This window comes from Phoenix dactylifera, chromosome 9 (genome assembly GCF_009389715.1).
Source record: "Phoenix dactylifera cultivar Barhee BC4 chromosome 9, palm_55x_up_171113_PBpolish2nd_filt_p, whole genome shotgun sequence".
Taxonomy (NCBI): domain Eukaryota; kingdom Viridiplantae; phylum Streptophyta; class Magnoliopsida; order Arecales; family Arecaceae; genus Phoenix; species Phoenix dactylifera.
Window position 1 is genome coordinate 20764048 of NC_052400.1, and position 107927 is coordinate 20871974.

At 39.0% G+C, this 107927-nt stretch overlaps 8 protein-coding genes and 2 long non-coding RNA genes across 17 annotated transcripts; 5 read left to right on the forward strand and 5 right to left on the reverse strand.

Annotated features, from left to right (window-relative positions):
* Positions 1–3988: 3988 nt before the first annotated feature.
* On the reverse strand, positions 3989–5847 carry LOC120111950. Its single transcript, XR_005513466.1, has 3 exons — positions 5664–5847; positions 4790–4838; positions 3989–4027 (listed from the first exon to the last, which is right to left on the reverse strand). It is a non-coding gene; the product is annotated as an uncharacterized LOC120111950 (long non-coding RNA).
* A 5573-nt stretch (positions 5848–11420) lies between these two features.
* On the forward strand, positions 11421–13483 carry LOC120112058. The gene is made up of 3 exons (XR_005513564.1): positions 11421–11729; positions 12556–12604; positions 13367–13483. It is a non-coding gene; the product is annotated as an uncharacterized LOC120112058 (long non-coding RNA).
* Positions 13484–14838: 1355 nt separating this feature from the next.
* Positions 14839–19373, reverse strand: LOC103709580 (ent-kaurene oxidase 2-like). The gene is made up of 8 exons (XM_008795016.4): positions 19198–19373; positions 17746–17906; positions 16704–16865; positions 16432–16572; positions 16039–16293; positions 15771–15929; positions 15502–15696; positions 14839–15399 (listed from the first exon to the last, which is right to left on the reverse strand). Exons 1-8 carry the CDS (start codon positions 19331–19333, stop codon positions 15061–15063), a joined length of 1548 nt encoding a protein of 515 aa, XP_008793238.1. The 5' UTR covers positions 19334–19373; the 3' UTR covers positions 14839–15060.
* Positions 19374–26863: 7490 nt separating this feature from the next.
* Positions 26864–31063, forward strand: LOC103709581 (putative transcription factor bHLH041). 2 transcript variants are annotated; one of them, XM_008795017.4, is made up of 8 exons: positions 26864–27068; positions 27159–27284; positions 27460–27565; positions 27669–27683; positions 27788–27850; positions 27953–28642; positions 29159–29530; positions 30527–31063. In XM_008795017.4, the coding sequence occupies exons 1-8, from the start codon at positions 26947–26949 to the stop codon at positions 30614–30616; spliced, it is 1584 nt and encodes a 527-aa protein (XP_008793239.3). In that variant the 5' UTR covers positions 26864–26946; the 3' UTR covers positions 30617–31063. The 2 variants fall into 2 exon arrangements, with proteins under 2 accessions (XP_008793239.3, XP_038986346.1); XM_039130418.1 differs by having other exon boundaries at positions 26864–27284.
* Positions 31064–51863: 20800 nt separating this feature from the next.
* LOC103709625 (venom phosphodiesterase-like) lies at positions 51864–57154 on the forward strand. 3 transcript variants are annotated; one of them, XM_039130420.1, is made up of 3 exons: positions 51864–53529; positions 55966–56612; positions 56723–57154. In XM_039130420.1, the coding sequence occupies exon 1, from the start codon at positions 52023–52025 to the stop codon at positions 53526–53528; it is 1506 nt and encodes a 501-aa protein (XP_038986348.1). In that variant the 5' UTR covers positions 51864–52022; the 3' UTR covers position 53529; positions 55966–56612; positions 56723–57154. The 3 variants fall into 3 exon arrangements, with proteins under 3 accessions (XP_038986348.1, XP_038986349.1, XP_026661398.2); XM_039130421.1 differs by having other exon boundaries at positions 56449–56612; XM_026805597.2 differs by having other exon boundaries at positions 51865–56612; positions 56723–57056.
* A 1065-nt stretch (positions 57155–58219) lies between these two features.
* LOC103709583 lies at positions 58220–64229 on the reverse strand. Its single transcript, XM_008795019.3, has 2 exons — positions 62367–64229; positions 58220–58416 (listed from the first exon to the last, which is right to left on the reverse strand). Exons 1-2 carry the CDS (start codon positions 63913–63915, stop codon positions 58337–58339), a joined length of 1629 nt encoding a protein of 542 aa, XP_008793241.3. The 5' UTR covers positions 63916–64229; the 3' UTR covers positions 58220–58336.
* On the forward strand, positions 58423–60337 carry LOC103709582 (1-aminocyclopropane-1-carboxylate oxidase 1). The gene is made up of 3 exons (XM_008795018.4): positions 58423–58995; positions 59086–59300; positions 59519–60337. The coding sequence occupies exons 1-3, from the start codon at positions 58894–58896 to the stop codon at positions 60084–60086; spliced, it is 885 nt and encodes a 294-aa protein (XP_008793240.2). The 5' UTR covers positions 58423–58893; the 3' UTR covers positions 60087–60337.
* A 782-nt stretch (positions 64230–65011) lies between the features above and the next one.
* Positions 65012–71408, reverse strand: LOC103709584 (beta-galactosidase). Its single transcript, XM_008795020.4, has 19 exons — positions 70873–71408; positions 70632–70727; positions 70383–70495; positions 70186–70252; positions 69994–70086; positions 69724–69867; positions 69266–69354; positions 68989–69094; positions 68821–68908; positions 68169–68287; positions 67862–68026; positions 67424–67593; positions 67190–67299; positions 66963–67072; positions 66757–66867; positions 66585–66686; positions 66225–66430; positions 65812–66130; positions 65012–65662 (listed from the first exon to the last, which is right to left on the reverse strand). The coding sequence occupies exons 1-19, from the start codon at positions 71074–71076 to the stop codon at positions 65552–65554; spliced, it is 2523 nt and encodes an 840-aa protein (XP_008793242.1). The 5' UTR covers positions 71077–71408; the 3' UTR covers positions 65012–65551.
* A 9165-nt stretch (positions 71409–80573) lies between these two features.
* Positions 80574–97253, reverse strand: LOC103709585 (putative GPI-anchor transamidase). Of its 5 annotated transcripts, XR_005513468.1 has the most exons (12): positions 96962–97253; positions 94545–94586; positions 94285–94429; positions 91225–91454; positions 90983–91040; positions 87757–87834; positions 87516–87604; positions 85793–85874; positions 85447–85626; positions 85138–85378; positions 80820–80900; positions 80574–80730 (listed from the first exon to the last, which is right to left on the reverse strand). XR_005513468.1 is itself a non-coding variant. In XM_008795021.4 (10 exons), the coding sequence occupies exons 1-10, from the start codon at positions 97144–97146 to the stop codon at positions 85241–85243; spliced, it is 1227 nt and encodes a 408-aa protein (XP_008793243.2). In that variant the 5' UTR covers positions 97147–97253; the 3' UTR covers positions 84998–85240. The 5 variants fall into 5 exon arrangements, 1 of the variants encoding a protein (XP_008793243.2); XR_005513469.1 differs by lacking the exon at positions 80820–80900; XR_005513467.1 differs by having other exon boundaries at positions 80574–80900.
* Positions 97254–101744: 4491 nt separating this feature from the next.
* LOC103709586 (tetraspanin-2) lies at positions 101745–103466 on the forward strand. Its single transcript, XM_008795022.4, has 2 exons — positions 101745–102390; positions 102876–103466. Exons 1-2 carry the CDS (start codon positions 101887–101889, stop codon positions 103185–103187), a joined length of 816 nt encoding a protein of 271 aa, XP_008793244.1. The 5' UTR covers positions 101745–101886; the 3' UTR covers positions 103188–103466.
* The last annotated feature ends 4461 nt before the right edge of the window (positions 103467–107927 follow it).

Genomic DNA, 107927 nt, shown 5'->3' on the forward strand with positions numbered 1-107927 from the left:
ATGTCATACCTGATATAATTCCTCTTCTACTTTCTTTTTCACCTTTTTTGGGGCGCCCGCAGAATTCTCTTTCAAACATAAGCGACATTACTAGTATTTGTCGAAAATATTCCGATATATGCCCGGTTCGTTCGGGCTCAAAGATGTACGAAAAGGCCTGTCAAAAAATTTCACATAAGTTGGCGATCATTTCTGGTAACTTCCAACCTATCTTTTTAGTGGCTTCCTACCGAACGCTTATTTGTATATGATACAAGTTTCTTCCACAGCAGACAAAAAAAAAGAAAAAAAAGAAGGCAGCAAACACGAAATTAACATACCTGGGTATCTGGAATATCTGATTTTCTACGTACACAAATATATATAGATTCATTACCAAGCACACAAGCAACATACCACACGCGTTTGACGATATAAGAGCCAACCAGGCCTAAACTTAATATTTGGGCTGCAAAGAATTTGAACCTAGACTACCTTAACAAAAAGGGTCGCGTTTCTGATCTTTAAATGTAGCCATGAATTTATTTCCACCTTGCTCAATAAAACTTGAGTTCTACTGACACGTCAGTGGGCTGCTTCTCTGCTGTAATACTGATCTAATATCTTAGCTTTCATGGCCTGAACATCCTTCCCAATTGCATAATTGGCATAGAGATGGAATATTAAGTCAAGTCCAGAATGGCCAGGCTAGCAAAAGCAAATTAAACAGCTCTATGAGATTTTCATGATGAATCTGCTGTTAACATAACAAAATGATTCTTAAAGAGGAAAATCAGTATCTTCTTCATGGCGAGGCAGCATGGAAGGTACCTGCCGATTATGAAGTTGTCTGTCAATATATATCTGGCCTTCAGTAATGTAGCCGGTAAGATCAGGAGTGGGATGTGTAATATCTGTCGAGCAAGAGAATAATTTAGCCAGAGCAAGACAACACCAACAGCAAATGTTCCTATTCCCTAAGAGTATGGAAACTATCTCGAGTAGGAAAAATGAATAGAGACTAGAGAGCAGGCTCCCAGGTGGATTCTCAAAACATCAGTCCGTGCATAAATTACCATCATTTGGTATGGTTAGGATGGGTATCTGCGTAATGGAGCCTTTTCTTTCTTCTATATGTGAGGTTTAATAGTCGCATATCGGAAAGACTCGGTTCAGAGTCTGAGCATATGAGATAGGTATCTTCTAATCCTGCAGACGCGTTTTGGATGGAAAACAAAATTAGGGAGCAGTCTGAGCGGCGCGTGCGGGCTCTAGGTTCTAGCAGGGGAGCCCCGTATTTCTCCCTCATGTAGCCCCCATATGGGCACCAGGTGTCTCACGTGCCCCGCGTAGGCGGAAGCGTGATATTTGGTATCAGAGTCGAGGGCGACTCTTGTCCGATGGTGGGAAGGGTGTGAGGCCTAATAGTTCCACGTCGGAAAAACTCGATCCGAAGCATGGGCATATGAGGTGGGTGTCTTCTAATCCCGCAGACGCGTTTTGGGTGGAAAACAAAACCGAAGAGGGCTTTGTGCGGCGCGTGCGGGCCCTAGAACCAGACAATATCTGGAAGGGAAGCCCCGTGTTCCCCCCTCATATGGTCCCTACGTCGGCACTAGGTGCCTCACGTGTCTCGTGTAGGCGGGGGCGTGACACAATATGTCCAGCACATTTATAAATTGTTGCCAGTTCGGTGTACATATAACCAGGATAACCGCATTTACCTGGCACCTCCTCTCAAGCTGCTGATACCTGAAATGAGAACAAAAAATTTGCATTTCAATCACAAGAAAAATGACCTCAAAACCAACATTTTTTGTCAGGGTAGTTTTCCTACTAAGTGGAGTAAATCTGATGAGCTTATGCCTTCTTCAGAATTAGTTCCCTAGCAATTTACAAGGTTTCATCTGCCCCAAAGGACCCAAACCCACCCACTCCCCACCATTAGGGAAAAAAAAAACCCTCCGCCCGACACAACCACACCTCTTTAAGAAAAGGAAAAAGATTAGAAAACATATGGTCTTCTGAGTGTTACAAGTTACAACCCTTCAATGAAACTGTACAACCAGGGCTTGTTCTTCAGCAAGGCTTATTCTTTTTCCTTTCTTTCTTGTTTCTTGGAAGCAATATGCATATGCCTCCTATTTCTCTAACAATACCGTAGAATGAATAAGGGAAACAAGATCCAACTGGAATGTTTAGTGCCTACTGTTTTGTATATCAAAAAAGTAAAACATGGATTCCTAGCTATCCAAGTGGATGGACGACTCAGGCGAGCTAACTCGAGTTACAACAAAATCAATAAAGCTATCATAAAATTTTGAAATTGTAACAAGGTAATGGAAAATGGGTAACAAGGAAAATATGTAGAAGATGAAAAATATAAAAGAGTTGTTTTTCTTAACTCATGTTAAATGAAATTCTACATAGATAGCCTCCACAGTAAGCATTAAATCTTTAGTAAAATATTTAATGATTCAAAAAAAAATAACGGGCTGCCCAAATTGGAAATTCATACCGTTAATCAAGATCTAGAATTCCAAAAATATATAGAAATCAAAGATCATATGTTTGGTGGTCTCCTACCTTTGCATTAAGCACGAACAAAATGGACAGCCCTAATTGTGCTAATGTGCTAAAATAGTATGATAGGACGTATACGAAATGAAAATCCATATCATTTATCATGTACTCATACTAAACATGCATAGATTGAAAAAAAACATAGTCGTATGGAGTATATGGGATTTTTCATTCTCTCCAAAGAAGAACGATGATAAGGATGACGCTTTGATATCTTTGAATCATTAGTGGAGATGGACTCATGATAGCTGCACTTGAAGGGCTTATAAGTAAACTTACTGTTTGTGCGTATTTGTAAAGACTTATAAGAAAATGAAAAATAAAGAGAGGACTTGTTATAGTACAAGAAGTTGAATGGGTGGGGCAGACAGTTGATTCTCTCCCACCATTCTGAAATAGAATTCAGTATAAGATTGTTAAAGGTCTCAACACTCTTTTTTAGAAGAAAAGAGTCTAGGACGGAGGCAAGATCGCAATGGTACCTCGTCTACGGCCTCCATGTATCAGCTTCTAAATAAAAGAGGTATCAAGTGCTATTAGGCTGTCTCAATATGGAAGCTAAAAATGCCTATGAAGATTGAATGCCTTCTCCAGTTATGCTTGAAGAACAAACTAATACTAGAGATGAACTCCATAAAAAGCTAGGGAGATACATAGGAGGGTGTGTCAGTGTCTTCTATAATGATCCAACAGAATTGGTTGATCATATCTGTCACGCCCCCGCCTCTGCGAGGCACCTAGTGCCCACGTGGGGGCCACATGAGGGGGGACCGCGGGGCTCCCCTGCCAGATATTGTCCGGTTCTGGGGCTTCACGCAAGCGTCCTTCACCCCTCCCCGATTTTGTTTTCCACCCAAAACGCGTCTGCAGGATTTGGAGTCACCCGCCTCATATGCCCAGGCTCTGGAACGAGTCTTTCCGATGTGGGACTATTGGGCCTCACACCCTTCCCACCATCGGACAAGAGCCGTCCTCGGCTCTGATACCAAATGTCACGCCCCTGCCTCTGCGAGGCACCTAGTGCCCACGTGGGGGCCACATGAGGGGGGACCGCGGGGCTCCCCTGCCAGATATTGTCCGGTTCTGGGGCTTCACGCAAGCGTCCTTCACCCCTCCTCGATTTTGTTTTCCACCCAAAACGCGTCTGCAGGATTTGGAGTCACCCGCCTCATATGCCCAGGCTCTGGAACGAGTCTTTCCGATGTGGGACTATTGGGCCTCACACCCATGTCACGCCCCAAATCCGGATCATGACACGGCCGTGCTATTGCAATCTTATGCACACAATAACACGAAGCCACTTAAAATTTCGTAATGAAAATAAATAGTTTCATTTACTAATGTCATAACATTGTTCATGAAGTTGGAACAGTACAGAGCTTCTAAAATTTAATTTTACATAATATTTTCAATTACCCCAACCCTAAATAACACCAAGCTCCCTGCTCCTAGTAGTCTTATTCATCTGTAGAAAAAAAATAGATGAAAAGATATGAGCTACACAGCTCAGTAAGTAACCATGTACTATCTTATTGGATCAAGTACAATTATGCCAATGCAGTGATAAAAAAAAAAATAACAGTTGTAGTAAAATAAAACATTTTATAGATGATATACACAAATCAGGTCATAAAGCAATGCATGATCCATCCATGAAAGTTCATAACCATGATAATGCAAGTCATATAGAAATATTGCCATTTATCCATACTTTATAAAACATACTCTCAGACGGATGTGCTGCTATGGTCACTATAATCCCGTGACAGGGCCTGTTAATCTTAGTCGACTAATTCTGTTATTCGTTACCAACTTTAACCCGTTGGCAGAGGGCCTGTTATTCTTTGGATGCTAGCTCCAGGGTGTCGACTGGCCTCTATTTCTAGAGGTGGTCATAGCTACCTGAGAGTTCATAAATCATATTCTTTTTCTTTCATAAATCATAATCATCATAAATAGGTTGGAAAATGATAAATGGCATTATATAATTTAAAATGCATAAACATGCCTCAAATATCATTTTTCATGCAGTCTAACATAATCATAATTTCATAACTCATACATCATCAAATATTCATGAAGGATGCTCTTTAATCAAATTCATGTATCACATGCAATCATATACTTGATCCTAATTTTGAGGAAAATATATCATAAGCAATACATTTTCATAATGATGAATAAACAGTAATTTAAAAACTTTAAGATCAGTGCCAAGGTTACTTACATTGATTCGCTCACGAATCCCTAAGTACAGTTGGGCAACTCCACTGTACCTATTAATATCATATAAAATCAATTATTTGCTATTCTCAACTTTACTATTTATTTTATTTTATTTTATTATATTTATTTATTTATTTATTATTATTATTTTATTTCTTTTCTTTTCTTTTTTTTTTCTTTCCTTTCTTTTTTTTTTCTTTTCTTTTTCTTTCCTTTTTCCTTCTTTTTCTTTTTCTTTCCTTTTCTTTTCTTCTCTTCCTGTTTCTTCCCGAAGCTTCTCCCTTGCTTTCTTCTTTTTTTTTTTTTTCTCCTCCTCTTCTCTTCTCCCGACTCCTCCTTCCTCTCTTCTCCATTCTTCTCCCACGAAGGGATGAGGGCGAGGTCTGCAGGAGCTGAACCATGGCCGGCGGCGTCCATGGCGATCGACCCTCTCCTTTTTCCCGCGGAGGAGACGCGCACGGGAGAAGAAGAAAAGCCGCGACAGTTGGCCTTCTCCTTCTTCTCTTTTTCTTCTTCTCTTCTTTTCCTTTCACGATTCATTAGATCTTCCCTCTTTTCCCGCGAAGCAAAGGGGGAAGACCTCCATGCCGGATCGCTTGGGAGGTGATCGGCCGAGGCCGATGACGCCCGCGACCGGCCAGCAGCGCCCGCAGGACGGCTGTGGCTGAGCCTGCGGCCGCTTCCCGCGATGGATCCGCCGTCGAAGACCACAGGTAAAGCCCTTCCCCTTCCCTTCCTCTTCTTCTTCTTCTTCTTCTTCTTCTTCTTCTTTTCTTTTCTTTTCTTTGTTTTTTTTTTTTTTGTAATTGATCTATCCTCCCATGTGGATCGGGAGAAGGAAATGCAGGAAAGAAAACAGGTGGTTAGGGGCTTACCTGGCTTCGGGGATGAACTGCGACGCCCCTCTCCGGCGGCATCAACGTGGGTTCAGAAAACCCTATCGCTGAGGAAGGACGTTCGAAGCTTTTATAGCCCCCGAAGAGTTAGAGGCCGCAACGGCCAATAGGCCTGGCCCACTGGTCTAGCTGTATGCGGGCCGGTTAATGAACTGGGCTCTCACATACAGCTAGACCAGTTCATTAACCGGCCCGCATACAGCTAGACCAGTGGGCCAGGCCTATTGGCCATTGCGGCCTCTAACTCTTCGGGGGCTATAAAAGCTTCGAACGTCCTTCCTCAGTGATAGGGTTTTCTGAACCCACGTTGATGCCGCCGGAGAGGGGCGTCGCAGTTCATCCCCGAAGCCAGGTAAGCCCCTAACCACCTGTTTTCTTTCCTGCATTTCCTTCTCCCGATCCACATGGGAGGATAGATCAATTACAAAAAAAAAAAAAAACAAAGAAAAGAAAAGAAAAGAAAAGAAGAAGAAGAAGAAGAAGAAGAGGAAGGGAAGGGGAAGGGCTTTACCTGTGGTCTTCGACGGCGGATCCATCGCGGGAAGCGGCCGCAGGCTCAGCCACAGCCGTCCTGCGGGTGCTGCTGGCCGGTCGCGGGCGTCATCGGCCTCGGCCGATCACCTCCCAAGCGATCCGGCATGGAGGTCTTCCCCCTTTGCTTCGCGGGAAAAGAGGGAAGATCTAATGAATCGTGAAAGGAAAAGAAGAGAAGAAGAAAAAGAGAAGAAGGAGAAGGCCAACTGCCGCGGCTTTTCTTCTTCTCCCGTGCGCGTCTCCTCCGCGGGAAAAAGGAGAGGGTCGATCGCCATGGACGCCGCCGGCCATGGTTCAGCTCCTGCAGACCTCGCCCTCGTCCCTTCGTGGGAGAAGAATGGAGAAGAGAGGAAGGAGGAGTCGGGAGAAGAGAAGAGGAGGAGAAAAAAAAAAAAAGAAGAAAGCAAGGGAGAAGCTTCGGGAAGAAACAGGAAGAGAAGAAAAGAAAAGGAAAGAAAAAGAAAAAGAAGGAAAAAGGAAAGAAAAAGAAAAGAAAAAAAAAGAAAGAAAAGAAAAAAAAAGAAAAGAAAAGAAATAAAATAATAATAATAATAAATAAATAAATATAATAAAATAAAATAAAATAAATAGTAAAGTTGAGAATAGCAAATAATTGATTTTATATGATATTAATAGGTACAGTAGAGTTGCCCAACTGTACTTAGGGATTCGTGAGCGAATCAATGTAAGTAACCTTGGCACTGATCTTAAAGTTTTTAAATTACTGTTTATTCATCATTATGAAAATGTATTGCTTATGATATATTTTTCTCAAAATTAGGATCAAGTATATGATTGCATGTGATACATGAATTTGATTAAAGAGCATCCTTCATGAATATTTGATGATGTATGAGTTATGAAATTATGATTATGTTAGACTGCATGAAAAATGATATTTGAGGCATGTTTATGCATTTTAAATTATATAATGCCATTTATCATTTTCCAACCTATTTATGATGATTATGATTTATGAAAGAAAAAGAATATGATTTATGAACTCTCAGGTAGCTATGACCACCTCTAGAAATAGAGGCCAGTCGACACCCTAGAGCTAGCATCCAAAGAATAACAGGCCCTCTGCCAACGGGTTAAAGTTGGTAACGAATAACAGAATTAGTCGACTAAGATTAACAGGCCCTGTCACGAGATTATAGTGACCATAGCAGCACATCCGTCTGAGAGTATGTTTTATAAAGTATGGATAAATGGCAATATTTCTATATGACTTGCATTATCATGGTTATGAACTTTCATGGATGGATCATGCATTGCTTTATGACCTGATTTGTGTATATCATCTATAAAATGTTTTATTTTACTACAACTGTTTTTTTTTTTTTTATCACTGCATTGGCATAATTGTACTTGATCCAATAAGATAGTACATGGTTACTTACTGAGCTGTGTAGCTCATATCTTTTCATCTATTTTTTTTCTACAGATGAATAAGACTACTAGGAGCAGGGAGCTTGGTGTTATTCAGGGTTGGGGTAATTGAAAATATTATGTAATAATTAAATTTTAGAAGCTCTGTACTGTTCCAACTTCATGAACAATGTTATGACATTAGTAAATGAAACTATTTATTTTCATTACGAAATTTTAAGTGGCTTCGTGTTATTGTGTGCATAAGATTGCAATAGCACGGCCGTGTCATGATCCGGATTTGGGGCGTGACATTTAGTGGTATCAGAGCCAGGTTTAAGATCATTAGGATTATGACAATTAAACTATCAGAAGCTAGGTTTAAGATCACTTAGGATTGCGATATGAATGATACAAGAACTTAAGGTTTAAGACTACTAAGGACTGTGGCACAAGTGGCTTTAAGTTGGAAGTTTAAGATCATTGAGGATTGTAATAAAATTGGAATCAGAACAAAGGTTTAAGAGTAATAGGGAATGTGACAGGAATATATGAGAGCTTAAAGTTTAAGATCACTAGTGATTGTGATAGAAATGTAGCAAATTTTTAAATTATGATTAAATTAGATTTTGACTAATATTAAGTGGAGTACTAGCCATGGAATGTTAAAGTACATTGTGATTGTTTGTGTATTAGTATATAAGTGATTTTGGAAGATCAACTTGATATCGGGTACTGTGGATAATATTTCTAGTTTGTAGTTAATTATTTTAATGGCAAGATAAGGTTCATTCATAAGTTGTTTAAGGCTTGGACAAGAAAAGATTTTATATTCTTCGAGAATGAAATATGTATGACAATTATGCATGAAACTGTTATATAGAAAGAAAATTTATTTGAGGATGAGACTTAAGAGTTTTTCCTTTGTTTACTTGGAATATGAAATATTAGATGTTTTCCAATTACAATGCGAATTGGTATTTTGATTGAAAGTCATTTAGTAAATTTTGAGAATAATTATCAATCTTGAAAAATATTTGAGGCTCAAATGTTCTACTATGGATAAAGTGTAGTAGTTTATGATCCTGCAATAAATCAATTAAATGAATATTAGTTGATGTTTTGACAAAAAAAAAAGTCAAGGCTATGAGTTGATTTTGGCTTTTGTATCACCATTGATGAAATGCTAATGTGATTTCGTGAGAGGCCTAAATAAGTTTAACCAAAAAAAAAAAAAAAAGGATTCGGGATGGTTGAATGTGCTTATGAGTAAGTTAATTTGAAATCTTTTAATTCATCGGAGTATAGAATTAATATTCTTAAAAAAAAAAGAAATCAATATCAAATTGTAGAATGGAATTATCAAGGAAATTTAGAGTTGGCTTAGCTCGAATTGGATTTAGAATATGATTACATGATAATTCAATGATGCAAATATGGCAATTATCTCGAGGATTAACCTTGATCTAGTATGCATCGGAAGCAAGGATAAAAAATAAAAAAAAAATGCTTGGATATTAAAAAAAAATGAAGAATGATGATGATATGGGCTCAATTGGAAATGTAAGTGGAATCAGCAATAGAGTTTGATATGGGAACATGTTCAATAACACATGATGTTTCACAAGTTGTATTTAGTGATCCCTGTTTCTAAGATTTGAAATAAATTGTTTCATCTCTAATTGATGGGCAATTATTAAATACCTTTGTTTACCACTGAGAAGCAAGTTTAAATTGTTTCATGAGGAAGGTGAAAGTTATGCATAATAATTCCACATATCATTGTCTAGTGGAAGGAGCACAAGAGAAGAAGATTTTTTTTTTAAATAGAGATCTTACGATAAAAGTATGCATCCCTTTCTTTTAATGGATATGTGAAATTCAGAATCACCTAGCAATGCTAAATTAGGGCAGATTATTGTTCATGCAATTTAAGGATACCTAATATAACATATTAGGATATTGAGAAACAATTTCAAGAAGTTTACACCTTCCGAGCTTAAAATTTTTCAAGATGACTTGAAAGTTCATCTCTTACTAGGAAAGAAGGCTCATTTTCTACGGATGAAGTTGCTGAAGATGGAAAATTTGTTTAAAGCATTTGTCACTTATTTAAGGAAAAAAAAATTCTAGCTAAGTAAATTCGATCAAGATGGAGGAAAGATTTGAAGTGCAAATACACATGTGGTGGAAATATTTATGATGATTTTGTTAACAAACCACATAAATTATAGTTTGACGGGCTAAGCAATTTTTCTATGGAGTTATAGAGAGTGAAGAAGAGAATTGTGGTATTTTCATTACTAGCTTATATGAATTAAAGGAGAAAAGTCACAACTTTAGAACTGCCTGTGTAGCCCTCAACTCAATCAATATCCATCAACTGCTTCTCCAAACTGTATGAATGAACTTAGTAAGTATCAAAAAAAAAAAAAAAGGTGGTAGGATGCTCAATCCTTTAGCAGCTTAAAAAAAAAAAAAGATTTATGCTATTAACAAGGAAGGAATCAAAGAAGAGAAACAAGTTCATCAAAATGATATGCAAAAGGCAGAGAAATGAGGTATTTAATAGTTTTGTTTGTAGACAAGTAGTATTTTGATCAAAAGTTATTAGTGAATCAAAAGGATTTTGATGTTTTGAATTAGAGTGCGCAGCGAAAACATAGTGATCTAAATTATTTATCTAAGTTGGTCAGAAGTATTATTTCTTTGATTCAGAAAGTTTTAATAATAAAAGATTTGATTTGTTTTCTTGTGTAGTAGAACTTTTCTTGATAAATGAAAGAAAAATGTTCTGATTTTTGGATGTCGTTGTGCTATCTTAGATTCTCCAATTTTATGTCGAGTTAAGAAATTCTTAGCATCTTTTGACTAGAATTAATGGATCATCAATTTTGATCTTGGATTTGGAATATATTGGTATAGACCTCCTCCCTCCTAAATCTAAAGCTTGAATTTCTTCAATTAAGATCAACCCTCTATCTGATTGAAAGAAATTGCAGTTGTCAATCAACTTTGATGAATATCTATCAAGGGTGGATTAGAGTTGTTTATGATCTAATCTTGTGATAGATCGGTTAATTGAGAGAAGTTGATATTTTGACAAAGAAACTTAATGTTTTTATTCAGAATTAAAACGTTGTTTTTTTTTTTTTTTTTGGTTTATAAGAGAAAAGCTTGATTTAAATCGCTTACCAAAGGAATTAAATGTGGAAGTATCGGACCTTATTCTTTCGATAAAATCTAATGATGAAGTTGTATTGATAAGTAGAATTATTGGAAGACTTGAGTTAGTTTTCTAGTGGAGAAGAATGTTGTTGATTCTATGGATAATTTGGAGGTAGCTATGTAATTTTCACCAATGGGTTCTGTTATAGTTGACTATTCTTGGGAGAATTTTGGAAATCTTAAATTTAGTGTTAACGGATTGACAGTTCCTTGGTTGGGCTTAGATCTAGAATGCTTTAATATTCATTCCCTACTCCTAGTTATGACATTGTCAATCTATCTAAATGAAAGGGTTTGAGGTTTTTTTCTAGGATAAAGGTTGATCATTAATTCATGGGTAAAGTTAAGAGAAGAAAAAGGATTATAGATTATGAAAAGTATTTGATGCTAATGCTTTAACCTATTTGCATTAAGCGGTTATAATTACTGTCCGGAATTAATCATGAACAATTAATTTCTTGGGCAAACAATTATGGTATTTGAAATCCAAGGTTGAAAGATTAGTCTTCTTTTGGAAGAGATCAAAATAACTCCTATGTGTTACAGGTAGAAAGGGTCAAGTTTTGAGATGCCGTGATTTTGCCAAAAAAAAAAATTTGTGAGTAAGCACTCTCTGAGCGAGACTACTTTGGAGCTCGAGAATGATATGATGGTTACATACCTTCAAAGTTTGAAGCTCCAAGTAAGTTAATTTCGAGGACAAAATTTCTTTTAAGGGGGGAAGAATGTGAGAGCCCAGTTCATTAACCGGCCCGCATACAGCTAGACCAGTGGGCCAGGCCTATTGGCCGTTGCGGCCTCTAACTCTTCGGGGGCTATAAAAGCTTCGAACGTCCTTCCTCAGCGATAGGGTTTTCTGAACCCACGTTGATGCCGCCGGAGAGGGGCGTCGCAGTTCATCCCCGAAGCCAGGTAAGCCCCTAACCACCTGTTTTCTTTCCTGCATTTCCTTCTCCCGATCCACATGGGAGGATAGATCAATTACAAAAAAAAAAAAAACAAAGAAAAGAAAAGAAAAGAAGAAGAAGAAGAAGAAGAAGAAGAAGAAGAAGAGGAAGGGAAGGGGAAGGGCTTTACCTGTGGTCTTCGACGGCGGATCCATCGCGGGAAGCGGCCGCAGGCTCAGCCACAGCCGTCCTGCGGGCGCTGCTGGCCGGTCGCGGGCGTCATCGGCCTCGGCCGATCACCTCCCAAGCGATCCGGCATGGAGGTCTTCCCCCTTTGCTTCGCGGAAAAAGAGGGAAGATCTAATGAATCGTGAAAGGAAAAGAAGAGAAGAAGAAAAAGAGAAGAAGGAGAAGGCCAACTGCCGCGGCTTTTCTTCTTCTCCCGTGCGCGTCTCCTCCGCGGGAAAAAGGAGAGGGTCGATCGCCATGGACGCCGCCGGCCATGGTTCAGCTCCTGCAGACCTCGCCCTCGTCCCTTCGTGGGAGAAGAATGGAGAAGAGAGGAAGGAGGAGTCGGGAGAAGAGAAGAGGAGGAGAAAAAAAAAAAAAGAAGAAAGCAAGGGAGAAGCTTCGGGAAGAAACAGGAAGAGAAGAAAAGAAAAGGAAAGAAAAAGAAAAAGAAGGAAAAAGGAAAGAAAAAGAAAAGAAAAAAAAAAGAAAGGAAAGAAAAAAAAAAGAAAAGAAAAGAAATAAAATAATAATAATAATAAATAAATAAATATAATAAAATAAAATAAAATAAATAGTAAAGTTGAGAATAGCAAATAATTGATTTTATATGATATTAATAGGTACAGTGGAGTTGCCCAACTGTACTTAGGGATTCGTGAGCGAATCAATGTAAGTAACCTTAGCACTGATCTTAAAGTTTTTAAATTACTGTTTATTCATTATTATGAAAATGTATTGCTTATGATATATTTTCCTCAAAATTAGGATCAAGTATATGATTGCATGTGATACATGAATTTGATTAAAGAGCATCCTTCATGAATATTTGATGATGTATGAGTTATGAAATTATGATTATGTTAGACTGCATGAAAAATGATATTTGAGGCATGTTTATGCATTTTAAATTATATAATGCCATTTATCATTTTCCAACCTATTTATGATGATTATGATTTATGAAAGAAAAAGAATATGATTTATGAACTCTCAGGTAGCTATGACCACCTCTAGAAATAGAGGCCAGTCGACACCCTGGAGCTAGCATCCAAAGAATAACAGGCCCTCTGCCAACGGGTTAAAGTTGGTAACGAATAACAGAATTAGTCGACTAAGATTAACAGGCCCTGTCACGGGATTATAGTGACCATAGCAGCACATCCGTCTGAGAGTATGTTTTATAAAGTATGGATAAATGGCAATATTTCTATATGACTTGCATTATCATGGTTATGAACTTTCATGGATGGATCATGCATTGCTTTATGACCTGATTTGTGTATATCATCTATAAAATGTTTTATTTTACTACAACTGTTATTTTTTTTTTTATCACTGCATTGGCATAATTGTACTTGATCCAATAAGATAGTACATGGTTACTTACTGAGCTGTGTAGCTCATATCTTTTCATCTATTTTTTTTCTACAGATGAATAAGACTACTAGGAGCAGGGAGCTTGGTGTTATTCAGGGTTGGGGTAATTGAAAATATTATGTAATAATTAAATTTTAGAAGCTCTGTACTGTTCCAACTTCATGAACAATGTTATGACATTAGTAAATGAAACTATTTATTTCATTACGAAATTTTAAGTGGCTTCGTGTTATTGTGTGCATAAGATTGCAATAGCACGGCCGTGTCATGATCCGGATTTGGGGCGTGACAATATCTTTGCCCAATGCCAGTTTTCGAGAACAATTTGGAATGTCATCGGTCAGAATTTGTATGTATTACAACCTCCAAACAGGTTTATTGGTCTCTGTTTACCTTGGAAAGCAAAATTCTTTGGGAAGGACCTTCAGAAATTTGTTTTCATATTGATTGTTGCAATCTCTTCAGAATCTTCTTACACAAAAACTCCTCTATTGCATCCGCAATGTGGGAAGACAGTAGCCTTTTCAATGATTGGTGTTTGCTCTACCAAAACAAAGATCTATCTGCCTTTGCTAAAATCTTGTCCAAGTTAAAGGATGTCCCAAGAGAATTGTCAAATAAATGAACGATGGAAGTATATTAATGATTCTGGAGAATCAGTCTAAAGCAAAGAAAGAGGGACTATGTCCTCGATCTTCGCTTTCGGTTTTCTTCTCTACTTCTGATTTCTGGGGAAAGTTATTGTTGAGACTAATTTGATTTCCGCCATTTGGACCGCCATAATCTCTCCTCAATTGGCTGCTAGAACTGTAGAGCTGAAATTTGCATTGTCTGCAATCTATAAGCCAATCCATTTTGCCTAAGTTTGATAGCCGATCCTAAATGTACATGTAGCGGACATAAGGGCAAGGATCGAAATCTATATCTCCTATGATCCTGAATGGACAAAATAAACCATATGAAGCGGCTAAAGATGAAGCAAAAGCAAACCAGTTAGCACTTGGCAGTTCTGGTGGTCAAAATCTTTAGAAAAGGACTAGTATTATAGCTGTCATATGCTTAGTTGCCCCCATTTAGCCACAAATTAGGTTGTCACTGGCTTTACGTTTGCCTTTAAGCTCTCGACTCCGCCTCGCCAAATTCTTGATCTCCTGACAGTCTCCAGCTTTTTTATGGCCTTGAAATTAGGTGAAAATCAAACTAATTCCATTTTATAAACGGTAAAGAAATATGGACCAGGACCAAGGAAACAATCTAGCCTCAAGATCAAGCACAATCTGGTTTCCCAAGTTGGCATGATCATATTTGGATTTCTTGTGCGATAATAATAAAGAAAGCATGAAACCAGGTGCTTGGTTATAATTGCAAGAACACTTTATTTCTGTTATCTGCATGCAACATAAGAAAAGTATGACAGGGATGTTCAGCAGAAATTTTTGGTATCATATTAACCCATAACCATGATAAAAATACACTTTGGAGAAAATACTAGGATTTTTTTTTGTAATTAAAGAATACCAGGGAAATATGCCAATAAATCTGGATAATTCATTAAGGTGACAAATAAAATCGGCCAGTGGGCAGAGTTGCTAAATAGCCTGAAAACTGCAATATACACAGAATTACATCATATTTCATATGAAATTCTAGACCAGGAACACCAGTATTTGTTTGATAAGCTTAATGAAACAAAGATGCTAACACACATGTAATCAGAAAAGCATAAGAAGAAAAAAGCAGAGAATGATTCAGGATGACTGCAGTCCTGAACGATTCATTGCTCTTGGGGTTATGTATGCATGCATAGGATGAAGTTTGTGGGTGGTGAGCTGAACAGTGTCTATGTTATCTTCCTCTCCTTCTTTCAGTCTCCACTCGAACTCTTGTATGAATCTACCAATGGCTGTACAAGAAACTAGCATTGCCTGCAAAGATCCAGCACATGCTCTTTTTCCTGCTCCAAAAGCCATCGTCTTGTGCAGGTCCATTGGTTCAAAATTGCCCCCTAGAAATCTCTCGGGCTTCCATTCTTTAGGTTCATCCCAGTCCTTTCTGTTCATATTACATGCATAAAGATTGATGGCAATCTGCAAAAATTTGCAAGCGTCATGACTCATGAGACAACCCATGTAACACTACAAAATCAACAAGCAGATTTGTAAAAGCTCTGCGTTGCTTAGAACTCTCACCTGTGTCCCAGCCGGAACGTCATAGCCACCTAGTTGGGTGTCTTCATGGGCATATCTAAGAGGAACAACAGGAACAGGAGAATACCTCCTCGTAGTTTCATGGAAAACAGCATTCAAGTATGGTAGCTGCGGCAGGTGTTCCTCGGTAACCATCTTGGAACCACATACTTCTTGGATTTCACGATAAAGGCGATCCTGAAGATGAAGGAGATAAACAAGGCAGAGATAACACAACAGGAAAAGCTAACAAGATGTGCTTTGCCAGTTACCTGACACTTCGGATTCCTAGCAAGTTCGTAGATAGCCCATTCTGTTGTGACCAAAGTTGTGTCAGAGGCCTCAATTATTGCTTCCCAAATCAAGGTGGCGACTTGCTCCTCTGTCAGTGTGTTTTCAGAGAGTAGAAAGTCCAGATAGCAGTTTATTGCCTGTATATTGATGACAATTACATTCACGTTTGACGTTCTGAAACTGGAGTGTAATTGCGAAAAAATATGAGAACTTGCAAGAAGAGAGGCATGGAGGGATGAAGAAGACCTCTCCAAGTGCAATGCGTTTCTTCTGTTCATTGATCAGGGCCCTTGTCACTGCTCTCTTGCGAGTGACCATTCTCTGAATCTTCATTTCCATGTTCCTATTAGGAACCCACCTTAGATACGGGAAGAAATCCCTCCAGTCTACCTCTATTGCACCCATCATCGGATCGGTGACTAAGGCATCAAAAATTTCTTTTTTCGACATCTCCCGCCCCAGCTCCTCCACATAAATAGATTCTAGATCCTTGCCAAGAGCCTGCAAGGTATTCAGGTGTTTCAAAAGTTTTCAGTGCGATTCTAAGCTCTAAATAACGTAGCCTGTTCTCATAGCGCCATAAGTACATCCCCAGACAAAAGACGTACGTTATGGGTCGTACTCCATGGCGAGACTTACTTGTTTCAAGGCTAAGCGGAAAAGCTCAATCTTAAACGGCTCCCTGAGCTCCACTGCACTTTGAGGATTGTCCTTTATCTCCAAATGCAGCATATTTACGATGTTATTTATCATGGTCTCCCTGAGGCCACGATATCGCTTCTGATGTTGGATAGCACAGAACATCATTTTAGCTTATAGAAGTTTTGTGAAACAAAGAAAAAATCATCCTACATGTGCTTTATATGCATCTATGGTCAAAGGAACATCTCTTATATTGGCATATTGCAAACCTGAGCATTTGTTCCCAAGACGCTGGCGAGGATATAGCGCTTCGTCATCTTATGGAACTCGCCATAGTCACTTGTGGCAACCATAGATTTGTTGGAAGTGAGCAATGTCAGCGCATTTGAAAGCTTTCGAGTCGAGATAGAGTTGAATCTAATCACCATTGCCTGAAAAAAAGGAAACAATGTCATGCCTCGCCAGCAGAGCAAATCGACGTCATTAGTGATAAACATTTCGGCAAACCAATAATCTTATTTGCAGCAGAAGCACTTCGAATGGGAAAGCGTTCGTTCCATTGTTATCTTTAATCCATAGCTTGGATAGATTAAAGATGCGTCCGGTTCATCTAAAGTTGTAATAAGGCATGACCTTATCCAAAAAGATTAGCCAGGAGGTTATCCAATGAATAACCGATGTGGGACTAAGCACACGTCCGCACAAATCTTTACATACTACTTCCATTTAAGCTCTGACGTCCTCTTGATGCTAAAGGTTCAAACGACATGGGACTAAACACACATCTGCACGGGTCCTCATATACTCATTCCGTTTAAGCTCTGAAGTCCTCGCCAGGCTAAGGGTTCATATTCATTCAAATCTAATCACAAACACAACGATCGACCCGTAGTCAACCCCACTGAATCCGTGGTGCAGTATCCCCTAATTTACACAGATTATGGGCTAGATTCGCTCGAATACCATTTGTAACAACTCAGAACCTTATCTAAAAAAACTAGTCAGAAAATATTATTTGAATTCTTTAATCTTATATAAGTATCCAAAATCTACCCAGCGCATAACTGATTGTATAAATATCCAAGATCTATCTAGTAAATAACTGATATGGGACTAAACACACGTTCGTACGGATTTTCACAAAATTTTTTCTCTAATTGCCTACTATTTAACAGGTATCTACTACATATTCGGTTCTGTTGAAACCTAAATTCTCTCGTTGAACGAAATTTGCATGCCAAAAGCCAGCCACAATAGCAGACAATTCCGTGGAGATCGTAGACGGAAAATAGAAGGGGAGCGCCGGCATACCTCTTTGGCAACTTCGGCTGAGTTGAGGACCACCACGGTAGAGGCTCCTGTTCTGATGGAGTAGATAGGCCCATAAGTTTCGGCCCATTTCGCAAAGGTCTGGTGCGGCTTCTTCTCCCTGAGCTGATGCAGATTCCCAATCAAAGGTAGCCCAGGGACAGCTGCGCCAACAAAAATGCCCCAATTCAGAAACCACTCGGGAAAAACTAAACAAAACAAAACCAAACCAAACCTGACAAAGGCACAGAAATTAACGCCATATCCTCACAATTCTTTCATGAACAAGATTTTAATTTCTCAATTACAGCATACTCTGTTGCTCTTTTTTTCCTTTTCCCTCCTGATTTCCTCCCTTTGCTTCACAGGTTTTCATACAGATCTTATAAAATATGAAAGTAATTCGTACCGCACTATTTCAATCGAATACCGCCGGCAGACCTGGATAATTATTATCATCTAACTGGCATATCGGTCCTTTGCACATCTCCATATGTATGTGCTTTAGCCCTGACTGTTTAATTTATTTTTTTTATAGAATAGAAAGAAAAACAGATTCATATTGTTTATTGCTTGTTTGGATTGAAGTACGTGCATGATGCTTCTGACCTAACCCCTCTCGCTTTTACTAAAGATGTTGTTCTATTCTATTGATTATATAAGGTTCCATTCTTCAGTTCAGAAAACCGCGATTTTGATAGTATTATGGGATAAAAGAAAATTAATGAGAAAAGGATGCGAAAGTAAATAACGTAAGCACAAAAATAATTCTTTAAATAAAGAATGAATGGAAAGAAGCCTTCAATAAAGGACATCATTTTTCGACAATCAGAAAGATCTTTTTCGAGTTTGAATTTATTCATTTAAAATTTAGGCTCTTCTATCTTTTACTCTTTTTTTTCTATTTATTTATTTTTTTTGGCTTTATTCTTTATTTCATTTCCATTTTTTTCCTTCTTTTTTTTTTTATTTCTTTCCATCATTCCTTAAGTTCTATAGATTTGTTAATCCTATAAAACCCGACCCATTTTTCATCGAGCAAGATACGAAATCAATTAGATTGATTTTTCGATAAAAAAAAATACCATGTAAAATATTCGGTTTTTTTTTTTCAGACAGTTTCTATGGAGCGTAAGCCTTCCAAAAGATAACGGAAGCAAAGATTTTTTCGGATCAGACGGAGATTGCCCTCATTCTTCAGTTCCCAATAAGCCTCTTAGAAGATCAGTTAGCTTCCTTTTATGTGAACGCATTATGCAAACTTCTGTTTATTTTACATTAGAAAACTCAATTACCACAAAAACCTGTTGATTAGACCGGCATCCAAGTCAACTAATAACAGCAAATCACTGAAAATATCAAAGAAAAACCCATTTGTGAAAATTAACCAAAGAATCATGGAATGGGAAATATGGCAACGTAGAAGAACAGGACATAGGGCGAAGACCAGGGTACCTGGGGGACGCTTCAAGCTTCGTCTCCCACCGATAAGAAGCTTTCCGACGACGATGGCCACAGTGAGGAGGCCGAGAGGGAGGGACGTAAGAACCCCAGCGGAAGTGTTCCGCAGAGACACCAGAACGGCATCCATTAGTCGAGTGGCCTCTGCTCTCACTCCGCGGATGGTGGTTTCTTATAGCAGGCCATATAGAAAGGATAAGGGAAATATGGCGACAACTCAGCTTACGGATTTTCTCACAAACTTACCGTCTGTGGCGTATCTGGTGGGTCCCTGTGATATCTGATGCCGACATAGCAACGTGGCAGTCCGACTGTGCAGTCAGTGTAAGGGTGGGGCAGTAGGAAGGAACGGGATAGACAAAAGCGAATAATTGACATCCCAACAAAGTATTTGAGAGGATGATGCCTCCACCTACTTTTTGCGGTCCATATGTGTAGCACTCACCACGGCAGGAGCGTGGCATGGGCACTGCCGCCCGGGTGAGCCGGTATTTAGGCCCATCTGGCAAATTTTTAGTGACCAAAAAATATTTTCTGATTTTTTAAAATTATTTTTTAAAAAAATAATAATATTTAATAAAAAATTGAAAAGCTATTTTAATTTTACTAAAAAGCTAAAATGCTTTTTGAGAAAAGCTCCAAAGTAGAGTTTCTTTTTAAAAAAATACTTTTAAGATATGTCGGAAAGCTTTTTTGATTTATAAATTTTTTTTGGACCAAAATACTCATGATAAAATGTTATAGTTACCGAAAATATTTCTTTTATATTACAGAAATTTGTAGGAGTCCTCGCAAAGAAAAACAAAGAACCCTAATCGGCTTTGGCTTTTTCGTGATCAAGATATTTTTTTATCTATTTATTTATCCATTGTTTTGATTTTTATTTGTAGAAAAATATTTTTTTAATTTTATTCTCTTTTTTTTAAAAATAATCCGTGATGAAGCCTCGTCATCCTTCTTATCCTTCATCGAACTCTCATTCTTTTTTTTAAAAAAAAACTCTCTCATTTTTTTTCTCTTTCTCATCATCCTCCATCTCCCTCTCTATGCCCCCTTCTCTCTATCTCTATCTCTATCTGTGATATCTTATGCCGACGTAGCAAGGAGGCAGTCCGACTGTGCAGTTCAGCATTAGGGGGGTGAGTAGGAAGAACGGGACAAAAGCGGATAATTGACATCCTAACAAAGTTCCTGAGAGGACGATGCCTCTGCCTACTTTTTGCAGTCCATACGTGGAGCACTCACCGCGGCAGGAGTGTGGCATGGGCACTGCCGCCCGGGTGAGCCGGTATTTAGGCCCATCTGGCAAATTTTTAGTGACCAAAAAAATATTTTCTGATTTTTTAAAATTATTTTTTTAAAACATAATAATATTTAATAAAAAATTGAAAAGCTGTTTTAATTCTACTAGAAAGCTAAAATGCTTTTTGAGAAAAGCTCCAAAATAGAGTTTCTTTTAAAAAATTACTTTTAAGATATGTCGGAAAGCTTTTTTAATTTATAAATTTTTTTTTGGACCAAAATACTCATGATAAAATGTTATAGTTACAGAAAATATTTCTTTTATATTACAGAAATTTGTAGGAGTCCTGGCAAGAAAAACAAAGAATCCTAATCGGCTTTGGCTTTTTCGTGATCAAGATATTTTTTTATCTATTTATTTATCCATTGTTTTGATTTTTATTTGGAGAAAAATATTTTTTTAGTTTTATTCTCTATTTTTTTAAAAATAATCCGTGATGAAGCCTCGTCATCCTTCTTCTCCTTCATCGAACTCTCATTCTTTTTTTTAAAAAAACTCTCTCCTTATTTTTTTTCTCTTTCTCATCATCCTCCGTCTCCCTCTCTATCCCCCCTTCTCTCTATCTCTATCTCTATCTGTGATATCTCATGCTGACGTAGCAAGGAGGCAGTCCGACTGTGCAGTTCAGCATTAGGGGGGTGAGTAGGAAGAACGGGACAAAAGCGGATAATTGACATCCTAACAAAGTTCTTGGGAGGACGATGCCTCCGCCTACTTTTTGCGGTCCATACGTGGAGCACTCACCGCGGCAAGAGCGTGGCATGGGCATTGCCGCCTGGGTGAGCCGGTATTTAGGCCCATCTAGCAAATTTTTATTGACCAAAAAATATTTTTTGATCCTCTAAAATTATTTTTAAATAAAATAAAAAATATTTAATAAAAAAATTGAAAAGCTATTTTAATTTTGCTAGAAAGGTAAAATATTTTTTGAGAGAAGCTCCAAAATTGAGCTTCTTTGAAAAAATACTTTTAATATATACAAGAAAGTTGTTTTGATTTATAAATTTTTTTTTGGACCAAACTACTCATGATAAAATATTATAGTTACAGAAAATATTTGTTTTATATTATAGAAATTTGCAGGAGTCCCAGCAAAGAAAAACAAAGAACCCTAATCGGCCTTAGCTTTTTCGTGATCAAGATATTTTTTTCTCTATTTATTTATCCATCATTTTGATTTTTATTTGGAGAAATTTTTTTTTTAAGTTTTATTTTCTGTTTTTTTAAAAATAATCTGTGATGAAGCCTCATCATCCTTCTTCTTCTTCATTGAACTCTCGTTCTTTTTTTTAAAAGCTATCTCCTTTTTTTTTTCTCTCTTTCTCATCATCCTCCATCTCTCTCTCTATCCCCCCTCTCTTTCTATCTCTATCTCTATCCGTGATATCTTATGCCAGACGTAGCAATGAGGCAGTCCGACTGTGTAATTCAGCATTAGGGAGGAGAGTAGGAAGAACGGGACAAAAGGGGATAATTGACATCCTAACAAAGTTCTTGGGAGGATGATGCATGTGCCTACTTTTTGCCTTCTATATGAAGAGCACTCACCGCGGCAGGAATGTGGCATGGGCACTGCCGCCCAGGTAAGCCTAGCGTGCTTCCATTTTGATTTAGGCCCATCTAGCAAATTTTTATTGACCAAAAAATATTTTCTGATCCTCTAAAATTATTTTTAAATAAAATAAAAAAATTTAGTAAAAATTGAAAAGCTGTTTTTACTTTGCTAGGAAGCTAAATTTTTTTTGGAAAAAACTCCAAAATGAAGTTTCTTTAAAAAAATTACTTTTAACATACACCCAAAAAACTATTTTGATTCATATTTTTTATCAAAATATATATGATAAAATATTATAATTACAGAAAATATCTCTTTTATATTTTGAAAATTTGAAGGAGTCCCAACAAAAAAAAAAATAAAGAACCCAAATCGGTCTTGACTTTTTTATGATCAAAATATATTTTTTTTCTATTTATTTATTTATCATTGTAATTTTATTTGAAAAAAAATATTTTTTAATTTTTTTAAAAAATAATCCGTGATGAAGCTTCGTCATCGTCCGTCTCTCCCATCGATCTCTCGTTCTCTCTTTCTAAAGCTCTCTCCTCATCTTATTTTTTTCCTCTTCCTCGTCATCCTCCTTCTCCTCCATCTCCCGCATATGGGAGGAACGGGACAAAAGTGAATAATTTGCATCCCAACAAAGTACGTGAGAGGATGATGCCTGTGCTTACTTTTTGCAGGCGCGGCATGGGCGCTGCCGCCCGGGTGAGCCGGGCGTGGTTGCTATATCCTTTAATTTAGTGGCTGGTCCCAAAAAGAAAGATCTAATGGTTGCTGCTATTTGTCAAGGGGAGATGGAAGCAAGTGTCAGCTTTGGAAGAAAGATGAATAATTAGTTGTAAATCAACTTCCTTCGTATCATATGAATAATATGACATGATCCAATAAATTCAATGAAGTAGTTGGACTCTATCTATTTTATGAGCTGCCACAATTTGATAGGGCAAACAATGACTTTGTATTTTGGTACAGCAAGATAGTTAATTTGAATATTTATAAAGAAAAATATTATATTTATAAAAATAATAATTTATAATTTATTAATCCTCACGTACACAAAACAAAAGCATCTTTAGTCACCTAGGCCAAATGTTTGAGCGTGCCCAACCCAAGATGCAAATTTGGAATATTTGCTTGTTAGATATATTTAAGGTAATTTATATTTTAATAGCAACTTAATTTATCTGTGCGTACGAATAAAATGTTTGCGAGAAAATTTGTGAAAAGTAAAACACAAGGGTGTACAAAATCAAATCAAAAGCTAAATATTACATAGTTTGCCAAAGTAAATTGATGATACCGCCGGTCATACTATGTGATATGGAAATGATGCCTACCATAAGGCACTCTATATAAAGAAGAAGCTACGATGACCCTAGATGACAAGAAAAAAATCTATCGATGCATGTGATATTACGCATGCTACCCCTTCTTCTTTCAAGGGCACTACAATTGCCCAACCTATCATTGCCATGAGGTCACCACTAAGCAACCAAGTATTACATCATAATTTTGAGCGATGCGAGTCCTCACGAGTCATGCCACGCGACATGTACACTATGATCTTGCTATACTTGTAGAGATATAGGACAATATATTTTTCGAGTGTCCTTGCCAATGCCTTATTACTAAAGTCTACCTTGCTGATATAGATGATGAGCTGGATGATGAGCCTATCATCAAGCTTGAAGCAAGTTAAGGCTAAAGCCTTATCCTTCGATCTCTATAATATATGCACCTAAAGCTGAAGAAGAGAATTGGCTTTGAACCAATATCTTTTGCACCCACATTGTTGGCGAATGTGTCTGCAACGTTAACATTAATAGTGGATCATACGAAAATATTGCATTTCAAGAAGTTGTCGATAAGTTCAATCTAGAAGCGAAGAAGAATTTCTGGTCATACAAAATTGCTTAGCTCAAAAAAAGGCAATGAAGTAACCAAGTCTGAACATTGAAATTTTTCTATTTGTGATATTTATATTAACAACCTTCTGTACGATGTAACACCAATGAATCCTTGCAATACATTACTCCGTCACCCTTGGCAATATGACCAAGGGGTAACTCATGATGAAAGATGTAATGCTTACTCCTTTCACAAAGATAGTGTGAAGACTTTGCCCAAATCCATGAGGGAGGAAAGTCTAATAAAGAAGGAGGATATGAGTCTCCTTGTTGTCAAAAGCTTCCTTTTAAATAGAAATGGCAATATGTAAGTATAATGTGGATCCTAATTCTGGATAGTTAATAAAAAACTAGTGAGATCTTCGAAAATCGAGAGACATCTATATATATATATAATATTTATGTTGGAGCTTGTGTGAGGTTGGGATACCAAATATCTCAGCCCGAATCTAACCTTGAATTTTAGCCCGGTCGGGATTGGGTTGGGATTTTCAGCCCAAACCCAACCCGACCTTGCCTAAACCAAAACAAGGCCGGCCCAGTTTCAGGTTGGGCTATGGGGACGACCCTCCAATGTTCAACACTAGAGCAAAAGAAAACAATTCAGCATCATATGCATCAATCTTAAACAATAGAGTGCATAAATTGACTGCTTCGTGAATACAATGAATCAAAAGAATAGTTCACCTGCTTTTCAAACTTTTTAATCAATGGCTTTTCATAAGTAAATTAATTATAATTGTCATGCTAACTTTAACAAAACGGCCAACCAACACATGCTGTAAAATGCTATTTTTATTTCTTCGTTCACGACATCATTTAAAGCCAAAGCAATTGTTAATGTTGCTGAAGAAATATTTTACATGCACCAACCCCCAAAAAAATTGCAGTTTAAACATGATGAGTCTTTGCTCTTCGTCAAACAATTGATTGCTTCTTGAAACTAACTATACAAGATCATATGCTCCCTAAGTTAATTGCTACTCTTTTGATCCCGGCCATACACTAAATTACTAATACGAAAATTAGCTAAAGAGTGCGTTGACACTGGTCCCACGGTAACTACATCTCATAAAATTCCAATATCTATTTCATTGCCCCGACGGGGTCAGCTTGTTCTCGCCAACACCATTAGGGGCATCTGCAATGAAGAAAATCATTAAAGAAAAACATTTTATATGCATCAAACTTGAACTTCATATAGTTTAAAATCAATCACTCCTATACTCTTAGGCAACCAATTGGCTGCCACTTGCACTTATCCACGTAACAACACAAAATAAATTTCTCAAATTAATTAATCCTTAATCTATTAATTCGACTTTCATATCATAACATACCAATTTTATTGGGACGGGATTGTAAGTTTCGAGCAAAATAAGGATGCACCTTTCTTCATGCAAATCTACTATCAGATCACCTACTCACAAATCTTGAAGCACTTCGAACTCTATCATTCATCTACTTGCACATATCTTAAAGCAACCAGCCAACCAATGAATGATCCAACGATAGAATTGGGAGAAGGAAGGTGTATCCTTCCTTCGCGTGAAGGATACAACTCCGACCCATTTTTTTCATTACTCTGGTGCGTGGTTTCTTTGTTGCTCTTGACATTCAGGATCCTTGCTATTAATTGGCAATGCCACTAAGAACAACCTTCTAAAGGCAACCACGTCAATTCAAAGCCATTATAATAGCAAATAACAACTTACAATGGCAACATATCATGTTAAGAGTATTATTTTAAAAACAATATTACTAAGCATATCATGATGGGCGAGCTAGGTAGGATCGATGTACCTATCTAGAATAATTCAACAAATTGTCTTCTTACCAAAAAAAACTTATAGTTTAGAGGTGTTGGAAAAGAAATATCTTTGAAAGTTTGGTAATTGTACCAGGGCAAAAAAATGGCTACCCTTACACTGTTATCCCCCTACATAAGTGCTTGTACATGAATAATTGGATTTACAGTGCTTTGAGATCTATACAGTAGGTAATTCAATGATGGATTCATGCGAAAGAAGGGTTATACAACCCTGACCCCTTCGACTAAGTGGCACTAGTGGTTATTATGGGTTATGCATGCATCCGCACAACACTTGCAAGGTTTATAGACTTCGAGTGCATGCAACAAAAATGGGATAAAGAGGGGACAACAATACCCGAAAATATGGAATAGTGACATGATACAAGTTGGGCGAATTGGTCTAGATTAAGAGCCAAGCTCTTACATCAAAGCGCCAACCTACACCTAAATCAATCAATGATGTAATTACATTTAACTCCAATCAAACCTGACCTAATTCCAAAATTTTCTGTTTAAAGAAATTTCAGATTGGGTTATGCTAGGAGAAGCAGGGTTTGGTTGGCTGTAAGTAGGCTTTAGACTCAGTCACTTTACGAACTTTACTATAAAGAAATATATATATATATATATATATATTTGGAGCCCTTAGTCAACATAGCTCATTTTTGGGCTTACCAGATCTCCAATCAGAACCGAGGTTGTCTTGATTTAGATTGGGTGGATGTTGATTCAATCAGACTGAAACTATGGGCCGTCCAGGTTATGTTTGGATTAACCAAGGTCAGGTTGCTTCCCTGGATGGTAACCCCCACCCTCTCTCTCTCACTGCCTCCGAGTTTGACCTTTTCTTTTATGGGTACAGTGAGGCGTTAGTCATCTGTGACCTCAAGAAGGAGAAAATGAGAACAATTTTTTTTTTTTTGAGAGGGAGAGAGAATAAAAAATAAAAAAAACTCTATCTCCTGGTTTGACTCTTTTTCAAACCCTTGCGAAAGATGACTTTGAACGACTACTTTTCTCCTTCTGAATGCTTCTGGCTGCCCGATGCTCTCTTATGGTTTATCTGTGGAGTGGGACGTATGAGAGGGAGGAGCAGGGAGAAACCACACCTCCAGAGCTGAGGCTTATATGCCCCCCTGCCCCTCCATCTCACTGATCAATGATCATGGACTTCGTCTTTCTCCTTAGCGCCAAGGCCCGCGGGCGCTTCCTCCAGAGCGCAGCGCGGATACTTGGATGTTCGTATATTTGCCTGTGGAGTCCGCTCCCCCACCAATCCAAGTATGTCACGCTCTCCTCTCCCCTTTCCGCCGTCCTTCTTCCACCATCTCCCCTCTTTCACCACTTAATTCTCGGTGACACTTCCATCAGCCACCTGGCCTCCGTGGATGGATGGCACCAGGAGGACGACGGTAGCCATTGGAGGTCTCCGTCGGGCAGCGTCTCCCTGGAGCTCTTCAAGGCCTACCGGAATTCCCTCTTCAGCATCGACAGCAGGTACTATTTATGCGGTAAAAAGTTCTTGAAATAAAATTATATATATATATATATATATATATATATATATATATATATATATATATATATATATATAATATATGTGTGTGTGTTTTGCTCGATGCATAAGTTCTGTTTTGCTGATATGGGTTTGATTTTTTTTTTCTGTTTCAAGTTGTGTCCCTGGATCGGCCTACAAGGGAGGGTTGACATATGTGGAGCTAGGGGAGTCGGAGCTAATGATCTCGGCTTCCATGCAGATCCAGCGGCAGTTCTATCAGGTAAGAGCTGCAGCAAGTGAGGAGAGATGTGGGGTGCTTCCGTTTTCTGTATCATTCGCTTGTCATGGAGATGCTTACTCTGGGTATGTTTCCATTGTATCAGGAAGCTGGAATTAAGGTTCGTACTTAATAGTAGAGTCACAAACCATTCTTGTTATTTATCTTGAAAGTAATTGAAAAGCATATAACCCAACAATGAAATGGACTGTTGTTTCCAAACAGACAGCTGTTTTTATGGGATGCAGAAGCGGGGAGATTGAATTGGGGATGGCGACGTTGAGTAATGTAATAAATTTACTTCACATTTCGCCAAAGATCGATTGTTATATCACCACTTCGATCTCCGCTCTAATACATCCAGTTGTATTTATTCTAAATGGAATGCAGGGGCAGATGTACACGCAAATGAGCATCCAACAAGTGTTCTCCGAGGAATGCATCCAACGTTCCCTTCTAGGGGATCCATTCCCAGCACCCGACCAGGGCGGGCCCTCATCATCATCCTCCTCGTTCCGATCTCTGTCGGTGGGAAGTCCGGAGTACTCCTCCCTCCTACTCACCAAGGCGGGTGCTCATTTCATGCCGCGGGAGGTGGGTGGAGAGCAAGCGTTACTGGTTCCACCACACCAAATGTCCATCATGCAGGGCTACAGCCGCCACCGAAATGTCCAGCTTCCAACTCCTGCAGACGACGATGCAGCGATCACGAGAGCGATGCTTGCCGCTATCTCTTCACCTTCTACTTCTTCTTCTCCTCCACCGTTGTTTAATTACCAGTCTCCGCGCCAGGATCAGGCCCAGCAGAGCCGAAGGAGCCGACCGGTAGGGGCATTTGAGCCCTATAACCCAGCTCTCGCTCCAGATGTCGGACGCAACCCAGCGGTGCATGGACAGAAGATGGTGAAAACGGCGGTTTCAATCCTAAGAAGGATATATCAGATGAGATATGAACGTCGAATGCAGGAGCCACGGACGGCGAGCAACCAGTTGCACCATATGATATCAGAGCGCAGACGCCGAGAGAAGCTTAATGAGAGCTTTCATGCACTCAGAATGTTGCTTCCACCATGTACAAAGGTATGCATATATTTCTAACTAAAACTTCTTTTAACTTAACATGATGTCAAGCAAGTGTATCATATAAAGACAACCTTTGTTCCACGACAAGAATTGTATTCATATATGCACACTATATGCTCATAGCAAAATATGATTGCTTTACCTATCTGTTGACAACCTGATCAGTAGAAGGAAGTTTCATGTAAGACAGTAACTAGGGGATCCATAATTCAGTTTGATATTAGTTTCATGTTTGTTCTGTCTATTTGCGGCAACTTGATCAGGAGGAGAACGTTTTTGTTGAGAAGAAGTATGGAAATTGGCGCCTGTTCTACAGAAGAAATCCTTGACATTGATTTCATTTCATCGACATTGTAGGCTTTTAATATATATTTTGGTGTCACATCTTATACTTGTTATACCTTTCTGTGACAAGTTGATCTGTAGAAAAAATAAGAATACTTGTTGTTAGACAGCAGCAAATTATTGAATGAACAATCTCTTGATATGTTCCTTCTTTTTCTCTCCCAACAGAAGGACAAGGCGTCAGTGCTTTCCAACGCAAGGGAGTTTGTGAATACTTTGAAAGCTCGAATCTCTGAGCTTGAAGAAAGACACCGGATGCTAGAAATGCAACTTCAGCCTGCTGATGAAACTAAAGAAGTTGGTGTTTCAACCGAAACAGTAGAAGTTCAGATTACCAGGGCCTCCGAATCAACGTCGCATGCCCAAAGAATCAACCTTAGAGTTACAGTTAGGGTAGAATGTAATATGATAGATTTAGTTCTCCACATTCTTGAATGCCTGAAAGAGATGGGAGATATCAGCTTGGTATCAGTGGATGCAAGCACGGGTTTACCACAAGCGAATACATTTGCACGCTTAAACTTCACATTACAGGTTCAGGTATGTATAGTTACAAATATCCGTCATTTGATAGCATTGTTTTGGAAGTTACCTTGCCAATATTAATTCTTGTTAATCTTATGCTAAAAAGACTTGATGAACTACCAATTTGATGAGATTTTTTTTCTTTTTCACTTCTAAATATTTTATTTCAAAATTTTGACATATTTACGGGATATTTGGTTTGAATTACAAACTAAAGTAATTCATATTCTTAAGAGTTTATGCTTAATTTTTTTTGTTAATGAGACCTCCAGAAAGAAGGGATATGGAGCAGCAAATAATGTAACGAACTTTGTATTTTTTTTAAGCAGAATAAAATGTACCGAAGCATTACGTTTTTTGGAGAGTGGGATAAAGTTCTTAAACTAATCTTATCTTATGCAAAGCTAAAAACATTGCCCCAAAGTTTTAGGACATGCATTTTTAGGTGGGCCCTCTTCATGAAATCGTTTTCAACTTTTTTCGGAATTTTCTTTCCTTGACCGGATGGCTGTCCATGGCTGGGTCAATAACAAACAACTATACCTTGTATCACAAATTTGACTGTCCCATCAAACAATTTAGCCAGGTTTGAACAGCTCGCCAGTTTCTTCCTACTGTGATGTAACATGTAGTCCCTTCAACTGAATCAATTTTTAATCTACAAGCTAACGTGATCTTTGATCTTTTGATCAGGCTAATGTATTTTGCCGGTTCTATGCTTCCCAACTTCTTAGCCACCTGATTTTTTTTTTTTCTGGCTGTCCAACTAATCAAGCACCACGGAATATTTATTGATAGGTTGACGCCCATTCGTTGCTTGAATTAAGAACAGATGATGACCGGAACAACTCAAGAGTTTTCTGGTCATGCATTCCATGACTAACAACATACTAATACATATTTATTATTAATACATAATGAAACATACTAATAATCAAGTAAGGGTTAGTCTAATCTATATTAAAAAAACAAAAGAAGTAATGCTTTTGTGTACTGCTATTGATGTCACAGGCCAGTGATTGGGTCGAGGAGTTGTTCAAGGAAGCTGTGACCAGGGCGGTTGATGCTGTGGTGGCGCGACCAGCAGCCACGACTCCCTGACCTTCGTTCTCTGGAGGCTGGCCATCAATTTTGACCTATCACTTTACCCAGTCCTATTGCTTGAGCAAAGTTTAAAGCAAATTAAAGGAGCTACATGGAATCCGATTCTATTCAAAGATGGAAGATCTGGACAAAGAAGCCAATAGATTCTCGGACTCCAAAATTTGGATGGAGATGGTTGGTCGCTCTTCTGGCGGCTTGACCACATTAATGAAGAGCCCTTTGAATGGGTCTAAACTTATCAGGGAGCAGTGAAGGATGGAAACCTCTCCTTAGCTATAATTTCCACGTGTTGCCTAAAATTTTGTCCTTTAATTAACAATTAGGTGTACGGGAGTGCTGAGTATAAAAATTTCGATGTAGTTTGGTGACTAAATGTCTGTTGTTTACGTAAAAATGCCTCGAGATGGAGGATTTGACTGAGAAATAGAATATTATACATATATAATTTTTTTTTGGTAATCGCTTTGTTCCTTCAGGCATATAGACTGTTTTAGTGTGAGATTTTGCATGATGATTGGTGATTAAATCTTGTTGTTTAAGAGGCCTTGCGACGGCGAATTTGACTGGCTGGAAGTAATTGTATATGAGGTTACTTTGTCTTTTGGGGCCTCTTTTCATCTGTAGCACATGCTTGGCCACCCACTGCGTCACCTTTCTCTATCCCTAGTCAAACATCATGGTCCCAAGCTTGGCCACTACATAGAAAATACTTAGAAATTACATCCTTGCTGAAGTATGTAAGCGACTGCTGGGGACCCTGTATACAGGTGGCGAAAGAAGAGCCATGGCAAATGAAGAGTTTTGCCAAGATAGAACCTCCCTTTTAATATATATATATATATATACACATACAAACATACACACACACACACATACATACATAGTCGAAAATGAGCATAACTCCTAGTTGCCACCTACCATGTATCCCAGTTAACAAAAATTCCTATATATTGAAGCATTATCCTCAGAGTACATAGATAATTCTAAATCAAACAACTTTAAAGCTTGGAACCACCAATTTTCACGAGAACGTACCACATCAATTTGAGGCCGAGTAAGAACTCTACGTTATGAAATCTAGATTGTCTCTCATACACGCAGGCACGGAGACATACAAGCTGCACGTACGAACACAATTAGCTGTGGAGAACTGCATGGGTCGCTTGCCAAAAGCAAACATGCATATAGATAAATGAAGCCAATCGTAGCCTAGACTTCACTTGTGGTCAGGAGACGATCGAGTCGACAAGCTTTAGCTTTCTCCAAAGCCCACCCTAGCCTAGAGGCCCTAGACTTCCAAAGCGATTTAGGAAATGTTCGTCTGATTGGAAAGTCAGTAACTTAGAAGTCACTGAAGACTCAAAAGGCATAGCTCTTCTTGAAAATATTAGATTGGTCGACTAAAGGGAACGTCCCACACACACATTTTGGAACCATCCTACAACTTGCAAAAATCTAATATGACTTCTAGTCTAAACTCGTACTCCCACTCGTATGGCTTTCCAATCAAGACAAAGACTACATGCAGGCAAAATAGAGCAATCTCGTGCCCTGATGGACTGGGAACTGCAAGGAAAAGTATACAGAATGATAAGCTGTCTCCTCTCAAGCAACAACATGGCTGCTTCTACTTTTCCATGGCCTAGCAATCCATCACTAATAAGATAGTACTGTACTTCTAATACTTTCCCTTCTTTTGGTGTAGACGCCCTAACACAAAGTCCCAAACACATAACACAAGCAAATGCTACGAATAGGCGAGGAGAAGTGAAGGCAATCTAAAATTGTGACTTCTGGGATGGAGGAACATGGATCTACCGGGAATTCGCGGAGGAGCAAGGCTAACATATATGCGACTCGAAAATATTTGATATAAAACACATAAGGTTGCGACCTCTAAATTATTATTAACATCAAAATGGTTTATATTATAATGGATTCATGCACAACGCTATTATGGAAGACAACCTCACTCATAAATATAGGGCTTATGATGCTTGGTGCAAAGTCTCTATAAAACCAGCTGTCTGCTGGTGGTGGATAGACTTACGTGATAAGCTGTAAGAATTTGCTGGCACTGTGGCACAGCACAGTCTGTCATGTCCAAATGAGTTGTAGTCGAAGTTCATAAATGATTACTTAATTCAAAAGCATTCATACCTGGATACTATACGCAAAAATCTTCCCTCGTAGGCACTTCATGGGTGTCTCACTCAAAAATCAAGGCACATATATATATATATATTTTTAGAATGTCAATCCGACACAACCCTCTTGTGGTCTGATTCAGATAGGAGTGGATGATTTAGCGCAGGAAAAAAAAATGATGTCTTTGGCTTCGTTGCACATAAAGGTCTAGCATCTGAACGAGTCACCTTCAAAGTGTATCCATAACTAAGCACTTTAAAAGCATTTATACCATGGATCCATGCATAGTTCCTCTTTTATAGGCACTGGGTGTCGGCCTCACTAATAAATCAAAAGCATACATAATGTGGGTTGTGAGTCCTCGAAAAAACTAGCTGTCATCTAATTTGAATGGTTTTGCATGGGAGGAATTATTATTCTTTGTCAGCAATACAGATTTTAGGTCTGTGAAATCCTGCCATGCATATACTCAAGTTGTTGGATGGCTTATGAAGGGAATATCGAATACATTTCCAAATTTTGAGAGTTAAACTCAAAAGTATGCAAAGTATGGAATTCCTAGAATCTTGAGGGGTCGAACCATGCGCTCTTCCGTGTGCAATTACAAATGGAAAGCATACAAAATCCATGGTGCAAATGCTCTATGTGCTAAAACAAGATGAAGTAGAGTTTTTCCTTGGTGTCCTCTGTTTTGAAATACTTAGAAGCGCTGATAGAAGGTTTCAGACGTGAATTGAGCTTGAAAAAACTCAGATGTATGAGAGAAAGGGAAGGAGAAACTATATGGTAGTTTCTTACATTCCCATAATCACTCCCTCTCATATCTGAATCTTAGATGATCCGGATCGAGCTATCCTATCATGGCGATCTAACCAGATCTAAACTCAATAGATTCGTTAACATATATAGCATGTGCACTGAGCATTCCTCTTCTGCAAGTAGGCTTGTAGGCATACAAAAAAGAACTTCTACTGTGCAACTTTTGCACCATAAAGTATGATATCATCATGGATAGCCACCCCATCATCTATCTCATAGATAGGCGATTCTTCTTTATCTTGGCAATGCACCGTTTTTAGGATAAATGAGAGCCGTTCATCTTTGAGATGGATGATGCGACAATTATCCGTGGTACCAAATTCTACGGCACAAAAATCGAACCGTAAAGGATCCAAACCCATAGGTGTATTAGACCCAGCATTTCTAGCCTTATCACTTGGCACCTACTTAAAGCTCCATAGGGGAGGCATGCCTCTTAATGTATGCCTAGGAACTCTACACACACCCGAATTCACTATATTGTACAATCCTTGCAAAACTCTTATTAGCTAAGGTTGAGAAATTATACCTTGCACAACGCGCACCATGTCGGCAGTGCACCACAGGAACAAACCGAAAGGAGGTGCACAGGCGGCAATCCAAGACTAATGCATTGCATAGGGCTCACATGAATTGAGATGTACGATTTAGCATGGTGCACTGGTGCGCATGGTATAGGATATAAATTCTTAGAAGTAGTGCCAAATCCAAGGAAATTTGAATGCATTCATTTGGACTCTTTGAAAAACCGTGCAGAATCTTACCTTCCTTGAAAAATTTGAATTTTATTATCTTGTTCTTCAACATGTCAGGTAGCTTGCTATACCTTTTTGTTGACTATATCTCTCGTTGTAAATTAATATAAAAACAATATTTTTTGCGGAAACACAGGGACCACCTTGCGAAACAGGGAATCGTTCAATGACAAGAAATTTTCGTGACAATCTTAAGAACGAATCCTGGCCTTGAACATGTAAAGAAAAATATCTAGCACATGTGCAAATTGGAGAAGAAAGAGTGGACATCAAACCTGACCGAGCGTCCACATTGACCCAATCGCTTCACAACATATATGGAACAAATGTTCCCCTCTGTGTCCAAATCACCAGCAATTAATGTCTTCATTTCACTACGCGGTCAGCAATTGATGAATTTTGCGATGTGCACGCTTTCGAATGCTGATTTGTCCTTTCATCCGGGTGATTTAATTGCTTATTGTCATTTGTCGCATAATGACTAAAACCTCATCAGTAATCCCAACTTGAGGTCCATTCTTATGGTCAGAATGTATTAAGAAACAAGTCATGAAATGAGTTGATGGGCGATCGTTTTCTCAAAATATAGAAGAAGGACATGGACTAGTTGGCCTACGCAAGTGGCCAGAATGTAGTCACAAAAAAAAAAAAAAATCATGAAATGAGAAGATGGCCAATCGTTTTCCCAAAATATAGAAAAAAAGACTTGGACTAGTTGGCCTCTGCAAGTCGCGTATGGATGAATTTGAGTGGGAGATTCTGGATAAAAAATTTGAGGTATATTTGGCCGAAGAAAGTTGGACTCTAAAATGAAAATAGAAATATGTGGCTTCTATTTCATCTGTTTGGTTGGAGGAAGTTTCATTTGATTCCTATTTTAAGAGAGAATGGAATGCTCCAATCTCTCAAAGCTCAATTCCGATTCTTCTTTAGTATGCCAATCCAACTCCCATTCTGATTCCAATTCCACTCACGAGCTAAATGCATAATTTTTTCGATTCTAGTTGCGAACCAAATGCGCCCTTGGTGTTCTTGCATGGCCTCTTGCTTTCCCCTAAAAGATATGCCTCTCAACCGAATTAGTCTTATGGTATGGCCTCTTGCTTTCCTCTAAAGGACATGGCTCTCAGCCTTCCTCATCTAATGGGCTAAGTTGATTATGTCAAACAAGAACCGCTGACTTGTCTAGATTAATTGCACCTAGAGGATTGCAAGGTACCCAGTCCCTGAAGAAAAAGGTCAGCTTCGTGAAGAGTAAGTTGAAGCCTAGCATCATAGAAGAGGTTCAAACCTTTCTTAAAATTAACGAACACTAATTCATACATGCTTCATGCTTCGAAGGTGTTGAAATGATTTTCAAAATTGATCTATACCTTTATCTTCGGTGTACAATATACTCGTTTCTTGCTTTATATGTCTTTCATCGACTATTGATAAGATGGGGCTTTCTCAAGTACTACCGCAAAAATTCAAGTTCTTGCACTAATCAGACTCGTTAAAGAACGTCAGATTCATGATTCATAAGATCCAAGATGGATGAGAGAGGGAAGAAAAGTATTCCCTCACCTCGATTTCAATTTAGGCTTGTTTGGATATTCCACCAGAATTGAGCTAAAAATTTTATAGGAATTATGCCTATTGGCCTATTCATCTTGCTTTTCTAGGAGCCTGTCCAAATCTGACCTAAATTCTAGCCTTTGCACTGTAGGAATAGAAAAAAAACCCCATCCAATAGAATTTGAGATAGGTAGTATTAGGTTGATATAGGGGCATACTTAAATGTACGACCCTATCCACAAATTCTATAGAATTTTCAACCCTATCTTGCAAGAATATTCAAATAGGTCCATATCATTCCTCTTGTCCTAATTCTTAAAATGAGAGAAGAATGATGGGTGGTGAAAGGAAAAAAAATGAAAACAAATTAGGTAAATGAAGGACTGATTATACTAAAATTCGCTAGTGTCACATACATGAAATGCATCAAGAGCTCTTATATAATAATAAGAGGTATATATGGACTATGAAGTATCTCATAGACCAACGTGGTAGGCTCGGAGATATTATTTTGTTTTCTTCTAGAGCCAATTTTGGGTAATTTGGTTTCATGAACAAGTTTTGATAGTTTTAACTTGAACCATGCCTAGTCTCCTTTCTCTATTTATTTTTTTAAAAAAAATACTTATAACCAAAAAAGTTATCCTTAACTACAACAGCTTTGTGTTGAAATCACCACCTGTCCCAAAAGTTTAAGCTGATAGGATGAGGTAGATTTATTTATATATTTTATATTTTCTTATACTTTTCCTTATATGTGAAATTTTTAATAATGGGGTTAAAGAGTGCGGAGACAGGATTCGAATTTAGGACTTTTGCTCTAATACCATGTTGAAATCATCATTTTTCCTAAAAATTTAAGTTGATAGGATGAGGTAGATTTATTTACATATCTTATATTTTCTTACACTTTGAACGTTAGGACTTCGAGAGTTGGCACTGGACGGAGGTGGCAACTATATTTCACAACTTCGTATCCCATACCATATAATATGCAAATAATTCTGTTGGCAGCAGAGCAGTTGCACTTCAGATGTGATGACAAAGTCCACATTTCTGGCATTTTCTCATAAATGACCCAATTCCCGTTACGAATTGGGAGATAAAACCCCTTCCATTCTCTATTTCCCAAGTAAAAACTGACTCTTTAAACCAGATCCCTTCTCTATATGCTTTCTCACATCCATTCCAGCTCTTCTTTCAGGCTACCTCTGATGCATGTCATGTGGGAACAATCCCAACTCTTATGTAAGAAGCCAAAGAATGTAGAACAGAACCAAGCAAGCACATACACATATCCTCTATAGATTTTCTTCACAAAATTCTCAAGTGCATTAAGTCGGAAAAGAATACTGACATACATGAATGGCTTCTCAGTTCAAGGCATAGATAGATATGTTCCAACCGAATCAGAAATTAATGTGAATTTTGTACAACATCCCAGACCCAGACTAACTATCGATACAGCTACCTGAGGGTAGCTTCTGCAGGCTTCTCTTGTGTGATTGATGTTTCAAGGAGGCTAATACTGCAGTGAGCAGTGTTATGCATGGCGATAGCATCCTTTATTTTCTGAAACTGCAGGTATGCATAGTAAGAAAAGCGATCACAAAGGACTGATATTTATGATAATTTCTTTAGAAGAGATATTTAAGTTAATTCAATGACAATTGCGATGCACGAGTATCTAATAATCACCTGAACTTTTAATCCTGGAGTCAAGCACATCTTTCCACTTGCCAGAAAAATGTACATATCATGCCACACATCAGCACTAGGAATGAATTCAAGATCATAGTGCTCTTGACCATACAGGATTGTTAATGACATCTTAGTTATTTCTTGATATAATGAGGCTAGGAAACCTTAGTTGTTATTCAGCAATTCAGCATTTTCATTTATTTCCCTTCTCAATATTCATATTATTAACAAATTCATGACAACCTTCCTGGATTTATGTTACAAGCAAATTTCCTAAATCAACGACCCATCACACTTCTTAATGTCTTGAGCAAAGTTCATGTTTTTAACACAAATCATGGTAACTATAACAATCTTCTTGGAGCAATTGGTCAGACAACTGGAAACAGAAGATAGGCCAACTCTCCTCTAATGTAAACTATAAGACAGGTACTTGCAAGCTTAAATATGTTTGCTTATGCTGAGTCCTTATAAGAAAGTAGAGTAAGAAAAGTAGCAGCATCAATTAAATGCTGATGATATATGGGGATGTTCCAAGAGCTTAAGCTTTTCCAGTAAATTGACTGCAGGTGCTTTAACCATGCCCACACAATTGTTATAGCACTTTTCAGTCTCTAGTACAACTATGCTACATGTCATTTTTTTTATCCAGATACAAGAGCCATTCCTGTTATTAGGAGTTAAAAAGAACAATAAGCATGGGAAGGCATGAGCTAACTTTACCCAAAAGTGCTTTATCCTTTACAAGACACACTTATTAAGTAGAATGCAGTCTTTCTTATGTGGCCAATCATCACAAGAGTTACCCTGTGGGATCCTGTCTCTGTTCTCCCTTCTCTCTTGGAAATTTTGTATGGTGACTCCCGTAGATGTCTTTATACACATTATTTATAACATATCTGTTCTACCAAAAAAAAAAAAGTACAGTGCAGCCTCTATATGCGCTATGCTGGAGGCGGGCTACAAGAGCATCTAATACATACCTACAATAAATGTTTCTTCAAATCTCAACTCAATCATAGATTCTAGGGAATATATGGCAAACATATAAAAGCTTAAGTGAGAAAATGGTGTATTGCTCAACAATGAATTCCTTATGGATTAGTCACACAGAGAGAGAGAGAGAGAGAGAGAGAGAGAGAGAGAGAGAGAGAGAGTATCGAGACGTATTTTCTTACTCAATAAGAAAATTATAAAAATCTCAACAGTAGAGATGTTATTAAGGAGATATCCAGAAGATGGGTAGCATGTTGCAGGCTTGAATAAGAAAAACCAAAAGAAAGGTACCTAGTCATTAACTGCCACTGCAGCTTTTCTCTATTTCTTTTCTTCTTTTTTTTTTTTCCTTTTTTTCGACATCTATCATGCCATTGACATTAAGATTCAGGTTTGGCCTCTGAATGTTCTAAAGTGCACAGGTAAACAACCTTGTCGCATCCTTGCATGCCTCACTTGAGTCAAGTCTTACATTCACAGAACCTTGCATCATATCTGAAAAAAAAATTGTCCTAAAGGAACCTGCCAGGCGAGCTTCCGTGATGCTAAGTTTTGGTCCTCTTCATGGCTCGGATTCGCACAACCAGATATGTCCTAAGCAGGGCATGTATCAAGTATTGCTTATGTAGCTGTGTGTGTGTAAGATCCATAAAATATTACACTCCTCTAGAAGGCAACAGTGGTCCAGGTCACCCAATATCAGCTTTTTCTGAATTTTTTTCAGTTTTTTTTTTTTTTTTGCATAGAAAGCACGAACAAACCTCAACTAGTAAGTTTTCACAGAAGGCACCATTTCTATCTCTCTTTATGAAGAGAATTTCAACTTCAGATGCCCAGTAGTGTATGTGCCCAGTTTTGCTCACGTCACGGAGTGTGTTGTCTAAAATCTATAAAATTTATATTTTTTTTTAATCAAAGTTTGTCATTTCAGTATCGGATCTCGTATCGGTGCTACACCAGCACAATATAAGTATGGTATGGTATATAATATTTTTAGTATACCGAGTGTCGTACGCCATTCATATCGGATATCGATACTGAATCGGTACAGCATGATACGCTCCATACTGCTCAGTTCGGGCGATATGATGTACCTTGCCTCTTAGGGGCTCACCCCAAACTGGAAAGTTTCCTAATGAAATTGGTTTTTTGGTTGCATGGTCCACCTGATAGACCTCAGCTGCTAGGTTCTTGCAGTGGGCTCTATTGCTGTTCTTCATTATAAAAACTTTGTTCTCCTTCTTTCAGCCCCATCTTGCTACCTATAAAATTAGCGTCAGCCTGATAATTCCGTCTATTAATGGCCAAACACGACATCCAACATTGTCAAGCACAACTAGACAAAGCTCCAGTCCTAATTGCTGTGGATGATCGTATAATGCCTGACCTTTACCAGCCTGATTCATTTTGCCTGCACTGCCTAGAAAAAGAACACACCTCTATATCCCAGGTGTCCCCTATATTCCTCAATAATTAATCTTACCAATTATGAGCAATGCTGCACCTTCTTCTGTTCTCCAAGAATAAAGCCCCACACCATCTCCCCAGTCCCAGAGCTCTGTAATTGCTTTAGTTTCGATATAGGTACCACTCATTACTGGCATTATATAAGAGATCCGAAATTCACCTACTTAACCCATTCACCCAGGCCAATTCCGCACCCATCCATCATCACGTTGTCTCATTTTTCAGATGTGCATGGTTTTGAGGGTCTTGTCACATCTAACCTGTTAGCAGCAAACCCCCATCTAGAGCCATGCACCCCAGATGAATTCCACCGGTTGTGCATGAGAAAGTTCATTCATTGGTTAACTCCAACTGCAACCTGTACTTAAAACAAAGAACTTGCAGCCATGGCAAAGACTTCAGCTGGCATAAGGCCTGATGTTTGTCGAAAGAGGAGGTGATGGGTGCATAAAGCTGGAAGATTTGAGACTCTAGATCAAGTGTGTGATGACACTGGGGACATCACAAGGGCCAGTTATATACCATGCTAGTGGGGAAGATGCCAGAGCTTGGAACCCTAACAAGCCTTTTTCCAAAGATGAAGGCGGATTCTGAAAGTAGCAAATCTGAGAGTTTACCAACACAAACAACCAAGTGGAATTAGCAACTGGAGATCTATTGGTGGTTTGAAGGGAATCGAAGCACTTTGATGTTGGTCATATACTCGATAATTGAAAAACATTTATTCTCGCCATAAAATATGGGAGAAAAATGAGATTATAGTTTTCAAATTTCACCTACAAAAGAAGCAATATATGGACTTGTGAATAAAGTCTTGATGAATACTCTCTTTTATTAGGAGACAACTATTCCAGTTCTCTTTCAACATGGAATGTCTCTAAGCTAAGAGGCCGCCACTTTTAATTCAATGATGAGGTGCTTTCACTTATCTTGATCACTTGATGGCTATGATATAGGAATATTCAATTTGGAAGAGAGAAATCTTCATCCCGTTGGACCATCCATTGATGAATTGGTCGTACGAAATTGGTTTACCCTAGCTTGTCAATGATAGACGGCAAAAGTAAGTCATATATTAAATTTTAGATATTGACAATCACTTTGACGTAATATAAAAATGCACTTCATCATTTATAAGAATAGTTGAAACCAATATTATTCTTCATGTTTATTATTTTAGTCCATGATGAGATCAAGTTCAACAACAATAATGCTTCGTATTTGTAAGCATAGAGCAATGCGAGGGTGTGCTATGACATCATCATATTTATAACATCTTAATTTAGTGATATTGTTAAAAAAATAATTCAAAGAAACCGACATAAGATAAAGCAAAATTGGTGAGGATTGAAGACAAGAAAAATATGAAAAAATAAAACAAAAATAGCAAATCGAACAGATATATGGCATGAATCATTAGAGGTTGAGCAGATCTCGGCATTGATTTTGGCTATGAAGATCAGGCCAACTCCTCGCATGAACCTGATCTCAACACAAATTTTAACTTTTAATAACGCATTGCATTATAAACTTCGAAGTAAAAAAAAAATATTTATATTGTTTTTTGAGGGAAGGGGAGGCTGAGCCATCCAATTTATTGGATATGTGAAAGAAGTATATAAGAGAGTCAAAGGAGACAGGGATGGAATGTACCATGCGAAGGCATGAGGGGAATAAGTAATAGCCGGTGAGAAAAAGTAGATGAAACAACAGGCAGTATGGTTAGAAGAAGATCGCACCCGGCCGATAGTTAGGAGTTAAATTCGAAAATGATATCATATTGTAGTATTTTTTGACTCAAAATGAATCTGTAACTGATAAAATCTTGAATTTCCATCAAACTTTCAATCTTGAATAAAAGGATGAGGTTGTTGGAAATCAAGAGGATTCACACTCACAAATTATTCTATGGAAGAAAAGTGGAGAGGATTTTAGGCACACATGAATAACTTGTATTCCACTTATTTTTAAAACAACTAGAGTACATGGATATTTATAGGCATCATTAGATGGTCTTTTAACCTTCCTAATTGAATTGGTCATTACACCATTCATAACCCCAAATAAATCTCAAATAACTTCCTCTAAATAAATCCCTTATAACTCCATGTAACTCCCACATGACTAAAAACTCAAAAGACATGTAACTCCCACATGACTAAAAACCCAAAAGACATGTAACTCCTCACCATACTAATATGCAATTACAAAATAAAACCATAAGTTACTAATATTAAAAAACAAGTTTAATAACCAACACCCTCCCTTAAACTTGGTTTTGCAACTCCAAGCAAACTCCTTAACTTGCAAAATGTTTCACTCTTGAGGGGCTTAGTGAAAATATCGGCAATTTGATCTTGAGACTTCATGTACTTGAGCTTCACTTCCTTCTTAGCCATACATTCTCTAATGAAATGATACTTTGTATCGATATGCTTGCTTCGCTCATGAAACACCGGATTCTTGGCTAATGCTATTGCTGATTTGTTGTCCACAAAAATCTCCGTTGGCTCTTCTTGTAACATATGAAGCTCCTTCAATAAATACCTTAGCCAAATAGCTTGACAAACACAACTTGAGATGGCAACATACTCCGCTTCACAAGTAGAAAGTGTCACAATAGGTTGCTTTTTTGAAGACCATGTAAAAGCCGCACTTCCCATAAAGAAAACATATCCCGTCGTACTTTTTCTTTCATCCACATCTCCGGCCCAATCACTATCACTATATCCAACAAGTGTGAAGTTATCAACAAATGAATAGAATAGGCCATAATTAAGGGTACCTTTGATGTAGCGGAGAATTCTCTTGGCGACCTTCAAATGGGATGAAGTAGGAGCTTCCATATACCGACTAACAAGTCCAACCCCAAATAGAATATCCGGCCTTGTGCAAGTTAAATATCTTAAACTTCCAACAAGACTTTTGAAGAATGTAGGATCTACCTTTTCTCCATCTTCATATCTTGATAATTTGACTCCACATTCCACGGGGGTGCTCACCGGGTTGCTATCATCCATCTTGAACTTTTTGAGAACTTCTTTAGCATAACCTTCTTGAGAGATGAACATTCCATCTTCCATTTGCTTCACTTCAATGCCAAGGTAGTAAGCCATAAGGCCAATGTCCGTCATCTCAAACTCTTGAGACATAGCTTGCTTGAATTCTTCAAACATAATAGAATTGTTGCCGGTAAAAATCAAGTCATCTACATACAAGCAAACCACAAATATATCTCCATTATCATTGACCTTTGTATAAAGGGCATGCTCATAAGGACATTTGGTGAACTTGTTGTCTTGGAAATACTTGTCAATTTTGGTATTCCAAGCTCTTGGTGCTTGCTTCAAGCCATACAAGGCTTTTTTTAATTTCAAAACTTTGTCTTCTTGCCCTTTCACAATATATCCCAAAGGTTGTTTCACATAAACCTCTTCTTCAAGAAAACCATTCAAAAAAGCGGACTTCACATCCATTTGATGGATTCTCCAATTATTTTGTGCCGCCAAAGAAATAATTAATCTAGTAGTTTCCAAACGAGCAACGGGTGCAAATACCTCATCATAGTCGATCCCAGGCCTTTGGTTGTATCCCTTGACAACAAGTCTTGCCTTGTGCCTCTCGACTTCTCCTCTTGAATTCTTCTTTGCCTTGTACACCCATTTGATTCCGATTGCCTTTTGCCCTTCTGGAAGAGTAGTGAGCTCCCAAGTTTCATTCTTCTCTATGGCTTTGATTTCTTCATTCATAGCATCTCTCCACTTCTTGTCTTGAGTTGCTTCTTCAAAGCTTAGAGGTTCACTACCGGCAAAAAGACAAAAAAGTGTTAAATCACTTAATCTTTCCGTTACCTCATCCGTGGCATCATATATGTCTTGAAGACTCCTTGTGCCTCTTGGTCCTTCACTTGAGCTTGCCTCACTTGATGATGGAGATGATTGCACTTGAGCAGATGATGGAGGTGTTGAAGGTGGAGAAGGGGGCTCCGCCTCTTCAAAGAAAGGAAAAAAGTCATACTCTTCTTTTGGAGAATTCCAATTCCATGAACTTGCTTCATCAAATTCAACATTTCTACTAGTGATGATCTTGTGACTTCTTGGATTGTACAACTTGTAGCCCTTGGACCTTGCATCATAACCGATGAAGACCAATTTTTCACTCTTGACATCTAGCTTGGAGCGCTTTTCATCCGGCACATGTGCATAGGCTATGCTTCCAAAAACACGCAAATGATAGACACTTGGTCTTCTTCCACTCCATACTTCTTGTGGTGTTTGATTTGGCACACTTTTAGTAGGACATCGGTTGGATAAGTACACTGCACAATTAACGGCTTCGGCCCAAAAATCTTTAGGCATATTCTTGCTTTTTAACATACTCCGAACCATATTAAGGATGGTTCTATTTTTTCTCTCCGCAACCCCATTTTGTTGCGGGGATCTTGGAACCGTTAAAGGATGGTGAATTCCATTTTCTTCACAAAATTTTTTGAAAGCATTTGATGTGAACTCACCTCCTCTATCGGATCGTATAGCCTTTATATCAAAACCACTTTGTTTCTCAACAAGTGCCTTGAATCTTTTAAATGCTTCAAACACCTCCGATTTTTCTTTAAGAAAATACACCCAAGTTTTCCGGCTAAAGTCATCAATAAATAAGAGAAAGTACTTGTTCTTACCAAAAGATGGTGGATTGAATGGACCACAAACATCTGAATGAACAAGTTGTAGTGGTTCCCTTGCTCTTGTGCTGGCTTCTTTTGGAAAGCTTTTTCTTGATTGCTTGCCAAAGAGATATCCTTCACAAAGTTGATTTGGGTGGTCAATAAAGGGCAACCCATTCACTATATCCTTCTTGGCCAATAATTCTAGCCCATCAAAATTCAAGTGCCCAAGCCTCAAGTGCCAAAGCCAATTTGGATCTTCAACACAAGCTTTCAAGCATTTAGCAACATCGGTTTGAAGGTTGAGCAAAAACATGCGGTTTCTTGTCATTTTAACTTTGGCCACCAAACTTCCCTTTTGATCTCTTATCGAAAGACTAAGATCTTTCATTTGAATATCATAGCCTTTCTCTAAGAGTTGTCCTAAGCTCAAAATATTATTTTTCATGCTTGGGATATAGAAAACATTAGCAATAAATTGATGATCACCATTTTTCAAGCGAATCAAAATTGTACCTTTTCCCTTGATCGATACTTTGGAAGAATCTCCAAAAATCACATTACCACTTGCAGTTTCATCCAACTCCACAAATTTGCTTTTGTCACCGCACATGTGGTTGCTAGCCGCATTGTCAAGATACCATAAATCATGATCTCCATTTTCTTCTCCTTTGCATGCCAATAACAAAGTTTGCTCCGTCTCTTCATTTTCAGCATAGTTAGCTTCTTCTTCGATATTTTGAGAAGAACTTCTACACTCCGAAGCAAAATGACCATATTTTTGACAATTATAGCAACGAATTCGAGATTTATCATACTTCCCTCCATTTGATCTCGAATTGTTTCCTCTTCCACGTCCTCTTGATTGATACCATTCTTGCTTCTTTTCTTCTTTGTTGGATGATCCACGACCACCTCTTCCTCTACCACGTCCATTTCCACGTCCACGACCTCTTTCGCCTTTCCAACTACGATCTTCTTTTTCTTTCAAAGAGACTTTTGTTTGTAACATTTGCTCTAAAGTCTCTTGCTTCTTGACAACCTTCTCTTCATGAGCTTGTAGTGACCCCATGAGTTGATCGATTGTCATGGAGTCTAGATCTTTGGACTCTTCAATGGCTACAACAATAAAATTGAACTTGGGATCCAGTGAACGAAGGATTTTTTCAATAACCCTTGTATCACTCACATTTTCGCCGTACCTCCTTAGTTGATTTACGACGGTCAACACCCTTGAAGAGTAATCCGAGATTGATTCGGATTCTTTCATATGTAAGGCTTCAAATTCACCACGCAAAGATTGAAGACGAATCTTCTTGACTTTGTCAACTCCTTGATAGGAGTTTTGGAGAATCTCCCAAGTTTGCTTCGAAGAAGTTGCATTAGCAACTCGTTGTAGCATGCCATCATCCAAACATTGATGGATGATCATGATGGCCTTCCGATCCTTCTTTCTTGTGGCTTGTAAGGACTCCTTTTGAGCTGGAGTCAAGAAATCTTCACTCTCCGATTCCGTGTAGCCTTTGTCAACGATCTCCCACAAATCTTGAGATCCCAAGATTGCCTTCATACGGATACACCAATTTTCATAGTTATCCTTGGTGAACCGCGGCATAAGAAACGGAAGCATTCCATTTGCCATCACTCTTTCTCACAAGAAAAGTCTTGGCTCTGATACCAGTTTGTTGGAAATCAAGAGGATTCACACTCACAAATTATTCTATGGAAGAAAAGTGGAGAGGATTTTGGGCACACATGAATAACTTGTATTCCACTTATTTTTAAAACAACTAGAGTACATGAATATTTATAGGCATCATTAGATGGTCTTTTAACCTTCCTAATTGAATTGGTCATTACACCATTCATAATCCCAAATAAATCTCAAATAACTTCCTCTAAATAAATCCCTTATAACTCCATGTAACTCCCACATGACTAAAAACTCAAAAGACATGTAACTCCCACATGACCAAAAACCCAAAAGACATGTAACTCCTCACCATACTAATATGCAATTACAAAATAAAACCATAAGTTACTAATATTAAAAAACAAGTTTAATAACCAACAGAGGTAAGGAGAGGTGATAGACAGTGGTGTTCGGGTGGAGGTAGAGGTAGGATAAGGATATGAGGAGGTGGAGGTTTAGGTATGGTGGTAGTGTCAAGTGATGGCCATGTCAACGTACGCGAGAGGGGTCGATGGTGGTTGTCGGATGGCAACCATTGGTTAGGGGGCGGGATTGGGTTTGAAGGGCTATGCGGTGATGGTGGTAATCAAGCAATGGCCATAGTGGGAACAAAGAAGGAAAGGTAGAGGGGCCTAATGGTGGTGGTCCTCAAGCGGTAACGTCAAAAGAGAGGAAGAGGACAAGTTGGAATGGTGGGTAGTAGAGCGGTAGTTCAGCCGAGAATATGATGGACGGAGGGAGGAGAGAGTGGTAAGCATACTTGGATTGAAACCCAAATGCACAGACATGAGGACCTAGATAACGTATAAGAAAATGGGGATGGGGAGTCAAGCGGGATAACATGAAATATTATAAGATAGAAGAAACCTTGAGGATTTTTTTTTTTTTTTTTTGGCATAATGGCGGCTCACATGCGATGGGTGTGGGTGCAGCCAACAATATCAGAAAAAAGAAGAAAACGCGGGGGGTAATTAATACGCAGACATGTGGTCTTCCCAAATAAAACCTCGAGAGTGGTGAGCTGCGAAGGAAACAACCTAGTAAGCAGCACTATTCGCCTCCATGGAGACATGTATGGCCTGATAGGAACCACACTCATCTAAAAGTCTACAGATGTCGTGGAGCAACGATCTACTATCAGTACCGCATCCCCGACCCTGAACCCACTTGATAACCGTAGCCGAGTCTTCCTCAAGGAGGATGCGGTCTAAACCCAGCATATGCCTCCCATAGTTGATATCCTCTCATGCGACTCTGAGCTCCGCACTGACGACAGACGTGTCGAAAATCTGCCGACTCTTTGCCGCTATCAGTCTGGCGTCGTGGTCTCTAATAATTTTTTTTTTAGCTTCAAGTTTTGCATCCCAAATGGCCATCCAATTCTTAGTGGGCTTTCTATCCCCATGATTCAAAATCTCTACCCTTCCAAAACATTTTATCATGTAAGGAAAGAGCCAATTTTCAGTGCTTCATAGACACCACAAATTTCACATTTTTTGCCATGTCTCCGTCGCATGACACCTCATAGGCACAATTAGGGCACACCTGCCAAAAGAGGGGAATGTATTGTCCATCCAACAATAGAGAAGGCAAAAAAAAAAAAAAATCAAAAATCAAAAATCAAAGGTAGGACATGGATCACCGCATAGGACAGGGATCGGTGCTTTGGAGATCTACCACATCCATGCTTTTTTAGCTTCATGACATTTTGCACTTCAATGTTGATTCATGTATCTATACTAGAGTTGTGTAATCCAGCCGTCCAAAAAATAAAAAATAAAAAACGAAACTAACAATATCATCCCTTGCATGATTCCGCTACCTTGCAAAGGCATTGATGCGAATTATAGATTGATAGCCCATAGAAACAGATGCTTTAGTGGGCTTTTGAAATGACGTTGTTTCATTCCTTAGGTAAATAAGCCATGTCCACATGAATATCTTTTAAGCATTTTTTGCATATCTTTGTAATGAACTATCATCGAACACAATTTACATCTTTGCTAAGGAAGACGATATATACTTAATAGTGGCCCATCATGGATGCATTAAAAGAAAACGTCTTTCCTTTTTTTTTTTTTGTTGCTACTTATAATGAATTTTTTGGGTATCAGATATTAATTAATTGCTCGAACTGTAGTTATTCTGTTTTCATCAAAAAAGAAAAAAGAAAAACTGTAGTTAATCTGATTTACAAAATTGATTGCTATTTTAGCATACTGATTGTTTGGCATCAAGCTATCAGTCTCTGAGTTCAATCTTGGTGTCACCTGATAAAATAATTCAGAAACTGGCCTTTGAAAACCTTGATCTAAAACCACACTAGAGCAAACCTTTATGATGGCACGTTTTCACCAAAGCATCTTCCCCGTACAAAGATGCAAGACTTGGGTCCCGCTCTATTTTAAATTAATGATGACATTGCTACAAGCATGCGTGGCACGTGCAGCGGCAAGCCGGCATCGGCGGTGCAGGTGGTTGTTCTGCAAGGAGAAAAAGATCCACAAAGAGGTTATCGGTCGGTCCGTCGGATAATTTTGTACAATCAATCACAAATTGATACAGAAGGATACTTTAATGAACGGTCCAATTCATGAATTCTATAGAATATTCAATTCAATCATATAGGAATATTCAAACAAGCCTTACATAGAAACAAGAAATTTTATGAGCTCAATTTTGTGCAATCAATCGATCCGTGTCACCTATATTGTCCCTCCAAAACTATCTCCTTTGCTTCTATATTACATCATACCTAAGCCAAAAGAAAACGTGATGCACAAGATCCATGCAAGCAAAAGACTGGTGTCAATTGCTAAAAATAATAATCCTAAATTATTCGTGAAATGGACGCAATGTATACTAACTACAGGAGGACTCCGAGGGGTGAGTCAGTCCTAGGACTCTGCGTGGTCCATAGAAATAAACGGAGGTCCGGCTCCTGGCGCTTGTGCGCCCGCTGATGACACGATATCACAAGATACAGTGGATCAAACTGATAAAATTTAATTTTTTTGTTAACTTGATGAAAATTTAGAGAATCATTTCTAAGTTTACGGCAGAGTCTTCGAGGGCAGAAGGGCCCATCCGAAGGTTATGATGGATAGAGCTATCTATCAAGCTAGTGAGGTATCCGAGGCTATTATGACTCCTTCATCTGGGATAGCTAGGGACATCTGGAATTCTCCTTGTGCTGCTTTAACGCCTAGGTATGTACTTATATCATAGGAGCCCCTACCCCCGGCTATCTTAAGGTGAACTTTGATGGCAATCTGTCCGCTAGTGGAGGAGGCACGGGTGCTGCCTTTGTGATTAGGGATCATAAGTCCAGACTGATTGTGGCTCCTCCTAATTAGGCACGCACCTTTGAGTCATCTGTCCTGAGGGTGGAGCTCAGGGCAACATGAGAAAGTGTCTCCTATGAGAGGCGAGTTCTAGAGACCAGTGTGTCATCCTAGAGGGGGACTCAGTAGAGGTGGTAGAGTGGATTCTACAGGAGAGGCTGCGGGTCTTCAACCAGTCGCTTCTAGAGGACGTCAGATGGTTATTAGAGGAGTGTGCAGTGTTCCAGGTTGGCCATGTATTCCGGAAGATGAATAAAGCTGCTGACTGAGTCGCCTCCTTTGCTGCTCATCATTTTGGAGAGATTTTGTGGACCCACTATGTACCTATTACTCCACCGTTGTAGAGTATTTTAATTTTTGACTCTGTTGGCGATGCTCACGAGAGATTAGTATGAGCGGCTGGTTTACCCACAACAACAACAAAAAAAAAAAAAAAAAAAAGGTTTGAAGTATCATTTTGATTCTCTATAATCATAGAGAATTTAGCTGACTTTTTACCAAGGTGATGGAGATTTAGAGAATCAGTTTGATCCTCTCTATTAGTGTTAGTTATCGTGTGGAAGCTTGCAGGATGACATTGCGATCGCCCATTGTACGAGAACAGTCCACATGCCAATAATTGGCAAGGCTAGCTGTACCAGGCTAAACGGGCATGTCGCCAAAGGAGCGAACAAATTGAGCTGGAAAGATGGATTATGTCAAACAGCTAGTTTCTTTTCTCCATTAAAAACGGGGAGCCATTGATGAATTGATTGAGGGCCTGTGTTCCATGACTAACAAAACTTCTTCATTTGACCCAATTATATGAGTTTTCAGATCCCATGGTACAAAGGACCCAATCATGTACTCGAGTAAAAATAATTATTATTTAAATAGTTATCTAATTATTTATAAAACAAGATTCCCAGGATATATGGTGTTGAATCCAGAAGTATTGGATCGTAGGAGCTATCATCCATACATCTAGGCTAGAGCTGATTATGGGTCAGATCTGAGCATAAAAAAATATCAAAATTTAAATAGATCTGGCACGGAGTTCTACTAAAAATGAATATAATTTAGGCTCGTGGCCAGGCTTATAATCAACTCTAATCTAGATCTTCTTGTTGAACAAGAAATTGCATCTAACAAAATCTTGTTTAAACTATTTATTATTATTATTATTATTATTTTGGAGGCTAGGCTTGGGAATCCCCACCCATATATGGTTAGACTGGTTTGAGCCTCAAATGCAGGATTTCCACTTCAAAAAATTTTCACCTATCTTTGCAGAATAGAAGAGTATCAGCAATGTAGGTGCCTTCGGATGTGTAAAGTGCCGAACATCAAATTAAATAGAAGGTAAAACTTTGGAGTTGTTCAAATATTCAACTTGTAAATCTGCATGGAAGCGGAAGCAACGAATGCTACATAGATATATAACACTTAAAAAAAGATTCTACCATCCATTTGGACAACCTACGGCAGCTTCGGATATTTGGGACGTTCCTTAAGCTCCAATAGCGACTAGGATGATTTTCATCATTTGGAAGCTTTGACCCCAAAATCTTTTCAAGAAAAACTTCGATGGCAGCATTAGTGATGGCGGCGGGAAAAAAGAAATTGGCTTTACGGCCAGAGGCATTCGAGAGTGACTCGGCCATCATGATTGGAAAGATCCATAAACAGTTTGCGTCCATGCATAAACTACCCTGTTCCTGGATATCTGGCAGTGTGCAAGCTTAACCCCGCGTGGTCAGCCGGATACTGGTGGGATAGCATTTGCCAGCATGGAACAGCAGTAGTTTTAATTTCACCAAAAACCACGCCAAAACGGGTCAAAAGGTCAACAAGGTTCAAAAAATCCAAATTGCACCCAACCCACCTCCATCAGCGTACCAATTCCTGCAACCAAGTGACAGTACCCGGTGCCGACATTAACGAAGTAGGAGATGTCGAGCTCGAGACTGCACAAAAAAACGTAGAGTCCCCACTACGTATGAATTCGCACCACATCATTTCGCACGTGAATCTTCTTTTGTCAGCCGAAAAAAAATCGGGACCCAATTTCCTTCTCTCTCGCCATCTCCCACCCAATAACACCACTCCCGGTCAAACACCTTCATTCCTGGTCCATACAAACCGAAATCCTGCAAACCAGATCCCGATATTCTCTCCGCCTTCTCTATTCCTTCCTTTTGGCTGTACACAGTACACTACGAGGATTCAGAAGACGAGCGGAAAAAAAACAAAAAAATTGAAAGAGAAGAAGGGAACTTTGATGGGTTCCGTTCCCTTCTCCATATCATCATCCCCCCTTCCTCCTCCTCCTCCTCCGTCCGAAGAACTAGATGAAGAACGCGCAAACGCCGCCACCGCTCTCCTCTCGAATCAGTCGTCCACCTGCTCTTCTCGTATATCTCCAACTGCCCCCCTCTTCTCCTTTTTGGTTCTCATCACCTGCCTCGCCGTCGCCACCGCCTTCGCCTTCGCCTTCCTCTTCTACTCTTCCTCCTCGTCCGCCTCTGCCCACCATTCTTCCATCTCCGATCCAAAAATCCCACCTTCGTTTCAGCGAGCACCCCTCGCCCGCCCTCTCGCCAAACTCCCACGCCCCGTCGTCATTCTCATCTCCTCCGATGGGTTCCGCTTCGGCTACCAGTTCAAGACCGCCGCCCCTAACATCCACCGCCTGATCGCCAATGGAACGGAGGCCGCGACCGGTCTGATCCCCGTCTTCCCGACGCTGACTTTCCCCAACCACTACTCCATTGTCACAGGGCTCTACCCGCCGTACCACGGCATCATCAATAACCACTTCGTCGATCCGGCGTCGGGGGATGTCTTCTCCATGAACAGCCACGAGCCTAAGTGGTGGCTCGGGGAGCCGCTCTGGGAGACCGCCGTCAACCAGGGGTTCAATGCCGCCACCTACTTCTGGCCCGGTTCCGAGGTAAAGAAAGGATCTTGGACCTGCCCTGCTAAGTTCTGCCGGAAATATGATGGCTCGGTGCCGTTTGAGCGGCGGGTGGACACTGTCTTGAGCTATTTTGATCTCCCCGGCAGTGAGATCCCTGTTTTCATTACACTATACTTTGAGGACCCGGATCATCAGGGCCATGAGGTCGGTCCCGACGACCCGGAGATCACTGCTGCAGTAGCTCGGATCGATCAAATGATCGGGAGATTGATCGCAGGGCTCGAAAAGAGAGGAATTTTCGAGGATGTCACGATCATTTTGTTGGGGGATCATGGAATGGTAGGTAATTGCGATCAAAAGCTAATTTTTCTCGATGATTTGTCTCCATGGATCCCTATTCCGCCTGACTGGATCCATTCCACCAGTCCAGTGCTGGCAATTCGACCTCCTCCTGATGTTTCTCCATCAGATGTGGTAGCCAAAATGAATGCAGGATTGAGATCGGGGAAGGTCGAGCATGGAAATTACCTGAAAATGTTCCTTAAAGAGGATTTACCCAGTCGGCTTCACTATTCAGCGAGTTACAGGATTCCACCAATCATTGGGCTGCTGGAAGAAGGGTACAAGATCGAACTGAAGAGGCCGAAGAGGAACGAGTGCGGAGGAAGCCATGGCTATGACAATGCTTTCTTTTCGATGAGGACCATCTTTATATCCCACGGACCTCAGTTTGAGAGGGGCAGGAAGGTGCCATCTTTCGAGAATGTTGAAATATACAATGTGATCGCTTCCATTCTTAAGTTGAAGGGAGCTCCAAACAACGGATCGGCTTCATTTCCAAGTACCATTCTTCTATCAAGTGCTTGAGGTGATGTTCGACTTATGCCATAGTAATTGTAGATCGTTTTGAATAATGTTGGTAATTCGACTTCATTGATAGGGCTGCCAGCATTTCTTTGGCCATATATTTTGATAACCTTATTTCTTCCACCCTCTGGCTTAGAGCATTCCAGCAGGGGGTTGGTCCACCATGTTGGCACTTGGCTTTGTTCTTCCTGATCTTAATCTTCTCTCATCTGGTAGAAATTTTATGTGTCTCTGCAGAATAGTTCATGAAATTTATGGTTTACAGGATAGTTCATGAAATGCTTCATTACTTGTCATACGGAAAAATTATTTGCATTGCTATTTCCTGTATGTCTTGGAATACTTCAGTGGGACCATTGAATGATTGAAAGAATTGAGACAGTGATACTATATTTGGTTCTGATGTTGGATTATAATTTATTTGACTCATCCTGTTCTAGATCCAGATAATGTTTAATAACATGCGAACTCATTTCAAGACAAGCATATCTGATTGAAAATGCTTGCACAAGAGAGTCTGCCAGATATTGCCTTTACAATGTTTTCACCACCTAAAATACAAATTCAAATGCAAGGGATGATTTTTATAACAGCAAGTAACAATAATAAGAAGTGACAGAGCTGTGTATTTTCATGGAGCAATGAGTACATAACAAAGAGTTTTTAGATTGTCTTCAATCATGTGTTTGTTTTGTCTGTTACAATTAACAACATATATGCTTGTGCTCACAGGGTCTTCATCAAAGCAATTTTATCTGCTTTTTTATATCTCTTATGATTTTTGATGCAATGACTGGAGTCCCGCTTTATTTTACGGTTACATTTTACAGTCCTGGAAAAGCTTAGATGTGCATTTCTCTTTTTCTGTGGGACTGAGATTAGCTTTCTTTGTGAAAATCTATGTATTAATTAGCATGCTCCTATAAGGATGAGTTTCTTTACTTGTTTCTTGATATCTTTACTTTCTATTATATTTGCTAGCTAACCCCTTGCATTGTTGGGTTCATGTATTCTAAGAATATCATGAAATTGTGCATCCTCCTGCATTGTTCAGACTAGCATAGAAGTTGAATTTCTATGGATTATCATATGAAGTTCTAAACTTTTTCTTGTAAAACATTTAATTAGGGAGAATTGCTGAAATATTATTACTTGCTTATTAGTGCATAACCATAATGACTAAGCTTTGTTCTCAAGGTTCTCCATTTTGGTATCGGATTTCGTAACGGTGCCACATTAATATAGTATCAGTACGGTACGGTACAAAATTTTTTTTGTGTACCGAGTGTCGGTACGCTACCCGTATCCAGTATTGGTACTGAACTGGTATGGTATGCCCCATACCATCCAATTCGGGCCGATACGGCGTACCATGCTTGTTCTGACTATCGCTTTTTTGAATCCTTGTTCATCAATCTTTCTTGCTAAATCCCAGGTTGATGTTGTTCTTGCGAAAAATCCTATCTATTTGTTTTTTTGCATGTATACTCCTCAAAAGTTTCTGCTATGATGCATGTTCAATAAGAACCGAAGAATGCTTTCTATTAATGATTTTGGAGTTCCATGGATAGATTCCTTTTCTGTTCAGAAAATATCAAATGCACAAAACTTAGTTCATGAGAAATGTTTCTTTGAAAAGAAGTAATGAAATTTTCTAATGCTTGCATAATAAGACATTCTGCCAGCAACTATTAGCTTAGTCGATCGGCATCTTTCTCCTAAAGGCTTGCCCTTGGAAGAGGTCCAGGTTTCAAATCAATGTATTACTCGAAAAGTAAAATAAGATCCTATGGAAATTTTTAACTTTGGTTTAAATCAGATTACCTATTTGACCACTTTGATACTATTGATCCTTCTAATGGATATGAAAAATCAGCTGCTATTCATTTTCTGGAGTAACTTCATGCAAGACAGTTGAAAACGGCAAATGATTGTTTGCCTACCCTCATTGTGGATATCTCATCTGGTTTTATTTGGCAACTTCTTGTTTTATGAAAAAAATAGTCTCTTGCAGTGCAGATTTGGCTTGGCTTGGCCCATATGGTTCTCCCATCTGCTTCAGGCCTGCAGTTGGATGTCAATGGGGTGCCATGTGGGCTTAGTATTTTTGGACAACTTGAATGCTGACAATATGATTTGGTCAGAATGCAACGAGCAGAGGCCACCACTTCTCTAAAAAAATCTACCTAAACGATTATAATTTTTTGTATATGAATAGATTGATCCAGTCATAGTTTCAATATTCTCGAAAATACCTTGAATTATTCTCAATGTTTTCCTTTGTCAAATAATTTCCGGTTTCTTCTTGGACAATTAAGCTAACCAAGAATTATCCAATTACTCATAAATGCTATGATTTATTTATGAATATCCATAACATGCTCATGCTTTGGCTATTTGTTATCATTTTATTTTCTTCATATTCTTATTATTACAGGTGCAGTGTACACGACGAAAAATATAAGCGACTAGCTTTCTTATTTGATCATGGTTATTTTTGTATGCTTTGTCTTGGTCCTACTAAAATTTTCAAAGATTTTTGGTGATTTGTGTAATTTTTTTCTCAGTTCTATTAGGGAGAGAAGACCTGCACTATAATTATCCAAGTAATTGTTTCGGATTTTCGATGAAATTTTTGTATTTTTTCCCTCAATTTTTCATTTTTTGCGGAGGGAAGGAGATTTGCGTATGCTGTAATTATCCAAATTCAGATTTTCTAAATGCACCATCTTAGAGTTAACATAGAAACTTTGGTTGCTAAGTAGAGAGGGTGGATTGGGCCCTATTCACTATCCATTATACCTCCTTTTCCCCCTTCTTCTGGGGCATACAAATATTAGTATGAAAATTTGGTTTAACCCAACTTAATGGACTTTGAGCAATTATCTTAAGACCTTCAGAAATACTGGCACCTTTTCAGTACAAAGTCACAAAGTAAAAAACCAGGAGGGCTCTAAAACTAATAGTGGCCCCGAGATTTGTCGACACGAGTTGGAGACAGCGATTGGGCATGATACAATTATGAGCTTGAAGGAACGAGCTAAGATCCTCTCCATTCTATGCCCGACCCATCTATCACTTGAGGTAGCTCTAATTGCATTGTTTTTTTTTTTTCTGATCTTTTTGTAGGCTTGTGGGACAATCTTTCTTTGTTGTCATATGTCATGAGATTATTATTGTTGTCATGATTGCAGGGGCACTAAATGTTGAGAGTTTTCTATGTTGAGAGTTTTACAAGACTTCGGCCATCTCAAAAAGGTATAGACTCGCATCCATCCATTCACCCAATGCAAATAAATAGTGGATTGTGTTGGCAAGTCACATGGAGCTGGTGAAACCAAGCATAATTTAGTAGTTGTTTGTCAGGTGCTGCTATAACTAATGCGATACAAGGCTCCTTGAGGGTCACCATATGTATCTTTTAGCATGTTTGATAATTTAAGATGGTCCAAGAGTGTATTTTGTGAGGAAAAATACTTATTTTTTATTTTAAAAAATGCATGACTGGAGCTGTGTTTCATGCTCAAAGTGCAATGAAGAATACGGCTGAATTGATATCAGCCAAGAAAACATAATACTGAGTCATCAAGAAGATGCTCTGTGAGAAAAAAGAGCATACAAAAATATATGTTGAAATTTAGGATATAATGGTTCAGTTCATCTGCACATATCATTTAGCTCAAATGTCGTAAGGTGATTGAGGTATGCTTACTTTAGGATACATAAAATGTACCTCTGGTTGTTTTACCATGCATGTTTCACCCTATTGCTATGATTATCAGCAATATGCAAAAATTCAAACTTGGTTATTCTCCATGAGGAATGTTAGAGATGCATGCGCAGGGCAGCAACATAGGCTTATAATGTGTGCCAACTAATTCCAACGTTTCATAAGGGCTCCTGCCATACATTGCATTCGATTTTTCTAGTGCTCATTTGGCTGAGCTTGGATCTGGATTTAGATCAGTTAAATCTTAACTCTTGCTTTTTTGTACTTGTACCTAATTAGACCACTTGTATCAACGGAGCTAAGCTGTCGCTATGCACCGACAAGAAGCCAGGCTTGGGGGGGGGGACCGAGTCTTACAAATATTATCCTGTTCCTCAATCATACTGAATTTCATCAAGCTATAACCACAAATTAACAATAAACGACTAAGTTGAAGGACTTCCCTCACAACTTTGCTTCCAAGAATATTCCTTCATCAAAACAAAAAAACAAAAAATTGTTAAGAAAATGCGCTATCTAGTATTGGCTGCTAGCTATGAGCTCTCAAAGAGCAAATTGGCAGCAAGTTTGTTGTCCACCTGATTCAATGGCATTCAGTTGCCTGCATACGAGAGGTTAAAGGGAGCATCTTATATCAATGTCAATAAGTACACTGTTGCAGAGTATTGCTGATGCTGAAACATTGAAACTAGGATTCCTTTGTGCTAAAAGCAGAAAAAAGAAAATTTCATAGAAAATCTAGAGGACATAAGCTAGATCTATGATAGTTTCAGTTGCTGACAAGCACCACCCAGCAATACCAAGAGGGGCAGGCTCTGAACATACTGCTAAAAGAACAAGGGTAACTTGAAGTTTAATCTATTCATCGTATCTGCATGACTTTCAGCCAATATGCGTCGAACAGGTAGATAAGTAGCAATAATAATATAAGATTTATCGGGATGCCTGCAGCTTCAGAATCTAAGGAAACCTTAAGATTTGCACGGCTTAACAAAATCCAATGACAAAAGCACAATCTTATGCGAAAACAAACAGAAAAAGAGCAGCAGAACGCGCCACCGGCCTCTGCATCTTGGCATCAGAATTCCCGTGGGTGCACTCCACAGTGGATTTGTGTGCCGCCCACTGGAAAGCAGGAAGCAGCTTCTTGGTCTTTCCCTGGTTTGGAAATAGGACACCGAGCATGAGAGAGGTGAATTATTGAGCAGTACAAGTGGAGGAAAAGAGCAGTACATGGATCACGTTTACCATATGTCCATTCAAATGGCAGCCACCCATCCATTTACCTATGATTCTAGACAGAGAACAGCCCAGATCAAAAGAGTAAGCAGAGGCGAAGAACGAGATCGACTTCAAAGAAGCTGGTGGAAAGTAAAAAAACAATTCCAGATCACATGTCATGTCAATGATGAGATGTATTTGGACAGCATTACCATGCCATGTTACCCTGATAAAACCAAGGTGCTTGTCCCCTCTAGTGTTTCATTCCTACTCTAATAAATTTTATTGCGCTAGGATGCTTCATGGGCTACTATAAATATGGCTTTGGGGTGTCTGCTAAGTATGAAGGTGGCTTGAGAGGAGTGGGCAGTGAGTTGCAATATCTCTGTAGCAACCAAGTACTGTTTGGAGAAAATGGAGATCCCAGTGATCAACCTTGGAGAGATAGAGGGAGAAAGGAAGAGCAAAACAATGTCACTTCTCCATGAGGCATGCGAGAAGTGGGGGTTCTTTTGGGTAAGTAGAATAGAAATGGGTGTTTTTGTTTTATACTTTATGTTTGCAGAGTCATTTGAGGATAATTTTGCATGGATGACTCTGTGGCAGCTCGAGAACCATGGGATTGATGAGGGCCTGATGGATAAGATCAAGGGACTGGTGAACCAGCACTACGAGGAGAGCATGAAGGAGAGCTTCTACAGCTCAGATCTGGCAAAAGAATTGGGATGTAATATCAAAGCCTCTGATGTCGACTGGGAGAGCAGCTTCTTCTATCACCATCAGCCGGACTCGAACATCAACGACATTCCTGAACTACTTTGGTGAGTCTCTGATATAGTAGTCAGAGCTGGACTTCCTCCGTAAAACACAGAAGACAAGTTCACAACCTAACACAAGATTGCAACTCAAAAAGAAGTCAGGATCAAAAATAAAAAGTATATTAATCAACTATAAATTCATCTTACGGGAAAAAAGCAAGCTTATTCTTATTGGCTGTCATACTAGAACTTTCTGTTTAATGATGCAATTTATCATGCAGTGAAGTAATGCAGGAATATGTTGCACAATCGATCAAGTTGGCTGAAAGGCTTGCGGGACTTCTGAGTGAGAACCTTGGATTGGAAAAAGATTACATGAAGAAGGCATTCTCAGAGCCTTTTGTTGGGACAAAGGTGGCAAAATACCCAGAATGCTCTCAGCCAGAGCTGGTGATGGGCCTCCGAGGCCATACTGATGCTGGTGGAATCATCCTATTGCTCCAGGATGACAAGGTCCCAGGTCTTGAGTTCTTAAAGGATGGGGAGTGGGTGCCAGTACCTCCAACAAAAGGTTACAGAATCTTTGTGAACCTAGGTGATCAAGTGGAAGTGATGAGCAATGGGATTTACAAGAGTGTTCAGCACCATGTCCTTGCTGACAGAAATGGGAGCCGATTATCTATTGTTACATTCTATAATCCAGGGGCTAATGCTATCATTTCCCCAGCTCCAAAACTCGTTTATCCAGGTTGCTACCGTTTCCAAGACTACCTCAATTACTATTCCACCACTAAGTTTTCAGACAAGCTTGCTAGGTTCCAAACCATAAAGGAAATGCTGGTGCCATGACAGTAGCAGGACTGCTTGCTATCACTACTGAACATGAAGCTTCCTCCTAAAAAGTTTGTGGTGATATGTAACTGCTGAAGGATATTTGTAAAGGTTTGTGATCCAGTGTCTTTAATATGCCAGAGTGCTATATATAGTGTGGATTCTGCTTTTATGTTGTCTTTTGAGTCAACAATCCATGGACAACATCTTATTTTATGTTGTCTTTTGTACTTTACCGAGTGATTATATAAATCCTATGTTTGTCTGTCTGCTGCTTTTCAATTAATAAATCGAACATTAAGAAATCAAATACTCCAAATTTACTGGTGTATACAAATCAGGTCGACTGCCCAAGGATGAACAGTTCTATGGTCATCACTAGCAGCATTAGCCGACTCTGCCAAACTTCTCAACAGTCATAATCTAACATGACGAATCACTTTTCTTTGACCTAGAAATTTAGATTGATTTGATCTACGGACTTAATGAGAATGTTCAAATCTTACAATCAAAGGACAGATCCTAATACTTCATCGGTGAAGAGATTAGAGAGTGTGAAGCGGAGTGCTAATGGGTTGCCAGTCCAAGGACCCACTCAGTTGTGCTTTTTACTGGAATAATCGGTGAATCTAGGTCAAGCAAAAGTAAAACTCATCTCACGAATTAATTCAAGATGAACCCAAACCCAACTTCTATTAAACATTCCTACTTGAACACATTACCTGTACTTGATCCAAATCTCAGATTCTCCATGAGATTCTAAATTAGAAACCAGGATGAGACCTCAATCATGCTGGCCCACCAAAAAGTTGATGACTGAGGTAACAAATTTTTATCTGGCCAGAGTGATCTCTTCTATTCCCCATTTAATAATGAAACAAAAATATGCCCCACAGACCTTTCATCTAGACTGCCAAAGAAAAAGGGAAACATGGCAAAAAAGGGACCATCCTTCAAAGTTCTGAAGTCTTAAACAGATATAGTCTTTCCCAAACACAGCATACATACTGCAGTAACAAATAAAAAAGCCCAAGGCTTGAACCTTGCCTCAAGCCATTGCAATGTCAAATACTTAGTGGTTCATGCATTTGTTCTAAGGACATTCTATTTGGGTTAAAAGAACGTATATTGTTATTAACTGGATGTATGAATAAAAGATCAGACCATGCCTTCATTGTTCATGTTGTGTAGTCATTATCCATGTTGCAAAATCAGTTTCTACAACCAAGAGATTGATTCAGATACAGTGATAGCTGAGACCATACCAGGTAACAGAAAAAACAAAAGGGAAAAAAAATAAAAGATAATGTATAGGACTTGGGAAGCCTGTTTTAATAGTGTCGTCATGTGAGGATATATTTAGATTGTTAGCAAATGCACAAGAATTTGCATCATTTGCGGTTCAATATTCTGTATCAGATCTCTTTTAGATCTGTGGCAGTAAGTAATTAATATACTGCTTGCCTGGATTTTCGCATCAATAATATTAGGCTAAGCAAATTGGATCATTGCTCGGTCAATAATAGAGGGCTTCCATAAAATCATCCTATTAATCAAAATCAATATTCTTAATGGAAGATTCATTCCAAGATTTTGATTAGAAATAGTAGTTCAACATTTTTTTTTCTTTTGGCATTCGTTAATCAAGCAATTAACCTAAAAGCTCTGGAGATGTCAAATATTTTCCAACCCATTGCCTGTTTGTTAGTATGTGGTGTCAACAATACATATTAAGTTAAATAGGTATGTCCTTGGCATGAAAAATACATCTTAATTATTTTTCCTTTTGGAGAACAGAAGAAAATGCTACGCAATCCACCATGCTCAGACATCAAATAACATCCTCAAAAAGCTTTATTTTGAGCCATTTTAATCAAAATGTTGTTTAATCTAAGGTATGTTTCCACAATTCATTTATCAGCAGGCTTGTCCAGCTATTAGTGCTCCTTAACCACTTGATACAGGGTGTACTTTTAAAATCTTCTAATCTACTGTGTTCCAAGTCAATATATGAGAACATGTGTATTCGAAACAATAGTTAAGAGAGTCATTGGAGGGATCACAAGATATATATGCCAATATCGTCATGTCATTGTTTGCAACACTCTTAGATTTTACTGAAAAACCAATCTATCATTATGTTCTCCAATAGGGAGGACTGTTAATATGTGCTAACACAACAGCCAGGACAAAATTAAGCCTCACATCAAGGCCCAACAAATACTCTTCACCTCTTTGAAAGAACAGCAGGCAATCAAAATTGAGATATAACTCAACAGAGTTGGCAAATTTACTGACCAGCCAATTTTGATAATATAGATTTGGTCACGAAGGTGTCAGTCTTCCCAGCCGCTCTCTCCAACAAAACCCTGTGAATGCTCGATGCACGTCCACACTTGGTCACAAGACCTAACATGAAGTTCCCAAACTTCAGCGATGTCGAGAATTTGCCAGCCACTTCATCAATCAGGGACACGAGCCGGTCGGTAGTATCTGGCGTCAAGGGAACGTCCCAATTCAGTATATGCTGGAACAGCATAAACAGCGGCTCCGTCCATACCAACTCATCAAATATCAACTCCCGGTGGCAGGGCAGGCAGACCGGCCTCCTATCCTTAGATTCTCCACAGAGCAGCCTCTGGCAGAAGGCTGAAACATGAGACGGATGCAAGCATTCTCTCAGAATTCTAGTCATTGCATCACAGATCATGACATTGATTCCTTCCTTGCGAAGGGCCAGCGGGAGGAGAAGAGCCTCCACGGCAGCTGTTGGATGGAGCTTGCAGAAGCCAATTGTTGCCGATAGCAGAACACGGGAAGCTGTGCTCCGGAGGACCAGCAGCTTGGGAAGGGAAACGGAGCATAGAACATGGCTTGGCCATCCAACAAAGTTTAAGCCGTCTTCGCCCGCAAGATGTGATAGGAGGAGCGATACAGTTAAATCATCAGCTTCCCATGGTTCGGTCAGGCCCAGAACAGTAAGCTGATTCCCGGCTCCGGAGTCCAAGCAGAGCTGCCGGATTTCGCGGGCCAGTCGTATGGCTTCTGACGCGGAATCCGACGCTAAAAGGTCGGATTTTAAAGCGGATGCCCGGTTGTGAATCTGAGGATCAAGAGGAGGAAGAGGAGAAGCTGACGATGAAGATGACTCGGGTTCGCGATTTTGTCGAACTTGTTCTTGTTCTTCCTCTTGCTCGGTAACTAAGTCTATGGTTTCTTTTTTGTCGTCAGAAAAGAGCCCAAAAGCCCGACGAGCAGTCTTCGGCGATGGGCCGACGGGAAGAGGAAGCCAAGGAAGGAGAGGATTGGCGGCGGAGGCGGAATCCTTTAGCCATTGTGGCAGAGCATAAAAATCTTCTTCTTCTTCTGAGGCCTGTTGCAGATGCTGCTCCGGGAGCAGTGGTTCCAAGGGAGTCGGATCGGAAGAGGACACGGCGTCGAGCAGGTTAAGGGCGGCCTTTCGGACCCAGAAGTCAGGGGAGGCGGGGGTGTTGGAACCGAGAATGTGGGCGGCGAGGGAGCGGAGGCGGCGGCGGCAGAAGCGGTGGTTCTCGACGGCCAGGAAAGAGAGGATGCGGGATTGGAGGGTGGGAGGAAGGATTTGGATCCAGATGAGTTCGTGGCGTTCTGGGGAGGAAGAGGCCGTAGGTGCTTTGAGTTGGAGAGCGGAAGTGGGAGCGAGTAGAAGAGAGAGGAATGAGGAGGTGGAAGGAGGAAGTGGCGGAGCGTGCGGCTGGGAGCGGTGGTGGCGGCGGCGGTGGTTTTGGTTCTGGAACCAAAGAGAGGCTTCTCCCTCGGGGGAGGGAGAGCGGAGGAAGATTTGGAGAAGGGGAACCCACCGCTCCATTCTCCAACCGTGGGAGGCCCTGAGCCCGTTAAAAGGAGCAAGAAGCCCGTTAAAAAGGAGCAAGAAACGATTGCTGTGCCCAAAGGGTTGTTTCGAGTCAACTATTCTCGGCAACCTGGATGCCGGAACTAGTTCAACTGTGGTGGCAGTTTAAACAGGTTCCGGCAATCCAAGTACCGAAATATTTGAGTCGACTAGTCTCGGTACTTTACTCTTCAGTTGGCAGTTGCCGATCCGTGACTAGCTCAAGGACGGCTGGGACTATATTTGCAACTAGTTTGAATTAAGCTCCGGCAACCCAATCGCCGGGACGAACGTTCCTGGCAACTAGTCTCGGCATCTAGAATGCCGGGACTAGTTCAACTACCGCAGGGGCGCTATACTTGAGTTTGAAATGGTTCGAGCGCTAGGTCACGAACAGTGTCATCTAACCTACCACAATGGAATTATTTAAAGTTTTGTGATAACGAGCACCCTCTCTTCCTTGGCTACAATTTACCTTGATCCTTTCAATTGTTTCTAGTAGATCCACCACAGGTACCTTCCTTTCTACATATTATGCCCGCCAGAACAGCTACATTTTCAGCAGCCAGTCATTCTTCAACAAGCTTTACCTTCTAAATTTCACAGTAAATATGAATCTAGCAGCCTTTATATTAAATCCTAAAATAGCAGACTTCGCTTAGATATCACCTAATTATTCATTGCTAATTTGAAATTTGGGTTCACCCATATCTTTCGCACGAAATAATGAGTCAACATTTTTTGTGATGTGCACCATTGGATCGCGCAATAGCTGGTACGATATCTGTGCAAGCAGATGAAAACGAGAGTTCGAAGTGCTTTGAGATCTGTGTAAGGCATGATCTAATAGTTGACGTCATGAAAGAAGATCAATCATTCTTTCACACAAAAAAATACAACCCAGACCTTTGTAATTTTCAGCATGCCCCGTTGCCCCTTTATTTCAAGCATGAAAACTTGACATGTTACGAAAAATTTTGCAATTAATCAATTCATGTCTGGATTGAGATCCTCTTTGACCTTTTGCAGGAGCACTTACGGACCCAATAGTGTTAATCGAAATAGTGAAACGGAAAAGGAAATGGAACAACCACAATTTATTAGGGATCAACATATATGCTTACAGACTTCAATAGTTTGAAGTATAACACAATCCTTTGCTCTTAGATGAATGAAAGACACCAGTCCAGCCAAGCACTTTGAACTGGCTTATTGCTCAGATAATGATGATCTAATTGCTTGCAAACAGCAGTCCGGCCCTTAGCTTTAATTGCTTCAGTATGCAGATGAACTCAAAATATATGCAGAATCACATGTGCACTCTAAGCTTTAGCCCCTCCAATCTTCTTCTATATAGTCGACAAGCCATCTCAAACATCTGGCCTATGTACATTAATATTTTCTTCTGCTCCAACTTAATTAGGCAGTCCCTTACTGGCCAGTGTCGCAGTTCCTGCAACTCCGCCAATAGCCAAAGGTAAATAGCCTCCAGATCTTGACTGTCTACGATTGCAATGAAACTCTATTAATTCTGTATGTAGGGTATATATATAACAAAGAAGAATATGGCCTCTTCTTCTTTGTTTTAACTTAATCGATATTTTGTGGGCAATCATTCACAGACAGCCTCGACTGCAAGCTTCTTCATAGTTCCGGGGCATGGGTCTCCTCCAAACATTTCAGGAGAAACACTGACTGAGCAGTGTTGCTGGCCAACACAGTTCTGCAATAGACACTCTTTTGTTAGCACTGGAAGATCAGATAACAAATGCGAGAATAAATCATGTAGATGCATCAAAGTGCAGAATTCAAAAGCAGTACAACATTGAATTTGTGGGGGTGCAGACTGCATAGGAGAACAGAGAGATTCACCTTGTCGAAAGCATCATATGAATGGAAGGCATGACAGGCACCTTCTGAGAAATTTCCATGCACTCCTTGTGGAGTGCCAAAGCTAGCAAATTTTATGTTCGTCATCTTCTGTCCAGGAGGACAAGATAAATGTGCTTTCGGTCTACCATAGACTTTGGCATTCCAGTTATCAACAGAAGGCTGCAATTCAGAAATTTCTGCACCAACACTTCCAACTATTCTTTTTACCATCGAAATTCCAGTCGGATCACCACCCCACTCTTCAAACACAACCAACAGGTTTCCAGTTGGGTTCAGCCAGGAGCGAGGGACATGATACCTGAGATTCATAAGGGCAGTCTTTCAGTTTTATTTCATAAACGCAGCAACTTTTGCCTACCTATTGTGGTATTGGTGGGGGACTGGTCGCTTACCATGTTTGAGAGGACTCCCCACAGTTGGTTTGACATTTTTTCTCGCTGTATGTTCCTCGGTAATCACAACCACCACAAGAACCATATGCCTTGTAGCCTGGCCAGTATCGACCGATGCTCTCTCCATTAATCCATATTTGACCTTTTCCCATGCTGCTCATATCTAAAGCCAATGGCTCATTCCCAGCAGGTGCACTGAAGACAGTCTGAAGGTAAAAACATTGCAACAATGTCAACCCGAGATTTTTATCAGCCTTTGACACGAACAAAAGATAAATTTCTTTCTTCTTTTTCTTGCTAACAAAAAAAAGATAAAATTTATCTGAAATAAATAACAGTTGAAGCAACTGCAGCCCTAACCTTGTACCATGTTAAGGGCTGCTTTTTAGATGCCTGTCCCCATTCAACAGAAGAACTTCCACTGAGAGAGTGAAGGCTCAGAGCTTCTCCTTTCAAACCAATCTGCACAAAATTATGAAATTTAGTGTTGAATACATGGCACCATCGAAGGAGCCAAAGTAAGTTGGCTAACCTGGTAAGTCCATTTCTGCCTTGAAAGATCTCTCTTTCCCTGATTAAGCCCATCCAGGGTCACCGGACCAAGAACACCAGCATTCCACGTCTCAAAATGGTTCCCGACATTCTAAAATGAATCAAGTAAGGAATAAATAAAGTCACCAAATTCCTTGCAATTCTTCGTTCGTTTTAGATAGATTCAGATAAAATGTAACAACTTACAGGGAGCCCAACAGCCACACTTAAAATGGAGATCTTGTTGCTGCCTGCCCACAACTTAACATTTCCGCTATATGTTAGTTTTGGATTGTCTAGACCACCAAAAACATTCCCTGCCAAAAGAAAAGGTTTCTTTCTAAGTAACACAAATGGACTTCAGCAAAGAATAGGTTTTTTTTTTCAAGGACCTGTAGTTGTATGAATATTCTCTATAGATCAGAGCTATCTACCTGCCAGTTGTCCATTGATGAAAACATGCATAGCATGACCCGCCGATAGCACAGTAAGGACTGGATACTTGCCATTTTTCAGAAATTGTTCATTCTGCCCTATGTTGACGCTGAAATAAGAAGACAGTTAAGGTAAGCAAAAAAAAAAAAAAAAAAAACATCTACTCTAGTATTAACAGAATGAGAGCTATTCATGAAGGTATCAGAGAAGACAACGACAAATTAGCTACTCACTATGTCGTGTACCACAGATAGTCTGAACGATCCCATGTCATACTTATCTGCTCAACCAATCCATCTTTTGTGAATGCATCTGCATCAAGAGAGTTGGTATCTTCATTGTATGAATTCCAGGAAAACCCTCCCACCCTTTCCATTTTCATCTGCGAGGATTGAGCTCCAACCTGCATAATGATCACGTAGAATCATGTTGTAAATCACAAGTCCAAATTCTAACTGAATCCGTGAGCAGAATCTAGAACCAGTTTTCCAAGAAAAATTGACAAGCGGCAGACCAAAATACTTTACAGCCAAACTAATGCTGCATAATGTGAATGCTCTCAGGACAAAATAACGGTGGAGAACTTTATGAAAGAGATGTGAATGCCCAATGTGCAGTAAGAAGTATTTGAATATAAGCACGATGACTGAATCATTGTAAGTCTTTCTCACCCTTGCAGTGTTGAAAACTGTGGTTTTGCAGTTAGGGAGTATGCTGATGGACCAAGGGGGAAGATCATAGTGCATTCCATTGAAAGTTATCCTTCCATATGAACTTGGGTTGTAATTGGCAAGGAATGCAGCACAAGCTCCAGATTTTGACCGGAAAACATGTGCCTGGAGAAAAACAATAATGGAGTTGGCTCCAAACCACTTGAATAGTTCTGTGAGCTCGTGCAGGACAGTTATATCAAAAAAAGAGTTCGTGCAGGACGGAAATAAATTTGTGAGTTGGTGCAGAAGGACGTAGGAGAGAAACCTCTTGATTACTTCCAAGTGACATCACTGTGGGATCACCCGAAACCAAAGCCGGTTCGCACAATTTGATAGCTTTATGCAAGTCCCTCAGATGGCCCCATTTTGGCTCTCTTAAAAGACCTGAGAAAGAGAGGTGAAGTAAATACCAGCCAAGGAAGAGAATCTGTGTAATTGGACTTGAACCAGAGCATAAGTGAACATATGCAGTGTGAAAGACACCCTCAGATTAATCTTGATTGATTGAGACATTGATAGAGTCTTCAGGTAACTTCAAGGAAGCTTGTCTATGGATATAAATGAAATGTCTGTCAGATTAATTAGATACACTAGCTTTATGCAGATAGAGTTGCGCAGGAAGTATAGAAATATATTGCTATTTCTCAACAAGGACCAATTCAAGGGTTGTAAGCGTCGCATCTTATTGAAGTAAGAGGTTGTGCACTTAACCAGAAAGTTTCAGTGGAAAGTAAATAAAAAAAATATAATCAATAACAGCTTGCAATTCATATTTATATTCCACCTAATGCATCTAGAAAAACAAAGGTCTCCTATATATCATATGATGATTTAATCCATACTGCAGAAAGATGATTTTGAAAAAGAAAAAAAAATCATGAATGTGCACATAGAATAGGAAAGCAAGTTCTGCATACCATATTCATCAATTGGAGCATCATAGTCATAGCTAGTTGCGATGAATGGGCCACCAGCTGTCCGGCCAAAGTTTGTTCCTCCATGATACTGGAGATGATGGAAACATATAAATTATTTTGTTTCAGAGCGTAAGGTGCTCCCATTTGATTGAACTCATTAACCATTACCATATAGTAGTTGATGAAAGATCCCCCTTTCTGTATAAATCGTGCAACAGCAAAGGCCATGTCCTCGGCAGGTCGGTGGGGAACTGGACCTCCAAAAGCTGTGAACCTGCAATCTCACAAACAAATTTGAAAAAGTGCAACTAGATTAAGCAAGGATTCTGAATGACTGATTCTATAAAAATTACAGATGAAGCAAAAACTCGAAAGATTGCACAGCAAGGAGAAAATTCCCTTAAAAAAGAGTTGAGTAGAATTTATTAGCATCAAGAGGAAATACCAGCCAGTCCAAGCTTCGGTCCACATCGTGGGTTTATAGGGCTTGTTTGGAGAAAAGTAATCGCAATAAAAGCCATTGCAAGTATTTATCTGCCAAGACAAGTTCCAACAAGTGGTTAAAGTCAGATATAAGGCGGGGGAAGAGCGTTAAGAAATCACGAAACATTGGCTTGTAAATTAGAAGATATAAAATGATATCCACTAAAATTCAGAGTCTCAGCCTCATATTTGGTTGTCAGAGTTACCGATACGACACCATAGAAATCCAATAACATCACTTCAGCTGGTATGATGGTCAATATAAACCAGAGAATGTGATGTGCATATAAAACTGGGTAATGGAGGGAACTCCGAAATTGGAGTCATATGCAATGGAATAAAAGTAGGAAAAATTGCAGTGCATGAAAGCGAAGCCAAAATAATCCAAAATTGAGGAAGAAACGATGGACGAGAGCTTACAACTGGATCAGGGGCATCATCTTGTTTGCACATGACCCATGGCACGCCTGTTTTGAGACCAACAGCCATTTGAGCAGCCCAGTTCGCATAAGACTTTGCAGGAGCTCCCCCATCATATTCCAATGGCCCAAACTCATTCTCAATCTACACGAAGCAGAAAAGAATAGAGAAAACTCAGCAGAAAAAGAATAAATTCATCACTTTTCTTGTACGTCCTGCAACTAGGAAAATAAAACAATGCAAGACCAATCAAGGCGAGATTGGAGAGACCTGGGAGAGGATAATTGGACCACCCTGCCACTCAAATAGCCCTTCAGCCTTCATCATGGAGACAATCTTCTCTGTGAATTTCTCCATCGCCGCCTTTGCCATGAGTCATGACCAAATCGATCGTTCCATGGTAAGCAACCAAGTGAAAACAGAATGGATACATGATTTTTTTTTTTCCTATGAAATCCCTACCTTGAAAGGTCCATTGTTGGTCCTGAAGCTGATACCAGGGACATATTTGAGCCAAATAGGAAATCCCCTGTCACATAGAGAGAAGATCATAAGTATGAGATCAAATTATATTCAAATATATTTCATACAAGTTCTGTTCTGCAGTTTTTTTAATAGAGAGAAAAAGAAGCTTGTTTTGTGCAACAAAGATGGATTACCCGAAATTCCATTCAGCACAAACATAGGGGCCAATGCGAAGATGAACGTAGAGGCCGGCTTGCTTCACCAGTTTGATGAAGCGAACAAGGTCATACCTCCCCCCAAAGTAATACTGCCAAGATTTCAACATTTTTTTTTTTTTTTTGAGAAACAGAACCAACAAGTAACACTCTCAACCAAAACAATAAAAAAGACGATTTTAAAGAATTTATAGAAGAAGGGGAGCAAAGATTTTCTGAGTTCCAAACCTGGCCAGGGGACGGCTCGTGCCCGTTCCAGAACACATACGTCTGTATGACATCCAAGCCTCCATCTTTGGCCTTCTGGATAAGATCCGGCCACATCTGAGCACCACCCAAGGGGAAAAAGATTAAATTTTGTCCATCAGAAACGAAAGAAAAAGAGCAGAAAAAGCAGCAGAACCGCCAAAATGGCAGGCGCGAAGGAGCCACATTTCCCAAAGGCGCAAAAACCCGAAACAGGCCCCACCTCGGGAGTGCTCCTGGGATAGTGAATGGAGCCGGAGATGAGAATCCTCCGCTGCCCGCCGATGATGACGGCCTTATGGTCGTAGGACACGGCAGCATCCGCTGTCAAGAGAAGCCCCGACAGCAACAGCGCCACCACCAGCGCCACCACCAGCGCCACCGCCAGCCTGCCGCCGCCGCCGCTCATTACTCTCTCGGAGCCCATATCCCACCCAACTGTTTCCTTCTTCCTCCCCTTTTCCCCTCTATATGCAGTATATACCTATATACTTCAAAAGGAACAAAGAGCCAGAGATCGAGAGCAGGAAGAGGGATAAGAGAGAGAAGAGGAGAGAAGGAGGACAAAGAAACACAGCTCAGACAGTTTATACAATGATTTTATAGCTCTGTTATCCTTTTCTTCCTAATTATCTACTGTCTTTTTCTCTCTTCCGCGGGAGAAGAGTCGATAAACTTGAATGATAGCAAGAAAGGAAGGAGCCGGCGAGAGAGCGAGAAAGAGAGAGAGAGAGAGGAGGAGCGGAGGAATGGGGAGGTGTGGAGCGGGAGCAGGTCCGCAGGGCAGTTTAATACGCGAGGGACGAAACCGAATTTCGGATGTTGGGGCCCACCATCCATGGGCCCAACTCCTCATCCTTACGTGGAGACCCAATCCAACCATTCGCGTTTTTCTTGGGTTTTTTTTTTGGGCCGGGGTTTTTTTTTCCCAAAGTTTATAATTATTCGGGGGATAATTCCAAACCGGCATCCAAGCCTGCGATCCAATCGGTTTTGGTACAAACGCACAGTATCTACGAGACCACGAAGCAGACTCGTGACAGGGTCGTACGTGTCACGAGTCGTGTGACATTGGTAAATGGAAAAGGTTAAAAAAAAAAGAAGTCACGACCAACGAGGTCAATGAATCAGGGGATTCACAGTCCCTCATGTTGCTGAGGTTTGGAAAATTTCAAATTTTTGAATGAAAAGTTACCTCCTATGCCTATATTTGTTTCTCTAACCATAATGAGACGCTGAAATGGCTAAAAAAATTGTTGGTAAATGGAAATGGGCTACCTTATTTTTATACGACTATTATTAAAAAATAAATGACCATCAAACAACATACCTCATTTATAACTATCTTATTTGGTGGCTGCGACCATCCACAGCTGTACTGCATAACACTCTGCGCCTCTGCGGTGCCGCATGCACATTATAAGAATATATACTTCTGATATATTATTCTCGTTATGCTAAGAGCGAGCAATTCTACTACTTCAATAGTTTTACTGTAGAAGGTGATTGGCAGCAAATTAGATGTTATATGAACAGAAATACTAAAAATTTGTTATAGGTTTTCAGCCTGTAATTCGGAATGCAGCAGGTGCCATCCTTTTGGATGGCCTTCATATACCGTGATTGACTGCGTAATGGATGGCTACAATCTGAACGGTGGCTTCCATAGCGAATGCCATGGCTTAATAATTGGAGAGCTTCGTTGGTTTTCAAGATGCTCAGCAGGACCATTTCAATGGATTTATGTAATAGTTTTATAATATATGTATTGTTAAGCAAATGGGACGAATACAGCTACTTTTAGAACCAACCAAAATCTTGAGTTGATTAATCAATTTATTTAGTAGGGTCTGTAAATTTCCTTCACAACATGAATGGTATGTTTTTTTTTGGAGTAAAACTATAAAATGTTATATAAAATATATTTTCTTTCCTTTAAAGAATCAAGTTGGTTCAATGATGATTCATTAAATACACTCAGAATGATTCCTTATTGATCCAAGAAGACAAATGCCAATCAACTAAATTTAGTGGTCGTGAGATTAGGTTAGGTCCACTGTATTGGGCATTACACAAATATCTGAGATTTGTGTTTCATATATAATGATACTTTTAATGCATTGTTAAAAGCATCTAAACTTGCATCATGCTTTTAAACAAGTTTATCAAATTTTGCCATGCATCTAAGGCAACCTTATTGCAAAAATGAAGCTTCCATTGCGCTGAATTTTTACCTTGCGAATTAGTTGCTTATCCAATTACAATTATGAGTAGGTGAAATTATAAAAGAATATTATCCTTCAAAAAATGAAAAAAAATATAGCAATGTCAAACCATGATCCTTTCCTCGACCTTTAGATGCCCCAAATCATCAGCATGAGATGCTTTCTTTCTTCTTCTTCTGCTTCTTCTTGTTTTTTAAATGCTGGCTAGAAAATTAAGCTGTTAGTGAGATTTTCGCTTGAACTTAAATGCAAGCAAGTTAAAAATGATCAAGCTTGCGAAATAATGTTAAAATTAGACAATTGCACCTAAACCGCATGTAATGAATTCAAGAATACTTGCTCTTGACTTTTTTTTCTTCCTATGGTCCCTATCGATTCGGAAGTAGAGTAGTTTACTATAAACCAGAGGTCCCATCACAGCACAGACTTGCAAGACTTGTGGCCTCGTGGCCTTCTCGATGAGGAGGTGTCCTAACAACTCCATGTTGCTAGTTTTTGGCCTCATGTTCATCCATTTAATTTAATCTCTCCACCTAATTTTATGACGATAAGCCTTGTTATTCATATCACCAAGTCTCCTTTGTTTATGGAAATCATATGTCTCCACTTATAAGTTTGCTGCATCAACCATCATAAACTCGAACAACTAGATTCTGAGATAGCTTGTTCTTGAAGGCTTTAAGCAATATAATGGAAAGATCCTCTAACTAAATCGTAGCGTAACAAGTCATCTTACTCACAGTTCATCTTATTTTTGAAGGAAGCAATGCAACGTCCATAAATGTGCTATAGCAATTGACATGACATTGGAACCGATGCTTGTTGTGGAAGCTTCCTACGATGTAAATAATCATGTTTAATTTCCCACCTCACTGCTAAAAATCTTGACAGATTGGAGTGTTTCTTTAGCTTCATCTCTAGGTTTTCATTAATGCTCTCGAAGAAAGATGGAGGTTTTTGTTAATGTTGATTTAACCTTGAGATTAGGCTATTTGGGCCCCCTCTTTGCATCGAGGCATCGACGCCATGTTTACGCCATTGCATGGCTTGAGGAAAGGGCCTTGGAGGGTGATAATTATGGATATTAAAAGAAAGGGATTGATGGATACCCGTTGCGTGGGAGAAAGAAAGGGAGGGATAGCATAATTGGATATACATCACTTTGGTATTTGCTTTGATCCACAAGAAAGGCAAGCATCCATTTTCGTTGCCTCCGGTGCCCCTCTTCCAAGGAAAGGTTTTGATTGGAAACCTTCTCCATCCCCACACTATCTTTTCTACTGGTTTTTGAGGGCCATGCTTCCCAATAAATCTACTGGAGGAAGACATAAAATATATAACGACTAGATTTTGATATTGACTGAGAGAGGAGCCGTTGAAATGATATGAGTTCACATGACAACCTTGGCGCATGAAGTGCATTATTTTTATCCGATACTAGTGTAGCTAATATGGTATTTGGTACACCCCAAAACCCACCTACACCGACGAGACGAACCGACCAATAAAAACTCACCACCTAGCTATAAGTTGACCATTCGAAGATTTACAAGTGAGTTAAGCGGTTTGTTGCCTTATCAACTAGCATATAGCCTCCGAACTACTCGGCGACGGATTCCGGCCGTCGTCTATATATTGCATTCTCGAAGGCTCTTCAGGTAAGTTCTCCTTTGATTTTCTTGTGCTGCCTCTCTGTTCTTTTAAGACTCCTCCTGTTCCTTGAGAATTATGTCCTCCGACAGGTGAACTTCTTTAATTTTGCTGTTTTAGGTCTGAGCCAGCGTCGGAACGCCGTCTGAAGCCATTCATTTATCGTCCAACTCAACCAGAACATTGTCATGGAGGCGTGTAGAGATCATATTCAATATTTTCGATCTGGACGGCAAACGAGCCGGAAACTCCAATGAATATCACTAACCTTGCGCCTAAATCAGATCAATTCCCAGTGGCAACAAATTATTATAAGAGACGCATACAAACAAGTTGAAAACTCATACGATTGATATGGATAAGCATGCTATTTATCTTATAACCTTCATTAAATAAATTGTTGATACACCATTTTAGGTTCATATAGGGAGAATTAAAGTCAACATGGGGTGAAAAAAAATGGAGATAAAAAAACAGAGATAAGAAATAAATAAATTGTAAAATGAAGAAGACTCTAAGTTATCCATTGCAATAACACCAAATTTTGCGAGCCTCATTTTACTTTATCTGCCCCTAAATTGTTTATCCATAAATACTGCTACAGATATGCTATTTTCAGTAAGCACACACATTTGTATTCACTCTAATAAATGATCAAAATAAAGAGAGAAGGGTATAAATCCCTTAAGAAAAGTACATAAATATACTCCAAATGATAGAGTCATCTAGTGAAGGTCCTTCCCCCTGACAATATGGCTCCATAAGAAAGAGCGTACGTGTCAGCTGACCAATGCATGAGTACTGTGTTCTTGCTGATTTGCACCATAGCTGCTAATCCAGCTGATCCATTATTTCCACCACCTTTTACGAGGATCGCTAGCCTTATTTCAAAGACATCGGACCATTTATCAACGGCAGCAGGTTGCAACGAATACCAACTCCGAACGCTGACACATTTTTGTCCCCATTTTTAAACTTTCGTAACGAAATTCTCCCATAAACCTTCCATTAGTACTTTTGTTTATCTATATGATGAAGATGGTTTTGGGAATCGCTTGCATGTTGATTGGCCGTTGATTTCGCCAGACATCTGTCCTCATCTAATTAGCAAACTAAGCTGTCAGATAAAATTTTAGAAATAGCAAATCCGAACCGTATCACTTATTAAACAATATTAGAGTCTCGTACTCCTGTTTTTAGTGATAAGCCTTTCATATTTATTTTAATATCACAGCCATCATCTCTGGATATATACTACGCTTTCTTCTCCAAGTCCACCTTCGAGCTAGAGGATGAGTTGTTAATTAGAAGCCAGTAGCTATCATGCATGCTGAATCCAAGCAAACCGCACAAGTATATTAATAAAAATAAGAAAAATGAAAATTAATTTCTCAACCTATATATTCTACCAAATATGATATGCAAACATTATTACTATGATTATATAAAAAAAATACATTATATTTTTTTAAAACGTTTGATACAAGTATCAATTTATAAGAAAAGGTTGGCAAATGACAGACGAAACAAGCGCACGAAGCAAGCATCTTAAATAATTCTTTTTAGATTTTGATAAGGTATTCAACGTGTGCAAGACAAGGACAGAAGAAAAGCATGGGAAGACGCTCCATAACTACTGAAAAGATGGTTTGTAATAGTTCTTCAAAGCTTCAAAACTGAGCAATCATTTAGCAACTCACACATTCAAAAAAAACGTCGCTCAAGTGGTGCATCTTTCTGCATGCATCACTTTCAATAACAGCCCAAATGGGGTTGAGGTTGCTTCAAAGAGGATAATCTAAGAAATACGTGGAACAGAACAATTCTCTTTCCTTTACATTTTTCTTCTTTTATTCCTTGCCCATTCATTATTCTACAAATATCTTCATCTTTAGCAGTGATTGGTGTTTCCATGGCTGCTTCGTATGTTGCCAACCACAATGGTTTAGTAATTTTTCGGAATTCCGCCACCAGGATTGTTTTTATACTCTGACTCTAGTGGATGTATTTATAGCTAAATTACAATCTAGATTAGTGTTTCACCACAAAGATTCGGTAATCTTTGGGGATTCCGCAGCTGTTGCAGGATTGTTTTTAATACTCCGACTCTAGTAGATGTATTTATAGCTAAATTACAATTTAGCTGCCCTGAGTTGCAGAACATCATAATCACATATGCACCGATCTAAGAGTTTAATTGTAGATGGCTATTTGTAATACTCCTAAGCATGACACTTAGATGACTTCAATCAGGCCCAAGCTGATTCGACCGTGCTAAGTTTGCATCTCAAGCTATCATAAGCTGCTGGTACTGGACGCAAGGATTTGTTAGGCAGAGCAATGGGAATAAAGAGGGGCTTACTTTTCTAAATAAGAGCGTGGACCGATGCTCTCCCTCCACCCAACTCCATTGTCTCCATGGATTCCTGGGTCCAAATGTTTCTCACCGGCCTGACGCCTAATCCTTTTTGTTTTGTTGAGAAGGGAACTCAATTGATGCTTCGAAGACGGAAGTGTGCGCTCGGCACACTGGCGGTCGTACTCACAACTAAATTTTTTACTAGCTTTGAGGATTCATGTGAGAGAATAATTATGAAACCCATCTAATTAATTAGAGACATTTTCTACCATACATGTTGCCTAACAAAGCACTTGCATTTTTAGCTGATGCATTTCGTCGTTTGGTCCTTTAGAGAGAGAGAATTGAAGAAGAAGAAGAAGAAGAGTGAAAAATAGGAGCATTTACAAAGGTGGGGGAAACTTAATTTGACTGCACTATCCATTGACATCCATCATTAATCTTATCATTTAGAAAAATTTTAATCATTACAAAGCCTATCATAGCAATCATGTCTTTTAGGAAAATATGTTTGGCTTGCCAATTATGCCCACATGGCGAGTTCATTGTATCCTTAGCTGCCGATTTGGCAATTTCATATTCAACCGACTTCTCATGTATGACAACAAATACCACTAGTTGCACCAATTAATGTGACCGTTGGACTCTGCATTGAAGAATTGGGTTCAAATAGATGAAGAAAAATTTGATACACCTCTCTACCCCATCTATATAGCCTTCTATTATTGTAGATTGTAGAGATCAATACGAAGCGATATCTTCTTCCTTACCAACTGAACCCTGTTGCATGAAAATATGCGTCTGGATAGCCTAAAGTCTCAATAGTTGGCTCTCTCTTGTTACATGTCAAGAGAACTATTTGTTTGCATATAATAGGAATGCTGGTATTTTATTTTCCTATCCATAACCTTACCCATTCCATTTTCATTCCACCCTCGTTGAGTAGCATTGCTCCATCTCAGAGAATATCTGATTCTTTGCTTTAGGGACGAGATGCGTGGATCCCGCACGAAGTGCTGGAAGATAGGCCTCTTCCATGTCTTCAGTTAATCTTCTGTCTCTTCTGGCTATATCCCAATACATCGGGAAACAAAAGAAAAAGAAAAGAAAACAAATAAATGGTTTCTTTCATTCCTGTTATAAAATGAGACGCTTGCCTAACCCATGTCTCACACGCAAAGAGATCCTTGCACTCTTCTACATTTCTTTGGAATCCATGTCACCTCGTCACTCATAGTTATCTAAATCTCACGTATGGAGGTCAAGAGACGACGGCTCTTGGTTTCTTGGTATACGATCGACTCGTCTTCTCATGCACTAAATAAGTTCGGTCAGGAAACCAGAGCAACAACCGAACCAATTAAAGACGGCCCTCCAATGGATTCGTCAAAAGAAGTTAGGCCCTCTTGGTCTTGGTGCGCTCCGACTTCACACCAACACCACAGCAGAGTAGGTGGCCGGGATCCTACGACCCGCCAATGGAGAAAGCCGGTAAGATGTGTCCTTCAAGAGTCCCACTATTTGCAGTTGTCTGCTATTAAACCTGGAGCTCCTTTTTTTTGTCAAAAGGGTTAGCTGAGCTTGCTTCCATACCAACAAGGCCTACATCAACCGTGGGCCCAAACTCATGCGTTACGTAGGAAGAAAACTCACCATAGGATTTGTTAGGATAAGATGAATGGGTCGCCAGAATCATATGGTTGTCGGTGGTCCCAAAGACATGGGTCCCGCCTCCATTTCAACAATTTGGACTACGGCGATAAGTACAGGCAGTCGCCGCCGCATTCAGGGACCAGTAACTGAATGACATGGACCTATGTGGCTTTAAATACGAGGGCTGGTATAGCGATTTTTCGCATGCAAAGAACAAGATCCATGGGTAATTGGAAAGCAGCATCCTGATAAGTTCGTTTCTCTACTTTGGTAAGATTTAGATTAAGATTAAGATTAAGATCTTTTTAAAGGACTACTTTCAAGATGGGATGACATTAGAATCCTCAAAAATCTTAATGGAAGAAAAGGGTACTAGCTAGCCTTCGTGCCTTTATTAGCCAGCAGTCAGCCACGCCAGCCCAGATCATTACAAATTGGGCCTAATGGCATCTGGATTGCCAAGCTCTCCCTTTGGTTTTTCCTTCCTCTTCTTTTTTCATATTTTCATGCCATAATCATGCCTCTAAGGATGAACACTGTGTGGATGAGCATGCCAATCAAGCTGAACCTACAACAGGATTGATATCGTGGTCCCATCTCACACAGTTTGACAAGGAAAATGGCGGAAGCCACTACATAAGGAGGGCCCTTGATAAGTACTGATAGCCGCCGAGTGCCGTACCAAATCCACATCCCAACGTGAGGCCCCAAGAAGATAGGGATTTTATGAACGAGAGTGGTTCTTTTATTTCTTTTTTTTCCTCAATTTTCATTTTTTTTTGTTTTATCAGAAGATATACATCCTATCGTCTTAGTCATGCAAGAGAGAGGCCTTTCTCCTGTATCCCTTTGCTGCAGAAGAGTAAGCCACACATGCAACTTGGTTGTCGATGACAACCATATCCAAAGTTTCATGGAATCAACTTCATCTTATCCGAGAGAATAGGGTCTTTCGAGTGTCCACCATGTTAGAAGAATATGGTCTAAAAATTGCTATATTGCTATTTTTATTATTTTAAAACAGTATTATGAAATAATAATCTACTAAAATAAATTCAGAAGATTGAAAAAAATCTTACCTAAACCAAAGCGTATGATATACACTGCCCTATCAATATAATTCGCGCTCCCTGCATGTGAGTCTACAGCGATCTCATCCCCAAAGTATAACAACCCGACTCAACTGATTCTCCTCTAACAAGCACAATTCCCGGAAGGCTTGACAACAATAACTTGCTTTCGATCCCCAAAAAGGAAAAAGAAACTAGGAACAAAAAAAAAATACTTTAGAAAAGCAGTGTCTCCGTCTCGAAAGATAGAGTATCAGAGGAAGAGGAAATGGATATGATGTTTTCAAGTCTACAACGATCTCATCTCCAAAGTACAACAACTCGACTAAGCCGATTCTCTTCTAACAAGCACAATCCCAAGAAGGCATGACCACAATAACTTGCTTTAGTTCCCCAAAAAGAAGAAGAAAGCAGGAATAAATAAAAAGTACCTTAGAAAAGCAGTATCTCGGTCTCGAAAGATAGAGTATCAGAGAAAAAAAAGTCTATTTATAGACTCTATCAGAATGATCGAGAAGATGCGGTAGTTCTAAAAATACGTGATATTTTGAAGATACTAGATCTCTTAGAAAACCAACATTCTCTTCCAGAGAGTGGTAACTCTTCAGAAAAAGACTGTCCGACAAAAAGATGTTTTAAAGCATTTAAACTAACTAAAATTTAGGGACTAAAAATTTAAATCTTTCTCAAATTAAAACTCCCAACACATCACGCATGTAGGGAACTTAAATGTGAGTCGTTATCAAGACATGAGTCAGCTAATTCAAGTCCATAAATATTTTATTCAAATTGATGTGTGATTGTGAAGCTACATTTTGATAGTTTTCTCCTTACTCTTGATTGGGTTGTGCAACAATTATAGATCAGGTTGTGAAAGAAGCTGAACATAAACATCAGCAGCCGCTTAAGCGATAAGAACGACAGATATTCCAGACAGTTGAAGACGTATGTTCCCATAAGACCAAAATAGAAAAATGCTTGTCTGAATAAATTCTCAGTAGATAAGAAGATGATGTTATCATAGAGTACAAAGATATCCGACGACGTTAGTTTACTTTTAGAGAAAACACTGCATTTGCTTTCTAAGCATAAAATTTGAGCTCCTGTGAGAAAAAGCGACACAACTGAAAATAAAAAAGTTCAAGTTTATATACTTGTCGATAGATGCATAAACTAGCATACAAAGTTATCATAGAGTACAAAGATATCCTACGATGTTAGTTTACTTTCAGAGAAAACGCTGCATTTGCTTTCCAAGCATAAAAACTTGAGCTCCTGTGACAGAGCAACACAACTGAAAATAACAAAGGTCAAGTTGATGCATAAACTAGCATATGATGCGTGTGGTAAAAAAAATTTTCTTTTTTTCTTTCTAACTATTCTTGAAATGCAATATATCAATATAATAAATTATAATAAATAGAATGATTCAATGGCCAAATTTTTGTTGCATATTAGACAATAAATTTTAATAATGGCCGAATATAAAGTCCCATCATTAGCACTGGCATCATTGGTACTGGCTTCCATATGGTGAAACACTAGCTAAGCGTCCGTATAAAAACTCCTATCATTAAAACCAACCCTGTGCGATGCACGAGATATGTTTTAAAATGCAATATAACAACGTAACAAATTATAATAAATATAAGACTTCAATATCTAAATTTCTATTGTACGTGAGACAATAAACTTTAATAATGACTGTATCCAGTCAAAACCTAGTGAATTTCTAGGAAAGCTTCAATGTAATCCAATTTCTAGGTCATATATCCATTGCTGTTGGCATACATCCGCGCAGATCAGTTAAGCACATTGCCATGTCATAATACTCAGAATTTTCCTTGGGCAGCAATCACTAGTTCTTGATTTTTCACTAGGAATTAGTGTCAACAAGCTAAGGAACCAATGAATAGGTTTTGACTGGATAAAGTTTTTCCCTAGGAACTAGTGTCAACAAGCTAAGGATTTGATGTATATATTTTAACTGGATACAGTTTTTTTTTTCCAGTAGTGAGTCCATACAAAATCTTGACGTCCACATCACAGTGACAGAAAGATGTGCAGCTTCAATAGAACAATCCAGTCCATATGCATGTTTGAGGTCCATCTTGCCGGCTCAGTTATCCACAACTCATGAAGGACCATTTAGTGCAGGGTTTCTATTTCAATGATAAGGATTTCCCCCCTCATATTTTGCAGATCAAGCTGAGACACGTGAGTGATAGTCAGAAACTCAGCCATCAGCATCAAGTGCACAGGTATCTAACTCATTCTAGGCTCTCCCTTTCACACAAATTCCTACAATCTCATGGACTAAATAAAAATTATAGACGTTTGACAAGGACTAAATAAAAATTATAGATGTTTGACAAGGACTAAATTATAGATTATAAAAACCTAAAAATTAACAAAAATTGCAAAGATAGCTATTCAGCCACATTTGAAGAACATCTTCCTAATAGACGCCTAAGAATCCAATGCAGAAATCTAACTAGCAGTCCAAAAATGTTTGAAATGTGCTAATCAGATTCGCTGATAGGATCTCACATCATGAATAAGAATGAAGATAGTTTTCCAATGTCTATTACGAATGAAAATAGCAATTTTTTTCTTAATCATTCTCCAGAGATGTTTCTCCTAAATTTCCTCCAGCCATAACCTTCAATTTAACTTTAGCAGTTATTCATAACTTGAAAATTTTCTGATTATCATGAACCAAACATGTACGGTGTTGTACTTTAAGGTATTCAATTCACAAACAATTACTAGGACCTGCCGTCCAAGAACCAAATTGACTTGGAAAAAGTGAATTAAGGGTTGTTGATCAAAATCTAAACAAATTAACCAGCAAATAAGATAACGACGTTAAACTCCTAAGGTAATCAAGATAAAGGCAACTTTAAATAGTAAATACAACTACTCCTTTTAACATAAACAAGCATAAAATATCAAACAAAAAACCTACAAAATTAACATACTTAAGCATTAAGCTATGATAAATAAAAAATTCCCTGTCCAAAAATCTTCCTCTAAAAATTTTCTTGAGGTCTTCCATTTCACCATCGCTAAACTTCCTGCAATTAATGAAAGAGCCATAGCCGGAAGGACTCAAAAGCAGGAATCTCATAATATATGTGACCATTTGATGTGGCACTTCTCTGCTTACCCTCAATAATAGGTGAATCCCACATAGGATAGACCAAGAAAATACAAGCAATCGATGACTTAGAAACGATTAAGGTGCAGAATCTAAAAGCACCCCAATTGGAAATTCAAATCCTTTTTTGAAATTAAGATCGTTTAAACCTATTTTATTGCTATACAAACTTTAACCTTGTAAAATAGGAGTTTCAGAGTAGAAATTTTGCATGTAGATCTCATGAAAATATTAAGAATACCAGGATACCTGATAACAATGTAAAACAAAATCCTGTGACTTTCTCTCTTGTTCAAGTTTATCATCTTGAAGTCTGGAATTATTTTTTTTCATTTGGAGACATCCATACTCCCGATATGAAATATCTGCACATGAACTTTGATCTTTACACATTGATATTTTTATGATATTAGCTCTTTCCATTTGGTAACATACTTTCCATATTTAACCTTCCTCTCCTGACTATAATGCCTTAAAAGTGTTGCACCAGCCTTCCTATTGTTGCTTTAATTTTATAATTAAACCCTTATAGTGACAAAATGGCTTGATTTAATATGCAGAAGCCAGCCATGACTATGGAAGTGGCTACAGGTTAGGAAGTTAGCCACAGTAACAAAATGAGTATCTTCAGGATTTAACCACTGGATAGCTATGGAGAATCTACCTAGACATCTTAGTGTGCTACCAATCAAATGAGAGCGTGCAATCGAAGTTTTTCTTTGGGAGGAGATCATCCCAAATAAGCTTGGAAAAAAATTCACAGATGGACATTGAGAGAGTTTCTTGAGAAAGATATATGTGATCGTTCTGAAGCACTCATCATCAGTAACAGCAATGCCGCTGCTTGCATCTGACATAAGAACATAACCATACTTGTTTGTAAACCTACAGAGGTAAAATAATCCATTACGAAACTCTTTATGTTTTGTATAATAATGGAATTGTTTGACATTTAGATGTTATTTTTGCTTCATATTTATATCTTCTAAAAGCTTCTGCAAATGCCACCAATTGCATAATCACAATTATTCCATAGATACATCACTGTCTTACTTGGTCAAAGCAAATGACATCATTGTGCCCCTTATTTTTTCAATATGTCAGTTGTCCTACCGATGAAATAGATTTTTATGCTTCTTTTCTCATTTTACTCGACATTACCTGACAAAAAGATTCATAGAAGAAGAATATTTTATTTTTTTTTTGATTCTTCCACTACATAAATTTACTTCAGCTAGGTGTCCAATATTTAGAATTTTCTTCTAGTACAATACATTATTAGTAATTATAGATAGGTGTCCCTGGTTTAGAACAATTTAACATTTTTGCCAATATGGAAGTAATTTGCATTGTGTAAGATCAAGAACAGCCATTTTATGCCTCTTCTATTTATTTTCTATCTAAAAGCATCAAATAAAACGAGAAAAGCAAAAAAGAACCGTTTGATTACTAGAACTATCATTATCAGAAAATTATGGGCGGAACAGAGACAATTTCTTTAACCAAGTTAATCAATGACTTGTCTCTCTAATAAGCTTCAAATGTTGACATATTGATGATGCTTATAACAGATATTAACATGAATAAAATAATAATATCTTCATTATCAAACAATAATGAAACGTAAAACAAAAGAGTTCCTCGATGAGTTATTTTAACCATTTTTGTTTACAAACAAAGACAAGTATTATCCTATATTTGATGCAAGCAATGACATCAAGGTTTGCCCTACCGATGGGTACCGTATCATACCGGGTGTATTGAACCGGTACATAGTCTCATACTATACCGACACTCGGTACGCCTTGCTGTCTCGTATTGTACCGTATATGGACAGTGTAATAGAATGGTACCGGTACAGGATTCGGTACCGAGACGGCAAATCTTACTACAAATTAGTATGTCAAAACTGTCACATATATAAGGGATGCAAAAAAGCCAAGCCAAGTATTAGGCGCTCAAGCTTGCTTATGATATAACGGGCACGATCAAGCTAGACTCACATGAGCTATGGGCTGAGGTTCTGTTAAATTTTGCAAGCATCCTTCGTCCAGGCTCCACTCACTTATGAGCTTAGAACTTGTTTGAGCTTGGCTCATTTCCTAGTTGAGCTGAGAGAGCAAATGAGCCTATTACCAAGCCGGGCACTAGCTGTTGATGAACATCTTGGACCATTTGCAGCCATATACATGACTTCCTTGACAAACCTCATACCCTAGTTTAAATATCCCTTAAAGAACAAGAGGAATAATTATTCTGGAAAGGTCAGGAAGAATCATCTCGAAAGAGGAACATACATCACTTGTTCACAAAATCAAAAAATGAATTCAAGTAAATATCACCAAATCTTAGGCATATTCTAGAAGTGTACCTCTGAAATATCATGGAATGGACACGATGTCAAACCCTTGATATCATGAAGATATATAGCTATGGCACAAAAGATGATGACAAATGCATGTCATTTGGAATGCCTATGTTGATAGCCAAGTGGAAGCCGCCAGCAATAGAATCATGGTTCCAAAGCCATATTTCACTAAAGTGTCAGCATTCTCATCCTCCAGTCTTTCTTGAAAATATCTCAACCATGCATGGAAACTACAGCTCCCCTCCTACACATATATGTCAAACTATTAGCTACTTTAAAATTTCCCCATCAATAGAACATTTGGAAACTCACCTTCTTGTCCTGACTATATATTTTGTCCTCCTCAGGCTCTCTTTCTAACATTAGACGGTCTGCCTCATTATCTTCCAAGACATATGGTACTTTAATTTTCGGTTCAGCTGCGGAGCCAGTGTATGCAGAGTCTGTGTGAATTGTTTTCATGACTGACCCAAAAAAATTTGTTACGGGCACCTGTTCACAGTGATGACATCCAAAGAATGGATTAACCTGATGAACTAAAATATAGGTAGTGAAACCCCAAATTATGCCCTCATTCAGCTAGCCCATTACATGTTTATTTTTCTATTTTAGAAAAAACTAAAATCGGATGCATGTATCTTGTCATGCCAGCTAATACCTCAATCAGGGGCCGCTGATAGAGATCCATTCGGTAATATGCAGTAGACATCAGCAGACTTGGATTGTATGAATTAAACAGACTGCAAATATTAAGATGTTATTTAATGAGTAAAGAAATGAGAAATTTAATAACAGATGATGTTGAGTTCAAATAAGTAGAGAATTATTTAGTGGGGCTGATTAGTAAGATCAAAGCAAAAAAATAAGCATATCAAAGTCAAACACTATTAGATATACATAGTTGATTAGGTGCTACATTTCTTGATTTAGAAATTTAAAGGGAAGAAACAGTGGAAGAGAGCAAGTTCAAGTTCGATAAAATTTAACAGGGATATGCATATTCAGATTAACATGTTCATTGAGAAGTATTGGTATCTCTATAAAGAAAAGGCTTTACATTTCTAGTAAATCCAGGAACAAAAAATGGGCAAAATATAAGGCTCTACATTGTTATCCTTCCAATTATACTCGTATTAAAAAGTTCTTGAACATTTACTACCAACTTATATGTCAGTGAAATTCATTCATGAAATCAAAAGTAATAGGGCTCTAGTTATGATTACAGGTCGACTTTTTAGCCAATTATTGTGGTAAGTGGCACTTAGCAGCTGGTGCTTTAAGTAAAAGGGTTTGGGGTCATATGGGCATCCATTAGCACCTGTTTGAATACCCACATATCATGTCCATGGGATACTCCCCACATCAATCAAAGGTCAGTGTAGAGGGCCAGAGGTGGGTAAAATTTTTAGATCATGCATGCCAGAACCACACAATCCTGCTAGGAATGGGGCCATCAGATTCCTTCTAAAAAGCGATTCCCAACATCCCCTATTTTTTGGGGGCTGATTGTGCAAAAGCCGTCTTCCCTGCACACCATTTTCCTCTATCTGTTTCTGCACCTTTGGCCCATTTGCATGATGCCACACAAACATGACATGGGCTCTTAGAGGTTTTCCCACTTTCATGATAAAGAATAGGGGATGTACAGAAAACTGGACATTGTGTTTGCCCCTTCTTGCAACTTCTCTTTACATTCTTCTCTTCCTATTCTTCTTCCTCTACTTCTATTGTTTACTCTCTTCAGTTATGTTCTTCCTTGTAACTTTGACCACATAGTCCTAAAAGGGTTTTATTACTGCTTAATTTCTCATTCACATTCTAACTGCAAGGTGATTTATCTATTCAAAAGCATAAAAGGTCTAACTTATGAGCTAAAACAGAGAATTCACATTCTAACTACAAACAGATTTCTGCACACCATTAAGTGTGAACAAACCAACACAAATAACAGGCATGGGTTTTCTCATTGTTTCACATCAACATCACTCATAAGGTAGTGAATGATAAAGCCAAATGCCAATTGGTGGTATCAAGGACTCAAGATTAATTATTAATGCAAAAACAGGCTTATGTAGAGCTTTCAGATTTTGAACAACCCATCCATAATGGACCAGGGGTGAAGAAAAATAACAGGCATTATGTAATATTATGGGATTATGTAATCTGAGCTAACATCACTGATCTAGTCTCCAGAGGTAGCATTCTCTCTTTAAAGATTATAAAAGAAATTGTAGACACCTTGACATCTTTCCAACCCACAGTACAGGCCAGCAAATTATAAATATCTTAAGTAGCGAGTGGGTAGATCATTCTGCCACATGTAGAATAAAATCAGAATTATATATTTTGAAAAGCTTAAAAAATAAAGAATTCTGTTTTACCTGTTCAATGAGGCATTGCTGTACATGTTTAGCTTCTCAAAAAAGGCAAGGGTGTAGAATGTGAACCTATCCACAACAGAAACACCAATCTACATATATAAAGGAAATATTCATAACCTAAGTTAATCATGGCAAGGGTATAAATGGTATACACTAGATGCTAGAGCAAACTAAGGTCTGTAATGAGAGCAGCATAGCATCCTCGTGCAAAGATAAATGGCATTAGAAGACCTATTCTTACATCTGAGTCAAGATGGTGAGAATAGGAATTTTCCCCTTTCATGCTGCTTCCAATTGCCAAAACACCAGGAGATTGAAGCTGCAGATTCCAAGGGTGGTGTCAGAAAATCTTAAAACTACCTGATGCAAATACAACTGACAAGATTACATTTTCCAAAATGCAATCTGAGATGACTTAATTCGCATTTAACATATTAACAGAAGAAACCTAACTTTTATAGATGATAGAAATGTTGATGCATTTAATTGTCAGAGGAAAACCAATGATGTTCAACTAAGTCCCTAGCCTTTTTCAATCACAAATATTAATCAAACCAGCAACTCAACAATTGTAAGGACAATTCAGCCACAATTTTAGCATGGAACTCCATAATTGTCTCGGAAAAATGAGTATATGTTTCTAAATGATTGTACTCATAGGACCAATATAATCATAATGAGCATGTAAAATCTCCATTGTGAGCTACAATTGCATGTCTTGGTCCCACTTTTCCATGATGTATTGCATGCTTTCGTCTTATCGATGCTGGGTTTTTTTAGTGGAATTTTACCGTGATTGTCAGCAAGTGTGATTCCTTCCATGGGATGGATTCACCTCAACTTAATTGAGACAGATTAAATTATGCAATAAATAGTTTGAAGTTTCTTCTGACGTCCACTTAACATTTGAGGGTTAATATACCCATTCTCATGTGCCTTAGTTCTAGAAAAAAATCCTACAAGACTTGCCAATCAAGGGACAATTATAAGGTATTATCCCACCAACAACCAGTCGAGCTCCCAGCATTAAAATTTTGTACACAATGCCATCCAACCCTTGTCTTTATCAATGGTACTTACACCCCAGTATTTTGAGAATCTTGTCAGGGCATTTTGCAGAAATGGCCATTCCATTTTCATTTTTTGCAGGAATGGCCCCTTTACCAATTATGCAACAAGTCGTTCTGAACTTGTCTTGACAAAAATGCCCCTCGCCATATCAACTTAGAATATGGGTAGGAAGGAACAGGAGTGGGAACAAAACATACAGCATATATGAAACAAATATGAAAAAAAAGGAAAGCTTAAGAGAAGGAATGGAGAGAGAAAGAGAATCACTCATGATCACTTCTCTTATTTTATAATAGAGAAATAGATTAAGGTTTCATAGCGAGAAGGTTCAATTAATAGTTCGGTTGAAGAAACAGAAGATGAGTAAAAAGCTATTCACTTTATTAAATAAACTGAGGTTCTTTATAATAGAGAGTATCTCTTGTTTAAGCCCTCATGAGTTTCTTGACACATTTTGCAAAAAAAGGCACAGACAAAAAAGGAAAGAACATTGATCTTCTAAGTACACAACTAAGGGGTCCTCCTGGAGTCGGAAAGTCTAATAAGAATTTTCCTAAACAGACCATCATTAAAGCCTTCCGCCATTATGCCATTAAAATGTGCTCTGCTTTCAAGCAAAACTTATAGGTCGAGTAGGGATTCACGGAACGAATGACCATAATTTTGCAACTGTCAATGTAATGTCAACTTTCAACAAATTAATACAAACTCCTAGCAAAATAAGAAAGAAGGATAACAGTGACATGAAACTTAGAAGACTAGTTTGTGAATATGAAGGCTACCATATTTGTCACAATTTAAGGTCATGCAACCAGGGATCACCGCTCCAAAATTTCTGTAGGACTTTTAGAAGAAGTCTAAATAAAGAGAGCAGATGACAAAGTTTGACATAGGTAATTCCTGTCATCTCCAAGATTCGGAAAGTAACAAGGAAACAGTCCAAGAGATCAAAAAGATAACAAAAATAGGACTGACAAAATTTCGATCCTGATGAAACTCCATGTATAAGACAGCTAGCACTGTCAAAACACAATTCAAGTGACAGGTAAACTTGCATAAATGTGCCAAAAATAAAACCATTAGATGCTAATTTCCTAATCTTATGCAAAATAGGACTCCTAAAAATGAAGAAATTCTTTTAAATTATTGTCTGAAATAGATCCATGTCCTCCCCATGGACAAATGGCTGTCATGGCAAGTTGACAATTCCCTTGGACAAGGGATGGTTTCCTGATCTTTAACCATGAAGCAGTTGAGATCAGTTAGTTTGTTCTCTTGGCCTTCCTCATTAGTCATTCAAAATGATTTTAGATCCAATCTTGTGCACCTTTAGTCTGATAAGTGGACATGTGATAGAAGCATGAGTTCTTTGACTTCAGCAAAAAACTTCACCAAACTAGCAACTTGGGAGGCATTCCAATGCACATGCCACATTGGCATTAGCACAAGGTCAGCATGGCATATATTACATCCCTTTTCTGGCTTTTTAACTGAAAAGGTTTATTTAAATTTTAATTCTAATTTTAATATTTTCCATTTCAGTATAACACGGCACAGCCCAGGGTATACCAGCTCATATTGGTTCCACTTAAAATTCTTGGTTTAAAATTTAAATCCTTGGTTACTAGTAAAATCCATTTGAGCCTGTAAAAGTATATGGTAGTATCAGTTGCCTTTGTGTAAATTCACTTCTCTTATATTCTTTATAACTCCAAACCTTTTGCTCTTGCTACCTAACTACAAATGTTATATGCAAATTCATATTGATGCACACTTTGGATCATATATTGACCTTAGATGGCATAGAGAATCCCAAAGACTTCTAAATCAAGTAGGTTCCACATCATTAATCGATGAAAGGCTTTTCAAGTCATTCATATCTTTGAGACCATGTCAAAAATATCATCCCTACATCTTCTATATTTTACAGTAACTTTGTTGGCCCCATCTATCATTAGTGATATTAAATAATTAAATGAAGTTTAGGAGTAAACATATGAAATGCCATTATAACTTTTTTTTCTAAATAAGATTAAAAGAAAAAGGCCGGACTCCTTTTATTTTTGTTATTTCATAAGCAACGGCTCTCCCATATCAATGTCTTGTGTATATAGTGTACAAAAGTGTTTATAATCTTTTTGTTATCATATTTCTCCATTCGCTATCAAGGAATGGATTATTTAAGTTCCTAGACTACACTACTCCTTGGCCTTTCACAGGAAAATATCTATTCTCTGAGAGTCACCGAATTGTGTCAGCCTCTCCTTTATGTTACACAAAGGTCAAAAAATGAAGTTCTTGCAATTTGACAAAGATGGAGTTCTCTTCAGTATTTATTTCAACAAATCACGTAATGCAATAATAAATGAACACATTATTAGAAATGTAACACAGACCTGGGAAAAGAGAGTGGCAGCTTGGCAAGTGTCAACCATTATCAGCAGCTCCTTGAATCTGGAAATAAATTTTAAAAAAATAAATTAATGACAATGAACACTATACCATCTTTAAATACTTAAGATGGGCCTCTGATTTTTCAAAAGAAACTGAAGTTACCATAGCTACAAGTACCTCAACTGGAGTTGAGAGAACAAATGAATACAAACAAAAAGGTAAAACCACATGTCAAATGTCCCACCTATGCTTCTCTTTCATTTGCTTCACTGCATCAGCTAAATCATGGCTCTGAAGTTCTTCTGAATCTTGAAATTTCAAAAATTCATCTCCCCCATGCCCAGTCATGTACAAAAGAACATGGCTTCCTTCATCACTTAAAAGACGCTTTGATCTTGGGACAGCACTCTCATGTCTCCCAGTCAAAACTCGCAAAAAATTTTCAACAGTCACTTCATAACCTCGATAATCAACCTGCAGGTTCAGGGAAAAGAATGAAAAGTCTTAAGTAATTTTCAAAAAAGAAAAAAAAGTTTCTCATGTGTTTTCTTTTTATTTTCTACTAATCATATTATAATTGCTGCACTATTATTCGGTCTTATCTTTAATATCAACACTCATCAAGAATAATGTAGTCCCACATTATTTCAAATCATGTGAAGCTGGTGCATGAGCTTAAACAGTATGAAAAAGATAGTCCTCCCTTCTTGTTAATTAGGCTTCTATGTTCCAATGGTAGGCACCTTCTGTTCAAAGTTAAGAATTAGAAACCAACATAAAGATGGATTTCAGATGGAGATTCAGTCATAAAATGTCACCATAGGTTTTGCTAGATCATATCTGGACCAACAAAACAAAACTCAAAATAAATGAGATAATGCTTGTTGATTAAAGTATCATAGCATGAAAGGGAAGTAACAACTTGCATAACGTCCCAAGAGCAGACAAACTATGGTTGCAAAACTAATAGATCTTACTAGTGCTATGTGCAATGTTATGGTATGCCAGGATTCCAGAGACAGTTGCATAGGACTGGCCGGCACAGTACATGCCATGTGCATTGCCAATAGAAGTGCCACTCTAAGCCAAATAAATAAATAATTTAAAAAAAGAGAGAGAGGGAAGATCAAAGCCCATGCCTAGGCTTTCCATGCCTGATTCCCACAATCAAGGATTGGTTGCTAAGTCCCTGAAAATCAGGTTTATCCAATGAGTCGAGTAAAAAGATATACTATTCCAAAATGCCTTTTTAAACCAACATTCTATTCTTTCCTTCTCATTTTTCCTCTACTAACCCAAACACCCCACCCCTCAATTACCCTCCCTGCAACCAGCACCAATCAAAGCACAACCCCTCCTCTTCCCTTTTTCTTATCATCTTCTTCCTGCTTTTCTGTCTCTTTCACAAGGCTAATAGATGAATATCATATAGCAAAAAAGACTGCCACTATCATGAGCATTTTTCTATTCTATTCTTAGAAAAAAAAAAAAAGAGGTGATGCAACCAATGTCATGAGTTCATCAAACAGAGTAGAAGAAGTTTACAGGGAAAAAAGAAAAGGTGATCACTTGCTTCTTGGCCTTCTTTGGAGATCCCAGAAACACAAAAATTAACTACCGAAACATCACGATTGTGATGCCCCCGGGTGATGACAACGTATAGTTCAAGTTTTAGTGGATCTGGATGGGTCCTTCTATCACTTTCATTACCTTATTGAAGCAAAGCCCCATGCCTGGATGGGTCCTTGCATCATTTTCAAAACTAAAATGAATTGAAGAAAAAGACAATTCGAAATAAGCATGAAGCCAAACAGAATAGCATCAAAATTAGATAGAGCAAAGAAGAGTGGTTTTTCCATGCCTATCTGGGTAAAGGAGAAGAGACAGGTGGGTAGAAGTGATTCAGGTGACTAGGAGGGTTGGGATATAAGTACTTTAAGGGACAGGATTTGGTTCTTGCCATGCCCAGCTGGAGCCACAGGGAGTCTAGATAAGAAAAAGAGGACCGGAGGCAAGATAGAGCATGGAGCTGCATTAGAGAATTCTTGGAAGTCGAGTTTTTACAAATAAAACTGGATGCACCGGCTTCACGTAGCTGGTAAGTGCAGCATGGGAAACTACTGTGGCTGCCTAGCTTTTCCATAAAAAAGAATTAATAATGTCGTACAGACTAATGCCGGGTACTGGCTAAAACACAGCAACACTAGAAACCATGATCCTATGATAATACATGTGCGAAAAATACAAGGTAGAGGAAATTAAAGCATTAGTTGTACAAGCAGGCAAGATCAGTTTGTGATTCAAATCCTTTCTTACAAAGCAAGAAAACTTGTCAACTAAATGCAACTTGCAAGACTATATAATGCTCTAAGTAAGTTTCTTTGTACAACAATCTAGAGGTCTTTCTACCTCTAGAAAAGGATGATGATGAATTTCATCTATAAATAACGAAGTTTAAGTACATGATATCTTTAGGGAATTTTTTCAGCCAGCTACATTATACATGGAATATTTCATATATGGATGAGGAAAAAATACTTGGAAATTGGGCTAAATATACTGAGTACAGTGAATTCAGTATTTCACCTGTCTCAAAGAACAGAGGGATATAGTTAAGTAATTTGACATTTGCAAATAGCCTATGGTATACAGCAATTTCTGTCAGAAGCATCCAATGGAAGTTTTCCTGATTATATCAGTCAGTTACCTCTTTAACTAGTCTGCAGACATACTTGTCAGAGTAATTCTACTATTCCATTGCTTTCAATTTTTGTGCATCTCTGGAGATTCAAAAGTGAGCATTTTTAGGTCTAAATATTTCCATGGGAAAGATTAAAGATTCATTCATTATGTAACTTAACAGATGATCTGATAATAATATCATTGAGCATGAGTGCTATCCAATATCTATCATCTAATCATAAATATTTGCAACTGAAGCCTTATGAATTCACCCTGAACAATATCTTGACTATTCCCCAACTGCATTTTAGAGCATCCCACTGTCACTTAGAACTTGATTGCCATAGAAAATCATGTATTAAAGTAGTGAGCAAGGGGAACATGCTTGCCTTTATTAGTCTTGACAGGCAAATGAGTTCTTTATATAATTTACAGAGCATAAAAGAATTTAAATCTTGTTTATGGTTTCATTGTTAGCAAGTGCTTTTGAAATTTATTGTTAATTAGTCATAATACAAGTAGATTTTGTGTTGACAGGTTTTTCCAAAAGCATTATTCACATATATTCCTCTGAGTACAAAGCTAAGACCTTCTACATGACCCACATATTTAAGAAACTTACTTCAACATTATCACCATATAAATTAAGTTGATGGTTCTCATTGTTGAAAACTTGGGCAGGGTAGTTGTTCCTCGCATTGCAGGCCATATCATCTGCCAACATAAGTAGTATCCGCTCATCAGGGATTCCAAGTCGTTTCACTGTCCTGAAGGAAGGGGGAAAATATTTCTTCAATTGTAGAAGCTATAAAACATCAAGAAATAGAGAAGTCGAAAAGAGAAGATAAGAGAAGTTCAAGAGAAGATATCCTCCCCCTTTACCTATACAATGATAGAGTATTGGCCATGTGTCTGTAATTAAACCTGGTTAAGAATGCAACAAACTAATCAACAAACTCATGCAAAAGGTATTATTCTGAAAAAACAACAAAATTTGTTGAATAAGAAGAATTTATATCAAAAAAAAAAAAAACTGAACGGTGGAAATTGAGGTAAGGTGATGTATGTGAGAAATTGAAATATTGATGCCAAAAATAATCTTATTTCTTAACAAGTAGCTGGTGCCTATCAGTAATAAACTTGATAAACTTCAAGGAAACCTGTATAACTTCTGTGAAGCTGTAATAAATTCTGCATACATATTCTGATTAGATTGAAAACATAAAATGTTCAAATATATTGATCAAGGCAACAATACAAAGTTGATGAGGAATATAAAAATAAAATGAATTTTCTATACACATCTACAATTGAAAAAATGAGGGCTGATGCCCATGCATGCCTACTTTAAATATACCCAATTTGGTAGTTCAGATGGCATGGTTGTGTAGCAAAGGTGTGATAGAACAGTAATAACTGCACATCCCCTCATGAGAAAAATTTATACAGAAAACTGATAGTGCAAAAGCAAAAAGAGTGTGCCATGAACATGACATGGTAAGGAGTGGAGCATGAGCAGCACAGATATCCAATGTGAGAATGCAGTCCAACTATCTGAAACATTGACTCAAACAACTAAATATTGTTCTATTGTCTGCACACCTTTTAAACTTACATGACAGGGGCAGGATGTTTGAGCAAAATTGACGAGGCGATACATGAAAACCAGGTGTAACCATCAAAATTGAAGGCAACATATACCAAATAATAAAGCAATAAGAACAGAATGGAAAACACAAATAATGGCACCAACCACAAAGTCAGATAATTCAAAGTAGGCAATGTTTATATATGACTTTAGTCTCTGGTAGAGAGTAATAATGATAGTAGGGTTTTTATTTTTATTCTTATTTTCTTTATTATGTTACAGCACGACATGATGTAAAGTCATGAATTCGCCAGTGAATAATCAATAGGCAGGGGCTGATGGATGTCAATTATAGACAAACCACTTGCAGGAACAGATAGAGTAGGAGCATTGTATACATGATCCTTTGTCTTCCAAGTCAAGATTACCTAACAGAGAATTAATTAAAGATTGAAATGTTTGAAGACTAGCAGAAAAATATATAAATACATGGTGACATATAGACAAAAACTGAGAAAACAAATAGAACAGCAATAAAGATCAACTCCCAGAGTGAGGCTTGAGTGGAACTCAAATTCCAATAATAGAAAGAATTAGATTGCTGAAATCATATTATTCCACCCTAAATCATTCACATTATGGCTGTCCTTTGCATTCGAATAAATTGCTGAGTTCTACGTGATCCCTTATTGATTCTGGCCCCACAAGCCTCCCTCGCCTCCTTATTACGCATTGTTTGCAGATAAAAGATTAATAAAAAATTAACACCTTAGGAATATTATATCCTTTCTTAATGTGCAGCAGCCAGCAATTTCGTAAATAGGTTATATCTCCCTCAGGAAAGCAGTGGTCCCAAGTTTATCTTTTGCCATCATCTCCTCTACTGTCTCACATCTCTTTCCACAAATTCCTCCTGTTCTTTGTTGTTACAATGAAGATTAAACAACATCGACGAAATATATGTCCTATCAGTTAAGTGAAAACCGCTAATATCCTTTGAACCCTAAAAAGCTTTGTTACTGCAATTTTTCCAGATTCTTTCATTTAAAATGGGGTGATTAGGGAGCGTAACTCTAAATCAAAGAGGTTCCACGGATAGATTGAGCATATTTTAACAACCAGCTGTCTACCTAACGTCAACCCTCTAAGAATTTGCAACGCATTGATGGCCAAGGAAATTTCGAGCAAGAACCGACCTGCCACAAATCTAGTATAATGGCTGGCAACAGGCAAACATATCTTACTTTCCACAGTGAACTCATTGAACGAAGGAGTAATCTGCCAGAACTTCCCTACATCTGACAGTTGTCTAGATGAAGAAGGGAGATGAAAAGACCGCCTCCACTGGAATCGATACCTAATGAGATTGCCCGTTACGGAGATCAAGATTCCACCTCTTCTCAGCTGCCAAGTATGGAGCATCTCCAAAGACGGCGCTGAAATCAAGATGCAACCTGTGCCCTCTCTTGTAATTCACTAGTATAGACTTGAAAGACGGAATTGAAATCCAAATCTAAGAAGGCTACCCATTGAAATCAAGACTCGCCCCTTTCTTGGTAACCGGCCCCATGCCAAATAATTCTACATTAGTACAAAGGCAGCATTTAAAAGACCACGCATCTAAAACTACACAACGATCAAGAAAAAAAGGGGAAAGAAGCGAAAAAAGAGAAAAGAATCAAGAAACACAATAGAGATGGAAGTAGGTTACCAGAAACGGGAGGTGCAAACCAAGACGGCCCAGTTGTTGTTGTGCATCGTGGAGGAAGAAGAGCAGCGGACGGGATCCGGAGCCGAAAGCAAGAGCGAGAAGAATAGCAGCAGAAGGAGGATCCGATGGAATGCCGCCGGATTCCGCCGCCCGAACGGCGGCCTGCGGACCTCGAACGCCATCATGGTTTCTCTCTTCTTGCTCCAGAAGAGACTCTTGGATGGGTGATAAGAGATGAGATGCGGAGTACGGGGGCTCGGTGATTCCAAGAACACCTCTCCTTCGTGACAATCGGGGTTAAATTTGGCATCGTCTTAAAAAGGGTACGAGAGGGCGGAAAAAAGTTATTTAAGATATTTAAGTTAATTTTTTAAAAAAAGATGAAATAGATAATATAATTCCCAAACAAAGTTCATATTTTTTTAATTTTTTAAATTTTTTTATTTAACTTAATTTAAGAATAGATTACCCTGCCATGTAGCATTAAATAATTTATTCCGGAGAGAATAAAAGTAATTAACCCTTTTACTAAATGCTAATTTATTTTATTTTCAAAAATAGCCTTAATAGCCCATGCGGAGGTGGAGGAGTACACTCCTTGCTTCGAGACATCTGGACGATAGTGAGCGATCAAGTAGTCTTTTAGGCTAAGCATGTGTACCGAAAGGCCGATGAAGCAGCGGACTGGATGACGACGTATGTGGCGAGCCACTCGGAAACCATTTTGTGTGGGTTGGAGAAGGAGAGTTTTTTAGGGCATTGTGTGATTTATTGTTTGCTAGTTATACTGAATATATCTGTACTTATAATGTATGAAATATTTGTTTTAGTTTAAAAAAAACTTTAATGACTAAGATTATAAAGACATAGGGACGTTTTGTTTTCTGTGAACTTTTAATTTGGGTTTTGAGTCACGGGGTATCAATTTTGGGATCTCAAGGCCAAGCGCAAGCTCGTAGGCAATGGGTAGCTCAAAGAAATGAACAAGCGGCATAGATCTCTAAAAGCCATCGGAGCAGGTGGCTTTGTGATTAAACCTGCCATGGAAACAAACCCTTCCGTATGGACGCATATATATATCCTAAACCCTAGAAACAATCGTTGTTGGTTCAGTCAACCATCTTATGCAACGGTCATGTGTGCAGTAGAAGAGAGTTGAGAGAAACCCGGCATACGAGAGAAACTCAGAGCACCAATTCTATCACACACTTTTTTCCTCCTTATGGCATCCCTTTAAAATCCCAAAACGTCTTGATATCTTCCTATCTCTTTCATTTTTGCACGCCCCATTAGAATTGGAAATGATATCTTCCTTTCCATCTATGCTTTATTTTGCCTCATTTTCTTGGTCTTGTAGAGATATAGATTCATGATAGCCATATATTATTGAAAAGTGTTTCATGTTTTTTTTTTTGTACAACGGCGGCTCACACACAATGAGTATGGATGCAGCCAACAAAATTAGAAAACAGAAAACTACATAAAGGTCCTGGCACAAATCCACTGTCCACCTAGACGAAGCCTCCAGAGTGGGGGAACCGCAAAAGAAACAACCCAGTCAGTAGCATAGTTTGCCTTCCTGTAGACTTGCATGGCCTAGTGGGAGGCGCACTCTTCCAGTAATCTATGAATCTCGTGGATCAGCGGTCGATCCTTTTTTTCAAAAAAAAAATCTCTCAGGCTATATACGAGTGGTTTTCATTTAGATTCGACCAAATATAGATCGGAAGATAGGTCTATTATTTGAGCCATTAGACGCAATCTACTATTTTTAAACTACTTACACACCAAAATTATGCAATTTGGATATCCTAGTCTGTGTGTCACGACCTACCTGCGCACGACACGTGGCCATCGAACACGCCGCATGTGGCGCCACATGAAGGAAGAACGCAGGGCTCCCCTGCTAGATATTGTTCGATTCTGGGGTCTACACATGCATGCCGAGCTTAACTCCTCCCCGATTTTGCTTTCCCCCAAAACGTGTCTACAGGATTTGGAGACGCCCACCTCATATGCCCAGACTCAAAGAACTCTCTAGCCGATTTGGGATTAAGGAGTCTCACATTCCACCCACCATCGGACCAGAGGCGTCCTCGGCTCTGATACTAAATGTCACGACCTGCCTGTGCAGAACACGTGGCCATCAAGCGCGCCGCCACGTGGCACGGCATGAGGGGAGAACACGGAGCTCCCCTACTAGATATTGTTCGGTTCTAAAGTCCGCACGTGCCGAGCTTAACCCCTTTTCGGTTTTGCTTTCACCCAAAATACGTCTACAGGATTTAGAGACACCTGCCTCATATGCTTAGGCTAAAAAAACTCTCTAGCCGATGTGAGATTAAGGAGCCTCACACTATGGATCAAGTGGTTAAAAAATTAGATAGTTCAAATAACTCAAAATAATACAAATTTTTGGACAATTTGATACATTTATTAGCGGTCTTTTGCATGATTTTTTTTTGTTGTATGTGTAAGTAATTTATAAATAGTAAATCACATCAATGGTTCAAATCGTCGATATGGTTCAAGCTAGACTTGATTGAATTTGAATGAAGATTCACTCGAGCATAGCCAAGTTAATCTCTTTCTCTTTATGTATATTTTAAAAGTGCCTTAGGAGATAGAAATTCTTAAGATCACAGTTATATGACACTTAATTTTATAATACTATAGTTTATGCAATAGAAGCATCATGTAACAAGTGAATGCACCTCATAACATGGCTTAGATTTTACCAAGTACCTCCCTCCTCCCACTTGCACTTTGAAAAAAGCTAAACAATCATCACATTGCTCTTTCATATATCTACACAAAAACGGCCTAACATGCTAGTTAGAGATCTCTTTAACAACATGAACCACATAGGAAAGCCGTACAAATGCCTTGCAATAGGTTATAGGGGTTATATAATATCCAGCCTCTAGTATTTTCATCATGTTAAAATCGTGATGTTATGTGAGCTCAATAGTAGTTGGTTATTGTTGCATCTCTGGTAGACAAATAGTTGCCTCAGCATGGCAGGGCAAGCTGCACGGCCGGATGCCGAAGGCAAAAAAAAGTTCGTATTGGAGGTAATTTGGTATGAAAAAATAAATTCTACATCAAATTATCATGTTCGAAACAAAAAATGGACGAGATAGACCGTAAAATAAATGACGGGTCCTATAGTTAATTTTTTAAGAAATAAGGTAAACCAAATGTCGCAAAAAAAAAAGTATTTGTGGATGTAATCTAAAATTATCAATTCTCAGTGAAAATACCTTCATTTATATTATATTAATATTATATAAATTATATTATACAATTAAAATATATTATATTAATATTTTATCTGTGTATTATAAATATATTAATATTTTGATAAAAAACTATAGATAGTACTATATTCAATATATTAATTTATTTATTAATAATTGATATATTTATTTGTATACCAAAATATACTAAAATTTATCTATTATAAAATATATATTATTATATAATTATTTTAAAAATATTTATTAAGTTATGTAAATATATTTTAATATTCAAAATAGCTAATATTCTAAGTAGGTTATAAATGGGCAATAAATGAATTGAGGGAAAATTAATTACATTGGTAAAAATATGGTGATATTTTTTTCTTAACTATAAATAATTTGAATTGTCAGAGGATAACCAAACATATCCCAACCAAAGCAATCCAAAACGTCATTCCACAAGTTTCCACCAGCGGTGGTTGGAATCGCGACCCCCCCCACGAGGCCGTGCAATTGGCAAAGTATTTGAGCATCTCAACCACCGCCGTTCAATCAAATATAAACAAAGCCACCCGGTCCCGCCACTGCACGTAAGCATAAGAAATCAGTGACCACGAAGCAGATTTCGTGAGAAATGCCGCCGGAGGTAGTAGTTTGGAGTCAGGAAGGACAGAACGAGGACTATCAATTATGATGCTGTCAGCGCCGCAGCTAACACCTTCTTCGGACTAAACCCAGTACTTCTAAATTCTAGGCAGTCTTCTGAAGCGTGTCCAAGTTGGACCAGATCTGATCGAGATTTAATTGAACGGGCTGGACCCAGATCTGACAGAACCGATCCGCGGCTCAACGAAGGTGTCATACAAGAAGTACCTCATCTAATTTCACCAGGCCAACAAGTAAACGGAAAAAAAAACTAGGGAAATCCGCGACGTCCTCACTTTTTGTATTTCCCCATCTTCGAGCTCAAAAAAAAAAAAAAACCGCCTCCGTGGAAAACCAGAAATCACTGCACTGATTTAGTTCATACTTAAAAAAAAATCTATAAAATATTTGATGAAATCTAAAAATCTATAAAAAATTTATAAAAAACATCTATTTTTTTTAAAAAATATAAAATATTTATTATATTTTTAATAACAAAATTATTCTATATTTTTAATTTTTTGTATATTATATATATATATTTGAAAATTAAACGTACGGGCGTCGATTAAATGCGGAACCGGATGCCCCCGCTTGGTTTGTCCAGTGAAGTCGCTATCTGATCCGCCGTTACTTAGATGGTGCTGGTGTGATGTATTCACACAGAAATATAACTACCATGCTGATAAAGCTTTACCATGAATGAAAAGAATATGAATAAAAAATATTTTATCCGTATTAAATACTTTCCAGCAGAAAAGGGTCTAGTAGGGGTTGAGGTTGATATGCAGGTTTTCTTAACCACCACTCCCCCTCCCCACTTAACAAAAAAATAAAAATAAAATTAAATAAATAATTAAACAAGTCCTCGACGGAACAAAAGAATAGAAGAATGGAGAAAGATGACCCCCTCCAAGCGAGTCCCAGATTCCCACATATAGCCCCCCCGCCCAAGGCTCCTCTGCGAGTGACCGAGTGCATCGCGAATTCGGTTCTTCACCATAGAACTCCAAACCAGCCTTGCGACAGGTAGCGGAGATGGGGGTGAGCAACAAGATAACGGCGGTGCTCAACTTCGTGGGGCTGCTATGCTCGGTGCCGATCATCGGGGCGGGGATCTGGCTGGCGTCGAAGCAGGACAACGAGTGCGTCGAGCTGGCACGGTGGCCGGTGATCATCCTGGGGGTCCTCATCCTCCTCGTCTCCCTCGCCGGGTTCGTGGGGGCCTACTGGAACCGCCAGGGTCTCCTCGCCGCCTACCTCTTCTGCATGGCCGTCCTCATCGTCCTCCTCCTCATCTTCCTCGTCTTCGCCTTCGTCGTCACCCGCCCCGACGGCTCCTACCCCATCCCCGGCCGCGCCTACAGCGAGTACCGCCTCTACGGCTTCTCCTCCTGGCTCCGCCACTACGTCACCGATTCCGACCGCTGGGACCACATCCGCTCCTGCCTCACCGCCTCCGACGTCTGCCAGAAGCTCGGCCGCGACCAACCCTACCTCACCGCCGATCAGTACTTCCAGACCCATCTCTCCCCTCTCCAGGCAAGGACCAATCCTGACCTAGATCCCCCTTTCCCTTTCCAAGCAGCGTCACCACCAAAAACGCCCCCGCTCTTCGAGTAAATTACATGGATTGCCATGGTTGGTGCTCGTTAGCTGGCAGTTGTTCGGTTCCTTCTTGCATAGCTTTCGCCGTCACCTTTTTATTTTTATTTTTTATTGTTTTTTCATAAATATTCTTCTAAAAATTTAAATTTATATAAATATTTTTTAAAAAATTTATATTTATTTTTTACTGTTTCTCAATAAATGCTTCTGATATAACGATTTTTAATAAAAATTATATTTATTTTAATTAAGAAATAAAATAAAATTTTGAAATTATTTTTTTCATTACGATTGTTTTATAAATATATTAGTTAATTTATTTTGAAACTGTTCCCTTTTTTTTAAGGGATACAGAGGATGTTCATGCAAAATTCGGTATTTATGAGGGTATTTCTGATTATATATATTTTTTTGGTTAGTCCGGGTGCTGTAAGCCGCCGACGGTGTGCGGGTACGGCTATGTGAACCCGACGATGTGGATAAACCCGAGCAACCCCATGGCGGACGCGGATTGCTCGGCCTGGAGCAACGACCAGAGCCAGCTGTGCTACGGCTGCACCTCCTGCAAGGCCGGCTTGCTTGGCAACCTCCGGCAGGAGTGGAGGAAGGCCAACATCGCCCTCATTGTCGCCGCCGTGGCTCTCATCTGGGTCTACATCATCGGCTGCAGCGCCTACAAGAACGCCCAGACCGAGGAGCTCTTCCGCCGCTACAAGGAGGGCTTCGTCTAGTCCGATCATCCGATTCCATGCGCCATCACGATCGCTCTTTTCGATCTCTAGCACTAGAATTTCCTCTTGCTCTGTTTGTGAACTATATAGCCTTGCCCTGCATCTACTTATGTGGTCTGTAAAGATGTCCTGTGGTTCTCTGTTTCCTTCGTACTTTTTCAGTTGCAGTAGCAAAAGGAATAAAAATTATTGACGCAGAGAATAGAAAGCCAGCATGAACATGAATGAAGGCCTTCTGGTTTTCATTTAAGAACTTAATAAGAATCGATTTGAGTGGAAGGATTCCATTTTTTTTCTTTTTAATTCAAGAATTCATGACTTCAATCATGGTGCTCTTATAGTGCTGTTCCAAGATAGAGGAGAACTTGTGCTAAGATAAAGAAGAACATGTCCTGGAATCATTCGCAGCTGCACTTGCATCCACGTCCCAGATGCCTTTCTACATATAGCATGACTGTTCTCGTCAAAAAATAAGAGATCTGAATTGAGAGGAACCAGCAGCAATAAGGGAACAATAATTTAGATCTTCGAATCCAGGATGGAAGTCCGAGAAATTAAACTTTCATTGATTTGTGAACATTTGCACTTTTCTTTTTTTTTTTCTTTTTTTTGCTAAAAAAAAAAAAGGGGTAGGAGGGAGGAAGGGATAAGCCCACCTCCGCGTAGCAGCTCCCATTGGGCCTCCGCCCTGCCGGGAGAATGTTCGATGCGGGCAGAAATGGCCGTGTGTTGGGCACTCCGACCGGTTTTACTCATACCCTCTCCATCCGTAGGTCCGGCTCAGCTACTTCTCTGAGCTCTGGCTCGAGTCCCACGTGTGAGTATGTCACACCAGGCACCATCCCTCCGGTCCACAATTTAATCGTCGCCGCAGCAATTCGAACTTGGAATCTTGTGGTTAGAATTAATTCCCAGTACCACTAGGCACTTTTCTTCTCTTCGTGGAAATCTTCAGTTTTCCGCTCACTACGGTCACATCTATTACTGTCATGTCGTACTAAATGACACAAAGGGCCACAAATGTTTTTTCTGACTAACAGCTGCAAGTAATAGAGCTATATTAACTTTAGCAAACTGCAGAATGGAAGATTCATAATTGCATGTGGGCCTCCCTCAGTCCCTCCCCTACTGGCTAAGAAATACTATACTTTTATACCCAATCCATTAATTTCGCTTCTAATGTTTCGCAAGTTATATCCAAATCCGAGAAGCATTTTGTTTCAGGGAGTTTGCACCCAAAATATTCAAAGTCAGCCGAACTATCTTAACCCAAAGATTTGCATATTTGGATCTTTCTTTGCCATAAACCATATAATTGTGGATAGGATAATATGCTGACTCATTTTACTAAACTTGTATTGCTACTGCTTTAGGCAGTATCAGAGCCTAAGAAATGAACTATCTACTGATACATAAAATTGAGTTCTTATTATTGTGCTTGTTAAGTATTGCAATGCCGCAATGAGCTACATGGCAAACAAAAAGGTAAAAGGATTTTTTTTTTAACAATCCCTATTGCAGAGCTATGATTGCCTGATATAAATGTCTAATTGTGAAGCGAAAAATAAATTGCAGCAGGAATTGTATCGTGAAGGCTTTCATCACTCTTTGCGGTCCTTCCTCATCAAATTTTACCTGAAGGAAGAACAAATGTATAGAAGTGGTTCACCAGTCATACGAGGCTAATATATAGTCTGATACGAACAATATGCTAATGACTTAATTACAGCACGAGGAAAAGAGAGAGAGAGCACTGGAGAGGAAGGTGAGGCTCTTCCACCATAAATGACATTGTAGAGGTATACCGTGGGGCTGTAGGATAAGTTATAGTTTGATCGATCTCTACTCCGGTTGTTGATGATAACTCTCTCTCATTCTTTGCGCTTATAATCATTATCACATTTAGAGGTGCCTTAAAGAGAAAGACTCAAGAATAAGTGGGCGTTCAGGTTGAAAACTGAAGAGAAGAATTCACAACCAAGGTAAACGAAATAGTTGGTTGTGAAAAGTTTTGGTCAGAGAAAGAGTGTTGACTTTGAAAAAAATTTCTTATATGTGGTTAATATATCTTTAATCTGAGTTATCCTTGATTTATCTACAAGCACGAATTTGGAGATTGAACAACTTGATGTGAAAACTGACTTCCTTCATGGTGACTTAAAGGAGAAAATTTATATAGAGCAGCAAGAAGGGTTCATAATAAAAAGGCAAAGAGCATCTCATGTGCAAATTAAAAAAGAACTCGTATGGGCTCAAGCAGGTACCTAGGCAATAGTATAAATGGTTTGATTTATTTATGATGGACTATGGGAATAGTAAAACCGCTTCTGATCATTGTATATTTATGAAAAGATTTTCTAATGGAGATTTTATTATTCTCTTGATCTATATGGATGGCATATTGACCGTTAGCCATGATGTTAAGAAGATTGAAAGCTTGAAAGGAGAATTAAGCAAGTTCTTTGCCATGAAGGATTTGGGGATGGTTAAAAAAATTCTTGGCATGAGAATTATTCTCCACTTATAGGTCACTTCAAGTTAAGTTTCAAGCAGCGTCTTACAAGTCAGAAAGATAAAGAAGAAACGAAGAAGATTTTTTATGCATTTGTAATTGGTAGTTTGATGTACGCCATCGTTTACACAAGGTCGGATATTGCTTATGCAGTTGGTGTTACAAATTGGTTTCTTTTTAGTCGATGTAGAGGCAGTAGAGGGACTACGGGTTAGCGACCTTTTGGCAGGAGGTGGAGCAGGGTGGGATGATACTAGACTTCGACAGCTATTTGGGGTACACCTCGCAGCGAGGATCCGGTCTCTTCCGTTACCAGGATGTGGGGGGCGGGATGTCAGGGTATGGGGCACATCGAGCCAGGCCAGTGTCAGGCTAGGAGACCTCTCCCGTGTCATCCAGTCAGAGCGGGAGAGGGGGCCGGATTGCACATGGATCTGGAGGCACGGTCTCCACCCGCGGGTAGCCCTCTTCTTATGGAAGGTGTTCTGGGATCGCCTTCCGACGAGAGCTGCGCTGAGTAGGCGTGGTTGGGGGATCCCTGCAGAGTGTGGAGCGTGTGGGGCTGTGGAGTCGGTAGACCATGTGCTCTTTCAGTGTGTATGGGCGAGATTGACATGGCAGTGGGCAGGGATCCCGCAGGAGGCCCGGAGTGACAGGCCACAGTTCCTCCACATGATACGACAGGGGCTACCCAGTTCCGGGACGTGTCAGGAGGCTATTAGAGCGACTTGCACAGCGCACCAGATTTGGCTGGCAAGAAATGCTCGTACTCTTGGCGATCGCAGGGTGTCACCGAGGTTTGCTGCGGAGCTTGCTCGTGTTCAGGCCCTTGAGTTTGTACCCACCACCTCTTCAGACAGACCTTTGACAGCTCGGGACACCTGGGGCCCCCCCTCTGCTTCGGCAGCCCACCACATGGTGTTTTTCACCTGGGAGCCCCCACCCCCGAGTTTCCTCAAGGTCAATTTTGATGGGTCGGTGTTGGACGGCGGTGCGCGGGGTGGTGCGGGCTTTGTTATACGAGGCCCGCACTCCAGGGTAGTTACAGCAGGTGGCTGCCAGCTGTTCGATACGTCGGTTCCGGAGGCAGAGCTTCGAGCAGCCTGGGCGGGCGTGCGCCATGCGAGGATGATCCTGCGAGCCAGCTCGATCATTTTGGAGGGCGACTCCACCACGGTCATCGGATGGATTCGGAGGGGGGCGACGGGTGATGGTACAGACCACCCTTTGATCCGCGACATAGGGAGCATGATGGGAGATGTGCGAGCCTTCCACGCTCAACATGTATTTAGAGAAGCTAATGGGGCAGCCGACTGGGTGGCGGCCCATGCGGCTCATCACTCAGGGTATACCCTTTGGTCGGGGGAGGAGGAGCTGCCACAAGCGCTCCGCGAGTTGCTTTATTTTGATTTTCTTGGATGTATTCGTACACGTATTGTATGAAATACCCGTTTTCAGCAAAAAAAAAAAAAAAAAAAAAAGGAACATTGAACAATTGTTAAATAGATGCTCAGGTATCTCAGAGATACTTCTAGAGTCGCTTTATATTTTAGTAATAGTAAACCTATGTTAGATAAGTACACAAATGCAAACATGGATGGTGATATAGATTTTAGAAAATTCACATTACTGTACTTGATTTTTTCGGAGGAGTAGTGTCATGACAATCTAAGTTACAAAAATGTGTTGCTTTATCTACTACGGAAACTGAGTATATTGCAGTTACAGAAGCTTGTAAAGAACTTTTATGGATAAAAATTTTTCTATAAGAGTTGGCAAAGAATAAGAGAACTATATATTTTATTGTGACATTCAAAGTGCCATCCATCTTTCAAAGAATCCAACATTTTATTCAAGATCCAAGCACATTGATGCGAAATATCATTAGGTTCGAAATGCTATGGAGATAAAGTTACGGTGTCTTGAAAAAATCTATATTAATGATAACGGGTCAGATATGATGAGTAAAACCTTGCCTATAAAAAAAAATATTGCTTATAGAGAGAACACGGGCTTGGTGGAACCCCTCACATGAGTCACGAGGGGGGGATTTGTTGGTATAGTCCCTCCTCATGTGGGACCCACACATTAAATTTTTTTAAAAAAGGGCAAGATAGCGTGGCAGTATTTTGGTTTTCAAAAATAACTTGGCCTGGTGGTATAGTAATCATGGAAAACGGAGTAATGGATATAAAGGAAACAGGGAAGAAAAAGAGAAAGCAAAGGGT

What these genes read in the sequence shown, in the direction of transcription:
- LOC103709580 (XM_008795016.4), bottom strand. Translation starts at nt 19,333, where the DNA reads ATGGATGCCGTTCTGGTGTCTCTGCGGAACACTTCCGCTGGGGTTCTT. An exon ending in TCCGCTTAGCCTTGAAACAA is followed by an intron (nt 16,294 to 16,431) that starts GTAAGTCTCGCC and finishes AATACCTTGCAG; the next exon opens with GCTCTTGGCAAGGATCTAGA. An exon ending in CTAGGAATCCGAAGTGTCAG is followed by an intron (nt 15,697 to 15,770) that starts GTAACTGGCAAA and finishes CTTCATCTTCAG; the next exon opens with GATCGCCTTTATCGTGAAAT.
- LOC103709581 (XM_039130418.1), top strand. Translation starts at nt 26,947, where the DNA reads ATGATCATGGACTTCGTCTTTCTCCTTAGCGCCAAGGCCCGCGGGCGC. An exon ending in CTCTTCAGCATCGACAGCAG is followed by an intron (nt 27,285 to 27,459) that starts GTACTATTTATG and finishes TTCTGTTTCAAG; the next exon opens with TTGTGTCCCTGGATCGGCCT. An exon ending in GGATGGCGACGTTGAGTAAT is followed by an intron (nt 27,851 to 27,952) that starts GTAATAAATTTA and finishes AATGGAATGCAG; the next exon opens with GGGCAGATGTACACGCAAAT.
- LOC103709625 (XM_039130420.1), top strand. Translation starts at nt 52,023, where the DNA reads ATGGGTTCCGTTCCCTTCTCCATATCATCATCCCCCCTTCCTCCTCCT.
- LOC103709582 (XM_008795018.4), top strand. Translation starts at nt 58,894, where the DNA reads ATGGAGATCCCAGTGATCAACCTTGGAGAGATAGAGGGAGAAAGGAAG. An exon ending in AGAAGTGGGGGTTCTTTTGG is followed by an intron (nt 58,996 to 59,085) that starts GTAAGTAGAATA and finishes ACTCTGTGGCAG; the next exon opens with CTCGAGAACCATGGGATTGA. An exon ending in GACATTCCTGAACTACTTTG is followed by an intron (nt 59,301 to 59,518) that starts GTGAGTCTCTGA and finishes TTTATCATGCAG; the next exon opens with TGAAGTAATGCAGGAATATG.
- LOC103709583 (XM_008795019.3), bottom strand. Translation starts at nt 63,915, where the DNA reads ATGGAGCGGTGGGTTCCCCTTCTCCAAATCTTCCTCCGCTCTCCCTCC. An exon ending in TATATTATCAAAATTGGCTG is followed by an intron (nt 58,417 to 62,366) that starts GTCAGTAAATTT and finishes TTTCCAAACCAG; the next exon opens with GGAAAGACCAAGAAGCTGCT.
- LOC103709584 (XM_008795020.4), bottom strand. Translation starts at nt 71,076, where the DNA reads ATGGGCTCCGAGAGAGTAATGAGCGGCGGCGGCGGCAGGCTGGCGGTG. An exon ending in TGCTCCAATTGATGAATATG is followed by an intron (nt 68,288 to 68,820) that starts GTATGCAGAACT and finishes TCTCTTTCTCAG; the next exon opens with GTCTTTTAAGAGAGCCAAAA. An exon ending in CACTTGGAAGTAATCAAGAG is followed by an intron (nt 68,027 to 68,168) that starts GTTTCTCTCCTA and finishes GTTTTTCTCCAG; the next exon opens with GCACATGTTTTCCGGTCAAA.
- LOC103709585 (XM_008795021.4), bottom strand. Translation starts at nt 97,146, where the DNA reads ATGATGGCGTTCGAGGTCCGCAGGCCGCCGTTCGGGCGGCGGAATCCG. An exon ending in TATATGGTGATAATGTTGAA is followed by an intron (nt 91,455 to 94,284) that starts GTAAGTTTCTTA and finishes CTGAACCTGCAG; the next exon opens with GTTGATTATCGAGGTTATGA. An exon ending in CTGCCACTCTCTTTTCCCAG is followed by an intron (nt 87,835 to 90,982) that starts GTCTGTGTTACA and finishes TGGAATCTGCAG; the next exon opens with CTTCAATCTCCTGGTGTTTT.
- LOC103709586 (XM_008795022.4), top strand. Translation starts at nt 101,887, where the DNA reads ATGGGGGTGAGCAACAAGATAACGGCGGTGCTCAACTTCGTGGGGCTG. An exon ending in CCCATCTCTCCCCTCTCCAG is followed by an intron (nt 102,391 to 102,875) that starts GCAAGGACCAAT and finishes TTTTTTGGTTAG; the next exon opens with TCCGGGTGCTGTAAGCCGCC.